The sequence below is a fragment of the Genypterus blacodes genome, unplaced genomic scaffold (assembly GCF_046128005.1).
Source record: "Genypterus blacodes isolate CSIRO-AG114 ecotype Tasmania unplaced genomic scaffold, CSIRO-AGI_Gbla_v1 ptg000058l_1, whole genome shotgun sequence".
Taxonomy (NCBI): domain Eukaryota; kingdom Metazoa; phylum Chordata; class Actinopteri; order Ophidiiformes; family Ophidiidae; genus Genypterus; species Genypterus blacodes.
This window is the reverse complement of record NW_027466870.1, coordinates 518,751-655,000: the sequence shown is the minus strand read 5'-3', so window position 1 is coordinate 655,000 and position 136,250 is coordinate 518,751. Positions and strand designations below refer to the sequence as shown.

Below are 136,250 nucleotides of genomic sequence, written 5' to 3'. Positions count from 1 at the left end.
CCTAATCTAAAAATCCAATGTCAACAGCTCTGACATTTCACTTCCTCTAATATCTCATATCCACGTCCAATTCAGTAACAAACTTCAGTGGCCTCAATATTTTCACTTTGGATCCTTCTCATGAAAAAGAAATCAGTTGCAAAGCAGATTCCATCCCAAATCCTTTACTGGTTTGTTTTTATGTCTCTTTGTTGTGTCTTCATCTCTACTAAGCAACACAGAACAATCAAACAATGCTGCATATATTGCATCACATCCCATGATTCAGTACTCACCACTTGCAGCCAGGATCGGTAGATAATTAAAGTTAGTCCTTAAATCATTCACAGAGACGCTGTGTTCTATGTTGATGACTCATCGAATGAAATGAAAGATCTCAGCAGAGAGCAGATTTCACAAAAAGGTGTAAAATGCTACAGTGGTTTGATTTGTCTTGTGTTACTGATCTAACAAAGGCTGAATTCATACATAAGCTCATAATTATACGGCTGTCAAAGTCAAATGGCCTCATCGCATCAGGGAAACCTAAAGTCTCTTCTACCAGGAGTCCTGGCGTACGGGGTGGCAATGTGTATTTGTGTGTGTGTGTACTTTGAAGGCATGTGGGTGGGTGATAGTGGCAGCTACAGCAGGCGAGGCTTGAGGAAGAGGCAAGGTGCCACTACAATGCGACATCAGACCAAAACTTTCCACTTTAAACAAGTGAACTAATCAGCCGAGTGTCCTTGCACATCAAAATGTATCGATCGGGTCAAATAAAGTTCAAAACATTGGCCAGAGATGAAATTTATCAGACTTACAGACTAAAATACAGGCGATGAGAGGAGATGAATGAGGGAACGTGGTTGTGTGATGTTGTAATAATGTCTTAAAAGTTTTCACCTTTGAGTTTGAGTCACTTCTGCATAACATTTTAGATAAGAAGACAGAATGTAATCATCAGTATCATCCGTCTAATGGCCGCTGCTCCTCCTACATTTCAGGAATCGGGGAGGATATTGAGGTTTTAGTGGGCCGAGGCAGAGCCAGCGAGCTACTTAACAGCGGCGGTGAGTATCAGTGTGATGTAACTAAAGTACGTTATAATGTAGTGTTTCCTCCATTATCGTCCATTATTCTTGAAACATGGAAAAGGACTCATCCTGCTTTACTAAGATTGCTGCGGAAAAACCCAAAAGCCCTCACGGCTGTGTAAGAGTTTGATAAACCCACTAAACCTTCTCTCAAGCACACATCCATCTGCCCATTAACATGTCCAATGAGCTTTTTACTCTCTTCACTTCAGTCAATGGGACACAGATCTTAAGTGCCGCTGTGTGTTGAGTCAGAGGCACGCTGGGCTTCCACACAATGCTGTACTGTTTTCACTCATTTGTCACTTTGCTCGACATGAAAATGCCTTTTTTTTGACAGGAGTAAGAGGACGTTGTTTAATACCTTTCAGTGTTGTAGCTCAGTTGGAAGTGCTGTTGGTGTCCAAACAAATCAATGTAGCGACAGAGTTTTGAACCAAAGAACAACTGGATATAAACATAACAGTTTGAAACGTAATTTCAGCCCATATGCTTTGGTTTATAAGGCTGTTTTCTTGATGTAGTTTGATGCATTCTTCTGAACAATGCTTTTTTCAAGATTCTTTGCTCTTCATTGAGTCTTATTTTGTTTGTTTACCCCAAAACTAAATGTATTCTTCTATGACACTGTTTGTGATTGGCAATAAAATGCACATGCTGCCACCTGTTGGGTTAGACCAGCCTTCACAACGCATCCTCGTCATGTGACACAGGCCTGCCTGTTAGTGTGATCATACGTCACATGTGGATTTCTGAAAAATCAACAAATCAGTGTGTTGAGGTTCACCGCCTCCAGCTTTCATCACATTCCTTCTCTTCCTCTGTCTCAGTTGCGGCCTCCTTGCTCTTTATCTCTGTTAGATGGTGTGTTTGCTCTCTACTCCTCCACACTCACGCCACATTCCTTCTCATCATCTGTGGCGTCTCTCTGAAGGGCCTCCACTTCTTCTTAAGGGCCTGGATTTTATCTTTTACAAGGTTGAGCTCAGCTTTCGTTTGACAGGGGTTGTAATTTTACTTTTAGCCATAGAACTCAAATATATTTTTTTTAATATTAGTCACATTTAGTCAGATCATAATACCACCATTTATATTTAGTTTTAGTCGTTCTTTTGGAATTTCTTTGCATTTAAATTTTTCCATTTTCTCATCCCTGCATTTAAGTGAAAACATCAACATAATTTTTTTTTTAATTTTAGTCACACTTTTAAAGTGACATTTAGTCTGATCTGACATTTCTGCATCACATTAGAAATATACGGTATAATTCAAGAGACTCACCTGTGTTTATTGTCCAGCTCATTGTCTTCATTTTGTGCCAATTTGATCTTAAATCAATTTCACTTTGACTTGAGTTTGTGACATTTTTAGATGATGAAGTTTGATTGTATGCAGCTGTTGTTTACTACTCATTTATTTCCAAAGATGTTGTGAAGACATACACATGAGCATTATGAAAAACAATAGCTACAGTGTTTCATCCTGAGCACTAAAAAGTTCCCCTGCAATTACAGCCTCAATGAATCTCCCTACAACATCAACAATGAATTACTCACCTCGGCTCATGATAGCTTACCTCCCATGACTAATACACGATAACAGTTCTGAACTAAATGTCTCAAATGCCCAATGAGGAAGACATATATGAGACAAAACCCTTGTGACTTTGTTGAACAATCAGATAAAGCATCAGATAATGCTCATAACTGTACAGTGAACCTATCTTTGTTCCCTTTGGAAAGCATGAATCAGGAAATAGATAACATGACTGGCCATTGTCCTCATGATCAAAGCATGACGCAGCAGCACAGTAGTGAGTATGACTGGACACACATCCTTTCCTAAACATCATAGCAACCATAAATGAATCACAGTGACCTGTCTAGCACATGTAGTGTTACGTGACATTGTGACGCGGGTGAAAAGGTTGTAAAGTCAAATTTGACGCGAGTGCCCTGTAATGTGCTCACATCCCTATTAAACACCACAAGTCTAATAATGTGTAAGACCTTGAATATGAAAATCTAAGATGCTTTTATTTTCCGGCTGAATGATGACATCAAATAGAGCCTCCAGTTATCCATCATCGGTTCGGATCTGCACCTTAATTTAATAGAATAGAATAAAGTGAAAAGCGACATTTTGCCCATTTCAGTAGCTTGAGCAAGAAACTGATTTGCTGCCAGGTGCAGGAATGTTGCTGTGCATTTATGCCTCCAGTTTCTTCAGTATAAATTACTTTCTCCTGTTTGTCAAGCAGCACATTTTGTCTTTGATCCAGTCCCTCAAAATGACAGCAGAGCTTTCTAGTGCAGAATAGTCACAAAGGGCTGAAAAGGGGCATTTCTGTCATTAGGGTTTAGATTTTGGAATTGAAAATGCCGTTATTACTCTAACCTTTCATAACCTTTAACTCACATCAGGTTAAAATGTTGCTTATGTCAATCACTTCATATGGGGACAATATCTGAGCTCTGAATTCAAGCAGAGAACGTTTTGCTGCTTTAACATACTTTGTCCAGAAGGGGGCAGTGTGATTGTATTTTTGGATTTGTTTCAGAAGAACAGAGCATTACAATAAATTTGAGCAGAGAGACGAGGAAAACAACATTTGTCTTGTTTAGTGAAGATAGTAGACACCTGTTTAGTGATAACACATATATCTGTTTATGCCATTGATAAGGCATTACTTTGCACCGTGTTTACACTCAGATATTTGATTGGAATGCTGGATTGATGGGCTTGTGTCATTTAGTCTTTAAGAAACCTTCAGACTCCTGGTGAATTTTGTGATTAATGAGGCTGAAAGATGTTTGATGATGGAACCAAAGTGGTAAACAACAGCTGCAGCTCAGATTTCAGTTCATCTAAACATTCCAATCATTGACCCAACTTGCCAAATATTCAGTTTTAAAAGATATATAATGTGAATTCAGGTTGAAATCAAATCTATGTCAAGGACATTCATCACCAAGTCAATCTAGAATACAGAGCGACTGTCCGCATGTTTTATAGAGACACACTCGCCCTGGCAGGTCCCGTGTCTCCAGCAGAGACACACAATCGCTCCCCAGAACGCAACCCATCTTCAGCGAGGGTCATGTTGACTTCCATGAGTCTGGGAGTCACGCTGTGTGTTTTTGTGTCTGAAGTGCCCCAGTCGGAGTCGAGACAGCGCTGTGGTTCAACGTGACCCCATGGAGCCTGTGAGGGCTGACGGGTCACACACACGTGGGGGCCCGGATTTTGCCCTGCAGCTCCAAAAACTGATATAAACAGTTATGTTTTGTCTACTGGCTGTTTTCTTAAGCTCGAGATTTAGCCGCATGGTATCATTAATTTTTTCCAGTTGTAACTTTGATGTGGAACCTCTGTAGATTTCAGTTTTCCAGAATCGTTTACGAAGAAACAAAAATAACAGGGACGCCTTTCAACTCTCAACCCTGAGCTCGGTGTGATGAAAATGAGCAGATACGTGCCACATGATACTGAGAGTGGACCGCATGAGAAAGTAAACACAGCTGTAAAACTATTTTGGTTGACCTTGACCGTCCAGAGTCAGTGTGTGAGTATCAGCATTACTGGTACACAGTGGATGTGCATGATGAGACGACAGCAGAGTGACAAACAACCTGGAACCTTTCTAGTTTGCCTATGTGGGAGACAATTTCTGGTTATATTGTGATGTATTATGTCTACATGATATCTAGACAGTGTACCTTTGAATACCATTTCCTATAATTCAAGTCGAGGCAGCAGTTATAGAATATATACATCGCATTTTGGTTTATATTACATCACATGGAAAGCCACTTGTGAAGGATCATTAAGCTAACTGGTGAGCACCTGAGCATAAATCCTGTAAAGTATCGAACATTAACATAATTGGTCTTCATCTTAGCAGTGATGTCACCGTATTCAACAGAGAACCTCATTCTGCTCCAAGCTGAAAGGAGACTTTGTCGTTCACTCGGCCCCTGAAGGTAACATTATTCTGATGCTATCACGTCCGTCCAGCCTGAAGTGAAACGTGGCTGACGAGAATCCGCAGAAATCAGAGAAGAAGAAATCATCAGAGTCTCTGTGGAGGCTCAGTTGGAGAAGTGGAAGAGTGTATTGATCATTGTCTTAGAAATTAAGCAAAGCACACTTTAGAGGGGTTTGTATATGTCTGTATTCTAGCGATGGCCGAGACGAGGAAAGAGGAATCTGGAGTTCGTGTTGCGCCAGTGTCTGGAAATTGAGACAAATGTGAGTGAAATGTGAGCGTGCATACCAAAATGATTCAAAGTGATATTCCATCATTTTCACACAACACTGCAAGCTGCGGTGGTTATAATCTTTCCTCGCAGTGTATCTTAGCCCGGAGGTATGCAGCCTACTGACCACACACAACAGGTATGTCCGTTACATCACCTACACCCAGACTTAAGTATGCCTGCTCAATTCTTAGTCACAGTTAATTCTAATTGTGCTGAATGCTGTGCAATTGAGTTTCATGTGTCTAAGCAGGGGGAAAAAGGTGGTGGGGAAAGGAAAATCGCAAACAGGTTTTTCTAGGGATGTGAGCTCCTGGAGTCCAGGGTAGTAATGGGAATTACAGCAGGAGAGGCTCTGGCTTTGGTTGGAGCGAGGCCTTTTTTCAGACCAGATCACTTTTATGGGGACCTCGGGGCCGAGAGGACGGCCTGGTTTAGCCATCGGACTGCAACAAGAAAGAGAGAGGACGTAATACCAGCCGTAAAAATAAAACATCAATCACGGCGCAAATTACATGTTTGTGAAGAAGAAAGGAAAATGACAACAATAAAAGCCAAACAGACAAGAGGAACAGACAGATGGACCCCAAAGCGCTTTAACTTAAAGCACATATGGGAGGAGATATTTATGGGCTTAAACACGAGCTGATGTGTCACTGATGATGTTCAACAAGTGGCTTGATATAAGTTGACTTATGTCTCACGCTCACTTTAGCCTCCTGTACACCTGCAGTTTGTAGCAACCACCTAGATCCATCTCTGGGTAGTTGTGGGTCAATTAGTTTGTAGTTTAGTTCCATGTTTCTCAGTGAAAACTTGCCAGAATGTCCACAGTATGTTTTTCCGAGAAGCATATATCGTCATCGTTCCCGTTCTTCCCGCATTATGGATCACAGAGTCGACATTGTTCTGCAGCAGGTGGACGCTGCCAAACGGGAGCACTTCCTGTCCACATGAAAGGAACGGACGAGTCTGGATTCCAAGACTGTAGCTCAGCCTCTGTGACCACTGTCAGAAGAAAGAGGACTGTTCCCAGACGTGAGGGAGATAGTGTCATTCCCAGATGGGCTCTACACACACACACACACACACACACACACACACACACACACACACACACACACACACACACATCGCCAAAACCACTCAGACAGTGCTGAAGTAGCCTCGTAATATGCTTGTGATCTACTTCTACAAAACCACATTTGACCTTTACGTGTCGAGTGTGTGTGATGCTTCATGTGACGCCAACCTCACAGTGGTCATGCATGACATCATCACACAGTGTCTGTATGGCACCATAAAGCTAAATGTTTTGATCACAACGCACCAATACAACACTAATACCACTTTTTTGGATAACTTACTTTGGGAAGTATAAATAAATCTTCCTACAGAAACATTTGTTCATTTAATTAATTTCATTTCTTGGCGCTAAGGCATAAAATAAATTACCCTGCATACACTATAACACTGACTTAGAGGAATGTAACTGCTCGAGTTGTGAAAATGTGGCCAAATCTGTTGAAAGCCATATTTTTGAACAAAATTCATCATAATTAAGTTCCTCCAACTGCAATTTATCAAGAGAAACTTTCATCACACAACCAGAGGAGAGGACTGTGAAACACTGTTCAGAAGAATTTACTCTTTTCATATCGAGCTTCACAGACATGGAATAGTTTACCACATCACTTAAGGGACTCGGCAACTTTTGGTTCTTTCAAAATTAGTCTTACAAAGTTTAGCAGAGGATGGATTGTTTGTATTCTGCAGGGTGACACAGCTGTATGAATTGATAGATGGATGCACTAATATGTGCTGTCCTTATTGAATTAGGACATTTTCAATCTTAAATCTTAAAAGAATCTTAAATCTTACACTGGAAATGTAAGTGCATGTGATACTTAGGCGATTATGAATGATTTTCACAGAAATTATGTCCAAATTCTGTCGCTTACAGTGTTTTTGGTTGTTTTTTGGGGGGCAATAGTTGCTACTATAGGAGTGCTGACCTGGTAAAGCTGGGAAAGCTAAATATCATCAAAAGTGCTACAACCACCAAAGTTATTTCCCCCAGAATCAAACAATTTTGTAAAATCACGTCCTATGATTTTGACTATTACTCTCCCTCCAAGTGAACAGTTAAGTAACAGTTAATTCCTCAAAATTGTCCTACATTTTCACATATTTTTCATTTTCACCTTCAGTCTTGCCTCAGTGGAAGTTTCAGCTGTCATATCTGCTCTCCCTATTTAACGCCTGATTGGAAGCCTTTAGTAGAATAGCAGAGGAACGAAGAGAGCAGCAGGTAAACAGTTTATCCACCTGCTGCGTCTCTATCTGACCTGACAGCAACGTCCTCAAAATGTCTGCCCATCATCATCATCACCATCATCATCATGATCATCATCATGGCAGAGGTGGTATCACATGTCATCTTCCAGCTTCCCTCTGCTCGTACAACAATCCATTCAAAACTTTTCTCAGCTCTTATTTTCACAGCTGGAAATGTGGCGTTCCAGAGCGTTCTGGAGCGTTCCGGAGCGTTCCAGAGCGTTCCAGAGCGTTCCAGAGCGTCCTGCTGATGTCCTGAGTGATAATACACAAAGAGAGAGGAGACAGCAGTCTCAGGTAAACCCCTGATTTCAATAAAATGTCCTTCCAAGTGCGGACTTCATAGTCAATAAAGAAAGGTATGTGCTGTTCACATTCGATCTGACACACGTTGCATAATAAAACATTCAATAAATTGGAAAAGGATGTCGATCTGAGGAGTTATTTTGATTTCTGGAGCGGGGCTGAAATGTGGAGGCCCGCTGTCAGTAAGCGTATTTGTGCGTCTCCATAATTTCAGCTTCAATAATGACTTACAGATTTAGTGCTTCGCTGCAATACTTTGATTTTCCCGTCATGTATTATACGACGGCTGCGGGCAAAATGGCCTTTTCTTTCATTTTGCCGGAGGGATGCAGTGAAAGTCAGCTGTCACTATTGGAAAAACAGAAGGTAGGAAGGTATTCAAATGTATGTACCGGTGGACTGTGAATGTGTGTGTGTGTGTGTGTGTGCGTGTGTGTGTGTGTGTGTGTGTGTGTGTGTGTGTGTGTGTTGACACAGTTTTGTTGTGAAATGCAGGAAATGTTTTCAGTTATTGACCCTTCATACTTCCACCGTCTCCATAGCAAATAAAAGCAGCCTATGGGGAGTTTTTGCAAAAGCACATATGTTGAACTCCTTGAGGGGAAACAGGTTTTTCTCTATGTGTGTGTGTTTGTGTGTATGTGTGTGGGTATGTAACAGAACTGACCTACACTTCACACATTAAACAGGGAAAAGGCCGCTTAAAAGCTTCACTGCTTCCCCAGACTTTGGCCTCACGCCTGACAGTCTAGCCAAACCAAACCTAAATAAAATAATAACAACCACAAAAAAAATCGAAATATAACGATGATGAGTTACGTTGTCCTTGTTTAACAGCTTTTCACTGATGAGCGTTGTAATTCTCGTCCGGCAGGCAGAGCGCCATAATAAAACACGATGATGACTCCGCGCTTCATTTACTCCCGGCTCATAAAACGAGGCTTCCTGCAGACCTCCACCACAACCCGACTCCATCAGGAGAACATCTTCAGCGCCTCGCATTCATCACAGCTGCATAATCAGCGGCGCCTCAGCCAACGACAATACGGACCCGGGAATAATAAAAAGAATAGGAATAGCGATTTTTGGATGAGGGTCACGTGAAATTAAGTAAGAAAGGCCCCCGGAGACCTGAGGGAAGAGTGGAGCTCGTGTTTAAGTAACATGGCAGCCTAAAGGAGAGAGAGGGAGAAGATACAAATCACTGGACTGGAGCCTTGAAGGACATAAATTATGTCAGCTCGGTGGATGTTTTTCTGTTCTGCTTGAATCACTTCAATCCAAAAAACATATGGTGTCTATCCACTTTAGACATGGGATTCATATTTAGATGTATCAGATTTACCCCGATATAATAATAAGAGGATGGGAACTTTCTTGCTTCCACCAACTTTTTTTTTAAACTTTGGGTGAAGAGTGAAGCTTTGCCAACGAGAGAAGCGACACCAGTGAGCTGAATGTCTTTGTGTCTTGAGGTCGGCCGTGTAGAACAGGATGTGTCCGAAATGACTAATGAGTACAGATTGGCACAGATGTCACTCACACAGCCTAATATGAATGTAAATTGTTAGTTTTGGAAAGGAAAACCTAACCTTGTTCCCCGCCACAAAATAACAATGAAAGCACAGCTGTCATCGCTCTTAGTCCTCATTCAACAACACACAACCTCTCAAGCAGTATCTCTATCTCTGACACACACACACACACACACACACACACACACACACACACACACAGAGGCAGACACTACCTCATCAAACAGTCATGTGTCTCTATATACATACATATCCAGAGTTCTGACCACACAGAGCAGCTTTGAAGGAGGAAAATGTGTCGGTCAAGCTGAGTGGAAACACAAACAGACCTTTGTAGTGGAGCTGTATAGATTTCCGTGGTGGTAGTGGAGCAGCTCTGTGTGCAGGCAGCATCAGACTAATACATCAGCCCTTTCTCACAGAGGCCAGAGGACGGGTCAGGTGTAATTAATAGCAAACTGTAAGTTAATACCCATATTTATCTCCAGTGTAGCTGCGGGCAACGATGGAAGAGCCAGATGTGCTAGTTAGGACGAGTTTGGACGTCGTATTATGCGTTCCTGTGAGAAAGCAGTGAGGAAGAGGATTGGTAAAGTCATCATCACTGAGCTTAACTCTGAAGAAGATGAGTTACTACTGTAGTTATGAAGGTAAACCTCAGATACATTTGATACTAAAGTAGAATTAACTTCCAAAAGGAGGCCAAATGAATGACACATAAATTGAGAGCATTTCCAGTCACACACACTTTTGGACTTTGTACTTTTACTTACCGGTTGATGCATCAATTCATTTATGGCGGACAGGTAATTCTATATTTCTCACAATTAGTATTAGTTCACTTTGGATGCTTAAGTCCATGTTTGAGAGAATTTTGAACAAAGGGCTGCTCTGTGTTGTCACGGCGCATCTGTCCATTGTGGTAAAAGGAAACGAGAGGAAGAGAGAGAACGTAAAGTTTCCCCTCGTATTAGCCTGAATAATCTAGTTTCCTTACCTAAGTTGACGTTTTTAGGCTTTTTGTCTGTTGTATGGACTTTGCAGAGTGTATGTGTGTGTGTGCGTGTGTGTGTGTGTGCTGTGGATGCCTGTTTAATGGAGCTATGGAGCTTCCTGTTGCCCAGTTCTCCTGAGTTCACCTTTACACAGGAAACCTCGAATAGATGGAAGGGAGTCGTGGTATTCTGGGTATTTGGCGGCCGGCTGGGGGGAAAAAGACAAGAAGAAAGGTATTTGGAGGTGTTTGGATGAAGATGAGGGTGAGAACAATAGACAATGTTTCGAGCGGTTTGCCTTTGGCGTGGAGGAAGAGTCAGACGGTCTGTGTTTGCCATTAAGGCCGATTTCGAAATGGAATAACGGATGTACGCATCTTATCTTGTGGTTTCTAACAGCTGTGTGTGCGTGCGTGTGTGTGAGCAGGTCTCAGCTTTAACGTTTTGTTTTGATAGCGAGAACGTGACATGGACCATTCACACAGACCACCCTGACTCACACACACACACAACGGGACGGCTCACACGTGAGTGAAGGTTACATTTATGAAAAAACAACAACACTTTAATCAGCCTGCTCCTGCTCCTGATATTTACAATTACAGCAATTTTCTGAAGGAGCAGCAATTCATTTGTCTGGCTACTTGCTGGAAAACATGTTTTTGTAGCTCAAAGCCACTTAATCCTGACTAAATGAGGTGACATCAAACATTCAGTCGCTCTAATAGTTTTGCTGTTTTCTTTCCCAGCACCGACCCGGTTTGTTTGAGTAAATCAGGCTGAAGAACGACACAAAGAACAGAAGAACAAATAGGTGAGGAGATCGGGGAATTGAACGTTTGTCTGACGGTAAAAAGGTTTGATGAGATAGGAAACCTGAGGTGATGCTAATGACTGCTACAGTATCAGATTCCTCAGTCAAGTGTTTATGTTTCCTCTCTAAATTTAAGAACACAGCAATGATTTAAGTCTCCCTGTAAATCCACACACCAGTCTGTCCATATTTATCCTCTAAAGTTGGAACTAACTGCACTATATAAAAGCCAATTATAACTTTGATTTATTTCAAATTGATTTTCAAGATGGTGGAGAGCCTCTGACTCGGTCTGAAGATGGTCTACACATGTGATGCTGTGTGTGAGTAGGAGTCAAGGTTTCATTCTGTCCTCCCGACCGAGCGCCTGGCCAAGCAGCTGCACCTCGGATGATTTGACTGGAAACTGGACCAATCTGAACCCAATCACAATCAGTTTGAGCTAAGAACAAGAAATATTCATAAAAATTATTACAGCCAGCAAAAAGTCTTCTAACGGTCGGGACATTACTTTGCTTCATCACTAATTCAACACTTATTTCTTAAACTGCACTTAATTTACAAATTCTACTATCGAACTACTACTTCTACTATGGACGTTTAATGTTTTTTTACTCCTTAATCTGCCCCTTAATTAATTAATTAGGGGCAGGTGGTACCTTAAAAATCTCTACATCTTTATGCTTAATTATTATCAATTTTATTTTTAATGAAAATAAATTCTCTGAACCACAAAATCAATCGTAATTGATAAATATCATCGTTAAGGTTAAATGTTAAGTTGAGTTAAATTGAGTCTGGCTGTGCTGCAGTTCCTTCACTACTTTTCCACGTTTCCAGTGCTTCCTTCAAATAAACAGTGGTGCCCACAGAGCTGCTGAGGCTCCAGACGTCATGCAAATGAACATGTAAACGCCGTAACGTGAGGAAGGGGAGAGGGTTTACTTCCAGTCCAGTGCAAAGTGAATAATGGCAGGGGCTGCGTGAAGAAAGTGTGGATTTGAACATTAACTATTCTTGAAGCACATGCACAGTATGTTATTGTGATAAAGGAAAGAGGAGGAGGAGGAGGAAGAGTAAAGCCCTTAAAGCCCTGGGGAGGAAAACAAGGACGTTGTGTTTTGTCATGTTTGTCTGTGTTTTTCATTTTGGACTATAAATTTTGAACCATAAGTTATAGAATCAGAATTCCCGGATTCCTAAGGTCTTATTAACTCGATTATGGCTTTTCGGAATTTTTCCAAAACAATTTCTCCTCCCACAATTTTCGGTCCAATGTCACAAAATTGTACCTTTAGACAGTCTGATCCAAACTGTACTAAAGTGCACTTGGTCACGTTCACCCCAAGACTCAGAATCAGGATATACTATAACTTCGGCCTTGAGGGAGGTATGATCTCTGACTTTTGTTGACTTGTATTGTTTTCATTAATCAACGCTCCAGAGATGCACAGGAAGCTGGAAACATGGAAGAGTTTAAGTACAATATTGTCTGATACAAAAGCAGTGATGAATGTCTCGTAAACAATCATCATCATCATCATTCAGTCTGATTTCCTTTAAGAGAATTTTCGAGCGATCACGATTTGCAATTATGAAGGATTGTTTTCCTAACGAGGACACACAGCTGCTATTAACCGCCAAAAAGAAATATGTGGCACTCTGATGCATCTGCGGTGCATCTCTGTGTATAAAATCTTAATACTGTTAAATACCAGAAGAGGATAAGTGCTGCAGGAGGGAGGTGTAGCTGTGGAAAAGAGGAATAAGCAGTCAGGATTGAGGGTGTTACTATTTGGAGAGAAAGCAAAGTTTTAAATGAATCTATTTAACAAGGTGGAATGAGCACAGATTCAGCAAAAGCTCATACAGGAGCTCATTTTCTAACTTTGAGGAAGTGGAAATTTCTCATTATCCACATTTGCTGAAGTGGTTTCACTGTTTTTGCTCATATGTTCTTTTTCCATTCGCCTACACACCTTACCTCCGTCACACAAAGAAGTGAAAAATGAAAGAAAAAGCAGGATGATTAGGTATGAACCCATGTATGAGCCGAAGTGGAGTGTGAGAGCAGCTGCAGTAATTACCTACGAGCCAAATGTAGACTCAGGGAAACGAAAATACAAAAGAAAATGTGAAGAAGCCGAACGGTGGCCTTTGCTTCTAAACGCAATTTCTTCACTCATCTTGTTAGCGGAGGAAGAAGCACGAGAACCTTTATATGAAATCATAAACCACTTCCTGTCTGAAATGTCACGACCAGCCCTTTTGCTTTTGAAGGGTTATTGTTAATGATGGACGTTAAGGGGACTCCATTATAGTCTCATTCACGTCAGCTTCCTATGGACGCACCGGATTGGACCGAGCCTGGACTTTCAGCCGTACAGATGTGAGAGTGGAAAGTCGCTCAGCACCTCATTTGAAGTTTTCTCGTGGAAGTGAAATCCTCAAAATGCCCAGGCGCTCAAAGAAAAGAAGACACGGAGGATTCCCCGAGCAATATGCAGCTACATTCAATCCCTCTACTTCCTGCCTGACCTACTTTTATTAAGTCCAACTTCTTATAGCAACGAGATCTGAAGTGATATATGGAATTCAACATGTGTGAACATTATTGAAAACAAGATTTATATAAAGCTGGGGTAGCTTTTCCTGTCAGAAAGAGATAAGAAAGCAATAAATCTAACGCTCCTCACTGCTTCATTTACTATTCTACTCTTCTATTCTATTTGGTGAACTGTTTCGCCAAACTGAATCATCCGACTGTCTGATAGGAGGTTCTCATCCTCTTGTAAAGTCAGACCCATGACTCCTGAGATGAAACATTGTACTTCAATCGCATTCTCCCTTTCTCTATCACAATATGAATATTCGGGGCCTGTGCAAACAAGAATACACAGCGGAGTTCATGCCTGGTTTCCACTGATTACATCTCACTGGTGTTTTTATTGGCCCAGTTCTTGTAATGTATGTACCAGTGAGCAACGACCACCCAGACACAACACCGCTCCTGATGATTTTATGATGTTACGAGCCGACGTGGACCAACCGCAGGAGTTTTTACAGACAAACAATGCTGTTAGTGGAATGGAATGACAGCCAGTAAAGAGCTTCAAACAGCCATATTCATTAGCGGATCATGTAAAGTATATGTGATGTTTTTCCTCTGTGGGTTTTAACAGTCTTGAGTATTATATTCAGTGAACGGTTTCTGATATAGACGTCTTTCATAATGAGACCTCATCTCTGCCATAAACCGCCGTGACACGCTGTGAGTCTTTGTGAACCGCTGCTCTATCATAGTAAGATGTGGCTGATATGCCACTTTAGGAAGTGAATTGCTGATTGGTGTGTTTTGCAAAGATGACATGTTGCACTACGACCGCATGCATTTGAGGAGCTGCAGAAGCGATTTGTGAAGGAGAAACAGAATGCTGAGCAGCGTTTAGAGGAGAATAAATACGCTGCGGCTGCTGTTGTGGGGAGAGTTTATTAAATGGAAAATTGTAACTTTCGCACTCAAACCCATATCCACTCTAATGTCGCTAAATCATAGAAACACATATTTTGTGTCCATTTTGGCCTTTTGTCCACACTAAACAGTTTTTTTCCACCTCCCAAAAATGAGGTTTTTGAAATAACTCTCTAGATTGGAGGAATTTTGGATGAAAAGCCCAACTTCTGTCACTTCCAGCTCTCTGAATGTTAGTCAGCCAATTCCACAACCCAGGTGCTGAGGTGGTGTTCAGGTCGGCTTCAGTCTGATTGCTTTGATCCAAATCACTAAATTATAGTGCCGTTTGACTTTCAAATGAATTGCAAAATAAATCAAATCAAATCAAATGAATCAGCAAAAGCCACTTTGTTTATTGGTGTGAAATCTTTGGGGAGATGAGCAAGAAAATCAGAACAGGAATTTTGTTTGTGATTTTTATGATCTCCAGTAATTTTCTGAATTCTGTGGCTAACTTTTACACTTATTATTTACTTTTACAAAGTTTAAAGAGATCCACATGACTTACAAATAATATACATAGAACAACATTTATATTATTGTGTCACTAGGCAGTATCATCATTAACATTCTAGTCGTCATCTAACATTACTGTTAGTGGATATAGACAAATAAATGTAACAAAGCACCTTAATAATACAGAAACTGGCTGAGTTTAAGTTAAATGTCTCCAAGGAGCTTGAATGCAGCGATCAGGCATTAACTCTCGTTATTAACTGCAACCAAACCTCTGTTCTATTTGTTGCCATATTTGTTCTGTTGATTCTGTTTCAGCGTCTGCGGCGAGGATCTTTAGAAAACGATCTGAAAACACGGGACGGTACTCATGCAAATGGTATTTTCTTCTTTGGTGTTGCCATGGCCTCATTCTGCCTAAAGATGCTACAAAAACAGCGAACATGTTGAATCGAGACCCTTTGTTTCAGACGCTTCACTTCTCCAGATGGAGGCTTCCCCACTCCAAACCTCATACTCCCCCCGTAACCAACACGCTCCCATCTCCACCGAGGCCGCCTGGCTGGACCGGGCCTGCTCTACGCTGTCCTGTCATGTGGTTACAATCTGAGGGCCAATACAGATTTGGGTCTTGTTTTTGCCTGGTTCCTTCATGCAGCTTAGCTTTCCCCCGTCTTTGATTCCCTACATTTGAATGTGCTGGAGCTCCATCTGACATCTCCTGGTTCATGCTTTTGCTTGTCTCTCACCTCTCTCCCTCACCTTATTAACGCGGGGCCTGGTTTCTGTTCGTCTGTCGTTACGGTAACTTTCCCAATGGAAATTTGGAACACGTGAGCCCTGTTGATGTTGTAATGCAATTCAGGCTGGATTTCTTTGCTTCTGTCGATCTCTAGAGTGGAATAACCAAAGGGAGATATGATGTCTGACAACCTAACAGAGGGGTTTAATATCAAATCCCCCCAAGACGGATTTTTATTGTCTACTGCAAACAAAGGGAAAAACACTCACACAGTCCATTTCAGTTGTGTTGACTTTGCAAGAAAAACCATTGGCCTCCGTGATTCAGTCTCCTGATTTAACTCCAGGCTGCAAAATCCTTTCATCATGTTCTCTCTTCATTCATAAAAGACCACCAAACAACTGTAAGTCCCTTTAAGAGGACCTGAGGAATACATGTGAGGAAAAGTTAGAATTAGTTTTGATTTGGGGATGAAATCACAGCTGCAGCAGTCAGACCTGGTGAAAGAAGCAGCGGATGGGAACAGACTTAATGCCTCTCTGTGGGCCATTTCCACATGCAATGCTCCAATGACTGTCTGACTGTCTGCCTGTCTGCCTGCCCACCTCTTTGTCTGTGTTTCTCGAAACCGTACGACGTTCAAACAAACTTCACATTTTGCTGGGAGATTACACAGAGAATGTAGAATCTCTGGCTCAGTTCCTATACAGGTCATATCTTTGGAGTTCTTTTATATTTCCCACCATTTCCCCACACTTTGCTGTTAAAGTTGTGACCATATAAGCCAGCGGACTAAAATCTAAATCCAGTTTTTCTGAAAAGCAAATGCCTCACATACCTGCAAGCGCATTGCCAACAGTATGTATCTGATCAACCAATCAGCACAATAAATCAACACGTCCCAGGGTAAAAACATACGGCAGACCATAAAACCATCACCATGGACGCTCAAAAGATCTGCACGTCTGCATTTTCAGATGGTGAACTCCTGCCTCCTCTCTCCCATCAGACGCTGCCTCCTCCTGACGCTCCGTCTGCTCGTCTGGGAAGCTGGGAGAAACAAGACGTATTGTGTCTGGATATGATCAGGAGCGAAAGACACAAAGGAAGGAATTCAGCATCGTCTGATCTCTCCTGCAGACCTGTGTGTGCAGCAGAGGTGTGTGTGTGTGGGGGCGGGGGGGGGGGGGGGGGGGGGGGGGGGGGGGGGGGGGGGGGGTTGGCACAGATGATTGTAGATTGACTCAGCAGCTTGATGTAACACCCTTGTTGTCTCATAGGTGCAATTAAATGATCTCATTCCTTGACTGATAGAAAAAACAATGTCCCGTGGTTTACGATGCATTCAGGTCAAGTCAGGTACGATTGTCTCTTTTGGAAAATACGGGTCTCAATCCTGTTCTGTCTCTCTGTCAGACTCTCTCAGTTTCTTTTCAATACACCTTCGTCAATTAAGCTGTACAACATCGCTTCAGATCACATTTATCCTTTCAGATTCCATCTCCAGGGGTGCAGAAATACCAGAGCTGCATTTCAACACTATTGCTTATACATCACAAATAGATTGGTAAGTAAGAGCGGGACTGTCAGAATGATTTTGCAGGGAAAGGTATGTTGACAAGCCGAGTGCGGACAGGGGAGGCGAGCGGGAAATGTGTGCTTTCACGTACATTTCAACACCATCACTCACACTAATATGATTGTACTCGCAACTCCGGTCCTCCAGCATGACTGAGGGGTGAACACAGAGCCATTAATCAACATTTCAAACTGTTGATTTTTCATTTCTGCTTCAATAATGATCCGACAAAAGCAGTTTTGGCTGTGACATAGACTATTGGAAGGGGAGAAACTAACCATAAGGACATGAAATATGAATGAAACGCTGAAGAGGTGACGCATTCTAAGCTGATTGCCACTTAGGAGGGAATGAAATATATGTTATTGTGTTTTGTCTCCAAAGGAATATGAGCTACTAAGGTGTCAGACAGATAATCATGTGCTGTCTTCACTCTCATCCTTTCTTCTTTATCTTCCTTTAATGAGGCTATTCGGAGGAAAGTGTTTCACTTCGTTGTAGGCAGCCATTACGTCTCATTAGATCTGATTGTTGCTCTGCATAGTAACAGAATGAGACCGAGGCGCTCACAGTGTTTCACAAATTCACTCCCATGATCCTCAGCAGCTTCTGTCTGAGGGCCGGCTTTTTGTATCTTATTATGAATTTCAGCACAGGAGAAGTGGACCTTTATGAAATATGTGTGAAGGCCTTTGTCACCAAATCCTGTCAAAATCCTGTCAGCACATCCCAATTTGACCTTTAAGCCCATCTCTTTCTTGGCAAGTGGCAATTCCCAAATCCTGTTTCAGGTATAAAGGAGGGGCCAGGTCTCTAAACGCCACGGCGACCGTTCATGTAGAACAGTTTAAGGACAGCAAGCAGGGATTTAATGACATAATAATGTCTCCACGCTGCCAGTGGGAGCCAAGCAGCAAGAGGATATATATCAGACGTCGGACCAAGGCGAGCTGCAGGTCCTGTTTGGAGTTTGGCCCACGCGTCGGCTTTACTAATGAAAACCATGTTGGCTGGAGAGCCCCTCTTCCATTTAGCCTGGGAGGATGAGTTAGTAGTCTTTTGAGGTTGGTTGCTGGGTTGAGAGCCGTGTTTGGAGAAATAAGAGAAGACTAATGATGGATGATTTTGGGCTCTACTCAGTCTCGTATCTCAGCTGAGCCAAAAACTTATCTGGGCCAAACGTTGCCCCATGCGAACAGTTACACTCCGTAATGGTTGAAGACGTATTGTATCAAAAAGTCAAAGAAATCCTCCATCATTCCTGTTTGCTGCAGGTTTGATTCATTCCATCTCCTCCTGCTGAGTGCATCTCAATGAATCATAACCATTTTGTAATTATGTTCTCTCTATTTCTATAAAAGCTCAGATCATTAAAAGCTCATTTTTGTGTGATTGAAACACAGTTTGTACCTTCACCCTCCTCACCCTCCTGCATGCCAAACCAGAGCTGTGTGTTAACGACGGCCACTCAGCCTGGTGCGTGCAAACTGTCCACTCTGCAGCTTTAGTTCTGACAGAGAAGAATAAAAACTGTTCTTTTAAAATCCTCGGCGGACTACTTCATAACCTCTGGACCGCGCCCTGTAATAGGTCATGCTTGGCAGGATTATTGAAAATAAACACCTTTGGTGAAATTCCAAATCAAAGCGGTCGGAACAAAGTGCAGGCAGGCAAAGTGCAGAAAGAGTCTGGGCAGCAGAAGGTTTGATTAGCCTGCGTGTTCTGTTTCACTGCTGATCCATAGACACAGGATGATGAAATGTGTTCAAATAGCTGATTATGTTCACCTTAAACCTAATCTGTGTATGATTTTTGACTTTCAATGGCTATGATTTGACAATAAGTAAATACTGTAAGAGACATTACTATTTGCTAAAATTATGACAAAGAAAGGAATGGACTCTTTGTGTCCTTAGGTTAGTATGGCGTGTTGAAATTACAAATCACAATAAGCAAAGGTCGATATAGATCCAACATGTTCCTGACAACACATATACATTACATTTCATTGTGTTTACCAGTCCTCAACTCAAATTCCATCCTCCAGCTCTCACACATGTACATAGCAACAACTTAAAGGCCACATGCAAATGAGGCCACGTGGAAATGACAACTCTAACCTTTCTGCTAATCTGCTTAGTGTCACACTCAGAGGAGAATGTTCCTGAATTCAGGCACATCTTTGGCTTCCTCTTTCCCACTTACAGCACGTTTCCTTTTTCTGAGATCTATTCAAGAACATTGTGACAAGAGGCAGTAGCATTCCGTGATGCTGTCCACGGCACATTTTCACAGCATTACTGCGCTCCTCTGCAGGCTTACATGACTCAGTTCCACAAAGTCAGGAACAAGTGGCCTCTGTTATGCATCACCCTGTAGACAGTAACTCTCATTACCGGCTTTACCGCCAGCAGCATTATTAGTGCTTTCATAAAGAGATTTAGACAAATTGAAAGAAGCTGAAGACAGCACATCATTGCATATTTGGGCTTTTTCAGTGTGCCAGTTGGAAACATCTGTAGGTGTGTGAAGGCTCGACTTCAGTGCCACTGGAAAAATCAGTTACACACTCCTGATAATTATAATGCATTAATTTCCTTTGATCATGGACAGATGGTTATTACATTTATACGGAGAGCGTGTAGATGTAAAGCTGTGATTAAGTGTTACATTGCACATGGGTCTGACAGCTGTTAAATGCCCCTTTTTATGTAGTTTCTTCCAGGGAGGATCAAATTCTATTTACCCTATCAGCAGACAAAAAGTTACTGCAGAGCTAAAACTCAAAGATTTATTTCTGCGAGGGATAACATCATTCAATGTCTTGTAAGCTGAACAAGTAAAACACTGGTTGTGACACAGAGTTCACAAAAAAATGTAATAACGCTAAGAAAATACAGTGTGGAAAACTCAGGCTGAAGAAACGACCTGCTGGCCAAATAACTGTCTGGAGCACACACTGCTTTCCAATTAACTACACAGAGTCTGCCATGAAAGAACAATCACAGGCATTATAACTGATAATTAAGAAATGGGTTTGAACTCTTCGCTCACTAAATAAAAGGTAATGCTCCACATTCACACATCGGGAGAACTTCCAATACTCTGTATATTTAGGTGTTCTCAATAAAGTGAATCCAGGCCACCAAGACAGACACACACACACAGAGTGGGCACATTTGCATGGGGCTGCAATGTTTGAAAAAGAAAAAAGTATGGGAGTGAGGTAATGTCACAGACAGGCTTTAATTAAAGAAGCAGAAAGGCTGTGCAGGTTCTGTCTGGGTCAGAATGAAACATCTGCATTAATGATGTTCTGCTGTATGGAGTCTGAAGTGTGCCACAGGAATGAAGGAATGGACCAGAGGTTATTTTTAACTTAATGATTTACTTAATTAATATTTAAATTGATTTCTGAGAGGTTATTTTACCTTAGAGATTAAACCCTGACCTTTCTTATCTTCGTTAATTTGACACTCTCAAACGCATCACGAAAATGAAAATTGTTAATGTCAACCAAGAAAACATAAAAGTGTAGCAGCTGGTCAACTACGCAGTGTGTGTTGTATTGGTAGTGGGGTTGAGCGCATTGAAGAGGAGGGCTGACGCAGTGTATGGCCAACTAACCCAAATAGGTTTTGTGCTACTGTAACAATGGCAACATGAACGCATCCCCGTAACGGTCACAGCCCTGACTCTGTGTTTGTTTTTTTTACCTTGGTTGTATTTTTAGTCTGTTCATCAAACTGCATTGCAAAATGACATGATGCTTACTGGATTTTCTCTGATTACTATGGCGATACTGTGGTGTTGTGATTGTAAACAATGTTTTTTTTTTTTACATGTTTTTGTATACTGCAGCAGCTCACACATCTGTACAGCTGCTGAATCATCATCAGCTGGTTGAGACGACCTCGACCAATCAGCAAACAGCCACATCTCACCAAACTAGACTAAAAAACAATGATACAGAACACTAGTGTGGATTTTGGTGACGACTCCAAATGTGAAATTGCCCTCTTTAGGATGCTTAATGGAAGGATCTATAAATAAACATAATTTCCCTACCACATATCTAGCATGCCACTAGGGGGCGTTTCGAGTCCCCATTATAATAACATACCACAGTTTGAGAACCACTGATTTATTATCAATGCTATGTTAATTAATTTATCTATGATGTTGTGAGGAATGTTCTGTTAATCTGTCAGCTATGCCAAACTGCAAAGCTCCGTCTTCAGCAGCGCCGGTGTGAAGCGACGGAGCGGACAGTGACGGTGTGATGCAGGGAGCGAAGCCGCACACATGCTGTGTTCCGCGGATGGGAGCCGCTCTGTCCTCCCGGCATGACTGACGCACCGGCCCTGTCTCTCTTGTTATTATGGAATATTTTCACTCGGCTGACTGCCAGGGCTGTTCGCACCGGCGGAGAGAAGGGGTCTAGCTCTAGTGCAGATTAGAAAAGCAGTTCATCCCTCTGCTGTGATGGCTTCTGGCTGCGGGGACGCGGAGGGCGGCTCGTGGAGGCTCATCGGCCCGGCCTCGGAACTCTCCAAGCAGCGCTGCCGCCTCATGCACTCCTCCCTCGGCTTCGACTCCGATGTCTGCCTCTTCTATGTGAAAGGCGAGTTTTTCGCCATGGATGCCCGCTGTGCGCACTCCGGTAAACCCGCAACCAACAGCTCAGTGATCAGCCGCATTCGTAAGGTTTTAGAGTAACACTGCTCTCTAAACAGCTCTCTAAAGGGACGACAACAGACAATAGCATCACGTAATGTAAACAAGAATATTATCCGCCTGTTGACCGTCATGATGGGAGATGTACTGCTTAATAATACCTCATTAAAACCAGCATACTCGAATATAATGAAAGATCATCAATTCAGATAGTAGTTAAAGTAAAATCAGACGTAATTAAATGTTTTAACGTTTAATGCATCAATAATGAAAATCTACATTAGTGTAGATACGTGGTTTCACATTGCACAGTGTGAACAAGCATGTATCTGTATGTAAGTTTTTACACCAAAGGTTTGCTGGATTTTAATTCTTTAAGGTCAACTGAATGAAGTAATATATTTGATCCCCCCTCTCAAGTATACACTAGTACACAAACACACAAAGCACACACTCTTTGACTTTCTTGCCTTATCTCTTCACACCACTCTCACTCCTCTAGCACATGTAAGCTGAATATGTCCTTGTTTCTGTCAGGTGGTCCTCTGTGTGAAGGAGACATAGAGGAGGCGAATGGCGTCCTGCAGGTCTTCTGTCCCTGGCACGACTATGACTTTGACCTCAGAACTGGAAAGTCAGGAACCTCCTTACAGGTCAGTCATCCAACATTTGCACAAAACAATGTACTACATTCAACTTTAATACCAGATACCTCAAAATTGTACTTCTAATTTGGTAAATAGTCAACATTAAATGAGATGAGCAGTGAAAGAAATCCATAACTTACAAAGCGAATATTTCCAAAGATGAGAGAGAGATTTGATCGTATTAGGAGAAGCAAATTAACCTTTAACTTATAAAGATAATCATCAAATCTCCAGATGCATCACGTGGGAACATAATGAGATCCGGGGGAGGATGGAAGCTCCACTTGTTGACTGCACCTGGCAACTGACACAAACTGTTGTGTAGACAAATCATCCACCTAATCTTGATGTGGGAAGTTCATCTGATTGATACAGTCTGAGAAATGATCATCAGTCACAGTTGCATGGTGTTCTCGGTTTTGTGCTGTCATTCAATCAAACTTCATTCTTCCTCTACAGTATTCTGTTGTTTGGATGAAGGAATCAGCCAACATATGTTTCGTCTCAATCTTCTGATAGTGAAAGTGGGCTAAATAAGTGCACCGCTTTCCGTAAACATTTCATTCTCTTTTCCATTAATCATTTTTATAAACTTGTGTTTCCTCTGTGCATCAATTATGATGTCAAATATCAAAGAAAAAGAGAGGAATGAAAAACAAAAATCTATCAATGAGCTCACTGTCTCACAGAGGATTGATGTATTTTGAACTTGTGTTTTCTTTCACTTTCCCAGCTGTTATATGTATTTTGTTCTATTTTCTTTGATTGTTTCAGCAACAAGTGTATGAGGTCAAGCTGGAGGAAGGCAACGTGTATGTGAAGCACACAAGTCCTCTCTCCTTGCAGCCTTTTCCCAAAGATCAGAAGAATCAGAAGAGCCCAACAACCTGAGCGGCTGCTTCAGACCTTCAGCCCTTCACCGATACTTAGATTATGGAGCCTCCCGTCTGTAGCGAGCCGACTCTGGCTATTTTTAAGACTTATTCCACACGCCCAGGCCGTCCAAAACATTCCTAAGCCTTATCTTTCATTTTCACAGACCATTTTCACTCTGATTGCTGTGAACTCAGGACAATATCAAGAGGGTTTTCTGAAATAGGGGGACATGACACCATGAAGTTGTTTCAAGGTGTTTACTTGAAGAGAATCATCACAGGCACTGAGAGTGAAGAACAAAGGATCACTGCCGGGCCTGATAACACTCCAGATGGTCACAAAGGGTCGAGACATTCCAACATAAAATACAATACCTTACTTTTCTGAACCTGTATTACAGAAACCAATCAGGATTTGTTAGTATTACAAGGTTAAAGGTGTCGTACTTGTTGTAGATTGAAATATGAAAGAATGAAACTGTCAACTGTGGCGACTAAGAAATAACTTTGTTCTAATCCAGTTATCTTAAAAGTAGTATGCAAATATTTTCACTTTCAATGGACATAAGATGCAAATGTCCCTGAACTTCTCATTGTGCCATCTTTACCAAAATCCAGCATTTGCAGTGATGCTTTTATTGCCATTTTAGGTATAATAAGAGCCATCACTCTACATGTGCAATGTGGTGCTGTCCTTGTGTTTGTTAGTCATTATTCTATGAAACCAAGCAACTATAAAACCTTTCAGGAAGCAAGAGTTTAGTTTTAAGCTTGGTGGCTGGCAGTGGTATGATGGTAAACAAAGTGTGGGTGTATTTATCATTTTGAGTTATAAACTGATGTCTAATCCAGGTCTGGTTTATACATCAAAACCTCCATGCACGTATGATTGGACTCTTTATGTATAAGCATGTAGTCGGTTTAGTTTCAAAACCACTGGACATTACGACTCAACCAAACTGTGTGATGTAGTATTGATTCCTACATCAATACCTTTCTTATTTTCTCAGGAAAGTCGACCTCAACCTCACAGACAAGCAGTCACAGTCGGTGAGCTCGTGGCCTCAGATATATTTAGACATTTGTTCCAGTCACGTCACAGGAGAGAAACTCCCTTTCTAGACTGTTTTTAACCCAAAATGACTCCTCCAGGAGAACGTGCATTAATGCCTCTGCAATTACCAATTGGTGGTAGTCCCAGCATCCAGTCTCCATCAGCATTTCTGTCCATTCTTGGCTTGTACACACACAGGTTTGTCTCTCACACACGCAATGGGACTTTAGAGGACTGGTTAGCGAGGCGCCGGACAGGGTTCACAACCTCGAATGCACCATTGGCTCCAGAAGAAATGTACCTTTATGTGTGTTCCATCAATTCCTCAGCAGCGAGAACGTTTACTCTCTCTCTCTCTCTCTCTCTCTCTCTCTCTCTCTCTCTCTCTCTCTCTCTCTCTCTCTCTTTCTCTTTACTGTCTCCATTTTGTGGCCGATGCACAGAGGGGAACTGGCAATGACAATGTGCATCAACACTCTCGTTTTCAAACCTGCTGCATCTCCTGTTGTGCGACTTTATTACAATAATAATTCCACTGACCTGTCTGCTGTCTGCACTGTAGGCATCGCCACATGCAATATAAGTCATCACCTGGAGGGAAATGGAACCCACAGAATCGCAGCTGCTGGGTGTGTCGAGCCATCTTATCTTACACAGTCATATATCTGCACAGGACAATGATCATCCTTGTTATTCATTGCCAAATATGTATATCCTGTGCTCATTTTATCTTATTTGTTTGTGTATTTATTCACTTGAATAATGCAAAGCTCACTTAATCTTATTTTTTAATTTTCTTATTTTATTTTATTGTTAGATTATTAAAATTCCACAATGTTTAAATGTTAAAATGAATTAAATCAGGGGCAGAAAATCAATAAAAACAAGTGTACACAAAACATTTATTTACAGTTTCTTGTTCATACAGTTATGGTAGATTTCATACAATACACAATTTACACATACAAACTTAATTCAGAGAGAAACAACGTGATTGGCGACACCATGCAATATAGGTAATGTTGAAGCGTTTACAGAGCGATACCAGGAGTTTGATTTTGTCTTTATTTCATCTTATCATCTCCCTGAGACCAGCAAGATGGTACAGAAAGAGGAGGTTTGTTAATCTGTTGATGCTAAATTACATTTAAATTCTCCGTGGACTTGTGCCTTGAAATTTGACATCAAAACAAAATATTAATGGTATTTGTCATCAAGCAATCACGGCAGTTAAGCAGCAATTTAGCCGTTTGTGAATCAAGTGGCTCCCTGTAATTTGAAAGTGTTTCTACTGCCAAACCCGTTGAGAATGAAGGAGAAAATCATTTTCACTTAAAGGAGATTTATTTTTTATTAAAATTGAATCTTAGCCATGTGTTTCTCTCTCAAGTTTGATTCTAAAGACTTGGAGAAAACTTCTCTTTGCTCATTAAGTCGAGCATTGCAATGTTAAAAAAGAGAAATCTCCACTGAAGTTTCTCGGAAAACACAGAATCTGTTTGGAAAGCTCCACATGCATTTTCATGCAAAACCTTGAGTAATGTTTCACTCAGGCGATTATTGTTACCTTGTCCTTCAAACTCCCCCAATGTTCTCCTCATGAATAAGCCAATTCTCCTGTCAAAGCATTCTCCTCCAGAGCCCTGCATTCTTCCATGTGCAACCACTTTCATAGCCAGAGATTCTGTAAGTGATGGACTGTGAGGCCAAAGGCCAGTCATATTTTCCCTTTCTTTTTTCTCTTTTCCAAACAGTGCCCCAAAATGATTAAATCCATCACTAAATAATCTTGCTTCTCTTTCTCTTGATGCTTGCTGGTCGAACATTTCCTCCAGTTGCTCTACAGCTGCTGGGCCTCCTTAGCTGACCTCACACACTATTGCATTTAAACAGGACTTATCTCTTGCCGCACCTGCATTCAATTATTGTCATCTTCCATACGGCTATGATGCACGGTGCAACAGAGTAAAGGTTTGTTTTCATCTGAACATCTGAACTGTTCACTGGAGGACAGCCCAGCAGGCCCGTGATTACAAAGGTCAGTGCTAATGGCTAACGTACCACAAATTGTCACTCTGTATTTCTCAGTTTGAACGGTTTTCTGGAGAGGTTTCCCTCATCTGGTCTCTAAGGTGGTTGGGTCCAGCTAAAAGATTTGAGTAACAGTATAGAAGTTTCATTTATACACTTTTTAGAATCTTAGCCCTGTTTAGCACATGCTAAATAATATATGAACTCACTGGAATAAGATAAAACACTTTCAAGTTGCTGCAGACCAATGATACACTCTGTGTAATGGACCTCAGCTCTGTTGAGACTGGTGTGTGGATGTTGTTTGCATTGTGGATGGAATCTTATTAGGCTGTTTGTGAAAGTCGAGGCCGGCAGTTTTAATCGTTCTCCAGAGATCATGTAATTTGTTTTGTAATCAACAGCAGGCTCATATTTACCTGTCAGACAGCTTCCTCTATGGACCACAGTCACTTCGATTACTTCTGCTTGACAGATAAACAACTTTGAAGCCAGTATGAGCAAGTTTTCCTCCCAATTACTGACACCAATTAAATGCTCTTTCCTCTCTCTCTCTCTCTCTCTCTCTCTCTCTCTCTCTCTCTCTCTCTCTGTCTTTCTGTCAGTTTTTGGGTCAGATCATTGCTCTGGAGTAGAGTGTTGTGATGAATGAATGAATGAAGAGAAGAATAATTCTCCACTGAAGCTGGGGCGATTATTGTGTTGTTAAAAAATGTAAAGCCGACTGAGTCATGCAGTTAAATATGTAAAGGTTAAAGGGTTTATGCAGCACGGAGTTGATTACATAGCTGTTAAATTATTTGCTGAAAATACAAATCCTATACAAAGACCTTAAGACCTCAGTATGCTTCACACACAGTGCCTGTCAGATTAAACGTCCAATTCAGAGGCTGTGCACGACAAAATTCATACCTTTCTGTAACTCTCATGCATAATCTCTCCTTCATTTCTTCACATAAGGTTTGTCGTCACATGGTTGAAAGCATACTGAGGCCTTTATCCACATGTATGAAAGGAATTGCCTCATCAATCACCAGCAGCACTTTACCAACTGTAAATTTGTTACATGCTGATCCGTAAGATCTCTCCAATTAAATACACAAAGCTATTGCACTTCAAAAGAAAAATAGGCAGCTCAACACCAACAACGAAAACAAAGGCGAGAACAGGAGATATAATGTTTTCAGAAATGGTTCGCCTGGGTGATGTAATCTGGAATGTGCAACTGACAACAGGAAATTGTGTCACGCGTACAATCTGGTATCCTGTTTTAGGTTGCCTAGTGCAGCAGGATATGTTTAGTCTACTTGAGACATCTGTTTTGAGAAGGGATGCTTGTCTTGGCAAAAGGTCTTGGTCTTGCACATTCTAAGTAGGTGTTGGAGGAAGTTTAGCTGAAACATAGTTGGCAATGTGGCATATTGATGAAAAATGTTATAGAGCAACACTCGAAATGTCCCCTGCACTTTGGGTGGCACGACTTACCCCACTGCACCCAACAAGTCTCTTTGAGGTGCGCCTCCCCATTGCTGGACAGCTTCCCAGATGGTAGAAAATGGGATCCATGTGATTTGGAAGGTAAGTAGAGGTTCCACGGAAAGCTGATGACCGATGACGACGTTTTGGGGGCCTCGTGGAGTGTTTACAGTTTTTGAAGGTTTGGTTTTTAACTCGAGGGACCTCAAGAAAAAAACATCCACCGTGAGGAAAGTGGAATGCCACAAATCATAAAAGTTACAATCTCAATAATCTGCCATGAAATTAGACTAAATTTAATTAAACCAACCGCTGCAGTCTATAGAAGCAAAATGTCATTTTGAAGTAAGAAATGAATATGGATATTTATTGCAAAACCCTTCAAGTAAATGTAAGACTAATGGCTTCAGTCACACTTTATGTTTGCTTTTGCTGATTTGCTGTCTGCCTCAGATTTGAGTTTTTTCGGGGTCAGGAGGGAGTTCATGCCCATCAACAAACTGATGACTTCCACTTCTTGGACTTGATGCCATCACATGAGCAATGACCAAAGACCTAGAAATGCAAATAAATATGTCAGTATTGTTGTATTATTAAAGTTTGAAAAGTCAAAATCCACACATGACCTTACCTCTTTTTACGATTATTGGATTTGCTGTGTGCGCGTGGCGACTCTCCTCCTGCCTGTTGAGGTCACTCGGCGACCCTGTGTCCTGCCCCGCTGCTCTGAAGGATACGCCACCACCTGGGTGGATGATCTCTGCACCTGTAGGCCCTCTGACTCCCTCATGTCCCTGGCCATTTGAGACAGCGTCTGACCCGGATTCGTCTGGAGACGCTGGAAGAGGCTTTCCCTGTTAATTTTCCTCTCTGGACAACTGAAGGTCAGTGCCACTCCATAGTCAGATTTCATCTCCCTGGAGAAACCATCTGAAGAGCCATCGAAGCAGCGACCTATAGCGATCTCCTTGGCAACCCTGGGATTCTGGTCAGTGACTGTGTAGATACCGTAGTTGTGTCCTAGAGGATCAAATGGGGCCAACATGGTGAATGCGTGGGACTCGTTGTTCATAGCTACTGGTGGATGTTTGATGAGATACTCTTGCAGGAGGCCATTGGTGTTGATCCTACGACAGTTCCCCTGGGGGAGGATGGATATGAGGGATCTGTCAAGCTCAGCTTGATCAAACAACATACCGCTGCATTTGAATTCAACGCAGGCCGCAGAGGTGTTGGCTTCCCGCATGTCTCGGGTGCTGCGTATGTCTCTGATGCCGTAAAGATTACCCTTTGTTGCTCTGTGTGTTCCACCGCTGTTTCTGGACCTGACCATCACTTCTTTCTGTCCCAGGATCTTCACCTTGAGGAAGCATGCCCTGAATTCCTGGGGATTGGGCCACCATGAGAGGTAGTCTCCCGTCCAGGTGGTCAGATCGTTCTCTTCAAAGGGGACAACGTTGTATTCATACTTATCCTTCTCCACTCTGAAGAATCTGAAGTGATTTGCATCAACAGGGGCATTTTCACAGGCTATTAAGTTCTGATATGGATAAATGGGCCCATTGGTCTCATCAAAGTTATTTTGGTTCGGTTTTGCCAAGTTGATTCTGAAAGCAGTTTTTTTCAAAGCTGGGTCTTCGTGATCTGAGCGCTGGTAATCTATTTTATCCAGATACGGCTGAGATACCCCAATTATATTTGGATTCATCTTGGGCGAGGAGGGAGCAGCCTCCAGTTCTTCTCCGCCCATCATGGCTGTGACATAAGCTGTGTAAGCATCGGGCCTCTGGGCATCACAGAAAGCTGGTAAACAAGCTCCATTCTGTCCAGTTAACACGCTGTCAAAGCGTCCCCACGCTCTGGGATTGGAAGAGTAACCGGGCTTGGGTTCCAGATTGATCAAACTGATCACGACGCCTTCCAGCTGTTCGCTTGGAAGGAACTTGTCGCTCATGTAGGCTCGGACTTTAACGTAGCACCGCCGGTTTTCAGGCACGTCTAAATTGAAGAGCCTACGTTCTCTGATCTCCATGTTGCCTATGAGGAAGGTGCGCTCCTCTCGTTTGCTCCGTCCATGCCCGCCAGTGGTTGTGGTGGAGGCGACAAAGTCAGTCTCTTCCTCCCAGACTCCCGTGTCAGGGTTAAGCGACCACAGTTTCATTTTGGGAATGTGCTCTTGCATCTTCACATGCTGCGTGTCGAGGAGAACCTGCACTGCTCCGGCGCCGAGCATCTCCTTGTTACTCTCATCTCTGAAGTCAACAGAAAACATGCCGTAGGTCCTCAGAGGGAGCATGTCGCCCTCGTTGTCCACAAAGTTGAGGTCGCCGGGGGCTGCAGCGGCTGTGGTGATGTTTCTTGGATCGATGAATGTGACACTGGCCTTCACAGTTCCCTCATAGATTTCTCCACTGCCCTTATGGAAGGAATTAGGTGGAATAACCAGCTGACCTATGGGATCTTCCCCTTTAATGTCCCCAAGGTTGATTGAATTTGTCTCCGCTGAGTTGATATCGATTGGTATTTGCTTCCTCATCACCTTCACATCATGGTAGATGGATCCACCCTTCTTATCAAGGATGAATACCTTAGGAGTGTCGATAAACTTCTCTGTAGGGTCGACAAAATTGACCACTAACCTCTGTGTGTCAGGACTAATTTGTAAAGTGAAGCCTCCTTGGTATCCAGTTGTGCCTCTTCTCTCTTTGCCGATGTAGATGTGACCGAAACGCAGAGGCTCATTGTTGTCAGCCGTGACCACCCTGCCACGAACCAGCACGGTGGGCTGCACACACTTCTGACAGCCGCATCCTGTTATCGCCTTAATGGGGAGAATGTAACTCCCGCAGTCGATGGTTCGGGTTTCCATACTTTGGACACTGCAGCAGAACCCGGCTCCATCCCTGCAGCGCATATCAAAGTCTAACGAGCCAGCGCATTTGTTGTGGGGGCAGCGGCCAGCGTTGTAGTATTTGGAGATGGTCCCAGGTTGAACACAGTCCATTGGCAGTCTGATGTGGTGGGTCTCAGGGGTGGAATTACAGGCTGGGGTTCCCTTTGCTGTGAAATACAGAATACGTGACATTGAGTTATCCTTCACACATACAGAAGATACTTTTGCCATTTTACCATCTATTCTATTTCACAGAGAATGGCTGAGTCCTTTAGAATGTATTGTTCAATTTCTCACATAACAACATAGTGAATAAACAGGAACTTGGAAGCACAATAACATGTTGTTCCTTTCACTCACTGTTCCTCCCAGTCTGTCACTTTTTTTTAAGTTATTCATATATGAACAGGCAAAAACAAAATGTCCTCATGGCCTGAAAGTACCTACGAGCCGCCAAGTTGGATGGCGAGACTTGCCTGATGGGGTAATTAGACATGAAGTGGAAGGGAACTTTTATTTACCAACCATCCAGATGGAAATGTGAAAGAAAGGATTATTGTTCGCACAGATATCGGAAAAATTATGAAAGCGCATGATATCATGGTTAAGTTTATAGTCAAGCATCCTCGGTGAGCAACCCAACTTCCAAGTCTGTCAATAATTGCAGACAGATGGAAGCTTGTGATTTGTTTGAGGCATCATTGCTGTTCTGCACACAGCTTTTTAAACAGGACTGTGTGTTTATTTTAAAGCAAATGTACATATCTTCAAGTTAATTAGACTTTATATAGCAAGTTTTACGGGACTTCCTGTTCTGATGTCCTTCATGTTGTTGTCCTATATAGATTGCTGGACAGGGGATTCATCTTTGGCCATAAAGAATTGCTTGAGTGTATAGCAATGTGTGATTACAGACTTTTCAGCAAATTAACCAGCAAACAGAGAGAGAAAACAAACCAAATTTCCAACCATTTTCAGTTCAAGGCAGATTTGTGGAGAAATTTGGATTTGAGGTTGACAGAATCCAGACCCATCTCACAAAATAAAGTATCCATATTTAAAAGGAGTATTTTGAACCAACATTAACATAGTAAAATGTATTGCAGTGAGTGCTGCCACATTCTGGTGTTTTTATGCTCCTACTTTCTTTTCCCTTCAGTTTTTCTGGACACTGTGTGCTTTTGTTTGAACCCTCTTAATGCATGGACACGGCTCGCGGGTGACTTGTTTGCAGCTCAGCGGTAATGCTTCTGTAAAAGTGGTATGCTCAGTCTGACACCTCACACCTGCTCGTGAATGAATTCTGACTGAAACAGACTCAACCGCCAAGATATAAAAACTAAATTGCAGCTTTTTCAGCCACAGTTTTGCATGAGAGGGACACCATCAAATCAACGTATTCACAAGCTAATTCAATGACTCATTTGATTTGAAAGTCTACAGTAACTACATGTGTAATTCCAAACCGTATCTGACGTACCCATTAGCGTAAGGAGGGCTGGATTGGACTTGATGCTCCCTGCTGGGCTGCTGGTCTTGCAGTAGTACTCTCCGGCCTGCTCAGGCTTCAGGTCCCGCAGCACCAGGTCCTCCTCATACTTGTACACCTTCCTGTCCAGTAGGGTCCCATTGTGGTACCTTGAAGATTCAAGTGATTGAACAGAATAAATGACTCCGATTGCTTCTTAACTTGCTTCGCAGGCCTAACAGTTGTCTTTATCTTACCAGTAGTATTTGTCAGGTGCGGGTGATCCGGTGGCCTTGCAGCACATCTGCACCCGTCCTCCCTCATAGCGCACTTTGTCCTCAGGATGCTTCACAACATATGGCTTTTCTTTGGGAAGTAGAAGGAAGAAAAACCTCTGAGACTGGTGTGAATTGGTTTCAAACCACAAAAACTCAGACAAAGCTTCTACCTTTGAAAAATGATTGTTCATTTGCCACCTTGGCCTGTTTTGATATGGCTTCCAAAGCCAGTAAGTGAGTGTGACTGTGCCAGACTGAGTCAAATCCAAAAATATAGGCCAGTGTTTGTATTTTGTGAAATTGCTGTTTAGTTTTCTGCATTTGGAGAATAGGAGAAAATCACATTCATTTCTCCTTCTCTTTTTCTTTCTTTCATCCTTTCTTTCTTAAATTCACTCCTTGGCACTTACCGGCTGAATGGAGGACAGCTTTGACCCAGGACACTCCTGTGGTGTTGCTGGACGTGGAGACGATCACCGGGGCGAACTTCTCCTTCCTAATGGAGATGGAGCTGGAGCTGGAGGAGCAGATGCCCGGGAGCTTGAACTCGCCTTTGTTATCTGTCCGGGCCAGGATGACTTTGGGCTGACCTGCCAGCGCCACCCAGGCTCCCGCCACAGGGACCCCGGTAACACTGTGGACGTCTCCCTGCAGCACGTGGCCGTCACACACACAGCGGCTGCAGTCCTCATTAGCACGACCTTCTTTACACACACGCTGACATTTAGCTGGCATGGGAGAGGGAAAGACATGTGAAGACAAAGATAAGGTAAGACATCGACCGTAAGTTTTATTGTTTACACTCTACAACACCTGGACACGGGCTCCTCCCACACTTCTGGACTTCGACGGGCCTTCCGTTACACTGCACAGTGACCGCAGCCCTTATGCAGTTTCTCCGTCTAATCCTGCGACCTCCGCCACAGGTCACAGAGCATGACCCCCACCGGGCCCATGGACTCCATTCAGCTGAGCACACAGGAAGACAGGAAAGGACAATATGTCTTTGGAATATAGTGAGTAACACACTTTAATATGTATCATTTATGGGATCCAATTTAAGACCAGTGGCACCAAAAACTAGTTTCAACCAGGAATTCTTGCCTTGAACGTTAAACTTTAACGTAGTGGTAATGGAGTCGTTTTTCAAGAGGACAGGTTCTGTTTTTTAGGGTGCGACTCAGTTCAGGCAGCAGCAAAAGGCCAAAGGAAAATTTTTACATAATGTTTTAAATGCCAAGATCATTACCAAATATTACAGTTCAGTGACTCTTGGTGAAATCCTTTACGAGACAACAGCTGCAGTCATAACCTTTTATAGGAAAGTTTCACTCCAAGTCAAATTTAGCCCTCAATAAACTTTTATTTGACAATAACATGAAAGAAGAACGGAATGTGAAACTCTACTGAATATTTCTAATTGTATTTTCATAATCATGTGATATTTTATTCTTCCTTCTTCTCAGATTCTTTAATGGTGTGAACTCTGCACAGGTCAGAGGTCGTGGGTAAATACGTAGCGGTGGATCTAAGGCATGAAATGATTTAGTGCCTTGCTCAAGGAATATTCGTCTTTGGTTAAGGGGAATCGCTCTACCCTCTGGAGGTCAGGGGGTTGTGATTGTCACCTGTGCATGGAGGGGTGGAGCACTCCCTCCTCTCTGAGTGATGACCCTGACATGCCGGCACCAACAGCATCGGCATGACCTGGGCGCTCACACATTTCCTCTGGCGGACCTGGATGCCCACGTCGTCACACACTGCGGTCGAACAGGGACCCCACTCACTCCAGTCTGCCCAGTAGGCCTGGACTAAACACACACATGGGACATGGAGAATTGATCATTATGTTCTCTTAACCTCCTGAGAGCCAGACATTTATTTTGTATACATCTTTAATTTCTCCTGGCTCTCCTTAGTAATAAGTATTAAACAAAACATACTGTAAAATGTACTACATATGAACATGTGTCTTCCTGTCTGCTAGTTTTTCTAGGAACCCAAAGTGGGGGCAGCTAAAAAATGTCCAGACATGAGGACAACAGGTTTAAGTCAAACACAATGATGTAAAATATGTAGGGAAGAAAAAATGTAATGTCCACATATGAGGACGCTGAGTCTCAGGAGCTCAATGCACATAAATGTTTTGATGAAGCTTCTGTCATAAACAAATACCTGGAGGACACTGAAAGCGGACATGGTAGTTGGAGCAGATGCGTCCACTGGGCTGCTCCTTGTTGACGCACCAGAAGCCTTTCTCCAGACTGGAGTGTACCACCTCTCCGGTTTCTGCCGCTGCCACCCAGTCAGTGGTGCGAGCCTCCATGGCCGTGGGCCGAGTACACACTCTCTCTCTGTAATAGAAGCGGATAGCCTCCAGACGCTCGTAGTCTCCGTTCCCCCCAGGATGGTCGATGTTGAACCAAGAGGTCCACTCTGTCACACCTGGAGACACGCAGAGGTGGAGGGGGGAGAAGAAAACACATGACATGGAGCTTGGATGTAGAAATGACAAGTAAGGAAATGTGAAAAGAAAAACATCCCAGCTGGAGAGCCAGGAATAACGGAGGGAGATTAGCAGGAGAAATGGTTTGGAGGATGATCTTACATGAAGGCAGGATATGGGTCAAGAAGAGGGTAACACTCTTAAAGAGGAGGTCTGCTAGAACCATTTCAGACTAACTTCATGCACCCCAGGGAGCCCGGCATTGTCCAGGTTCTTTCCAACCCCCATGCTTTGACTGATGAGGCAAACTGTCTATGCTTTCTTGCCTGCTACATGTTCTGAAATCTGAGCAGTTCCACAAAAGAAATGTGAGGAAATAAGAGGAGGAGAGAGGAATGCGTTCACGCCATCTTGATGAAGGAGCTTTCGTTCTCAAAGTGATGCATTACGTCACTGTGATCAGTCGGGTAAACGCAGCGGTGCATGAGCTGTGGACCGCGTTCACTCTTTGATCAATTAAAAACTGTCAATGTATCATCAAAATTGCATTCCAGAGGAGAAGATACTGATGTTTCATTTCCTTTGTCTGTGTGACGACTCCCTTTGAAATGCTCAACTCCAGGAAAAGTTTCTGTGTCACTTTGTTTTCTGATTTCACACACTCCATTTTAACAAAGGTCAAGAACAAGTTACTGATTATTTATGTCTGAGAAATGGAGAAGCTTCTTGGATGGAAATAGTTTACGACAGTCCGTCAATAGTTGCGTAATCCAGCAGTGTATGAGTTGTGTACGTCCGTGCTGGGATGCCGTACCTGTAGTGTGTGGGTCTGAGTAGGTGTTGTAGGCGACTCTCCTGTTCCTGTCCGTCTGCCTCCTGCTCCTTTGCTGGGTGCTGTTCCACGCAGATCCTGCAAACATCAGGATGAAGAACACAGTGTGTGTGAGTGTTTAGGTTGGGAGTGTTGGCGTCGGTTTCATCACACAGCCGAGGTCGTCTCCTGTCGATTCTTTCCGCTTCTTTCATTCCTCGGATTTTCAGGCTTTTGTTGATATCGGCACGAAAGCAATCACAAGGTGTCTGGCATTACGGAAAGAAAGAGAAAAAATCGCAGGTAACCGAAGAAATTGGGAGTGAGAGAGGCAGACAGACAATTGGACACAATGGACGGATGGACAGAAGTATAGGTGTGTACTTTATTTTAGCCATGAATCACAGGTCACACCCTGAGTGTCCTTTTATCACACTTCATTCACCCTCCACCTGATCGTCTCACGCCCCCTTTTCCCTGTCCTCTCCCTGTCCTCTGTCCTCCTCCTCATCCATCAACAAGCCTCCACCGCCAAGATGCTAATCAAGCTCCAGCTGTGACAAATCAGCGCATGTGGACTCATCTGTTAACCAGCGGCTGCACCGGCTAACACGGCCAAAGCCTTCACTCTTACTCCGCTCCATCATCTCACCACACACACACACACACACGCAAGCACGGATCTCTTTCTTGTCCTGGATCTCTGAATCAGTTTGAAATATGCATGTACTCTTCACGCGCACACACTCAAGCCTGTATCTGTGATGGGTGTAGCAGAAATGTGAAAGTGAGGAAACCAGCAGATTCCTGATTCTTCCATCAGCCTTGCAGAGTCAGATCCCAGCGTTCCTCTTGTCTTCGTCTCTCTCTTCCCCCCCTCTGTGCTCGACGCCCCCTGGGATTCTGATTCTGTCATTACAGCGCAGCACGGCCCCCCTCCTCTGTGACTACACGTCCCTGTGGCAGACCCCATGTGGCATCAAAAGGCCACTGACACACACTCACTTGTTCCACTTTCAAATAAGCAAAACAGTGAATTCAGATGAGAGCGACATGGCACCTCGCTGGGAAGGAGGCAGATATTAAAGCTGGCATTCCTTCTGAGTGGAGCTCTTGGGTTTTTAACACACACATCAACACGTTTCCCTCGCACTTTGAAGTCATTGAATCATTTTCCAGCCGTGCACATTTTTAATGTTTCAGAAATGAACGTCACTTATTTGCTTGACATTTCGTTGAAGAGTTGAACCGGAGCTGTGCGGAAAAAATAAATGCAGTCGTCTGTTACATTAACAAAAAGTACTTTATGCCTTCTTTGTGTGCGTGCGTGCGCGCGTGCGCGCGCGCGTGCGTGCGTGCGTGCGTGCGTGTGTGTGTGAGAAATTGCCGATTTTCCTAGCCGAGACGTGGAGGATCATATCGATCACTGCCTTTCACCTCAAGTCTTTCTTGTTATGCCAGCACGTTTCATCTCCCTCCTGTAATGGTTCTGATAGATTTTGCAAAGCAGCATGGAGGCTCATCAAAGATAGAAGAAGAACGGCTTAAAAATGGGTATTACATAAGTTTCTAGGGTGTTGCGTGATTCAACATGTGTTAAAGAAGGATGGACAGGGGTCTGACCTTCATGGTGGGTGTTTATGCCCCGAGATGGAAAAACCATTGATATCTCTGCATATCAGCTTTCTCACTGTGTCTGAAACAGAGGCTTTACTCTCTGCAGGGCAGATGTGCATCTCACAGGTTTAGTTTCTATTGCAGTACGGAATCCAAATCAAATGATCGTTTTCTCAATTCTCAATATTTGTCTTTGTGGTATTTTAGGAAACTTTCTCCCCATGATTCAGTCCCTCATTATGGAGAGCTAATGGAGAGATATGTGAGTGTTTGATGATCAGATTGTGTGTCCAGCTGTACAGATGTGCATTTACACCTTCTTCTTTACGGTTTCTTCTGACTGAGATGTGAACCCGGCGTGAGCCAGATCAGATCTGTATCAGCTCTGCCAGGCTGGATTGTGTTTCTGAAGCATGGATCACATTTAGAGGTGAAAGGTGTAAACGAGGCCGAAGACTTTATTTCCAAGAAGATAATAAAGTGTTTTTCTACGACTTTTCGCTAAACATTCTGCCCTCACCCACACCAGAGCTGACTGAGATTATCGTTTCAAGATGTCTGATAAAAGAAATGAAGCGGTCGAGACTTTGAGGAGTTTACGAGGTGACTAATAGTGTGAGAGAGGTAAAGAGGAAATGGAGACCTGGAGCTGCAGAGGGCCGACGGGAAGGCGGCGACGGACGCTACGGCAGGTAGGAGCTCAGATCAGATCAGACTCAGCCAGCTTATTGTTGTCTGAGTGGTGTGTCAGCGCTTTATAGATCTTAAAGGCCTGGAGACGTTCCTATGTGCGTTGCTTCATGAGGCTGGTATGTGCATGAATTCACCTCATCAAGAAGCGAGTTCACAAGCCACAGGGATAAACGTTAGAATTATGATTTCCTCCTCTGTGCGCTGAAGAATCCATCTGAAAATGCTGCGCCGGTGTGTGTTGGTGTGTTTGTGCTGGCAGCTGTTTAAGGGCTTTGCTCGTCGCTCTTCACTTCAGAAAAAGAACTAAATACTGTGACGGAAAAATAACTGCATGACTAAAAACCCAGAATTCTACTGGGGCAAAATGAATAAGTAATATTTCAGAATCTTCATAATTTCACTCAAAATTTCTTCTTCATCTCCAGTTCTGTGGATTTTGGAAAATATCCATGCAGTTTTCTTTAAAGAAATTAGGTTAAACTCTTAAAAGTCATCATTTCTTAAGCAGTGACATCATAGTGACACATTTTCCTTAATTTCTCCATCTGGCTGTCTCACACACACACACACACACACACACACACACACACACACACACACACACATAATAGCGTTTCCTATGCGTCTTGGCTTCACTGTCTGCAAATCTATCTGTATTCAAAGCCTTTAAGTGTTGTTGGTGGAATGCATCTTGAGAAATATCACTTTCACAGGACAGCTTGACCTTTGACCTGCGCCCTTACTCATGATGGTTGCAATAAATCCTCGCCCACGCTCAGCATGACCCTTCACAAACCCTGACCAGGGAACACACGGATACATTAAAGCAGCAATATATAGAGCAAAGGCAGCGGAAACCACATATTAGGTAAAAGCACTAACAGCGTCTCAGCTCCTGTAGGTATGTGGGCTTCTACATATAGAGCTCTAAATCCACCTGAATGCCAGGGGGGCGCCGCTGGCATGTATGGAGACCGCATGGATTAGCCATCATCCCACACTGCAGACGGCTCGGCCTCACACACCCCCGAGTGCGCGTCTGACTCTGTTGTGACAACTGCAGGTGTGGTTTCAACATTTTGCTGGACAGCACAGAGGCCAAACTTCTATTAATAATTGCCCGTGCCCCTCTCTCTTTCTCTCTCTCTCTCTCTCTCTCTCTCTCTCTCTCTCTCTCTCTCTCTCTCTCTCTCTCTCTCCATCTCTTTTCCATGGCCTAATATACATGTGGCGCCTCGTGCCAGAAGCTAATAAAAAGCTGCCGAGGGGAGAAATAGGAAAGCGCCGGACTTTATGAAGTTGCACCCAATACGGTTTGGGGCAGATTAGAGTTATAGTTGTGCCAGATGTATGTTGGCACGGCGACAGGGCTTAAATAGAAAGTCTGGATCCTGAGTTTGATATTCCAGATCCTTACAAGAAGAAGTGAAAATGCAACCGCCTCCCCAAGTTACATAATACACTCCATAAAACAAAGTAATGCTCGCTAACAGAGTGATGCTGCACAGGATTTGGTGATACAGCTGATGTGGGTGTGTGTGTGTGTGAGTGTGTGTGTATGATTATCTGTTTGCCATGTCATATGGAAACTGTTTATGGGTTTGGCTGGTTTCATAGTTGAGGTGTGTATTTGCAGATGAGTTCATGAGTCTCTCTCTCTCTCTCTCTCTCTCTCTCTCTCTTTCTCTCTCTCTCTATCCCTCTCTGTTGCTCGTCATTGTCAAACTCCAACATTCCTGATTCCTTTAAACATCTGCTGCCCGTTAAAATTTTATTTTACTAATTCTGCCTCTGACATTAAGTGATGATCCAAATCAACCGTATGATTTAAGGATTTGTGAAGCACCAACACACACACACACACACACACACACACACACACACACACACACACACTGCGGTCTCAGATAAAGATCTCTGAGCCACACTGCCTTTTCTCTCCCATTCTGTTCCAAACACAACTGACTTTCCCCAACAAAGCTGTCCTTGTTTGAACCTCTGCACCCGTTCAGGTAAGAAAGCACAATAAACAAAAGACAAACACACCCATTTGACGTTTGACATGCCTTGATGTAGTCGTTTACGGGAATTTGCGCCTTTTCTTTTGAACCCCGGTGATCTCTGTCTCAGTCATTAAAGTCAGCTGGCTAGACAGCTCAGTGTTTGGATCCAGCTGTGGTCAGCATCTGGAGAACTGGACCTTGTGCTCCACTCACATGGTCCAGGAGAATAGAAAAGAATAGAATGGAATAGGATAGAATACAATGAACTCTATATATGGAAAGGTTGTCACTGTTCCACTGGGTCTCTTAAAACAAGTTGGAATTACAAGCAAAAGAGCAGCATCCAAGTTTCTGCAGGAGTAAAAGTAAATGTGTTTTATCAGTTGTTTATAGTCAAACAACCCAAAGTAAAAGTGGAGTTTCTCATCAATCCAGGCGCTTTTCATTAATTCAGATGAGTCAAATACAGAGAGCAGAGAAAGTAAGAGGGAAAAAGGGAAAGTGCAATAAAAAGGGAGCTGGAATGTAAATGTTTACTTGTTGTATGTAATGAAGTTACTTTCCATCCCTACTGAGAGCAGAACCTGTGCAGTGCCACAACGTTCCCCTCTGAGTCTCACAGGGCATTCAAACAACAGCTGCTGCCTTCAAATAGGAAAACAGCTCGTAAATCTCTGAGCAGAGAGAGAGAGAGGGAGAGAGAGAGAAAGAGGAGAATGGAGAAATGGTTTGTGATCCACAGCTCAAACAAAGAGATGCAGGTGTAGGCAGTGATGGAGAGAACGGAGGGAGGTTGGAGAAGTGGAAAGGAACGAGAGCAGCAGAGGAAAGGAGGAGGGTGGAGCCGTTTTTACCTGTGATCTTTATTCCACTCTGTCACTTACAGTAACTGCACATTATTTCCACAGGTGGCAAAGTGGGTCACTCTATTTGTCATGATTTGCCGGTTTCCAGGGTAACCAGGGGTTTACATCCTGGTGTTTGCTGGCACCGGGACGTCGGGGGGGGGAACTGAGGACAAACGCAGAGCCGCTTCACTGCACTGTGCGGATGTGCAGCTGAAAGGCCGCGGGACGCTACGGGACACTTTATGACCCGGCGTGAGATCGATCGGCACTCAGTCAGAGCGGTGAGGCGACGTTAACGTGGTCACATTAACGTGACGCTCAAAGGGATTTAATCTGATGATATACACATCAGAGAAATGGCCCACAGCGCCCCTGACAGATTTATTAGGGACTCAGTGAGATATGGAGACTATTAAGGTGCATTCACACTATTTTGCTTTATTCAACTGCCAGCTCCATTTTCTTTTCTTTCTTTTTTTTACATTTTAAAGTAATGGGGAGCAGCTGTAGGGCAGACAGGAAGCAAGGGGGAAAAACACAGCTACTGGCTCAGGAAGAATCAGGAAGAATCAGGACAAGTCAATGTGGTTACTAATGAAGATAACAACGAGAAATCTGCATCTGTTGGTCCATTACCAGGAAGGAGACGGACAGAATGAGACGTCATAATGTGGAATGTGGAAATGAATGCAATTGTTATAAAAGAGAGAAAGAGAAGAGGCAGTTATTATCAAATCTTCATCATTGTTGTCATCGTTACTGATTCAAGAGGAAAACTCTGCAGGCAGACGAGATGATATGAATATTCAGTGCGACCCAGAAGATTTGAACCTCCACCGCCAGGAAGCACGTGTTGATGATTAGGCTGCTGGAGGAACGTGCTGGGGACTTTACATTAGAGATTAGGAACACACACACACACACACACACACACACGCAGAGACGTGCCCATGAAGTGGTAACCTGGTCTTCCATTCCATTAAAAGTAAACTTGCTCAAAACTTCTTAAATCCTACTTAAATTTAAGTGAGTAAATAATTGTTAGCAATTGAAAATCCCACACATTCTTTTAATTTTACTTATTTACTTATATATATATAGTCTGCATTCCCATTTGGAAGATAAAAAAATGACTAAGAATAAATTAATGAATCTGGAATAAAACCCCTAAAACTATAGTGAAATAGTGAAATATAGTAAAATGTTAGTGAAAAAATGTGTATGTCCGAAACCAAACAAACATTTCAGGCATTTCCAAATCATTGGCAGGCTGCAGCAGTAAAGTTGAAGTCTGCAAAGGAACAAATTACTACAGTCTCCAAACCACAGCCTGAAAAGTAGCAAAGTAAGTAAAGTAAATAAGTAGCAGTAGTCGTAGAAGGTACCTCAAAATTTCTTCTTTCAAAGGTCAAACGTCTGACACACACACACGCACACACTCATCGCCCTTATCACATGAGCTCACCGGCAGCTCTACACCAATCCACAGGGAAACGGCGTCCAGCCTGAGAACCCTGCAGTCATGTCAGTGATGGTGCACATGTGTGAGCAGCTGTGGAGCTCTCTCTCTCTCTCTCTCTCTCTCTCTCTCTCTCTCTCTCTCTCTCTCTCTCTCTCGAGCGCACCAGGGAACGCACCAGGGAACGCACCAGGGAACGCAAACCAACACAAAAACTCATCTTGAACTTGGCCCTTCTCCAGGAACAACTATGTCACAAGTTGCACATTTCCAATTCCCTGTGAACGTGTCACCGTGTGTCCAAACGAAGCTTTTTGTTCTAATGAAGGCGGACGGGTCACTTACCTCGGCCCAGAGCCACGGCAACCAGGAGAGACAGCAGGAGAGCCACCTTGTTTAATTCCATGGTGCCTACGCTTTGGGTCGCAGACAGATGATTCTCTTTTCCTTTTTCAACTCTTTGATCCTTCACAACATTGGTCTATAAGCTGCAACAACAATTGATTCTTCTGCTGGCTTCAGCAGATGGCTTCCTCAGGTGTGAGGGAGACGCTGGTGGAGCTAAAGCACTCGGCGCTTTCCTTAGTGGCTGAAGTGAGGACAGGAGCACGGGCGATTTTTAAAAAGAAGGGGGCATCAGAGCTCACACACCAATCCGGCCCCTCTCTGCTCACCATTGGCCAGTCAAATGTAACATCTGGGTCCCCCATATCATCTTCCAACAAAAAAAAAAAGAAAAGGTAAGGGTATGGTGGGGTAGAGAGAGAGAGAGAGTGGGGGGGAGAGAGAGAGAGAGAGAGAGAGAGAGAGAGAGAGAGAAAGAGAGAGAGACACACACACACCCACAGAGAGAAAAACAGAGGAGAGAGTGTGTGTTGGATGTGTGTTGGGTGCTGTTAGTGCAGATAAGAGTGTTTTCCTCTTCTTCCCCCAGCAAAAGCTTATAAGTTCTGACACACTCGCAACAATATTTTCATGCTTGAATGCTTTTGTAATTGTTTACCTTTACCCTCAAAGCAGGTGTGTGCATGCGTGTGTGTGCGTGTGTGTGTTTCCTTCTATTCCCGTCCCTGCCTGCGTCTGTTTCCATGCTTGTTGACCCCGAGGATGCTGAGCGTTGCAGTTTCGCTCTCAAAGCACCTGCACCTCCACTCCACTTTATCTGCAGCCACATTTTTATAAAACATAACTTATGATTTCCTTACGTCATTCCTCATAATATCTGGAGGCTGTTTGAACAATATATTCTGTGTTAAACAGGACAGACAGGCCTAATCATCCTCAGATGTGCCAGCACTGTACAATGTCATGTCCCCTCTCCTCCGTCTGTCCGTCCGTCCGTCCGTCCGTCTGTCTCCGTCCCAGATGCGGCAACTTGCTCCGGTTGGACTTCTGGTTCAGTTTTGTAGCTTTTTAACAGTCGCTGATTGCACGGCTGAGCTCTGCCAAAGAGTGGAAGTCGCGTCATATGGCACGACATTCGGGAAAAAGCTCTCCCAGCGCAGACACGAGATGTTACGAGGTGCAAAGAGCCCAGGCTCATTTGCAGCATGCAAATTGTTACAATTTAGGAACAACGCTTGTAAAAATTAGTGAAAATCACAAGGTCCCTTTAGACTAAAACAAAAATGCACTTAAACTGGGATGAACTTCCATTAAAATGAGGTAACATAAGCTGACTTAAGCACATTTTGAGAATAGGAAACATAAGGTTATTGTTTTGTTGTTTGTTTTGTGACATTTCTCTTTCCAAAAAAAGGATTAAGAGCCCAGAAAAAGGGAGTCAAAGGTTCAACTTAAGTTATAATTGTAAAGTCAGCATTACAAAGAAAGAACATTTCATTATCCATCTTATAGCAGCAAACTCTCTGCTGGACGCGTTTCTCTCCCATGTCGAAGTGTCTTCCTCTGGATTCTAGAACAACCGCTGCTTGTCAGTTCTGACCGCTCAATTCCACGGGCCACCAATTCCGCCGCTCATTACTCACGGCCTCGTATAAAAGGCGGCGAATGACAGAGTGGTGACAAGTCGTTGTTTCCTTAGAGGGATTGGAAAGGCATGAAAGACGGCACCACGGAGCGCGCAGACATATTTCTACAACGCTCGTCAGTTGGCTCCTGACAGATTTAATACCACAGAGTGCAGAGCAGATCAACATTCCATTTCACTGACTTTTACACCCGCTCGCACCTGTGTGTGTGTGTGTGTGCGTGTGTGTGTATGTGCATGTGTGTGATACGCACTCACACTGGGCGTTGTTGAATCGGGTGTTCAGAAGATGCTCCCGTGCTTATTGTAAATACCCATGATCTCATCCGTAAACAGAGCCGCAGCCTCATGTAGTCGATCTGCCGGAGCCCTCAGGCCCTCGACTCAATAATGATGAAATGATTACGGCCCCGTCGCACCTGTTTATGGCTTTCATTACCCAATCAAATCCAGTTGGGAACCAATAAACAGAAGTAAGAGTCGTGCTTTCAGTCTGCGATGGAGTCCAACTGTGATTGCATGTGATGCGCATCAAACACAAACTCGGGCTTCTAACCCAGATTTTGGAGCTGCAGCTGCCCCGTTGAAGTGCCTTTGAGCAGGACAATGAATCACACCAGCTCGAGGAGGGTTTGTGCGCTAGACTCGAGAACCACATGCAGTGAATTTGCCTTACCTGGAATTTCATCAGCTTGCCACACATGTTGGTATAGATGACATCAGCGAAAAGAGTGTGAGACAACACAATGTTTGGATTTCACGGAAGCTAAAGAGACAAGGTGAAGAATTATTTGTGATGGTGTTTTATCCAGATATCGAGAAAGAGTCTTTTGTTATTAATCCTATTTATATTAGTATAGTATAGTATAGTAGTATATAGTATTTTCAGGCTGCATCATGGCACATCTGAACCAAAATGTCTCTATCTTTGCCTTTTTGGTTGTCTTTCCTCTGCAAAACCATTTTTTTAATCAATATTGCACAACATATTTGATCATTTCAGCCAAAATCAACACAAGAAACTGAGCCATCATGTGAATTGGACATTTCGTCTTTTATTGGACAACATGTGCTGTTGAACAATGAACAAACGGCAAGAAAAGCGAAATCCTGAAAACAGAACAACAGTAGAAAATAAAGTACAACATAATTTGAAAGTATCAGAGCCTGAACATAGGATTATTTTAAAAGCATTCCAGTGGTTTTGTGAAAGAAAACACATTATCTAAAGGAGATTGGTCTTAGATTTGTCTGTCTTGGCTGAGTGTGAACAAAGTGACGCCTGTTCTTTTGCTTTTTTTTGATCATAAACAAAGACAAACACTACAGCGTAACAAGAAGACTGACACAAAGTATCGTCGTGACTCAGATCACAGTCGCTAAATATCATCCTTCTACTGCACAGCACATTTGCTTCTAAGGTGCAAAACAGATTTACATAACTGAGAGATAGCAGGTTAAAACATTAAATCACAGTAACAATCTATAAAATACAAAACAAGTCAAGAGATCAACCGTATGTATTCAAAATGAGCAGTGGTCACTTATGCTTCCCCCCGTGTGTTACAGTTCTATGAGACAGTCTGTGCCGGGGTAGTCCGGGAGGTTGAGGTCGTATTTTTTCTGGATGTCATAGGGCAGGAAGCGTCCGGCCAAGAAATGCTTCCCCGAGAAACTGGTGGCACACTTCTTAGGCGCCGTGAGTGAGATGAGAACCTCTGGGTTTATCCCGTCCTGACTCACCTCTTCTACATCCCAACCTGAGGTGGGAGAGGAGAAGAGAAGAGAGTGAAGAAAGGCCGGGGCGGTTTTTTTAGGGGGGGTGGTTGGATTTGGGTTGCCAGTTGTGCTCTCACTCAGCAGGTAGCGTATTCGGGGTATGATGAGCTCACACTGTGCTGACTGGAGCTTAAGATTTATCCCTCACGTGTGCCTCCAGACTTGGAAAAGTCCTGCGTGGGAGCCAAAGCTCCCAGGGAGCCGCCTGGAGGCCCATTTATCATGTCGTGTTTCTCTAAGCCTCAAGCCTTAAGCTGAGTCCACCAAACAGAAATACTACAAAGCACGCGCTAAAGTACTAATCTCCATTGTGTTCTGTTTTGTCAAGTTTGTTTTACAACAAATTAATGTACTTTGACATTCTTCACCAAGAGGAAATGATACAAGACACGCACCAATGGACATCAATCAAAAAGAAACTCGCGGCCTGGTTGAAATCTGGAAGCTAAATGTTTTTCCAAAGCTTAAATACTTTTTGAATATAATGTTTTGGCCTCTGAGATGATCCTGGAGCTTTTTCAACGATGTCTACGATCTGTCTCCACCAGCTCCTGCGTATGAGTTTGCTTTGCACCCTGGGACTCCAACAACCACACACTCAAAAATCAGGCAAATTCAGAATACACTTGGCCTTGCCGGCTAATTCATTCTCAGCGTCGCGCTAAATAAGCTGCACAACCTCTTAATCACTGTGTGACACGACGTGTTTCTTGAATATTTTGCAATTAAGGAAGTAGTGAAGTAACTCTTGCCAATTATAAACGAGGGGAAAATGCTGTTTGCCATCACTGGCATTGTTAAATCTGGTGGTGCATTTCAAGAAACCGCCTCCAAAGGGATTGCGAATAAGCTGCGGAATTTAACACCTTAGGGCAGCGTTTGGATGATTCTGATCTCTGCATCGTGATGTGGAGCACATTTCAGGTGCCTGCAGGAGACAATAATGGAAATGAGAAATGGGATTTGGACGGCAACAAAGCGTCTGTTCCATCCGATTGCACACAATCACAGTTGGTGTCGATAATGCGCACTAAGACTGCAAAGCCCTAATTAAACTGGACAATAAGAACGTTGAGGAAGCTTTATTTTTTTTCCACACCGATAGAAGTCTGTCACTGGTAAAGAGCACGGAACCAAGTTAGTATACCTGAGTTAGAGAAATCCTATGAACTTACAAGACAACTCTATTTTGATCCATTTGTCCAGTATGATTGCACTTCTTATTCAAACCCAAACAGTACAATGGTGCACATCCATATTTACCTGAGGGAACATCCACACTGGCAATGGGGATCTTGACTTGTTTTAGGGTGACCAGAATTCCAGCGTAAGGCTCCTTAATGTTGGCAAGATCCGTCTCTGGCCCCAACATGGCATCGATCACTAAGTTGTAGGCGTCGTTTATGAGCTGCACCTGAACACAACACGTTGTTATGAATGTATGAATTAATGTTTTGTCAAGGTGTTGTATGGTGTTACCAATGGACTGACAGTGGGAATGAATCGGTGTGTTTTAATATGTGTACTGGTTTGAATGGTGGAAATCGGTCAGAGCTCAGATATGTGTAATTGTGTTTTCATGCTGCTGACCTCTGTGGGGAGGTAGGAGAGGAAAGGAATATCCATCTTCTCACACTGAACCGTGAAATCCTGGTGTAGACTGTGAGAGGAGCGCTGGGGGTGGTAGATAGTTGGTTCATACTCCTACGAGAAACGGAAAGAAAATGATTTTTAAAAAGAGAGGAAACGGTTACGCAACACCGCGACCCGAGCCAACGACCTCATCCGACGCTGACATGATTGAGTGTAGATGATGCATCAGTGTACGTTTAGCCTGTACGGTTCACGACATGTGAGATGACTGCAGGCCACTGATCAAAACTTGGTGGTTTTCTTGTCTCCTCCTGACAGATCGCACCACTTATAATCTGCATGCAGAGGAGAGTGGAAATCCAGACACCAACAAGTCTGAGAAGGTCTGCGGTGCCGAACAGGGACCACCCGCAAATCTGTGACCTGTACGTCATGGCAAAGATAACAACCAGCAGCCACTGCCCTGCTACCAGTGTGTGTGTGTACGTGTGTTTGTAGATAGAGTCTAACAAGGTATAATATATTGATTCGCATTGACATAACCTATAAACATAATTTGATCTATGCCCGTTTCAATTGACATGTGGCACAAAAATCAATACGTAAACAAACTAGATGTCATCATTTTTACAGTAAATATGCACACAGTCACTTGTTGCTTAATGCTCGTGAGAGGAAGAACAACAGGTTAGGAAAGGCTTTGTTTGTTTACTGCATGTGTTTACATGCTTGCGTAATCTAGGTCGTGTTACTCTCAGTGCACCAACATTGATTTATGCTGATTTCTTTGTGATTATGGTGTTTAGATGACGAAAAAAATGGCGTGCCTTAATCCAATTACAATCATGTTGTTATGACACGGATCACATCTGGTCAGTACTATTTGAGTTTCTGCTGATTTTGTCGGACAATGTGTATTGTTTAATGGTGAATAGTACAAACTATTTGAAAGGGATCAGCGATACAAGAATGAGTAAATAAATAAACAGGGATTATTCTTCCAAATGTCTGACAGCAAACCTTAACCAGTCATCCCTCAGCGATTACAGAAACAGAACACGCTTTCAGCTAAATGCCGTCCCTTGTGTGTGTGTGTGTGTGTGTGTTTGTGTGAGTGTGTGTGTGTGTGTGTGTGTCCCTTTGGGGTTTCGGTGACCCTAAACCACAGTTACACCGTCGACCTGAGGCAAACCGTGCAAATCTATGGCAGCGCCCCCAAAGTGACAGTCAATGTCACCGAGCATGAACTGAGCAGAAATGAGGCGAATGACAGAAGGGAGCACAGGGAGGTCGCGGTCTTTCCTCTGTCAGCGCTCAGATGTGACGCGCTGACTCTTCCTCTCGCCCCCGGAGGGATGACTGTGTTTTCTGTTTTCATACACAGCCCATTAACGAAGGAGGGATGATGTCTGGAGCACAGAGTTCAGACAATAAAGTTTTAATTGGTGAAACAACTCAGGTTTGAAACTACACTGACACCCTGATGATGTGTCATGTGTCAAAATGTTATTTCTCCCTTATTAAAATGTTATCGTCTCAACTCGGTGCTGCAAAACTCTTCCTCCTGTTGTCTCTTAATGCCTGTAAACTTTTCTTAAGCTTAGTGGTGGAAGATGAATGGAGATTTCCTCACAGACCATTGATTGATTGCCTGATGACTCATTTGTTACATGAGTATCAGAGTACAAAATTAATAGTTTGAACCTTGGGGGACCTAAGCGTATATATGTTTGCTACATAGTGTGTAACTTTGCCTTTGTATATGCATAACTTACTGTCACACATCCACTTTGACACACTGTGAGCTCAGGACTTGTATTTTTGAGACGATGGTTATACCACTGTGTGCGTGTTGTTAGCGTTATCTAGCATTTGTGTTCGTTCTTTAAAGTGTTTATTGAGTTTGAGTTTGAGTTTGTTGTGAAAGTGGGGTTTGTGTTGTGATAGGTGTCGTGTGTAACTTTGCACACAACACATGTGGTTAATTTGTGCTTTAGTTGAATAGACCCAAATTATTCATGTATGGTGAAGCTTGCTGGATATGTTGATGACTGCATACTGTACTTCTTTACATCTTTTTTATCTCTTATAATAATATTAAGAGAAAACACTTCATCATCTTATTCATGTCAATAATAAACTGACTGACCCTTCAAACATTTCAAGTTTCCATGTAGCAACCTGAACAGAACACCACATCCGCTCGCTTTAATACGAGCAACACGCCAGAACTAATGTGAACAGGCATTGTTTTTAACTCTCATCCAGAACGAGCTTTGATCAAGCAAAGCGCGTGTGTAGGTAGTATTGTGTTTTCCATGTAGACAGCAGTGGAAAGAATCGGAGACACATGACAGATCTGCGCAGACACACACCGGGTCTGTGACTCGCTCGGAGTGACGTGAGAAGCAAGTTGGCGTCCGGCCTGCTGCTGATCATTCATTTCTATGCTCTGTCTAATCACATTCGCAGCTCTACATCAGGGCCTTTAGACTGTGCGTGTGTGTGCGTATGTGTGTGTGGTGGCTCACGTGTACGCTTGCATGTCTTTCTGCTGCGCTAGTGTGCTGACAGATCACATCACACCAATGAAAAACTCAGTCCAAAGTCAGTGCTCGGGTTCTCAAGGAAGAGCGAACTCTTTAAGTGTGTTTCCATCCAGTCTACTGCAGCATGTGGCCACTTTACAGAACAAGTCAACCACAGCAGTTTGTCTGTCTGAGGAAACAAGAGCAGGGAGAGACAAAGAGCTCATTCAATACCAAGGGAGTTTTGTTTTTCTGTTTTTGTTGGTGAGGTTAATTTATTGGAAAAGGTCTTCATTCGTGCCTGGAATGCCGGAGTAAAATATGACCGTCAAACATATTTTTAATCATAAATATCAATGCACGCATGCAAGGCTGTAAATCCAGCACGTTGGACACATATGGTAAAGTGTATGGATGCGTTCTGTTCTAAATCAAAGCTCCCCAAACACATATCTAACATTTCCCTTCCAATAAAGACACATAATGGGACAGTTCGCTTCTACTCCCACTCTCTCTAGCTTTGGCTCATGATGCGCAGAAAGATGAATCCACCCTCGCGAAAACAATTTGTCAGTCTGCGTTATATGGTCTGAAGGGCAAACATCACCGTTATGACATCAGATCATGGCTGTGGACCACGAGATGTAGACGCTTTAACGAGAGTAACATCAGCATGATATCATGAGTGTCTGAGTGCCCTTGCAGAGAGGGTAATGGGATAACTGCTCCGAGCCATTTACGGGAGCTGAAATGAAATTCTGTAAAACGGCAGAGGGCCTGTGTAGGGAGATCTCCTGTGATTCCTGACAAATTAAACGTTAGCCTATGTTTATAGCGATATTTTTCACTACAGCACTAGACTGGCCTCTAAAATAAAACCCCACCTAAAAGCTCAGCACCGTAATGTTTCCCCACCGCCCACGATCCATATGCTCTACTCGTATTTTCTTCTAAATATCGCTAAATATAATGCTTCTGTGAGATTGGGCCCTCCTGCGAGCTTGTAATTGTTTGTTTAAAGGTACTAAAGTTGAGAAGTATTTTACCCAGCACTATCCAGAGCAGGAATTATGTGGTTTCACAAGGGAGAGCTCCTCTTCTGCATAAATAGCAACTCAGCCCACAGGTTTAGGTAGTTCGGGCAACTAAATGTGTGTATTCAAAACTGCTAAGGGAAGCTTGTTTCGGCCCAATCGGCAATAATTGGAGCTGAAACTAGTTGAGGAATTGAAGTTCTGATACCATAATGAGTCCTGGTTCATTGGTGTGAAGCAAAGGAAAGGTTCCTGTGTAAAGAAAGAGACTGGTGTAGTGTCACGTTGCTGTTGCTGTTCTCTGAGCTGTTGTTGTTTTTTTTCTGTGGTGAAGTGCGTGTCAGCGTTGTGCACACTTACAAATATGCGCAGATGTCGGGCGCACACCAGGCCAATAGAGCCATTTTGTTCTGGGCCACAGATCACCAGCACTGTGGGCTGCTTTTTCGCCAGGGAGCTGAGAGGGTAAGCCTGCAGCAGAGAGAGAGAGAGAGAGAGAGAGATGACAGAAAGGGTGAGAGAGTAGAAACACAGAGCAGCAGACAAATTGATAGACAAGAGAAAAAAATAGAGTGGATTGAAGGAAGAAGGGACATTAATATTCATTACATATGCCTCAGACATCCAAGGCTTCATTTTCAGGCCGTCCAATCTATGGCTCTGTCTTTCCATCAAGCTCATATTGGCCGGCTGCCGCGTGCCAGGCATGCCAGACTACAGTGGAAATGGCACTGGCTCCATTGTCTGTTCCGTCTACGAGAAAAGGTCCAATCTCATTAAAATAACCCTGGCAGCAACGGAAAAAATGCCAGTGTCCTCGCCATGGGATGCTTCCGTTTATATATTATATATATATATATATCACTCTTTCCATCTAGGCAATGGCTACACTTAGCTACTGGCATCTCCCTGGTTTACTGGCCACATATTCGCTTGTAAATCACCTTGCACCTTCTTAAATGAGACAGGTATTCGCCTGCGGAGCTGTCAGCCTCAGCAGCTAATCTTCCCTCTCCCTCTCTATGTGTGTGTGTGTGTGTGTGTGTGTGTGTGTGTGTGTGTGTGTGTGTGTGTGTGTGTGTGTAAGCAAGGTCTGAGTCATGGTCATTACCAAAAAACCCCAAAGGTGTCTGGCCTCATTTTCCACCGGTTCTTCAAAGCACAAAATACATAGCCACATTATGCATTGTTAGCCAGTTTCTTTTTTAAATGGTTTATGCTCATTTTGACCCAGAATTCTGGCACAGATACACCATCGATTCTAATACAATGGATGTGTAAAGGTCACTGCATCATTTCAGACACTAAAATTAGACGAATTTACAGGGGTTCTCTGGAAATGCCGTCCAATTAGAGGCTGTTAAATGTGTGTCACAACACCAGGCGCTAGACCAATTACCCTGTTTGCTCAAAGCAGAGAAGGAATGCGCAACGTTGTCTTCTTAATTGCAAAGTTGTTCCAATTCATGTAGTGATTTCACATTTTGCCCTGCAGTAAAGACATTATGGATCCCCTAAATCTGCCCCCAAGGAAAAAGTAGTTACATCATGATTAATTTACAGGACTCTCGTAAATGTATCACTTGTTGCAGCAGTACTTTTGCTCCCTCGTAAACTTGTCATTGCTCACTGTCTTTACTCTGTAAGTGCACGACAATTAGCCAATAGTTACACCATCCTTATTTAGGGCCTGTAGTTAAAGTAGTAAAGTAAAGTGTTCCTGATTTCAAAGCAGAGGTAAGGAAAGGCTTCATTACTCGTTCTGGCTCTAACCCTTCCACAGTTCTGCTCTTGGTTTCTGGCTCATTGTCTGTCGGCACCCATGTTAGGAACATTAGGTGATAAGCTCGCCGCTGACTTCCACTTCCAGATCCTCTAATGTAATGTGTTCGCAACGGAGTTCAACTTCACGGAGAAGTAGGTCATCCCCACACGGCATAATTGGTTACAATGACACGAAGAGTGCATTAAGTTGAGCTATGACCGTGGCTATTATCTCCATCATCACCGTTCAGTCGAGATAACATCACGCAAGTTCGACGAGTCAGTGGGGGTGGGGGTGGCTATGGTTATTGAGGACCAGAGGGTTGATGCTAATAATGACAGAGTGCCACTGTGATGAGAGAACAGAAGCAGATGGAGAATAAAAGTAGAAGACGGAGGACAGAAACGGAGCTTTACTTTCATCTTTAATAAGTCCATTGAGTCCATTGGGTTTCACACTGTGTAACCTGTGTTAATGACACTTCTCACTGAGGTATGTTACAGTGGCACCCTGTGTGTGTGTGTGTGTGTGAGCGTGTGAAGGATTAATGTCAGGCTGTCAGTGCTGACCTGCTCCCCAGAGGGAACCGCTAACTCTAATTACTCCAATCAGCCATTACAGTCTAATCACCTCTGATGGCGCTGCTGCTTGCTATGAGGTCTCTCATGTAAGTCGCACTTACCTCAAAATACTTAGAGCTATTGTATCAAATGTCATAATTTCAGGAAAGTTATGTCTAAACTAGGTTATTCTTCATTCAGGCATGATTGATTCAACACTTCAGTTACATTTTGCATTGAATTATGGGAGTCGTTGTTGCTCTTATTACCTCCTATTAGGTGTCAGTTGGCGGTCGTGATCTTTCCTTTGCTTATCCGTTTGTTTCTTAGGGAATTCTATTGCACTCTCTCTTCAAGACAAAGGTTTAATTTAACCAACAAATCCTTGCCGTGAGAGACCAGCATGATTTGTGCTGTTCTGAAGGGTTCCTAAAAGTGCTGAGGTATTTATGAGGTCTATTTCGGCAACGAGGTGCTCTGCTCTCCTACTTTACAAGTTTTGCCATTGAAGTTCCACACCGCAAATAAGTAACAAGAGAGGCTTTAATATGGAGGCTGCCACTGGGAGCTGGGATGACACAGTCTGAAACACAGACCTCCCAGTGAAGCCCAGAAATCCTGCCAGGCTGGATGGTGGGATTGTGGGATTGTGTTCAGCGGTAGGGCTCAGACATGCAGCTTTGTGTTGTTATTGTGGTTCTGCTATACAACAGAACCACAATATCCCCAAAAAAACAATTGTTGCATTAAAATTGAATATTTCGTTTTTGTTTTTTGCGGGGGTACTAATTAAGAGGAAGGTCAGGAGAGTGCAGTGTGTAATGCAGACACACACACACACATGAAATATGACTGCCTTGATTATAATAAGGTCTCTAAGGTAATGCTTCCTTCAAACTAATGTTAAAGTCACAGGAGCTTTCACCGCCAATCACCCTGAAATGCACCCTGGGCCTGAGAAAATATTATCAGGAACCAAAAAATACAAATACTCACCTACGCACACACACACATGCATCACTGCTGTGTGTTATTGTTGGTTTGAAGGGGACCAAACTGGAGTCCAGGGAGCTCTGTGAGCTATGGGCTCATTTACCGCTGAATGGAAGCAAAAACCTTTCTGTCTCTATGCACACAAATACACACACACTCCAGCCTACATATGGTCTACATAGGGTGTCCATATTGGAACCTGGTTGTCCGTCTGAGGTGTCCATTTGGGGACATGCTTGTTAACTTTAGGTTTATATATTGGAAACAGCTTTTTCTAAGTGAGACGTCACATCGGAAGAAACCTTTTCCCTCTGTATGGACTCTCCATTTATGAACATTTGAGTCCATTTTGAAAGGGAAATGGAAGAAAAAGAAAGAAAAGAAAGTGACAAGTGAAGGGGAGATGGAATCAAAAGGGGAGAAGGTAAAGGGAAGGAGTGAGTGAAGGTGAAAAGGAAGATGAAAAGGAGAGGTAAGTCCGAAAGGGGAAATGAAAGGAGGATGAGTCACGTCAACTTTTCTCTATGTGTGTGTGACAGGGAAATGATAAGGGAACGGGAAGAAGGGGAAAGGAAGGACAGGGGTTATATGATGACATCTAAGAAAAACACACACACACACACACACACAGTCTGGGTCTGTGAGGCTGTCGCTACTGCTGTCGGGATTTTCGAAGAGTGAATTACTTACAGAGAACCTATAATCTATCTGGCAACCGGAGGTGTAGGTGTGTGTGTGTGTGTGTGTGTATGAGTGTGTGTGTGAGTGAGTGTAATTGAGTACATGTGCATGCATGCTTGTTTGTGTGGTGCGTTTGGAAGCCAACAGCAGGCCAACAGTGAAATCGGTGAAATCAGACAGTCTGCATCTCTTTCTACTGTAATTTTCCTTAAATAGCAGTGATGTCATGCGGGCAGCCGGTAAGCGGTAGCGTGTTTCTGGCGGCTGTGGGCAGCAGCGATCCCGAGCGTCCAGGCCATGTTTGTGTAGTAAGGCTATGCTGCTGGAGCTGCTGGTGGAGGGGCCAGGCAGGGGTCCAATACTGGCTGATGATAATAGAGGGGAAGTGGATGTGGTGGGTTTAATCACACACACTGTGTGAGAGCACACACACACACACTCAGAGCCTCTGCTCCTGACTGATGCTGCCACTCTCCTGCCTTAGTGTTGCTCATTATTACTAATTTTTGTGTTTTTCTTACTCACACTCGCTCTTTCCATTTCACTTTCACGTCACTTTGTGTGTGTGTGTGTGTGTGCGTGTATAATCTCCAAATAAAGACGTCTATCATTTTATATGTGTGTATATTTGCATTTTTTTGGTCTCTTATAGTACATTTTCATGCAAACTCGACGTCACCGTCTCCATCTCTGTCTCTGTCTTTTTCTTTTCCCTTCTTTTCCTCTTCATCCCTCCTCCTCCCGACAGCGAAGCAGGGGTCATGTGTCTGGTTGCTCAGACTCTTATTCATTTATTCTGTCGAGGGCCCACTGAGGAAACCAGTGTGGCCTTAAAGCAAGCCAGTGGTCTGGTCAAAGGGAACCACATGTGTTCCCATAACAGCCGCACACTCACACACACTCTCTCAGCTTGACGCAGTCCAGATCACTGCAGAATGCCACCGCAACCACACCAGAGAAGAAGAGCGAGAGGAGGAAAGCGCCTGGCCCCGTGGCGTGGTGTGCTGTGGCGAGGAGCGCCGCTGTGCCACAGAGGGAGCTCAGGTGTGCCCCCCCTCCGCGAGGCCCCGAGCCGCTGTTTGGACGTGAGTGACAGAAGGATTTAGAGCTTTTCCTCCGCACGATGATCACCGGAGTTAATGCAAGTTAGGAAAGTGAGAGGAACAGCAATCAAACTCTTCTACAGGTGTGGGGCTAAGTTTCATTGCGGTTATAAATGAATTTGCAGAGTCGAAATGTCTTGGCAATGAGATTTGTGACCCATTTAGAGAAGAGAGGACGACAGAGAAGGAAAGAAAGAAGGAAAGAAAGAAGCTTGGGGGCATGCAGACCTTGGTGATGGCGATGGCGCAGGCGTGTCCCCAAATTTCTATCAGTTGCTGCAGTCCAAACCTGTAGTCCCTCACTAGCTCTGTCTCAATGGCGGCTGCCTCTCCTTTACTGTAACACACAAAAGACACAACATGGTTATTGATTATGTTTGTCCACCATCACAACACCAGAACAATCCAGATAACCTTTAAAAATCAGGGAATGCACCTTTAAAATGAGATATTCACTGCTGCGGGCCTTTATTGTGCTGTAACAAAGGTGCATTAAAGGCTTCACACATACTTCATCGTTTCCCCTCAGCAGACGAATCAAATGCAGTAATCTGTGGCGTGAATCAAACTACTGTTACTGCCAAAGCTGCTTTTATGCCGCAGCAGCAGTACATAAAGTAAAAACACATTTACAAGGTGACGTAATGGAGTCGTGCTACGTAAAATACAATGACGTTTACTACACTAAAAAGCTATTTATGACACGGTTAAGTCACTGTTTGCATGCGTGAACACACACTGAGGTGGCTGACAAATACACACATCGCCTTGTATCTTCTGTGTGATAGCAAAGGCCTTTACAGTATGTGCGTGTGTGTGTGTGTGTGTGTGTGTGTGTGTGTGTGTGTGTGTGTGTGTCGCTCACATGGATGTGTTTTTATTGTTATTGTGTTTGTTATCTAACGTGCACACATGCTGGTTGTTAACACGTAGCTTCTGTGCAGCTCTTTGCATGGTGACAGTGTGACTAATGCCTCTGTGTTTGAGCCACCGAGTGCTTCTTTTTTAGCACAGAGGTGTGAGTGAGTGTGCGTGCGTGCGTGCGTGCGTGCGTGCGTGCGTGCGTGCGTGCGTGCGTGCGTGCGTGTGTGTGTGTGTGTGGGTGGGTGGGTGTGTGTGAGACAGGTACAGGTGACAGGGCCACAGCCACACTTCTGTCACCTTTTCTTGAGAGCAGAATAGCAGGAAGGAGCCGATGACAATCACAGACTTTCTTTCCCTCTCTTTACCTCTGCTTCAGTTTCATACACTACATCCATATTACTCTACAGACCCCTGGTGGCTGTTCTCAGTAATGCAGCTCAGTGAGAAACAAATTGGATGATGAAATAATAAATATACTTTAAAGAATTTTAGATTGAAGAAAACAGAGAGAGAGAGAGAGATTGATAAACAGAAATCAATACTCTGGATTTCATTTGCATGGCTGCCTCCAGTGTGTACCTCACACACACAAATGTTTAATTGATTCAGCTCGACCCATTTATTAAGAAATTACAAATCATTACACACACTAACACACACACACGCATTTACGCATACGCATTTACACTATTGATTAGTAGTTTGAATGATCAATAACTGTGTGTGTGTGTGTGCGTGCGTGCGTGCGTGCGTGCGCGTGCGTGCGTGTGCGCGTGCGTGCGTGCGTGCGTGCGTGCGTGCGTGCGTGCGTGCGTGTGTGTGTGTGTGTGTGTGTACTTGTACATCTGCATATATATATATATATACTGTATGTGGCATCACGTCGGTGTGTGTTCCCCCATGGGGCTCCTGGCCTTTACCTGTAGCAGTGGAGCAGCAGCAGCTGTCACCCATGGCTCACCTCAGGGACATTTCCTGATTCTCTCTGACAAGTTGATCTTTAGAAAGTTCAGCTCGGTCCACAGGGTTTGCTTACAGTTTTGCACCCAGCAGCAACAGTGCAGCTTCTTATAGCTTCCATTAAGATGTATTGATTCTACGCAGGGATGATGTAAATCTTTAACACGTGGTTCTATTGTGGATGGATGAAGACTCCATGCTGTGTGCTTTCTCAGTAATAATAACTGCTCAGTTGAACAGGCAGTTACTATTGATTGTAGTTGTGGGGTTTGCACGGCTGAACAGCTGTGTGTATTAGGACGGTGGTCCTACCACAAGAGAGTAACACATAGCACAGACAGATGCTGCTTTGGCACTTCATACTGTGCACTCATTTCCACAGCAAAGAGCCTGAGTGTCAACAGGACCTCCAGGACCTGCTGGTCTTACAAATGTGACAAAGTGACATCAGCGAGTCTGAGATAGGGGGAATTTCTATATTGCGTGTGTGTGAGCACATTTATACAGCAAGTAGGAGTTGGCTATTGCTCTGGTTGCGTGCTGACTCCTTCCTGTAAAAGATCTTCCACATCCTGTTATACAACTATTTGGCCCTCAGGCAGCAGCCCAGCACTGGACTCATGTGTATGGAGCAGTGATGCACAGGTACTGTTTGTCCTTCCTGGTACGAGCTCTTATAGTGCTCAACACATTCCCCAGCTGAAATCTGCTGCCTGAAGTTTCACAGTATCGCAAACTGTAAGTATTGAGTCAAGACTTTAACATTTCTAAATCAATACGAGCCTCCAGAGAGCTTAACCAAAGGAAAGCGGATGATTAAAGAAGAAACAATGACGTGTTTGTGTGCTGTTTGTGAAATCACAGTCACAAGTCAGAGAAAATGAGGCCTAACAAGTGTTGGTTTCTGTTGCAGCTGCAGCTCAGCAGCACTTTTCCCCTGGAGAGCGCGAGCTGATTTGCTCCCTCTGTGTGTGACGTGCTCCCACAGAGCCACCTTCACTGCAGCACTGTGATCACAATATGCTTAATGAGTCTGTTTACCTCACACAGGAGATAAGGTTTACAAAAAAACTTTAATTTTCCCTGCTGGGAGATCAGAATGTGCAACAGTAAAAGTTCACAGGAAAGATCATATATAATATATGTGTAAGCTATAATTAAAAAAGGAACAAAGTCAGCTAGAATCGCTGCATTGAGAAAGAATACAAAACGCTGCAGTTTTGTCTTGACAAGGACAATTAATACGACCTCTGCAATGTTACTTATGTTCCAAAGTCACCTTATGTACCATCACACATCACATCACACATTAAATACAATTAACTTCGTCCACAGATGCACAATTATCTCTCTGAATTTGTGACGAACACTCAGGTGTACTTGCAGTGTTTTCTAAACTGAAACACTGTAAACATTCTGCTGAGTTCACACAGGTTGCGTTTGCACCACAGTAAGTGAAAGCACCATCACATCTGCTGTTGTTTGTCACAAAATGAATCTCCAACTCTTGCCAAGACGACGCATAAACTATTAATGCAGGGGTATTAATTTTGCAGTACTTACTGATTAGCACACAGTATGAAGAAATGTGTAATAACACTGCGCACACAAACACACACACACACTTCACAGAGCTGTATGGGTGAAAGGAGCTCAGACTGCACCCAGAGGTGTTGAATGTTTCCCACAATGCCAAACAGGAAAACATAAAAAAAAATACAATTATAAACATAATTTACAGTTTACACACACACTGGGGATAATAAAGCATTGGTATATCTTGTAGAGATATGAATATTTTACAGAGATTAAGGTTTGAATAGAACAAGTTTGTCCTTTTCAAACATGAGCAGACTGAAATAGCCTCTCCGTCCGCCCCCTCCCTCTCCATCTCTCCACCTTTCCAGCCCGATCAGCTGTTCAGATAACAACTGTGACCAAAATAACTGAAAGCGAAACATTAAATGGCCGCACTCAACATCTTCTCCAACACCAAATTTACACTCGGTTGGTGGTTTCACAGCAGAGAGCCGAGTTGCCTGTACATCCCGCAATACAAAATTCACTAATTACTAATAAACACATGCTCACTCTTTGTGTTTTTGCCACATAAGACGACAAACTCTACTTCAGCCTTTGTTGCACCACATCTCTTCTCTAAACCTTCGCCCCAATCCTGACAGATCTAAATTTACTGTCGCGTAATTAAGCAGACCTAACCCCAAAAATAGAAGCCTATGTGTTTGACGAGGACTATTCCGCTATTGAACAGAGCAGCCAGTAATTAGTCCGACCCCTGCCTTGAAGGGGACACAGGGAAGGAAAAATGAGCGCTTATTAGGTCCTCAGCCCATCTCTCTGTTCCTGTCTCCTTCAGGCCTCTTCATCGGTTTTATCTCCCTGTATTTGTTGCTCCCTGTGAAGCACTTGACAGCTGTTAAGGCTACTTCAGGCCCTTTTTGCGCACAAAGTACCACATCAAATAGCACATTTCCCTCAAGGGAAGTCATTGTCTGTGACATTTCCATACAAATTAATGTCTATTTTGCTGCTGTCTATCACAGCTAATAGAACTCTGGGATGATTCAGCCTTTATATGGTTTATCAAAAGCTTCTGTCACTGCTACAACTGCAGATATAAGTATCCATTGTTCTGGAGAAGAAGAAAACAAATTATCTGGTGCACAGACAGTGAAGGGCGTTAAATTTGCAGGAGCAGTGGATTGCTGGAAATTCACAGAAGTAGAACTGGGTCGTTACTTTAGAGAGGGACGAGACTTTAATCAGCCAGAAATGAGAGAGACAGAAGACGTATCAGAGCTGAAATCACAGCTTCTCAAATCTCCAATAACATAAATCAATGACAAATAAATCAAAGTCAAGATCTAACGCACTCTCATCTAAATCTAACAAGCATGAATCACTATTTTCTCTCTCTTTCTCCCTGCTGATACACTCTAAATCCTGCTGTCACACAGTCAAAACCATTTCAAATATCTCCGCCCAGCAACCTTATTGTGTGCGACAGTTGAGTGAAACTGAAACGCTGATTCATCACATACTTTCGAATGCTTTCACTTTTAATCTCTTGTTTGGGGATCAGGCCTTTCTCTGTCACAACAGCCCAAGTGAAGCCAAGTTCAGTCTTATGGCAGCAAATTTACGACTCCAATCCACACCGGTGAAAAGATATTACTCAGCCACAAAGTTATAGAAAGAAATCTGTCTAAATAAAATAGGAGTAATAAAAGGAGGTCAATTAGAAAGAGATAATAAAGATGAAACAATGATGGAAGAAAACAAACCTGAACAGCGGGAACACTCGTCTTTGGTGTTTGTCATCTTCTCTCTCTCACTATAACTCACTACGGATTTGGCTCCGCCCACTGATCTCTAATGCCTCTGATCTCATTCACCTCAATTAATCACTTCCAACTTCTTCTACTTTTCCTCCATTCTGTCTCTCTCCATGTCTCTTCATCTATCTTCATCTCTCTCTCTCTCTCTCTCTCTCTCTCTCTCTCTCTCTCTCTCCCTCTCTCTCTCTCCTCCCTCCACCTCCACGGGCAAAGGTTCACACTCGGCCGAAGCAGAGCGGTGACAGATGCGGGGGTGACAGCGCTGGCGAAAGAGAGAGAACGAGAGCAAATATGTAGACGGTGAGTCACTCCGGCTGAATTGATCTTGAATTTTAAATCACTGAACACACAGGTGGAGGACCTGAGGGAAGAAATGAGGGAAAACATAACCTGAGGAATGGAAAAGAAAGGTAAAAGTGAGATGAATAATCCCTTCAGTTTCTTTTCCAGGTGAAAGGTTTCGGTCATAATTCAGGGCAATAGCATGTGATGGCTGAAGGTCAATTAGAGAGGAGATGAGGCGGCTTAATGATGTCGACACTGTGGTTCTACCTGCTTCAGCAGTCAAGTTCTATCAACATTACTGCCTCGGCTCATTCTATTGACAACCGTGCCGTGATAACCAGATTATCATGGCGTTGCTCCAGGTGTCTGGTGTCATATCAGGACGGCATTCAGTGAAGAGGAGGGAAGCAATGTGAGATGAAAGGAGGACAAGAGAGAGAGAGAGAGAGAGAGATAGAGAGAGAGAATATTTGGGATAGACTAAATGGAAATTGGTTTGGGTTTAGAGAACAGAGTATATCTAAACCAGGAGAATGAATTTGGACAGTTTGACAAACATCAATTGGAATGCTTAACAACAAACGAAGAACATCACACAGGCTTCACTGTTTCTGTCCCCCAAGAATAAAGAATGCAAATATTCAAAGCAAGCAAGCAAAAAAAAAAAAACGAATCAGGTCACTGCATGAAGAAATTCCACAAGGTAAAGTGACACCAATGTGTGTGAGTGTGTGTGAGTGTGAAGGTGCGAATATGTATGAGTTTCTATTTTTTGCCGCGGCTGTCTGGGTATACAGGCAGTTTGGGTGATGGGCATGAATGCATATTCATGTATGCACGTCCACAACGTGGGCGGAGTGTGTGTGTGTGTGTGTGTGTGTGTGTGTGTGTGTGTGTGTGTATGTGCGTATATGTGTGTATGTGTGTGTAAAAATGACTAATGTGGTCCCAAGGCACCTAGGAAACATTAACACCTTCTATACGTTAAGTCATTATCATTTTGATTAGATTGATTAAAGTATAATTGTATTGTCAGGTGGTGATTCTTAACAGTAGAATAATAAATCACCTGCTGATAATACATGACCCTATTTATTATACAGCTACCAAACATGTAAATAATGTCACAGAGCGCATTAACTTGAAATGAATTTATGATTTATTTAACAAGCTGCTGCTGCCGCTGCTGGGAAAATAGTCCTGTTGCCTCTACGAGGTGCAAGAGGTGTAAACAATGTCAGCAGAGCCAAACATGCAGCAGAGCTACACAGCAGCTGTTTAAACTTTAAACTAAATTGCTTTTCAGTCAGGAAATGTTGGCTTGTAGCGACAAACTTTGAAGCTTTGTAGACGCTGTTTGAATTGTGTCGGGGCATCAGTGTGCTGGGAGAGCTGAGAGAGTGGTTAAGACACAGCGCTGACTTAAGTCAACTATGCTAGGCTATTAATAACAGCACTCACTAATTAATTAATCATACACAGCAAATGTCTAACAGGCTGTCAGCGGGGCTCAGCGTTTCTTCTCTTAAGTGCCTCTCAAAGAGTCTTATGGAAGTGGAGTCTCTCTCTCTGCTGGTCTCATTGTGAGTTCGCGTTCAGCTAAATGAGTAACTTTCAGACACGGTTGCATAGCTACCATCCAAAGCTAACGGTGCATCTCGATTGGCCGTGTCGGTCTGTGTTTGGCATCAATGCTCTGCTTCTCCAGCGTGGCAGAGTTGTGTGTATGCAAGCAGTGAGCTGATTGTTACGCAAATGTCCTGCTTCTTACTGCAACTGAGTGCTGGCGTTTCACCGTGCAAACACTTCTTAGCTCAGATCTTTCTATGTTTTTTATATGTTACTTGCTCCACACTTCGCCTCCATCATTTTGTGGCTTACAGTACAGCTGTTCCCTAAGTGGTTGGCCTTAAAAAGTGGAGAACGACAGGCACAGTTCAGCTGAGGTCACTTTTTGGCTGATTGCATTGCGACTAATCCCCTCATCTTGTGCCATTGGGCAAATGTGAAGGTTGGTGTGTGTGTGTGTGTGTGTGTGTGTGTGTGTGTGTGTGTGTGTGTGTGTGTACATTCATGCATGCATGTGTGATGCGAAATGTGTTGATGGGCAGGAGGCTCAGGTGCTGAGGCGCTTGGAGTCTCTCATAAACAGCCTCAGCTGGCACATAGGGACTCGCCTCGTGTCTCCATCTGCTCCCATTCCAACTGCCCAGCGTGAGCCTCTTCATGCTGCTCCATTCTTATCAAATCAGGATGACATGATTCACGTCGTTTCATGTCTCCTTTGGCAATAATTTAGAATGCATGTTGTGTGTGTGTGCGTGTGTGTGTGAGAGAGAGAGAGAGAGAGAGAGAGAGAGAGAGAGAGAGAGAGAGAGAGAGAGAGTCACAGTTACATAGTTCTTTTTCAAATCAGGCTTAATCAGTTTAGCCGTCTGCTCATGTTCCTCATATCCGCCGCAGTGAGACGGACATTCTTTAGTTAATCCCAATCAGCGGCTCCGGCTCTCGCTCTCATCATCCATCTCATCCTGAACACTCACGCACATGTGGACCAAGAAATGGTGGACCTACGGGATCACATTTAACTCAGGCCACAGGTGTTACCGAGCTCTGTGTGTGTTTGTGTGTAGGTGTGTGTGTCTGTGTGTTCTCTCAATCCTTTCTCTTTTGAACTCATGTATTGCCCCTTTGTGTCAAATATGTTTGCAACACATGAGGGCTCTTATCCATGTGTAGACTCTCTCTCTCTCTTTCTGTGTGTGCGTGTGTGTGTGTTACATTATCTCATGCCCCTTCGGTGATCTTTAATCATTTGACTGAGTTATGCAGAATATCCAATTATAACCTTTCTCTGGTTGTTCTTCTTTAAGCCCGGTGCCCTTCGCTCCAGGTCAGAGGCATTCCGCGCCACAAATTACATCTTGTCACATCGCATCCATTTCCACCCAGGCTGGGTCTCGTCTGCCCGCCAAGGTGCTGAAGGCAGACCAGAATATCTAACGCAATATACGTGGCCTGGAGCCTAGATCGGACCGATGACCCGTGTGTGTTACTGGTTAACCTGAAGCTTAATAGCAACGATACATTAGGGGCCCTGCAGTTCAGGAGGAGAAGCTCATGGTTAGAGAGAGATTTGGCTGCCACTGTTTCTCTGCTTGTGTGTGAGACTTGCAACGTTCACACAATTTCAAGGTTTGTTTTTGTACGTATCGGGTGAGGATCATTACAACGAGGTGCATTCTTGACCACAGCTGAATCTGACTCTTCGCGTTTTCGTTTCGTCTGAAATTGATTTTAGCCCCTGAATCAATCAAGGCCACTCTACTGGAACAAACGAATGAAAACTTGTTGTGTTAAGATAATCAGGGTTGCTTGATGAAATTATCGAGTAGCCTTGAATTTGTACTGTTGCCACGGTGAAACATCCCTGTATTACTGCAACATTATCATTCAGGTGAGCCACTTAAAACAATGTCCATAGTGTCAAACCTCCAGGAAGGATGGACTGACTCTGAGCATCTCTCCACAACGGGAGAGGGGGACACTTTATTGCGTAACCAACTCGTTAAATGTGCACCAAAATGGTGCAACTTTTCAACCTGAGCTCTCACCACCAACAACAAACTTGCTAATCAGCTCCAGCAGCAGCAGAGAGGTGACAAGGTGACGTGATAGCAGCCAGGTCCACGTAAACATGCAGTTCTATCTATATCCAGACTGTAGTCCACCGATTCAGCATGTAGAAGGCAGAAAATACATAGCAACAGTATCAGTTGCTACGGCCTCATTGTTACGGCAAAAAAAATGCATTTCCTGGCTTCGGTTGGAGCACTTCTAACTATCGCCATAGTGATGGAATAACGGGAGATGGTTCAACTGTGTGTTCCTTCTTCCCCTGCAGAGGTCCCTGATCGCCTTCCTGGTCACTTGATTCATGTTGTCCACCCCCACTGCCTTATTTGAGGTTCTGTAGGAGTGTGTTGAAAGAAAATGGCTGTGGCTCTGTAGCAACAACAAACAAGACGAAAATATTCACTTGAAAAGAAGTAAGTGAAGGCATGGAGGAGGGAGGAGGAGACAGAGCAGAGGGGAGGGAGGGGGGCGGGGGGGCAGCAGGCTAGTGGGGAAGTGACACAGCACCTCAGGCATAATTACAACCACTGCCAATGGCACTACAGGGACACAATGGCACAAGTCAGGCTAATAAAACGTTGCCATAAAGAGAACAACCTTCATGCCAAAAACCCCCTTCAATGTGCTGCATGGCACTAAATAAATAGTTCCTCTACTCCCAGGCTACAAGCTTACAGCACAGCGCTTTGGCGTCTGCACGAGACGCTGTTGTTTCAGTGTCAGTGATCGGTGACATCACTGATCCATGTGGTTAATGACCACTGGGGGATTGATAGAATCACTGAACACAATGCGAAGTGAATCCCATGCTGTGTGTGCTGCGTCTCTGTGCCGTCTGTGCTCCCCCGAGGCTCCGTTTGCAGCTCCCGCATCCATTTGGCTCCAGATGACACGGCTGGTTAGTTACTGGGCACGGCGCAACACACTGGTGGCTAAGACACGAGAAATAAAAGTGTGTTGGAAGGAGGAAAATAGAAAATGAAGTTCTGAAGCCAATAGGGTTTTCCTCAACAAACAGGGTATTCAAATGTTGATGTCTTAAAGCAGACAAAGGCGTAATCATCTGCAGCTTTGCACCTTTAAATGTCTGCAAAACACATTTTCCCATTTATGTATATTCTTAGACGGCAATGTGGTCAAAACAAAAGTGTGCATGCAGTCACAAACACAATGTGCCAAACATCGGATAATAACCGATGTCAAACGCTCACAAAACTGCAGATTTCCCAAATGCTTTCTCCTCTTAGTCCATGTATTTGGTATTCATTGGATTTTCAAGTCTGAGACAAAAATCGAAAAGTGAAATGAAATGGGGCCTCGTTTCTACAAATATATTTAGTAAATAGTTCAGTCAGAGGCAACAATTGAATCTCCATCACTACAAAATGCTCCAGACTGCAGGATGTAGTTACGCTTTGCTGACTTCGGGTCAAGTAATCTTCTGCAAACAAGCAAACTTTTCTTCTCTTCTGTCTTGAGATTTATTTTGTTTTCAGGTCACGACAGCAGAAGAGTAAAACATCTTGGCGATAAAAGGATTTATAAACACTCTGGTCGTGAAATTGTGTCATTATCATCAATCAAATGAAATGAAGGCACACGGACTCTTCTCATATGAAAAGTGAGAGCTATGATACATTTGTTAAGATGAAGTGCTCTATGATGGGAAACATTTTCCGGCAAATAAGATTTTAGACCAAACACACATCAAACAAATTGTCCAGAACCCATAGAAACACCAGTTTATGTCTTTCTTTTTTTTTTACAGTAGCTCCTAAACGCATCGCCGTCACCGCCAACAAGCTGCAGGGTACATCAGTCCCACCTTTCCTCCTGCCTCTCTCTCCATCACGCCCCGGGGGTTCCCGTTAATAAAGAGGATTTATCTCCTCCGCTGCCTCGCCTGCTTTATGACTTGTTTGGTAGCGAGCCAGATGAAAGGATCCAGAGGTAAACCTGCCGAGAGAAACATGCTTGAGGACCTTCCAGCTCAGTGCCGGGGTGTAACATCTCTCCTGAGCCGCAGAGAGGTGTGTGTGTGTGTTTGTGTGAGGAAAGGCCAACCGGATCAGAGAGGGAATTACACATGAAACACACACACAGCAAATGAACGTACCACTGTCTCCTCCACCCACCAGCCCATCTCATCTCATCTGTGGCCAAAAGCCTTTACACCCAGAGCGGTTTGATATCTGGCACAAATGATTCACCACACATAGCATCCATCCACACACACAGACACACACAATACACAATATATAATTGATGAGCACAACAGTAGGGGGGGGGGGGGGCTCCATGAGAGGCAGCAGAGATCCATCGCTCCTAAACTGGCATTAGGCCGACCTTTCACAGCTACTTGTGTGTGTGTGTGCGTGCGTGCTTGCGAGTATGTGTGTGTGTGTGTGTGTGAGATGCTCGTGTGGAAGTAGGCAGGGTGAGCTGCACAAACAAGCAGGACTGGTGGCAGAGATGACGGCAAGAATATTCTTCAGAGACACTTAATTTAAAAACAATGATGATAAGAGAGATAAAAAAACAAGGTTAAGGCGAGAGAGAGAGAGAGAGAGAGAGAGAGAGAGAGAGAGAGAGAGAGAGAGAGAGAGAAAGATAAGGCGAGATAGACCAGAATACTCCAGAGAGTCGCCTCTTAATGAGAACATAACACTCGCTTGTTAACGTTAACCTTGGTGAAGAAGACGAGGAGAGAAGAAGCTGCAGTTGAGACGATGATGGCGAGTACGCTGTGAGTGAATCACACCGGAAGGAAACTCTTCACAGTGTCAGGCCTTTATTTCAACGAGCGATATGTTGACGCGTTACTTCACGGACACACACACACACACACACTCACACTAAAACAACACGTTGCAGGCTCCAGATGTTAAACATACATATTCACTTCTACACTTCTGTTCCAACCTTCTGCAGGCGCCTGTTGCCGTCGGCGTCCTGTGCACTGGGAGATGAGTTCAGTCTATTAAAGGTCCATGTGTGCAGCAGTAACCTCGGGCTTTTAACACATTCTTGACATTTCTGATACATAAGAACAGCACTGAATGTCACACAAGCTGCAGTGCCAGGCAGGGTGTGTGTGCATGACAATGATCAGGTTTCATTCTGGGACTTCCACGTGTAAGCGTGCACACGTGCCGCACGTTCTTCATCCTTCACCCACCTTCCTCCCCTCATAGCCTGAAATGCTTTCTTTCATTGGTTTTCGATTATTTCGCAGCTGTTTGTGTGCCAGTACACAAAAGCAGCGATCCTAGCGACTGAAGTAACTGTCCACCGCGTCTCAAAGCTGTCCTGCTCAGGCTAAACCTCCAGAGTCCTCAGCTGCACGCCTATCTGGAGGAGAATAACACACTGTATCAAACCCGGAGCAGCCGGGGTTCACACTGTGCCCGTGACAGCAGCGCCGCTTGTTATAAATGGCGTTGTTAGTGCCTCTGACAGTAAACAGCGCTGCACTGCACCTTTTATCATTTTACCAAAAGCGTTTTCTACCGTTATCCATGAAATTTTGCAGAATACATTCCCCATTCCATATCCATTCTCTAAAACTGTACAAGATCAGATGCTATTAAGGTTAGTAAGGCTGTTCTCCGGTCTCTTCTGCTTATGTCATAGTTGTTGCATTACTATTCTCTGGTTGGTCGCACACTTGAAAGGTCAAAGTTGAGTGTGATCGAACTCTGAGTGCAGCGCAGTGACATAACTGAGAATACGAGGAAAGGAAAGGGAGGAGAGTAAATGAATAGAAGGAAAACAACAGCTGTCTGCAGGAGTGAGGCTGAGGACTAATAAGTGATTGCACAGCTTATAGCATAATGAGTATTTTGGAGCAGTTACTTGTCTGGCTGGCGTCAAAATTACTGCTTTGCTTGCAACATTATTCCAGCGAAACAATGAATATTGTACGTACGCTCATATTTTGTGAGAGCTCAGTGACCACCGCACAGTATCAGTGTGTGGTCCACCTTCAGAGACACACACACAGGAGGGGCAATAACAGCTGTATTTTTAATAAATGTCTCCATGACCGAACAGCCCGTCTCCATTATTAAATCCTACTCCTGTTTGTCTCATTTTATTACATCGACCTTGAGTCTGTGCATGGAGGGAAATTAAACTTTAATTGTTTTCACTTCATGAACCTAGTGTTACTTTCATCTCTGGCTCATATGGTACCTCATCATGTGTGTGTGTGTGTGTGTGTGTGTGTGTGTGTGTGTGTGTGTCTGTGTGTGTGTGTGTGTGTGTGTGTGTGTGTGTGTGTGTGTGTGTGCGTGTGTGTGTGTGTGCGTGCGTGCGTGGGTCCAAATTCATGAGATCTCCCAAACCAGAGCAAAATCTGGACAAGGACTCAAACAGATTGTGTTGAATTCATCATCAATGCATCAAAATCATTTCTGGCTTCATCCTGCAGCCGCGGTAAAACACACAAAAAAATGTGTGTTAGTAGATAAGAAGCATGCCAACATGTTTGGGATTGGTGGAGTGTTTTGCTTGTTCACTCAAACACGCTGCAATGAAACGGAAAAATATGAGTCAACATTAAACTGCTCTTGATCTCAAACCAGCTGGATTGCAAACACAACATATGGGCCAATGCCCCAAAAGAAGCAAATGCACAGAAAAGAGGTATTTGGAGGTTAAAAAAGGTAAAGAATAAGCACTAAATGAGCAGCATAGCCAATATCTGCAGGTTATTGATTAGCCTGGATGGACTGATTAGCCTGCATGATTGTGAGTCAATATAGAAGTGTGTGAAAATCTATATATTAATGTGTTGGAGTGTGTGAATTTGGAGCTATGTGTGAACAGCAGCGGTCAGACTGAAGCTAATGGTCTCAGGATGACCGGCGGCGAGTTAGAACTGCTGCATCACCGAGTCGCTGAGGGGAGTCAATCAGTCATTTCAATCGGCTGGACATAATCAAGTTTAGAGGCTTTTCTGGGTCATCCTCCTCTCTTCCTTCAAACTCAGGCTGTTTCCTTCCTTCCTTCCCTCCTTCCTTCCTTACTTCGTTGAGAGAGAGACAGAGAGGGTCAGCCATTAGTCCAGGGCTGCTAGACAAGCCGTCTCCATGGTTCCAGGAGCAGAGAGGACAGCGTGCTTTTGTCAGGGAAAGTATGAAAAATGGCCTTGGGGTGTTTTGATTTAGAATCCTTCACACCCACTATAAAATTAGACCGACGACAGTGGACAACAACAGACAACAATTTACACGCCTGCAAATAGATGTCAGATGCTCTGTGCTGGAGGCGGGTGGGTCGTGATCGCACAAGAGGGGCCTCCTCGCATCTTAGCCAACATCCAGGGTGCTTGAATGGACGCTAAACCAACAAACCTATAATCATTCCTAATCATTCCTGAGACGTTCAGCTCATTTTCTTTTTCCGCATATAGAAGCAGGAGGATGTGAACGGTGAGCGAACCTTGTCTTAGGTTTGTGTTTCGTGCTTGATCCTACAGAGAGAAACTTTGCTGCAGGTAAAGTTGCTCATCCTCCACATCGCCGCTAGTCACATGGTTTGGTATCTTGGTAACTGTCAGGCTGTTCAGGTTGTGTGTGTCAGAGGGGCCTGAGTGCAGCCGTCTTGCCCTTGTGTCCCTTGAGTTTGGAGTGTTTGTGGCTATGTATAATTGCTCTCCTGATTCTTTGGATGCTGATACGTGTCCACAGGCAGAACAAGCCAAGTTAGGTTTTCTGTCAATAGCTGTGAAGGTTCTTGGCCTCGCGTTGTGTTTACTTAGGAGTGCAAGTTACACATCTGAATTGTCGCTCTATGAGCACAGTTGGCGCCTGTTGCTCCTCCACTTACACACAACCGTAACGGAGATCCTCGCTGGCCGGCTCTAGCCTGATGTCTGTGCTTATAACCTTTGTTGTCCTTCATCACACCCTCTTCCTTCCTATCTGATGCTGTGAAAAGTCTATCATCGGTGACAGAGTGGCTCTGCAGCAGAGAAGCTCTCCTGACAAACAGCCTGTGGCACTGACTATAGAACTCATCATTTGTCTCTCAGACTAACTGTTACAGATCGTTCATGATTACAGTTTGATATTTTACGTCAAGAGCTGCCAAGATTTGAGAGAAATCTCTATTCAAAAGATTTTACTGTGGGAGAGCGAATAAAACTAAGCAAGCTCATAAAACACTTCCACTTTCCAACAGGGCCTCAGAGATTTACATCCATAATGGCTGCTCCTGTCACTCTCCCAGTCTCTTTCTTTCACTTAATTCCCTTCCTCCTCCTCCTCATCTTCTTTCTCAGGATCTGATTGACTTTCTGTCCATAAACTTTCAGCTGATTGCCAGGTGGTTGTTGTCTTCCCTTCAGCGGTGTCTCTCAGTGTCACTATTGCCTGCTGCCTCACCGGCCACTGGGGAATCTGCCCTTAGCAACTGTCTATCAATGTGTCCTGGAGGCAAAAAATGCCCCTGCATCTGCTCTGATCATTTCATTATAGCTGCTGGAATAGGGCTCAAAATAGATCAGCCACAGGGAGCCTTTGGCCACCAGCGGTTGCTAGGCACAATGCACAGCAAAACGCACAGCACAGGACACAAATAGTAGATTGCACAATGCTGTTGTGTTTACAATATAATGCCAGTCTTTGTTTGTGCAAATGAGGAGTTTCAGTCATGCCTGTAGTGTGAACATAGCTCGAGTTCAAACTCATCATAAAAAGTGTGTTCTGGTGTGTGTGTGTGTGTGTGTGTGTGTGTGTGTGTGTGTGTGTGTGTGTCACATGCAGGGGGGAAATTGGATTTGGGTCACGTAGCTTTAGGACTCACAGCGACTTAATGGTCCAATTACTGGAAACTGTGAAAACATGTCACCAGCAGCCTGTACAGAGGCGATCATACATAAACATATATATAAACACATCCTCTGCACCGTACAAACACACACACACACACACACACACACAAGGATGAACGTAGATGGAATACCAGGATTTATATATAATTAATGACAACTCCGCCACATGCTTCCTGCCTGCCTTCGCCATCTGCCGCTCCCTGCCAGTTCAATCTTATTTACATAATGCTTCAGCCCAAAATGTACAATTTTTACCACAAACACTCCGGACTTCACACACAAGTATGATGTAATGTGATCAATAAATGTACACATTTAGATCAAAACGAACGGTGGCTCCCCGGCAATAACCTTTGAGAAATAGATCAACATCATTCAGTCGGCATCAACATCCCTGCCGCTGTTGCTATGGCAACCCACATGGCAAAACGGATATGAGTGACAGGTGATGATAGATGGCGGAAAAGTGAGTGCTAAGGTAGCAGGTGTTCATCATTTATGTTACCTCTTATTCTCCTCCACCCTCCTCTCTCTCCCTCTCTCTCTCTCTCCCCCTCTCCCTCTCTCCCTCTCTATTATCCATGTATGTTGGTGGACGTATGTTTCACAGTGTAACCCCCATATTTATTTCTCCAGTGGAGGAGACATATGGTGAGAAACTAATGGGCGTTGATCCCATTGTGTCACCATGAGAACTCGTACTTTCTGGACACATTTCTCAGAAAGTCCTTGAACCTGTCAGCCGGCAGAGGTCACCACTGAAAGGTAGGAGAGGCTATGTCAAGAAACGAGTCCCGTGTCTGTTCAATCTATGTATGTATCTATCTATCTATCTATCTATCTATCTATCTATCTATCTATCTATCTATCTATCTATCTATCTATCTATCTATCTGTTCATCTTTAATTTGTCAAGCTGAATGTTTGACACAGTTTGTTGAATCCAAGAACAAATTACTTTTTTTGAAAACACATAAATCTTCCAGACTTCCTCTTCAGTCAGTTTTTCCTGGGCAGATACACCTGATTGGTTTATTATTAAAAAGTAAAACAGATGCTGTGCCGTGTGTGTGTGTGTGTGTGTGTGTGTGTGTGTGTGTGTGTGTGTGTGTGTGTGTGTGTGTGTGTGTGTGTGTGTGTGTGTGTGTGTGTGTGTGCGTGTGTGTGTGGCGCCACAGCTTAGTCAGGGGTTTAGTAAAAAGCCGATAGAATTAAAATAATCAATATTGCGCACCAGCTCACACTTCAATCAAATCAATAATGCAAAGAAGAGCAGAGGTCATGATAGATGTACAGCACTGAGCACGGCTCCAGGGTTTAGACAGCAAGGATGATTTTGTTAGCTGAACAATAAATCACAAATTAATGCGTGAAAGAGCAAACTGTCAACATTTCTAATCAGGATTCGCACCATGAGTATATTTTGGTGGAGTTTGAGGACTTGGGTCACTTTATTCCTCTTAAAAAACAAGCTACACGTCGGGGAGTCTCACTATGTTGCAAGCAGATGCGTCTCGGCCATCTCTGTGTTGAAATAGATGGAGAGCAAACTCCAGCGTGGCTCTGATTACAGGAGTGTGTGGGCGTTCACGACGTACGCTTGATTCATCACAATGACTCCTCTGATAGTTTTGTTGTTTTTGCCTGTCAATGTAGGGCAAGTGACAGCTTTATGATTGTTTTCAGTGTATGGAATCTGTTTGAATGCTCCACATTCTCATTCTTCCACTTCTCCTGTGTTGGTTCAGTTCTAGTTCAACCAAATGTCTGATCTTACCTCCCGCTGAGGCTTTTCTTGGGCTCCATATAGAACAATTCTGTCTCAATTACTGTTGGAGCAGGAAAGCAGCAAAAAATAATGATGCGCGAATGTTCTGCTGCTGGTTGAAGACGCCACAAAGGACGGAAGAGGAGGAGGAGGAGGGAGTCCACAGAGCATCGCTGCTCTGTAACCACCTCCACTCTGTGTGATTAAAAGAGGAGCTGTGGCCGGATGACAGATCGGAGTTTTTCAGAGAGAAAAGGGATGAGTGCAGCGGAGGGGAGGAGCTCACAATCGGAGCAAGACGAGGAGGAAGAGGAGGAGAAAAAGAAGGTCGGAGAAGAGGAGGAGGAGGAAGAGGAGAGGGATTTTTCTGAAGGTCATCTCAGTCGCATTCAACAAGCTGCTAGAAGCTGCACTCTAAGCCCACTTACAGTTCTCAGTATAATACTACTACCATTACCAACAATAACAACAATAATTGCCCCTGTACACATAATACAGTGACACACACACACATGGCGCGCACACACAGTCTTTTTTTCTTGCTCCATCTATCTGGTTCAATGTAAAGCTCATTCAGATGTGTCCCTTTATGCCCATTGTACCATCTTTTCTTCTCATTTCCTTTTCTTTGCCTCCACGTACACACGTACACACACACATACACACACATACACACCCTGCACTGTCAGTGCTTATTTTAAATGACAGCTTGTCAGAACATCGCCTCAGTCATAATAATCTACTAACAAGCTTTCTTAGATGTCCATTCTGCAGCAGATCTGTACCTGCTTCACTGTGTCCTCGTCTAACAGAGAAGGGTCTAAAAATGGACCATCGCAACTGTGACATTCTGTAGACAGGGACAGACGTCTTCCCCCAAGATGTCCTTTGAGATCTCATGAAAAAAACCCAAAATGACTCACAGTGTAGTCGTAATGAGGGAGACACACTCCCGGCTTAGCTTTTCATAAACGGCAACTCTTGCGTTTTGTTTTTTTTCATTACCGGTGACGGGAGGTGGCAGAAAGTCCCCAGACACACAGGCCGGAAAACAAAGAGCACACACGGACCACCGCACGGAGAAGGACACAGAGCTGGTGGATGTGATATGTGTGGTGATTCATTCAATTAGTGTGTGTGAGTGAGAGTGAGAAAGAGAGAGAGGGAGGGAGAGAGAGAGTGAGAGAGGCAGAGGTCACCATTTTCCTATTTCCTATCATCCTTTACCGGCACAGCTCCTCTTCCCTGCAAAACGGTTCATGTCTTACACTTTACTAGAGAAGTGGGGTGAGCTTGAGGTATAAAAGTGCCGTAATCAAACCGTCACACCATAGCAACAGAAACGTGTTCGCGAAGATGCACTGGTTGGTGTGTGTGTGTTCATATGTTGGATTGTGTTATCTAACACTTTCACACTCACACAATCCAAGGATCAGTGGCAGCATCCTCATTTTTAGATCCCATAATTCAATTGTATCCCCCCGCCGCCTCGCCTCAGCCAAGTGCCGCTCTCTCTCTCAAGCTCCTCCTCTAACAAACACGGTAAATGGAGAACCCTTTGCGGCTAATTTGACTTTAATGCCGGCTGGAAAAAAAACAATGCCCGGTCACAAATCATGTCTCTGTCTCTCTGCCTCTTCACCCCGCTGCCCTCATCATTATAATGTAAACTATAAATAGACAATTGGAGCTGCCAGCCGTCTGAACCGGTTGCCGGGAAGGTGGAAGAGTAGAGGCAGATCAAAGACGTTACAATTGGTCCTACGGTTGGCTGCCACGGGAGGACACACATGAAGGGAAATCCGTAGAGACAAGAGGAGAAAGACAAGAGGGCAGGACTGCTAATGAACAAGGAGACAGGAGGCAGACAGAAGTCCCACATTCACAACGTTAGACTGGCCTAACTTAATAAGCCGGTCCAGCATATTGTGGTGCAGCTGGTGGCCCCGGCGCCAAATGAGGCTTAGAGGAGGGACCAAGGAGGAAGGGCAGTCACCAAGTGTTAGACAGGTCAATATGAGAAGGATACAGAAGAGGAGTGGTGTCAGCCTGAGGTGACCATCTGCAGCTGGAGTGATTTAAACAAACCTGACGTGTTGTGCTGGCAGATTACAGTCAGCAGTGTGCGTCCAGTCACTCACAATGTTTAAAGTCAAGGTTAGTTTTGTGTCGAGGAGCTTTTGCTAATGTTTTCCTCTAATCTGAAGATATACAACATGACAGATAGAGAGAGTGAAGAAAGAGCAACACCCAGCGTCTGCCTGAAGTGTACCAGCTCCAAAAATGTGCCGCACGTTGTCTTGGGGTTCCTGCTGGTGGAGCGACAGAGCGAATCTATAAGAAGAGGAACAGACACAGGCTACATTTCTGAGCCTATAGACCTAGATAAGCATTTGAAAATGGCTGGATTGCTGGAAAAGCCTCCAGATCCAAAAGCAGGCGCAGCATGTGTGTATGTTTTTGATGTTAGAGGAGATCAGAGCTCCCAGAGGAGAACCTCACAAACACCCGGAGAACATGCAAACAGCACAGAGAGCAGAGAGGCCGGAATGTGTGTGTGCGTGTGTGTGTGTGTGTGTGTGTGTGTGTGTGTGTGTGTGTGTGTGTGTGTGTGTGTTCGCTGTGAAAAAAACAGTGATAACAGTGATCAGCAGCGGCTCAGAAACACTGTCAACACTCAGCTGTTATCTGCCGAGGCATCAAGCTGACTTAAGTGGTTTGTTGTGTTTTGTTCTGCTGCCAAGTATAAACCAAGCTGCAGGGAAACACACTTTCACTGGATTCTGTTTAAAGTTTTAAGAAGGTCTGGATGAAAGGAACTAGTGTAAATGTTCTGCTGTTAACCGCTGAGTAGTAATTTATCTCTCTGTGTACTTCTGTTCAGATTTCAAAGCAAAGTGACTTCAATGCTTGTGAAGACTCAAATGCTATATTTACTCAACTGGAATGCCTCTGCTGCCTCTGAGACATGAGCTCCAGAGATACCACAAATCTCTAACAGATTTCGCTGCAATTCCACAATTATCAAACCATAAAAAGGCTTCTAAAGCAGTTTTAGCCTGCAGAAAAATTTCTCTGAGAAACACGAAGAGGCTGCATTTCCTGTATGCTATTATTGGTCATTTGTGTAAATATTTGAGCTATAGCAGGAATTAGGCAACATGGGAAACAGAAAAAGGACTTGTGTATTGTGTATAATTATTCACATCATCTAAACACACACTCGTCATTCATAAGAAGCGCACTGTTCCATCAGAAACAACAGTATACAGTATATTGGCTGGCGTTTCCAAGTTTTTTTCTGCAGCTAAGCTCACTAATCTGCCATTGATCTCCTCCATCCAGAAGCCATCCAGAATACGTTTGATACAGACTGCACGCTAACCCGACATGAAATTGGAAGACGCATCCATGCACGACCAAGTAGGGATCATCAAAGCCAACGGTTGAAGCTTGATAATAAAAGTTCTGATCCCTTCATCACAGCACTCAGCAGGATCACCAGGGCTGAGAGGAGCATAAGTGCACTTTAGAGATCTGCTGCACTGAAAGTCTGCTGAGCCACAAGCCCCTCTGGCCCTAGGTGATGTTTACACTCTCTGTGTGTGTGTGTGTGTGTGTGTGTGTGTGTGTGTGTGTGTGTGTGTGTGTGTGTGTGTGTGTGTGCGGTTTGCAAAAAAAGTTCAATCTGTGACTCTGGATGGACCCTAATGTAGGTGAGTGGTGCACTGAATGAATTTGAAGTTCTGCAGTCTCAGCCTCTATCAAAGTGAGACGGCAGGATGGATGCCCGTTGAGAATCTTATGCATTATACAAATACGACTCTGCTTCCTCCTGGTAAAAGCCTTACTTACAATTTCTATGTCCAAGAACAATTTCTATACAATTTTATCGAGTATTTCAACAATTCTAAGCTGCCTCAGGACTTTATTATCCTCTGTAAACACATTTGCTTTGGTTAAAACACAGAGTTTATTGCGCCGGACACGTCTTTATCCACATTTCCATATTTTTCCTCACTAAGCTTTTGCTCTAACCAATTATGAGAGATGCACAGCAGCTCGGATACACTGATTAACATAAAAACATGAATAAATATGTAAAGTAGGAATGAACGATGAACTGCAGGATGATAAATAAAAAATGCATAAGTCATCTAAATAAAGGCCCCATAATGATTCACATACAGCTAGAGCCTGGGAGATGATAGCAGCTGTACGATCTGGTATCCCTGCTGTAATGTGTGTGTGTGAGCGTGCGTGTGTGTGTGTGTGTGTAGTAGCTGGGTGCCTTAATTGACTGCCAACCAGCCCAATCAAGCTGTGGAGATCAGAGAGTCTGAAGACCGGAGTGACGCCTCTTGGGTGATAGTTAATCTGCCGGCTCGGTGACTCAATGTGGAGCGGGCGCAGCAAGGAATGTAAACGCCGTCGATTCAAAAAGCATAATTATACACTTTACACAGAGGAGTTAAAAGGTACCTTGGGGGGGATTTTAATAGATAGGTGCATATTCTGATTGGCACGGTAATAACATGGAGACAATAGATTAGTATCAGGAAATGAGAGCTTGTAAATCAGCGAGCATAACTGAGTGCAGAGGGAGGGTGATGAGGTACAGCAGAGAGGAAGCACGTGTGGATGTAAAAAGGAATTACAGACGCACCCAGAATGCAAAATATGTGGAATTCTGACGCCTTAAAGGATGATTCAAAAAGGATTAAAGTGTCTGACGGTAGCCGTATTTGCCTTGGAGAAATAGAGAGAACCCGTCTGTCACATATAGATTCATATTCAGGTTAGAAACAGTAATTTGCATCCAAAACAGCAGGGCGAGTGACAGCGACTCTGGGTTCCCTGGCTTCAACATCCACAGCCTGATCCGCCTCAAATTAGCCACATTGACCCTCATAAACCAGGTCACAATGTTGGCATTAAAAAATAAAAACACAATAATACACACAGGTCCAAACTAAATGAACCTCCGTTTGTTTTCATTCTCATCCCTGCTGCTCTTTTAGTGACGGTTGTTTCTGCTCATTTTCTGTTGGACGTGCTCTTATTGTGGCTCCTCTGCTCTGGGTGTCACTGGCACTGCATGATTATGCGTCGCTGAATTATGTCGACGTGGATCCTGACACACACTGAATCTAATGACGACCCAAATTAGGACGAATCCGTGTGTGTATGGGTGTATGGGTGTGTCGGTGACAGGGTAACACGCCGGTCACCACTTAATTCAACACCCACTTCACCTTACCTGTCTCCTGATTTCTCTAACTCAAATTCTCTCTTCCTCTCCCCTGTAATTGGATGCCAAACTGATTAATCATCTCGTCGACAAGATTCTGAATCGGATGAGGCTCGGTGTGCTGATGTTGGGCCCTATGAAGCCAAATGAAAACACCTTTGGGAATTCAATTTATGGCTTCACTAGAGAGGAAAAGAGTGGAGGAGAGACTTGGAATTTCTAAGTGACAAACAGTGGCACCTCTACGGAGAGATCATCCTCATCCCCCATCTTCCTCCTCATCATCATTAACATCAGTAATGGCATTTAAATGTGCATTCCTGGTCCTGGTCGCTCACTGGCTTTGTCTTTTTCAGCCTTCTCTCTTTCTCACTCTCTCAGGTGTCACCAGACAGCGAGACGAATTAGTGAAGTCAGCTTTCCCGGTTCACTACGTTTCATCCTCACACCTGCAGCGAGACCTGAGATCTGAAGGTGCCGTCTCCATCTCTCCTCTCCCAGCCTCCTCTGCCTCCTCTCTACCTCTCTCTGTCACTCTTACTAGAAGACCAAATTGAATGCAGTCTGGTGAATGGGCACGGTCGTGAAAACATGAGGATGGAGCAGAGAAAGGAAGAAACAGAATAACAACGGAGTACAGTGGAATATTGCCGGGACAGGTGCCTACCTGAGATAACGCAGTGGTTCAATGGTTTCTGCCTCCGTCTCCGCTGAGCTGTAGTTCATCTTGTCCATCTGTTTTCACCGGGCACGACTCGACAAATGTGAGAGAAGATGAGCCGTGGCACTCCAAAGAAAACACTTTCACTCCCCCTCTCTGAGTCTGATTGAATAAACACACAGCGTCTACCTCTCTGCCTGGAGTAGACTGAGAATCTAAATGGGCTTTTTCTCCCTCTATCTCATGGAGAGCTTGGCGCTTGATTGGCTCAGACCCTACAAGGTAATGACTCGCTGCTCCACTCTCTAGAATCCTGCTTCTGTTGCTCTTCCTCTCTCTCTGTCTGTCTCTCTGGTTCTCTCTCTGTGTGTCTTTCTCTCTGTGTGTGTGTCTCTCCCTGTTTCTCTCCCACCCTGGCCCCGGCTCTTCCTCTGATAAACCCGGCTGGCTCTGTGTATCAGCTGCGCTCAGTGGAAGGACCAGCCAATTAAGAAGCAGGAGGCATGGTGCTTGCCAGCTGATTGGCTCAGACAGTTGTGATTCAGTCAACCAGGGTGAAGCCCCCTCCCTCAAATTTCCACATACACACACACACGCGCACACACACACACACCAGCCTCCTTGGAGGCAAAAGGATTCCTTGATGAGGAATCTAGAGCAAGCATCAGTGTGAAGAAGCACTCGGCTGCTCACTGAATAATAAACACACAACAGTGACACCTTTCATCTGATTGAGGAATGTAAATGGAACTCACTACTAAATCGATATAAGAAAACCAAACAACAATTTACTGATCCACTGCAACGAGAGGAAAGAGAGCCACGTGAAAGGGAAAACACACAGACGAGCAGAGGGACCGTGTGAATCTGAGAGAAAAATCTGAGAGAACAGGAATCCCAAAAGATTATGGTGAACTAAATGAGTAGAGGAATCAACACACAGGCATGCACGCACACACACACACGCTCACACAGGGAGCATACAGAAGTATCATAGGAACGATGTGTGGCTGCCAAGGAATGAAGCTACTAAGTGACTAACAATAGCTCACCCTCTTCTGTAAAGGTCTCACTCTCTCTCTCTCTTTTTCTCTCTCTTTTTCTCTCTCTCTCTCTCTCTCTCTCTCTCCCTCTCACTCTCTCTCTCTCTCTCTTCTCTTTGTGTGTGTGTGTGTGTGTGTGTGTGTGTGTGTGTGTGTGTGTGTGTGTACATTTTAATCAGGGACTGAAGAAACAAATCAATTTCATTATTGAATTCCTATTATATGTACAATAAACAGGATACATAAATCAATGAGCAAGAAGATGAATTCCACCTTAAAGCACAGACATGTAAATACAACCCCATGTTACAGGATTGTGTATGTAGTAAAGTATAGTATAGTATAGTATAGTATAGCTCAGTGTAGCCTTTATGCAGGAAAATGGCACTTCATGTTTGAGAGTACAGCTGATAGATTCCTCCCCAGCCTGAAGCTTGGAAGAGCAGCTGGATAATGCTGTCAAATGCTGGCAATGCATTTTTACACAAAATAAATGTTGAAAGTGTAAGTGGGGGAAATAGCAGGATTGCCACTTAAACCCAGAGACAACATGTTTATTAGCAAATGATTCAGCCTTAACTGAGCCGTTTGTCGCTCTCACCTGTTCTGGAGCTCTTCTGCTACCTAGTGGCCGGTAATCAGCAATTGCACCTGAATGCAACTCGAGCAAAGCCACAAAGTGCAAACAGATTAACTGTATTATTAAAAAAAAACTTTCCAATTTCTGAATTGACATTTCAACCTTTACACACAGACACACACAAACAAAACACACACACACACTTTAAGTCTCTGTGGTTGAGCTTACAGGATGACTTCATGTAAAATTCCTTATAAATTGTGTCCTGGTGAATTCTGCAGAACATTTGTGGCCCAATGCCAGAATCAGAGGCAGTCTAAGTGGCACAGCGTGTTCTTTCAAATGTTCCACTTTGACTTTGTTTTTAAACTGAAGTTAGTAAGTGATGTAATTGTAATTTCCTGGAAGGGCCTCAACTTCTCAGTACATCAAGTTATTATATGCTTATGTGAAAGGAATGTATACAAACAACAACAGACCATTAGGAACCCCATTCAAAAGCCCTGTAGTAAACTTTGTTAAGCTTATGTTCATTTTTGTTGACTTTGCCATTTTCTTTATCTATCCACTGCTATTGTGCTGGATTAGTAAGAGAAATGTAATTATTTTCTGTTTGGAAACTATTAGGCCCGAGTCCAAGAGTCTGAACCAAACTGCACACAGACGCCTCATTGTAAATGAACCAGACGCCACAGAGGGGTTAAAATTAGTTTTATTATTACTTGATAGAGCAGGAAAAAAAAAAATCCAAAAACAAATATTTCTCATACATTGTTTTCTTTTCCACTTGGGTTTCCCTGCATTGAACAGTTCTTCCACCCTAAGGAAACGGAATGGTGTTATTGTTGTCAAACAGCAGCAGCAGGCAGTAGTCAGGACAGCACAGGGTTACACTGAGCGGGGGGGCAGAGGGGACACACACACACATGTGGGCTCATTCCAGATCGCTTCAATTGCATCCACGAGACAGGAGGGGGGGGGTCGCTACTTTCTGCCTGTCTGGAATGTCTGGACAACCTGAATGCTACCATGAGACAGAAATACATCATCTTGAGCAATTTTAAATTAAACTTTGTAGGCTTGTATTTCTCTCAGCACTCGACATCCGTTGCACCCATCCTAAATGAAACCCAGCATGTGGAGGAGAATGGACAGAGGGGGGGTTAAATTGGACTGATGCCCCTTCATCTAATGCAGTTAACAATGCGTGGTCGAATGCTGAGTGAGCCATCATATCACAGTACACTCTGGCTCAACAAGGGCACAGAACCTCATGTTGCACCTGCTTAGATGAGGCATGAGGGACAAGGGACGGGAAGATCGACGCTATTGCTTCAATGTAACTTAGGTAAAAGGCGGACTAGTCTATTAAGAAATGGGGGGGGGGGGGGGTTCTGCATCGTCATGCAAATCCTAGCAAAATATCCTGGGTTTGTGACACAAAGGAGATACTGAAAGGTGTTTCACTTCTAAAATTCAAGATATTTCTGTTTTTTTTTTCCTCTAAATTGTTTGTCTTATTCCAATGAGGCCACTGATGAAGTGTGGGGATGAAGCCACTGGGTTGTTTCAGTGAGAAGAAGTGTATTTTAGAAGTCGGCCCTTGGATTTTGTAAGAAAACTCATGAAGCGATGGTGTGAGTTCCACCTGTACGTTACAGGACATGTTGTACTTCAATAGCTTATCCTGTGCTGCTGCAACCTGATAAAAAATACACTATAGCTTGCGTGAAAAGGCATAGTTAGCTCGTTTCAAGGACCTGACATGAATCATACACACTTCAATGAAAAAACTAAGAAATTCACGTCATTTTGTTTGCTATAGGGTTTTTTTTTGCATAACTACATTCTGAAAGCTGTCCAGCTTCTCTCAATGAACGGCTGTGTAGGGGAGCCACTGGACACACGAGAAAAACAAACCATCTTCAGTGGAGATCCATTCAAAACTTAGGGCATAAATGTATATCTTTACTAACATGACCCTATAAATAAACCCAGAGACAGTTTTTCTATAGAAGAAAAATTATGCACCACAACCTATGACTAAAAGCAAAACAATGTCAAAAACATGACATTTCTTTACGACCCCTCAGATGAATGAGCACGGACTCATCTTTAATATTCAGAGAGGGTTCGAAATAATCTAGAAACCTTCTAGCAGAAGGGATTCCATTTTGGGCTCCACTAGTTCTTTGGAAGGTTCAGTAAGAGTCGTCCTCCAAACATTTGCTCTGTTTTTACACGAGTGGAACCTTTATCTTTATTTTTTTTGTTTTCCCCCTCTTCTTCTTGGAAAAAAAAACTGTATTTCAAAGTAGGCCACAACATGGAACCCAGCAGATGTAAAACCACCTCAACAGTAACATTGAGCCTGTAAAGAGGCCACTTCCAAAGTATCCGGGAGCACAATATTCCAAACACAGTATATGACTTACAGAAGGAAAAAGAGACAAAAAATCCTAACATTCAGCCATACAAAAGAATCCGACAGACTACGCCCGCTTCTCTGCTACACACACTATAGGTTAGAGAGAAGAGGCAGTCTGTGAGCAGATAAAAGATCGTTTTGACAGTTCTTTTTTTCGTTTTATTTCGTTTTTGCAAAGCTGAAGCAGTTCTTATTATTTCGTGGATGGTCCTCAAAGCTCAACCATTAATCCCTGTGATGAGGTCTTCATTTAAAGTTCAGTTCCGCCACCACACGAGCGCGCGTCTTGAGAGTCGGACCGGCTCGGACTCGAGAGAGAGAGAGAGGGGGGAAAAGGATGTAAGGCGAATCATTTGGGGGGCGGTGGGGGGGCGGGGGGGGGAAATCCCTCCTCCTGCCTAATCCAGAGGCAGGCAGGAACCGTTTCTGTGTGCGACCATACCTCCCCCCGGGTGCAAACCGCACACAACCCCACGAGGGAGCGGCAACGGTCACTAGACGAGTTTTGAAATTGTACATGCCAAAGTCAGTCAATCCCGCCCCGCCCCCCTCCCCTCCCCCCTTAAACTTACCCCAAATTTCTTATCTAATAAATTCCTTGTATCCCAGAAACCCAAAGCCGTCACAGCACAACTCCAAACTGGGATGAAGGACTCGGGGTGAGGATGAGGAACGTGGTAGCACAAAGTCTGAAGGGAAATGGGGACGACTAATCCCCACCTCACCGCCCCCGAAGAAGTAGGAACTCCCCTGCGCCATCTTGTGCAGGAGGCAGAGTCCAATGTTAGACTGATAATGAGAATGTTACTGATATTAAGAGGGATGAGGGTTACGATGCAAGGTTGAAGGTGTGGGGGGGAGGGGTGGGGGGAGAGAGAGAAGGGGGAGTGAGGCATTATTTCCATGTATTGGCCGTCTGGGAGATGGAACGGGAGGGAATCATGTCGAGCAGGTATTCTCGCTGGCGCTCAACGGCAGAGCTGGTCTTGTGGGCGGACAGGCTGGGGTTCACGTAGGCCATGGACACACCTGTGGGAAGAAGACAGGGTCAGGGGTCGACATTCTGAAGGTCTCAAGCTTCAAGATGTGCATTCATGTGGATTCATTCAGGAATGTGTGTTGACAGTATGTTGACGAAAGAAAAGAGGAATTTGGGACAGGAGGGGACAAATATCTGATCTTCTACATAAAAGTTTGTATTTCTGACAAAGACAAGGATGAAAAGGGGATTAGCACGTAATTCCGACAACATTAGGAGTTGGAAAGAAGAGGAAGAAGGAGTGACAGTGGCAGAGAGGAGCCCACCACAGAGTAAAGTGATACTACAGAGAGGAGCGGCAGGCGAGTGCGCGCTCAGGCTAACACGGCGTCGCGTTTATCTACCTGTGTTCCCTCCGGTCTGCTTCCTCCAGGCAGCCATGTTGCCCTGGTTACTGCTGCTGCTGCCGGGGGCGCTGACCTTCCCCCCGTGCTGCAGCGGGCGCGCCGCAGCGTGCTTACCTGGCCTGCTGGCCAGCGCGGCTGCCGACACGGCGCTCTGCAGCTGGGCGGAGGAAAAGTGGGCCATGTTGCGGGCCTGGATGCTGTGTGACAGATGACTGGGACTCTGTGGACAGACAGGGGCCGCGGGGAGAAGCAGTGAGTATCGGTGCGCACACAAGAGAGCCCCCCTACCAAAAACAAACTAACACTTTGAACTCATACAACAGTGATTATCGGAGTGCTGACCTGCTTAATGGAGTGGTGACCTCCCATGGTGCCTCTGTGGTGCTGCATGGCGGCCCGGACCTGTTTGTACTGCTGGGACACTAGAATCTCATTTTTGGACAGCGAGGGAGAGGATGAGTTGGATTTAGACACAGAGGAGGCAGAGGAGGAGGAGGCCTGCTGGAGGATGCGCTGCTCGATCTCTTGCTCCTGCTGCAGGGCCTTGACGAAGGCCGCCTTCAGCCGGTTGGTGTGCTCAGCCTTCAGGGCCTTCTTCTGATTGGACGACATGCATTGGTCACAGAGTATGGTCCCGGCCTTCTCCTTTCGCCAGCGGGAGGTGAAATCTGTTTTACACTGGGCGCAGGTGTGTGGCTCTTTGGGAATGGTGCCGGCCATTGCAGCGGCTGGGCCCAGATTCCCTGTGAGATGTAAACACGGGAAGATTGGTTTATACAGAATGTAAACCTTCAGCTTCTTCTATGAGATCAGAAAACCAACACCCACAACATGCCACCAGTGTGTAGAATCTACATACCTCTGCCGTGCATCTCCAGAAGTTTCTGCACCACCTCCTCCAACCCCAACAAGTAGATGAACTCATTATTGGCAGCTGAAGGCAGGAAGTTGAACTCTGGAGCAGGCGGTTTGGGTGGAGGGATCTCCAGCAGGGTCTTCTCCAGCTGTTTACGCAGCGCCAGCTTGGCGGCTGCCTGTCGGCTGGCGGGGGAGTCATTGGAGTTGGGTGATGCTGAGGAGCCCTTTAGGCTGGAAGAAGAGGACTGCACACACACAAACACAGAACAACCTGGTTCAAGAGCTGAACACACAGACTCGTGTTCCTATTGTGCTTTATCATGTCAAGTAAAAACATTCTTACGTTCCAACGTCTGCTTGCACACTCAGTCCTCACCTGAGGGATGTTCACCATTATATTGCTGTTGGCCACATTGGCCACCCGGATGAGTCCCTGCTGAATGATCCTCTGGCCCTGCACCTGAACGTTGGGCACAGAGGCCCTGGGAGCCAGTAGGAGCGGTGGAGGTCCTGAGCCGCTGTGATGATGATGTTGCTGACGCAGGCTGGCAATCTGCTGAGGAGTAACCGCAATAGGCTGAGAGAGGACAGAGAGACAGAGACGGGACAGAAAGGAGAGTGAGACAATCAAACCATAAGTCAGAAGAGATCACGATTCATTATCAACAAGAAGACTTTAAATTTATATAAATCTAAATGTAGGTATAGTTGTAATCTCACATCAAAGCCCCTCACACTGACCTGTGCTCCCCTGACCAGGGGCGGCATGACAATTTGGTTGTTGTGTTTGGACGGGACATGTTGCCCCCCACGCACCAGGGGAGGAGGGATCACTGTGCCTGAACTACGACCTGTCACCTGTAGACACAACAACAAAGCAGACAAACACAACATGAGTGAACGCAGCAAAGCACTTGAATCTGTATTTGTTGTATCAGCCTTTTAATCAAGTAGCGCAGAAAGGGAGTCTAGATTAGCATCCATTAAAGCTGGAGACAGTGAGGGAGAGCCTGCAGGTAGCTGTAGTGAAGTGAAGTACCTGGAGGGCTCCTTTGCCTGAAACAATGCTTCCTCTCACCAGAGGAGGAGGAGTGGCCACAGAGCCGGGCGCCTACAGATGCACAGAGGGTTGAGTATAGTGTCAGTATATTAGTGAGGGGACAAGCAACAAGCGTGTTCAAGCATCTACATTTCTGTTGTCAGCTGGAAAACAATAACAGCGGGGGAAAAGGGGGAAACAAGCCTGGTGCATAAACGCCTGAAAGAACCTTTAAATGTGGGTTTATCTGCTCCCACAGAAGAGCAGCATGCATGCTCTCTTCCCGTAGTGTGCGTTTCTTACCTTCTGTGCGTTGCTCTCTTTCTGGATCTGACTCTGCCGTAGCTTCTTCAGCAGCACCAGCTTGGCCTCCTGCAGTCTCAGTTCCTCCTTCAGCTGTTTGATGATGCGCTCCCGTTCCTCAGGGGTGCTCTTCTGTACACACATCAGAAAGAATGGAGATTTATTAGGGGGGGTGTGTAAGGCTGACAAATGTGTCTGGGCTGGTCTGTGATAGATGAGTCTGACCAGCCTGAGTGAGGACAGCAAGCTCAGGCGCAACGTGGCAGTTGCGTGCTAAAACGTGTCAAAGCATGCAGTTTGCAGGAGGAGCTGTGTTGTGTGTGTTGCGTTTGCTCTTCCGGCTCAGCAAAGGTCAGTTGTCCTACCATGAGTTTGTCGGTGTCGGCCTTAGAGAAGCAGTGTCCGTTCATGACGGGGCTGGGTGGCTCATTATCCGACAGTACGATCACATCATCATTTGGCGATGGCGGCTGGCGCTCTCTCTTGATGTCACTTGGGGCACTAAAGCACAAAAAAACAAATTGAAATTAGTTTTCATTGATTTTCACCGTCTTCCTTATCCGTCGAGGAACACACAGCACTGACTACGACCGACTTGTAGTGTTGTCTTACATCCAACAGATGGCAGCATATAATTAGGGATTCATGGTCGACACTGTGGGGCCAACGTGCAATGGGACACAAGGAGACGAGATTCAAGAGATCAATAGTGGTGTAATGGCGGCTGAGGAAGCCGAGGCGAGGCGAGCTCACTTCAAGCTTTATCTCCAGAGAGGAAAACGTGGACAGAGGGAGACCTTGAGATTTCACACATTAAGGCCGGGCACAAACAAACAAGCCTTTCAGATCAGTTAAGGGGCATTTTGTTTTGGTGGGGTGGAAATAGAGGCTTTGATGAGACGTTAACTGGCATTTCCTGCCATCTGAGGAGAACAAAGAGGCGTAGCAGCAAGCATCAAATCTGAGGGGAGGAGATAAGATTGAGGGGGGGGCAGGACTGTAATTTTACAGCTTGTGGTCGATGACGGAAGAATAAATCCGCCTCCATCACAGCAGGGATCTCAGTGGGGTTGGAGCTATGTTAAATAGTAGAGTGTGCGTGGTGCTGAGAGGAGATAAGGCAGGTGGGGATATGTGATGGTATGTGACCCGGCCAGGTTTGAGGCTCATTACACACGCGCCCACGTAATGAACTTCCTCCATTGTTGAGGCTCAGAGCTTAGGCCCGGCGCAGCACCCAGACAGGGCCTCACCCTCACTAGCTCCCTGACCAGGCCTAAGGCCTAGCTGGATCGTCACAAGCCTGGGCCTCGGCTCTCCCCTCCCTCCCAGCTGCTGACACCAGAGTCACAAGCTGAGCGGAGCGGAGGTCCGCCGGAGACACTGGAGAGGGTGACAGCGAGGGGGGGAGGGGAATATATGGCCAGGAGCCAACCTATTGTGTACACCCTCACTCATTCAGTCACTAACTCAGTCACTACTTCAGCCACCCCTCCCCCCAGCCTGACTTGTTCATCTTTTATTCTCTCAACTCACTCACACAGCTCTTCACACCCTTTCTTCCCTTCTAACACACTCTTGTCTTTCGAAGACTTTCCTTTGTTATCGTCTCCTTCAACATGTCACTTTGTTCCGCGTGGACATGCCAGAACATCACACACAGATAATGGCCGTTCCAAAAGCACTTCTCAGCAGAGCGAGCGTGCTCAGAGTAACCATCCAATTTATATTTATGTTAGAATTTCCACGGTGGATCGATGGCAGCAGAAACCACAGCGGTGCTCTTGTTCCTCTCCTCAGGTGCAGGAATGCCATTAAATCATGTCTGCCGATAAAAACACTCAAAAACAGTTTCCTCCAGATTACTTCTGTGTGTCGACTTCATCTCCTCATCTGAATCGAGGAAGACGTGCAAAGGCCCAGCCACTTCAGATACACAGCTCGGGGTGAAATACAGTAAACCGCAAACCGACGCACAATGGGCCTCCAGTTTTCCTGCCGTGCTGGCAAGACAATCATGGAAATGAGTAGAAACCCACCACTCTGAAAGAGCCGAGGTCAGCACATGACCTTTGACAAACTGAGAGCGGACTAGCTCGCAAGATGCAGTGCAATACTCGCACAGAACACACCAGCGTTACAACACAAACACACACGCACAGCAGCCTGGTTATGTAAGGTCCAGTGTTTCTACATGCCTCTGCTTCCATGATCACCTCACACACACACCGCTATCGCAATGATGAATCACCCATTAGCTGCACAAGCATTTTCCACAAGGAAGCACAGTGAACATCTTTACCTAGAAAAAAAAGTCTGTCGGCGTCAAGGGAATTGTAAGACAAGTAATTAGACGACATATCGGGAAGGAATGTGTAAAAATATTGAGTATTGAAAAGCAAAGAAGCTTCAGAGGAACAGAGGCGACGCTGCTTCTCCATTTCCAGGTTTAACCTTCGGAGGCGCACACAGAGCTGCTTTGTGCTTTCATATACAATAAGGTAAATAAAGATGGTCAGGGTTACACAAGGGCCAAAGGTGGCTCTCGCACGAACTTGTGGTTCATCTGGAAACAGAGGCGACACACTCTCCGCTGAATCACCCCTTGTTCCCTTTGAAGTGTTTTTACCACACTGTGTTAATTTATCACTTTTATAAATACATCACATGACATCAGGCATTTCTCTGCGTGGTCATGTGACACACCCACAACCCCATCTGGCCCCTCCTTCCTCCAACTGCTCTTTCCAATGTGGAAACCATGGCAACGGCCAGTTGGAACCAGTTTGTGACACGTAGCCTTCATTTTGTGTGAAGTGTGAAGCAGAGTTCAGGTAGAGCTGAGGGAGAAAATGGAGCCCGGGCCTCGGGAGCCTCAAACTTTTTCAAAATGGGGGCAGGCCGCTGACAACCGCACAGCGACTTCCTGTGTGACTCCTGTCAGGCCACTAGCTCGAGTCGACTTCAGAAGAGAAACCTGAAACTCCACACATCTGTATGCACAACCGCACATTGTGCATGCATGCACGCACAAATCCAAGGTCCACAGCACATAAATAATCATCAATAACGACTCACACTTCCTTCTGCACAAACGTCCACACAAAAGCTCTCGGACTGCACCCCCGCCCCTCCAATAACCAGGGGACGGCTCAACATTCCCCAGAGAATACTCCCGCAAACTTTTCTTGGCTCGATTACCTTCACAGTTACTTTTTCCAAAATGATAAACGTTCATTTGTTCTGCTGAAATGCTTTTTACAAATGGCTTACAAAGTTGCTGGGATGTAGCAAACGCACCTATATGAATCAGATTAATACTGCACATTCCTCCATTTTCTGTATTTTCATTGTACTGAAGCTTAGCAGACTAAAGGCCGCAGTGAGCTTCATCCAACACACAGGTCGGGGAGATGGAGTTAGGAACCCCCTTTCCACTGGCCGACTCGGGGTGTGTGCACATCAGCATTTGTAACTCTCAGAGGCCAAGTCAAGAAGCAAGTCTCTACTTTCCACATCCCCTCGCCGCGAGGGTCCGCACGGCGTCAATGTCGTCAACTAGGCCGGTGACCACACGCCAGGCATTCAAGCTTGTCTGCACTACTACTACGACTACGACTACTTGTCTGTGATCAAACGCTTGTGTGAAGAAGTCTGTCACTACCCAGCTCATTAAAAAGAGTATAAAGACAACTAAATGTCTCTTAACTCTTGAAAAGGAAACTGCCCAAACACTTGTCTGTAAGTCATGATTTTGAAATTCGGAAAAGGGTCATTGAGGTGATCTTGCTGGACCTTTGACAGAGTTGGATAGGCAGCATGCAAGGAAGCAAACAGCAGCCTTAAATGACCTTAATAAAGTCAAGTTTGATTCAGCAATAACAACATGTCTCTGGTGACCTCATGCCAGCACCATGGGACTCTTCTATCACTTCAAAGGCTCAGCAGAAACACACAGAAACGGGCACAAAACCCTGCTCCTTTTACTCCTCTCACCTCTTGGATGTGCTCATGTCGACGGGCTGGTCTCCGGTCTGCACCTCCACTTTGATGGTGGCCTTGACCTCTCCCGTCTTGAGGATGCTGGCCGCCACTCTGGCCACCTGCTCGCTCTTCTCCTTGTCGCCGTCGGCCCCGGGTTCGTCTAGGGCCACGGGGCTTCCGGGTGCGTCCACCTTCTCCAGCTTCACCCGTTTGCTCTCGCTGTCGCTGTCTCCTTCTCCCGGGGACTCGGCCGGAGAGACATGGTCCTTCTCCAGAGCCCGCTTCTGGCTGCGCGTCTGACGCACCGCCTCCTCTGACATGGCTTGCCTCACCCTGGAGGGATCGAGAGGGAAACAGTTAAACGCTGGGTTTATAACAGGACGGCCTTGATATTTATACGCAGGTATCTTCTATCCTTCTGCACCCCACATGCTGACCCAAATCGCAATGGCTACAGTAATAGCAGAGAATGGAGAGACCCAGTTAGCTTCATGGGAAAACCTATTACGCAGCAGAAAGATAGCAGGAGCAGGACACACATCAGACCCAGCACACCGTGTTCAGTGTAGAAACGTCACTCACAGGAAAAGCAGGTTGTTGTCCCTAAAGCTGCAGAAACTTATTATTAATAAATGTAGTGTTTTAATCGGAGTATAATCAAAGTATTAATGTTCACATGGAAGGTAATAGCCGAGCATTGTCGTCGTTAATGTGACACGACCGTACAAACAGCTCGTTTTGTTCCTGGTCCACTGACACTATTGAACTATGAAGGCTTGACACGTTCTTAGGCCACTGGGACTGGAGCCAACATCCCTGCACATGACTGCAGGCGGAAAATTGACACAAGACTGAAGAGAATAATTTGTTCAAGAGATGAAGAAACAATCCGGGCAAAACCTTCGATACAAACTGACCTTCAAACTGAAGGTGTAAGAGCTACAAGCTGCACAATCTGTCTGAGTTTAGACCAAATGAAAACACACACTTATTTATGGCCATCATTTCACAAATTCTGTGCTGTGTGATGGAATACTGTTCTTTTAAAAATTCCAGAAAACACAACTGAACCACAGCTGGGTTCATACGGCATTTTTGAAGTTACTTTTGCTTTCGATATCAATTCCTGCTAACCGACATTCATTCTCTTTGAACAGGGAAGCTGTTGTTCAGATTGATTCTTAAGTTATGTTTCCATCAGTGGAAGGATGAATGCACTCAGACCGTTTCATGGTGATCTGACATCCCCCTTTTTCTTTTATCCAAGTGGAAACTTTGTCCTCCGGTCCAAAAGCACAAAAGCTCAGGGGTCGGCATAAGCATTAGTGTTCTTCCAACAGGGACCAAGAATATTAATATCAAATATCACAAAACTCTGACCAATAAGTTCCTAAGAACAATATGTTGGTCACATCTCTACCAGATGGTTGCAATAGACAAAAGGTCACACACTCACCACAATCACACTGTGTAACTTTCCCCTTCTCCTACAGGCAGAACAAAACTGCTACCAGTTACGTTTCAGAAATGATTATCAATAAAAGCTTACTTTCAAAAGTACACTTCAGTTTTACGTCCCTGCACCGATCACCCCAAGATTCCAACACAACAGAGAACCTTTAGGGTGCTAATGAAGGCGTCGCTGCTGACTTCAAGTTTCAAAGAGTTCTACTTTTTGTGTTGGCAAAAGGGCGTATGCTTCATAGCGTCAACACCGAGTGGATGTCCAACATTTACCTCTTCAGATATGACAGTGTAATTAATCATTTTTTGGCAAAATAAATACCCATCAGCTTGTATTTGTGATAGATAGATAGAGAGCTGAGCCGAGGTCTTTCAAGTCCACGCTGTCAGATCATCACAACTCCACATGACCCTCTCCCAAGATTCCATGAGACAAAAAGCGCTTCCCTGAAAACCGGTTCAAACTGGTCTCTGACTGAGGGAAGGCGCAGGTTTAACCCCTGGAGAGACAGAGTGGCAGAAGTGAAGGGAGAGAGACGGCCAGACCACAGACACGTCCCACACAGGGCGGGAGGAGTGAGGAAGGAGGAAGGAGGAAGGAGGGAGGAAGACATTTTTTTTTTTGTTTTGTTGTTGCCGTCTCCGGACATTCCAAAAACATGTCCACCAGGCAAGAGAGTGGACGTCACTCACAGGAGGGAGTCCAGAGACGGAAAAAGAAAAAGGCTGATCCATCGCACACCTTTACTGATATTTGACACTCACAACTCTGACATGAAGATTTATGGTTTGCATTCTTAAACATTCTCAAACACATCTGCTGGCCAATCGGGCTAGGGAGAGTAAACTGTGGAGCCAGCCGTTTAGTTTGCCATTGAATGAAATCTACACAAACACTCCCACTGTCTGTCTGCCTGCCTGCCTGTCATCTGAAAAGCTCCACTTTGTAACGACTGCTATATATGGCAGCGGAGGGGAAACTGCTTTTCAGCGTTTTCATCAGATCACCGGCGACATAGAAGCTGCTAAATTCTAATAATCCACATCTGTTCATTTGGTCTTGGCCAAGTTCTGTTTTTTCACGCTGAAGCCACGTTTTTCCGCTGACACTTTGCAGGCTGTTTGAGCAGAGCCGTCTCTAAACCCACAGATTCCTCCAGAAGCAAAGGGTGAAACAGTCACACGTCTTCGCTCTTGTGTTTGCGCGTGGAAGTAATGTAGCGAGCGAGCCGGCGGAGTGTGAGTGTGTGCGAGTGCGGATCTAAACATATCTGCTCCGGTATATAACAAGGACAGATGTGCCCTGCTGTGCCATCCCTCGACAACAAAGGCCATCTATCTACCAGGGATGGCAGCTTGTGTGCGGGAGTCTACGCACACCAACACACACACACATGCAGCGTACACTTGCTTTTTCATGTATGGGTGTTCACCTACACAGCACGACTGTCTAACTAAGAAGTGCACATTGTTCCGTCTACTGCAAGACGGTGCAATGTCAGCTGGAGGTCAGACCCTTGTGTCACCGGAACACCGTGTGCGTTTCGTACTGTGCGTTTGAATGCAGGTCTACAGGAGCGCTGCTACTTTCTGTCCCAGGAGAGATGAGTGACAACAACAAAAAAGTGAGCTGTGTGCACTGATGCTACAGAACAGTGGGGAGGAAAGCTCAGTTCTGGTGCATATGTTGTGGTTTTTTGTGAGCACACTTGAGAGTGGCTGGGGGTGGGGAGAGGTGGCTGCATCAACGTGCCCTCATTGTTCCATCACACTCCATGTCACTGAGCATTTAGTGAAGCACTGCCACTCACTTAAGACTGCGGTAGAAAAAAGAGGTTTCTCTATGAGTTCTGAGGGTCTGTTTTGTCACATAGCGTCATTCACAAATTCACCTCCCCTGGGCAAAGAGTTAGAAGAGACAAAGACTAAGAGTGAGAGCCATGGAGGCACATGGAGAAGAATAAAAATGGCCTGAGTGAAGGCATCTTAACTTCATGGGAGCCTATCTGAGCCCAGCTATCACACACAGGAGTGTATCCATGCCAGTCACAATGACACCTGAGACGGCTGGAAGGTAAAATAAACATGGCGTCAATACTGCGTGCTGACAGAAGCTAAAGATAACGTTGCACTGAAACACTGGCCAGAGTCGGTGTAATGGCAGGACATGAAGTGGGACACGCAGACATGGCCGGTACAAAGAGCTGCTAAAGGAAAGAGAGGACACGGTGGAGCCGGACAGCTGGACGTTTCGCTGTGTACGCGTAGCCACAGGAAGTCTTGAGCGGCTGCTGCGTATCTGGCTTTGGAATCCGGCATCTCGAAAACAGAAGCAGTTTTTAATCCAATGGGATCCGTCCGTTTAATCTGTCGGGAATCAGCATTCTATGGCCTGGCCCTCAGCTCAGAAAACATCAGGAATGACTCACTGCTGGTGGCATTCCTGCGGCTCCAGCACTAACTGTCCAGTCTATAAAACCTTCCGGGACTGACACAACAACCACACCACTGCATCTGATTTGTCCATCAACTTGTCCATCAAGAGGCGCCTCGAGGAAACTGGGTAGCCTGAACCTTCCTGCTTAGAATTTGTCAACCGTCTCAATTAAGCAGCTCTACTTGGATAAACACAAAGGACCTCGATCAGAACTCCATTCACAGCCAGGCTGATCCGTTTCAGACAGAAAAGGCACATATTACAGCTGTTTGATCAGGATTACAGGAGTAGTAAAATCCACTGATCAGGTTGAACCCAGCGAGAGAGATTTGACAGAGAACGTACGCTCAAATCACTAACCGCACGAACCTGCGTTTTGGTGGGATCATCTTTCCTGCAGTGGACGCACATCTCTCCACCTCTTACACACTTTGCTCTGCCTCTCATATACATGTGCTCTCGTGTGTCAGTCTTTCTCCCTCACAAACCGCATTTGCTCCTCGTCTACAGTAATTTCAGCAGCACGGTTGAACGACGTGTTCGCTCTGACCACATTGCTACTAGCCTGACCTTCTCTGCTTCCTTCACAGATGAAACTCTTGGTGTCTTGGTGGTATATTCAAGGGCCATTATGGTCCAATTTATTATAAATTACATGTTTGAGAAGACTAGTTTTGGATGTCATCTGTAAACTCTTCAACTTACCACATGTTCTATGTCAAACATCAAGTACTATGTTGAGACCTACCATCTCTTCCCAATTGTCTTTGGGAGAAACGGGAGTAAACCGACACCGACATCTCGTAATTTGAACCTTCGCAAAGTTGATGATCAGACTCTGAGTGGACACACCGTTATATTTCATACAAAGATGGGGGAGCTGGAACTTGGTGTGCATAAAGAGTCAAACTGTGTGACAGGGCCTGGTAATGTGCAGGAAGTGCAAAATTGCACAGTGACACACTTGACCAGGCTGCACTGCACTCTGACAAAGAAATTTTAAATGGTTGAGTTTTGCTTGCATATAGTGGCACTCCAGGGGCAACCATACCTAAATGACTATATTAACTTTAATGTAGGCGTGCTTTAGTAGGTGCAGAGCCGCTATGTCATGTAGGAATGCATACATACTGAATAGGTATTAGTAGATCCTCTACACGAAGGGATTGGAATGAGAGTAACGCAAGCCTTTGAAAATTACAACATTACATATTATATACTGTACTTACATAATGCTACGGATATGCCCAACAAGTACGCCACTGTGAGTATTACACCTCAAGAACATACGTCACAACACTGCACTACTTGCAACAGCGACCAAAACGACAAGAGGAAGAGAGGAAGAGCGAGAGCGAGAGAGAGAAAGAGAGAGAGAGAGAGAGCGGCAGAGACGGCTCGTGATTACTGATCTGTGTCTGCTGCTCTCAGGAGATTATGAAGGAGGAGCAGATTCATGTCCTGCTTCTTTGCGTCGGCATAATAAGGCCTGAGGGCAGAGGAGATCAGGCTAGGAAGAAAGGCGAGGGTTGCGAGGGGTTAGGGGCTTTGAAGAAGACAAGACATGTGCTAAATCCATTCAAATGTATGTAAAAAAGAATACAAAGCAACATTAGCCCGATGCAACCCCTGCGTCTGCACTTCCAAGATCTCAATAAGGGAAGACGCCGCTTGCTTTCCTGTGCCGTCTCATTAATAACGTGCCAAAACAAAATCAATAAAGTGAACAAATCTGCTTTTCTATACATCTGTCCTATGTATAAAGCGAGTCCCCGATTCCTCCCTAGGATGAGATGGACGTGCCTGAAATCAAACGCAAATCTGGTGACCTGATCTGACACGACTGAGGGTTTTTTTTTTTTATACTGCCTCCCGTAGTGGCCGGCAGTTCATAGAGAGCGGATCAATGGCAGAGGCTCATCCCCTCAGGTAGCGTGCGAGCCTCTCATCTGCCGCACTGTAACGATCCCCCCACTGGGACCGGACTCAGCCAGCCAACACATTAACAGCCATCTTAGAAAGGGAAAAAAAACGGAGGCTTTTCGAGAGAGTCCTCAGGGTTCAATGAGAGGGGAAACAACAATTAGAGCCTCCAATAAAAAGCAACGCAAGTATAGATTATGATTGCCCAATAAAAGAGATCGTGGAGCAAAGGCTATTTTTTTTAGGGGGATGACTAAGCCGACCTGGCCCTTGTGATATTGAATTAATCATTCAAAATGTCAATTATCTTCCTGACATGATGATTTCTTGCTCCTCTCCTCAGTGGTTGCGGCTGTCAGTTGCTTTTGCGTTTGCGATACCGTCATGTACCACTTGCAAAATACAAATTCCGGGCATTCGGGGGAGATACTGGGTGTAGTTAGTTCCCTTTGTGATTTGCAAGAAAAAAAACACAGTGGGTTACCTATGCTAATCTGTACTCGCCAGACTAGGAGTGGGGGCAGGGACCTGGTTAAGGAGGTGCAATGGTTGGGGGAGGGAAAAGGAGTGCGTGTGGTTAGCTGAGCCATAATCTAACTGTACCCAAGTAGAAAATACTCTTCCTTGTCTTCTCCCTCTCACTCGCTCGTCCTTCCCTCTACCCCTCCCTCATGCTCTCCCCCCCTCCTTCTCAGTTCTGCTGTTGTGGCTCGGCCAGCCCAGAGTGTGTGTGTGTGTGTGTGCCCCTGCTGGTTGTGTTCTGAACGCCAAGGGTTAAGCCCTGCCATTTTAACGCCACTGACAGATCAGACCATTAGGGTGTTACCTAACAAAATGGAAGCCATTAACCCTGAATCTGCCAGACTGCTTGTGTGTGTGTGTGTGTGTGTGTGTGTGTGTGTGTGTGTGTGTGTGTGTGTGTGTGTGTGTGTGTGTGTGTGTGTGTGTGTGTGTGTGTGTGTGAGTGAGTGAGTGAGTGAGTGAGTGAGTGAGTATTTGTGTGTGTGTGTGTGTGAGTGAGTGTGTATTTGTGTGTGTGTGTGTGTGTGTGTGAGAGAGGGAGAGAGACCGAGAGCCAGAGCCACAGTGTGTTATGTATGTGTGTGCATGTCTCCACCTGGATTCTCCCTCAGCAACGTGACAACGACAACAGCAGTAAGTCCAGGAAGTGCCAAGCAGACTTTTGCACGTAAGCACACAAGACCACTTAATTAGATCTACTGTATGTATGGCCCTTATAAAAGTGACGCACACACACAAGCAGGAAACGTACAATGAAATCCTTGTTAATATGCTCACAACGCATTCACGATCGACATCCAAGTCAGCACACAGCATTCTCACAGCTCACACATGTACCAAACAGACAAAAACCTCTGTTAGCCTTCATCTTTGGAGACACTAATTCACACAAAAGCATTGACGGAAAATCATTGAGTGACCATCATTTCCACTGCACAGACGTCCATCAAAAGGACTTAATACCACATCATGACCGCAGAGCAGAGCTAACTTGGAGCAGCCATGTCAACCGTTTGCAATTGTTTTCCTTTTGCAGCCACTAATCACAAAATCATTGGATACATTTTCAACCGCATATGTTTACCAGCTATAGAGCAGAAGAACAGCTAAGTCTTCTAAAAAAATCCTTGACAAGGGAAATCTCCAATAATTTCACCCGAATGACTTCCAAATGGTTCCTGAATAATCCTGTAAAACCAGGAGCCCATACCGACATGCAGACTGGAGGGCCAGGACACACGCACGCTCCGATCAGATTACATTTCTCAGAAATGGATGGTAGCAGGAAGTGACCAGAGTAGAAGAGGAAAAGAGCTTAAGGTGGCCAGAAAATGCAGAACAACCTGGACGTAGGTACATCCTTTATAAGGAGTGCTGGGGAATACAAAGTATTGGAACAGACCTCATGCGCAGAAGTTTGAGTTTGACATCATACATGACAGGTCCAAATTTTAGGTGGACACATTCAGACAATGTCTTATAGATGATTTCATGAAGCTTTTTTAGACAGATAGATAGATAGACAGCAGGAGTTATAGCTGTAATAACTTTCAAGATCCCTAATGGCATAAGCAAGCATCAGTTAACCATCCACATAACATGTGCAGCTAAATTTGCCATGCAGCATTGTTGTCAGAGCTTTGTTAGATTTGCTGTTGTCAAGATTTTGATTTGCAGGCAGGAAATAATCAGGGTCAAAGGGCAATCCCACCCCTGCAGTCTACAAATGATGATATCAAGACACAGTTGATCACATGTCAAATGTACTTAAAATTCCCCCAAATCAGTGTGGGGGGAAGTTGCCCGAGATACAATCAGATTATTATCTACCTTAACTTAAAATGTGACTTGGTTGTGAGAAAAGACTGGCAGGCAAACCATGCGCTACTGAATTGTAATGGACAGCAACACAAAGAGCACCTGCACAGGCGCTGCTTGAAGCAGAATCTCCATGTCATCCTAGATGTTTGTTTTCATGTTCTGTCTTGTGTGCACAAGCTATTACACCAAGGCATCAGATGCATGCATTACCATATAATACACAGAAATGCCTGGAGCTGAAATACGCTCAGTAAAACATCAATACTGCTGCCGTCAAGAGTGATGTTTGGGTTCAAATATGTGGTTTGTAACTGCTCCTCGCCCATTAAAAGGACATTAAATCTGAAACAACAGAGACGTTTGGTGTTCTTTTATAGTGACGGAGATCCCTCCTCTCCAACACCGACAAGTCCACCTGATTCCGTCCCTTGTCTCACTACTTCCTACTTATTCATCACTGCAACAGAAATAGAAAAGTGGCCAGTGGGCTGAAGATTTAAAAAAAAAACTCATTGTTTACGTCAATACACTTTGACCACCTAAGACCCAAACACGACATGTGTACTGATGCATGTTTAACTAAGTAGTGTAGTTGGAAGCACAAGAAGGTCAGACTTTGGATTGAATGATAAGCTATTGAACAATGTATTTATTAACAGATTTTATGTTCACCAGGTCTAGTTCAAATCCAAAACTGGTTCTCAATACACAACCCATCCAACACGTGAAACCAGTGAGTGAATATCAGGTAGAACAGGATGTTCTCCTGCCGCAGCACATAGAGGACCTTCCAAACATTTAAACAGTGTTTTATGTCCTTCAACAAACTACTTGTTTCAATATAAGAGACGTCGTGGCCAAAGTAAAAAAAAACATGAATTCAAACTAAGCATGGTGCCTCATGTAGGATTTCTCTGAAATACCATGAGACCTGCACAGAGACGTGTGTCCGGCCTGAGCACAACATGTCTGTGGACAGCTCAAATATAGACGGCTTCAGCAAGATCCCCAACTCATCTATTCATATATGCTCCTCGAACTGTCAGGTTAGGCCAACTGTAAACGCTGCACACGCGTTGAGTCAACATGAAGTCCAACAGGGTAAACAAGAATTGGTTCAGTCAGTCAACATTGGAGGATTCCTCTCCTCCAGCTCAAAGAATTGCCTGAGGCCTTAGGGTGGGACACCGGGGCCAACACAACAACTCACACCCTCTATCGAGTGCAGCAAATACAGAACACCGACGGATTAAAGGCCAATGAAAAAGAGAACATTCACATCCTCAAACAAAACAGAAATCAAATTAAAAACAATAAAAAATACCCTTGCCTGTTCAGTGGACACTGACGTTCTATGATTTGTCAGAAAATAAAGCATTACGTGTTGCACAATGGTCAAACATGTCAAACCAGAGGCCATTTTATCAACTGCACACAGACATACTGACAATAGAGCACATTGGCGCACCAAAAGTTCTCAATTCTAAAGACAAACGTCAGCACTGTTGTTATTCAGTTCGCCCTGCATAACGATGAACCTTCTTCAGTTGCTACAGCACCTTTGCTTTTGCATGTCATTTGACAACCAAACAACCACTGTCTCCCTGATCATGTGACAGTAACCATTCCTTACAAAACCTTAAGTAGATCAGCACCTTTATTGTTCCTCCATCCTGACTCAATCATGCTCATGGACTTGCTGTTCTCAGTCTCAGGAAATGCAGCCAAAGAGAGCAAAGGAACTTATGGGTTTAGTTTCAATCGCACAGTTCAGCACTTAAGAGCTGACAACATCAAGATGACAAATCCTATGCAATACTGAGCATCATGACATCACCGATACACAGTATTTCCCAATATACTGACACGCAGTACACATGTTACAGCTCTGGGATCTTTGATCTTTGAATTTGTGTTTACATCAACTAACATGGCACTAACACAGTTTGAACCTGCAGTTGACCACAGACCCTAAATGCGGTGTTAACTCTTGCCCCATGGTGAGCGACACAGATGCTATTCTAGTACCTCAAGCAGATATGTGGGTGGATGGAAGCAATAAGAGCGATTCACTTACTACCCTGCAGAAAGCCAGCAAGGATCGGTCTGGCATTTTATTGCTAATCATTAGAAGAGCAAAGAAACAATAAACTACGAATGGTTAATTTCCTTAAAAACGTTTGTGTTGTTGTAGGTTACATATATTGTGTAAAGTGATAATAAAGCTCACCAGCTGAAATGGCAATGCTGCAGACATTTTGGGTTATTTTTGCAATTTAAAATTCCATAAAGTGAATTTAAAAACCATCAACCACTGAACCCTTTTGGTGGGAGTGGATAAAGACTTAGCGAGTGTTAGAAAGTACTGATGTGTCTTAGAGAAGTTTGATCCTGGACGCAGGCAGAGAGCAGATGTGGAGTCATGCCTGCCTGGTCACATCATCCTCAGGAGGGTTTTCAGAAAAGGCAGCGCTCCTCCAGCAAACGTCACGGCCCGTCATGAAATGCAACACGACATGTGTCCTCCCCATCAACCAGCCAAGGGTGCCAACTGTCTGCCCGTTCTCAACCGAGGACACTTACTAGCCAGCAGTTTGGACAAACACGCTGCTTTAAACACACCTTCAGAACACTTGGGAGACAGGTGTACACAACCCAGGGACAATATGTCCCCGTCCAGACAACATGATCTAACAACGTGTTTATCTTGCTGAGGATGCAGAGGGTAAAAATACTCAAAACCTAAGCAGCATTACAGCCAGTAGAAGGATTAAAAGGTCCACAATCCTACCAGCAACACAAGTCAAGTCCAACAGCTCACACCACAGGAATTGGCTCAAATGTTTCACCTGAACACGACACTGGCTTTTAATTGCAGTTACTTAGATTAAAGGATAAAAAGACACCGAATTACATAACTACACTGAGGCATGTTAGAACAATTGCACAAACCTGAAAATTACGGGAGAGGATTAGTCAGCTCGGAGTTGTGTGTGTGTGTGTGTGTGTATGTGTATGTGTGTGGCTTTGCGTGGGTGATAGCAACCCGCTGTGAACGGACAGACAGACCGACAGACACCCCGGCGGAGGCACAACCGTCCTCCATTACGCCTCCATAAAAAGGCTTTTCTCGCTTGAGCTAATCTGACAAAGTTCTGAAATCATCTGCTTAAACAGCCGTAATCGAACCCATCCACAGTCCAAACGGAACAATCCGCTAAGTAAATATCTGGTGGCAAAACAAGACGAGCCCACCTGAAACTTTTGTCACCCAACTTTGTCCAAAAGAAGATCTAAATCCAACTAACCCATCAACAACAACAAGCTATCTCATGCTAACGTTAACTTGGCTCGCCAACAACAACAACCTGTCCATCTGTCCGGCGACGAGCCCAGCGGCTAACTAACGCTAGCTCACACACATTTCAGCTTTTTAAATGTTACATACACTCTGTACTTTAACCTAAAGTAGATGGTATTAGATGATGGAGGTGAGGATGTTTATCTGGTGTCTACGCGCGTCTAAATAGCGATACACGACAGACAATGAAGCGAGCTCATCTGATGTTAAAGAGCTAGCTAGCACGCTAAGTTAGCCTGTTAACATTAACTCCTTGGACTCTCGTCTGGCCACAGTCTCTATATTTACTCGCACATAACCAAGCGCTGATTGTGTCCCGAATTACTGTTCCGTCTCACAATTTCATGGAAGCACACAGCAAACATAAATGAGACCCAGGCGTAGAATAACTATTTCCACAGTCCCCTTTTTCCAAGTTTTCCTAGTGAAGTTAGTTTCATTATTCCAGGACTTTTGCGGCGGTTTGACCGTGCTCGGTAGGTGTTTGTGTGTGTGTAAGGTTACCTAGCACGTTAGCTCAGATCAAGCTATGCTAAGCTAGCCCAAGTTAGCCGAGCTAACATCGGCAGAGGAAAAAACTTCCCGTCGTCGTCGCAATTTAATTGAAAATTAAATGATTGGATGAGTTGATAATATAATTAAAATGAGTAACTTACAGAGCCCAGGAGGAGCTTGACAGAGTTTCCCCACGGATTTCAGTTGTTTTGATGTTGGTATTTCGCTAGCTTCAGCCGTAATTCGGTGTAAAAATCCCGGGGATCCCCTCTGTACTGTCCGCTGCCACTCCGGCTGCCAGATAATGTAATGAGCCACCACAGGCGGCGTCATGCTGCGTTCACACACACCTCGGAAATGTGAAGTTTCCAAACGCTGACTTCAAAGATAACGCGTTCCGTACCATTCTTAGATACTTGAAGTGTAAACTTTACAAGTATAAAGATTTAAAAACAGGAGAAGTGAACTAATTCAAGGGAATCGGAGCTGACAATGATAACTTAATCAATGAAAGAATGACGAATGATTAATGAATGAAAGACTGGCGAATGAATGAATGAATAAATGAATGAAAACACTGTATTGTAATACAACGGTCCCACTTCCTCTGTTCATACGTGATAACATCTAAACTGTATATGCTCTTTGATATCATCACATTGACACTGCACACTGTGGTATTATCTTTACAGAGTAGGCAACTTTTTTGGCAGTTTTGCACTTCCAAGATGTGTTTTTTTTGTGATTTTATGTTAGGGTACAACTTATTGACCCTTTGCTCTCTTTGATTCTGAATTACCCCTCTTTTACAGCGAAGAGAACAGGAGCTAGTGGTTCTTCCTCCAAAATGTTGCTAAAGTTCTGACCCAGTCTCATCCCTACAGAGGAACTTGAACAAACTCCAGCACCAGCGGGGATTGAGCAAGCTCCTATCACCATCTTCATGTCCTTCATCCCTCAGTGAGGGATGAAGGTCGGTGAATCGGCTCCCAAAATCTGACCCTGGGTTTCAAATCTTAGTACATGAAGGACTGCATAACCTAGTAACTACATACTTCCACGTACAACATACTTGCCACCTCAATGGTGACATCTTGCCATTAAAGCTGTTGCAGGGGAATTGGATATAGATATATAGATGTCCTCACTGAGAGACACCATGTGTTTCCTGGCTAATTACAGACATGCACACACTGCTTGAAAATATAATCACTTAAACCTTATAGCTCCTAATATAGGGTTATATAGGGTCCACATTTCATAACCCTCAGCTTTCTTAGGTGTTTACAACTCATTTATTTATAAGTAACATGTTACAAGGGTTTCCGTCATTTATTAAAACCTGTATATACAAACAAAATAAGAATGGTTTGTTCATTTGTAAAATGTGTACATAATCCCACTCAGAGTTCAATGAAGATTTTAGCCTCTGATATCTTTGCTTCCTCATGCTTGATGCCGTTGGTGGCCTCATACCTCCTAATCTCTGCTGGCATGTGGAGGTTCTTGAGCCAAATGCAGTAGCACAGAGTGTTGCAGTCCCCTGTCCTGACACACAGGAGTAATAACACTCATTTTACAGCTCTGGACTTTTGACACCTGAAGGAGGACGGTTCCCACTGGAAGCTCACAGGATCCAACCAAGACATGCAGGTAAGGTATAAATTGAAGACTCACACACAAAATCACCCTTAGGTCTGAGTGTGTGTGTGAATGTGTGTGTTGGCAGACTGTTAACCTGTACAGACTGTTAACTGCTTCCAACCAAGTGCCTGCTGGAAGGCGCCATAACCCTAAACTCAATGAAACTTAGACTTTAGGACTTAAAATTGACCATCATTACTATGTTAAGTCTCTACACAAAACCAGAAATGAGACCAAAAGTCTGATGGAGACTTAATTAGCTGCTTGACCTTTGGACTGGATGGAAGTGATTGATTAAAACAGTACAAAATGTTTTACCAGCCATAACCTTAAACCCCTTTTACTTTAAACAAGAAATATCAAAGCACTCTTCACTCTCTCTCTCACGCAACAGGTAGAGGAGCAGTGGGAGTGAAGGTGGGCACAAAGCTCCTCACTATTAGTGTCCCGAGAGTCACGTTGGTTCATAAACAGCACCGAGACTGACACAGCAAAATGCTACGGAGAATGGGGAATAACATAAAGGACGCTGGACGCAGCTGGTGCTCATCTGCAAATATTCTACCAAACAACAAAGGTTCACAAGGATAAAAGCCTCCACGGTTTAAGCTCACACTCCCGCTTTGTTTCTGTGCTGTCAAGTCCAGAGGATGAAGAGACTTGTATGACAAATGCACTTTTTCAGGTATTCTCTTCTCAAAACAAATGGATTACTTACAATGATCTTAATGAAGAAGCTGTTCAAATGAAATGAAAATGTATCTCCTTGTCTAGATTTTCTTTTGTGTGTTGACGAGTTCTTTGACACAGAGAAGCTGAGAAGAGAATAAAGAATTGGTTGATTTGAGTCATAGAAGATACCAAAATGTCATGTTCAAAGAATTTTCCGTGAACATTTAATCAGTGAGGGTTTAAAGTTAGTTTTGAAATGTCTACCGAGCACCAACATTCTGGGAGGAGCTGTGATAATGGAAGCAATCTCTGAACTTAACTGTTTAGCAAACAAGCAAATGACAAGTGTTCAATTATTTGTTTTATTGGAAAATTATTGAAAACAACATAAGCATTAAAAACATAGGCATTGGATAGATTATGGCCAGTACTCGAGCTTAAACTGTGTCCTTACAGAGTGCCTTAAATACCAAGCATTGAGATTTCTACATAGGATAGCTAAAAATACATATCACACTTTACTAAATTGAATTTATAAAATGTCACTGTACAATAAAGGTTCAACAAGTGGCAAATCTATACAAACATCCTGTAAAGAAACCCATGAAGTATAACTATCGAGACAAATTAAAATATTACAAAATAAAAATAAATGGACTTTTTGTATAGCTGAAGATTACTGTGAGCTCCAAAAATCCAAACACGATGATTTGTGAAATTAATACATTAACAGGGATTCATACACTGTGGAACATGCTGTATAGGTTCCACAACATAATTTATGGAGAAAAAAAATAAATCATTATTTTGTATGTGCATATGTGTGTAAATGTGTGTTCAACAGTAAAAAAGTGGCTGCCCTCACAGCAACAACATGATGTGAAATTTAGGAGTACTTGCTTGCATTAACACACACAACAGTGGCATCTCCTGGTCAATTGAGGAACTGCACATAATGGACTTGTGCAGTATTCCAAAACTTTGTGGAATAATTTTTTCAATACTGATCGTCGTTTTACGGTGTGAAACTCTAATGTCTGATTTATCAACACACGCGGTGGTATGTGCAAAAACTCTTCAATCGAATATTTAGTGAAAGCATAACAGGTCTCTGTTCTTTCCAAGATGGGTATTGTGCAACAAATGACGGACCGACAATTCACCGTTAGCATTCCAGGTCAGCAACGATTTGACAGGGAGTCCATATCAGTAACTTCCATGCATGAAACAAACAGCATCCATACAAAAAAAGAAAGAAAAGTCCAAGGTGTAAAATATTTACCAACAGTTACAAAAATATGAACATGAATAAATTGAATAAATTAATTTCTTCTACATTTTTTACTACTGTCCCCATCTATCCCCTTTATTTTCCAACAAATGGAAAAGGAACCTGGTTAACGTAGGGAAGGGTTCTTGATATCTGAGGCGAAGAAGCCCTTGTGTCGCCGTGTGTCCTGCTCTAATCAAGAGTCTAACCCTACTTTTTTAGATTTCATAAGCATCCATGCCATCCGAAAACTGTAGTGGTGACTGTTTTACCATTCTGAACATGACAGGATACCGCCAGGAGACCACCAAGACAAGGTAATAGACTGAAAGCCCAAACTGTGCTGCCTGGTGGACCGAATAGAATCTCGACGGCAGTGGTCGAGATAGTAGGTGAGCAGGCATCCATCTGTTGCATGTGATAATTTACTAGCTACCGCCACATGATCGATATACAGGTTCCTTATAGCAGGCTTGCTAGACTGGTGGTGGGGCCGTTTTGGGCTTGGATCTGGACAGGTGGAGGGCCGTCAGTCCACTGAAAACACACAGAAAGAGAGAGAGAGTGAGACGGACAGTCAATACAGAGGTTCAATCTGGTATAGCTACAGAATGAGAAGTGACAGTAATGACACGTTAACTGTTTCACATACACTGATGAGATTATGCTCTGGAAGGCTGCAGGCGGCGATGTGGTCTTGCAGCAGCTGCTGGGAGAAGTTCTGGTGCATCTGGGCTGCTTCATGGGCCTCCATGGTGCTGCCCAGGGCCTTGTTCAAGTCTGTAAGTGTAACACAATCAAAACCCCCTCTGATTAACAGCATTTATTTTTGCTTCTTGTGAGCACCGGTCATAGAGAGCTGAGATTCTATGAAGCATTTTAAACTGATGGTAGCAAAATCATGTCTCCCCACAATAAAGAAAATGATCTGTGTCTCCACTGTGAAGCAACAAGTCTAAGAACAGGAATGTAGCATCAAATCAAATGACAAACCTTTCAACAGCGCTGAGGACCACAGCTGGACAGACATGTCAGGGATCTTGCTGGCGAGCTGCATTGCTGGCACAACCATGTTGTTACTTTCCTAAGGAGAAGAGAGCAACTTTCAGAGCAGGTACAATCTGACCATAGTGATCAGTCATAACTACTACATAGGGACTTCAGGCACTCCCACATATAAATCGTGCAAATGTGGTGCAACTTAATGGAAACTAGTCAAAAGGACAGTTGTGTTTTATCTAGTCTTACTCTGTGGTTGCCCAGCACATAGAAGATGTGGCCCAGCAGAACCAGGGAGCAGGCAGTCAATCTGTTCAGGTCCTCTGCATTGGACATCTTCAGGGTTTCCCTCAGAAAACGTCTACATGAAAGAGTAAAAAGTAAAATGTTTTCAGTTGAAGTTGGATCTGAATTTGCAATCAAAGGATTCAACACGGGGAGGATCCGTACTTGGCCTCATTGTAGCGTCCTTGGAAGAAAGACAGCAGCCCTCTGATGTAGAAAGCAGCAGCACGGAGACAATGGGAGCTGAATGAGGAGGAGGAACAAGGAGTTGCATAGTTAATAACCTGAAACAATTGTATCACAAGGCATAAAGTTCATTGTTACTTTGTCCTTACCTGACTGGGAAGTTGTGATCTGGGTTTATTCTCTCTAGGAGGCTGTACAACTGAGGGAGGAATAAGAGAGAATGCTTTTGTGTTTGTCTTTGTTGTGCATAAATCAGAGGGAAGATAACCCAAAGGTCCCAGCAGTGAATCCCAAATATGTGACTCAGATATGAAAGCAGTTGTGATCTATCAAGCAACAACAATAGGTTAACGTTGTGTAACCTAGAATAAAGCAAGCAAACAGTATAAAACAACATCACTGCTGGTTGTGTTTGGATGCTGGAGTGTGGACCAGTGTGTAAGATCAAACAAACATCTTCACTGACCTCCTGATGTCTGTTCCCTTCCCTTATGTAGACACTGGCCAGGTTGGTGACAATGTACGTCCATAGTTCCTGGTGTGTGGTGAGCTGGAAGACAAAACAAAGATATGCACGTTGAAGAGCAGAAGGGACAACTCCACAGTGTGTGTGAGCAGATGTGTGAGCACTCACCCGCAGGGCCGTGGTAAACTGGGCTTCTGCATTATCCATACAATTCACAGAGATACAGTACAGACCCTGAGGGAGAAGAACAAGTTATGTAAATGCTCTGATTCTACTTTCGCGTGATTTCATTTCTAGATGAATTTCATGGTTGTACTAAGTGTGAGGCTTTCCATGAACTCGACACACAGCAGTCATGTGTTCTTTCTCCCGCTTTTAGTATTTAGTTGTGGTGTATTGTCCAAGGTTCAGAAGGGGTGGAAGATTAGTTTCAATCTTGGTCGTTGCAATTCTCTCTCCCATGCAAGCATACAGGTCTACACACAACAGACCAGAGTGTGCGGAGGCTGAAAATACTCACTAATAGTGTGTGAAGCTGAGCAGCGTGGTTGGTGAATAACCTGGGGGATTGTTGGCACAGCTGACACACCTGAGAAATCTGGAGGGACAAAACAGAGACCATGTTCACACTCACATCCTAAGTGACGCACAGATGATTGGCTTTTTGATTTAATGTTGCAAAACCAAAATCTCCCATGTCCCTGAACTTTGCCCAGACCATATTCAATACAACATTGATTATTGCAAACCAGAGTCGAAGTACCTCTTGCAATGCAGTAGCCTTGTGGCCCGTGACGAGTCGACACATGATGATGTGCTCCAGTAGAATGACTTGAAAGGTAGAGAGGATGGGGCTGCAGTCCAACACTGAAACAGAGACATTCAATGGAAAAGTGTGGTTAAGAAAATGCAAAATACTGTGAGTGAGTGAGTGAACACAGGATCATACTCACTTTTTAGTTTCTCTAGTTGCATGAGGGCCTTGTCTGTGTACTTCTGGGCTTTCTCCAGATAGCCTGCTTGCATGGAGTGCATGACTGTGACCTGAAAAATGAAAGAAAACACACATTAAACACAGTGAACCACGTCAGCGTAGTGACATTGATAAGTCACTATCAATCGATGCAGCTTCGCGGTATGAATGAAAACTGGGCTTTAATATTTGTGGTCTCTCTGAAATTGGTTTCAACAGTACATTGCAGATCAAAGCTGATCTCACAGCAGATTATGAGTGAATGTAAAATTTTTCAGGCAGCATGTTTACAATCCAATGTGTTGTTTGAAAGTTAAACTGCGACCACAAATAACCTGGTAGGTGTGATTTACAGCAGTTTCAACCATAAAAGGACACAAACTAAATTGTCATAACAATTCTACTCTTTGGTAAGAACCAATACCAGAGTAAATCCCAAAGGGCATGTTGGATTACTGCCTTTTAATCTGCTTTTCTTTTCAAATCCAAACTGTTAACAGTCCCCGTGTTGTTGTGGATGAGATTATAACTTCTCTGAGCTTTAATGGGACGCAGAAAGAGAGGGGGGCCATTACCAAATATACGAGGACACACATGTGCTCCTTGGGCAGCCAGTGGAAGAGGTCGGCTGGGTTGCTGGGCAGAATCTCATCGTCATGGAGTGTAGAGATGGTCTGGATGCACTGCTGAAGCTGCTTCAGACATGGCTTCACACTCTTCACCTGGGAAGAGGAAAACACAGCACGTGATATATACCGACTCACATCCTGGTAATGTTTGATAGACGCACGTTGAAATTGTTTCATCACCTCCGCAGCCTTCACACAATCATTATGGAGACCAATGGAGACTGGCGGCATTGACCAGTCTACTCTAGACTCCTAAAAACACATGTGACAGAGGACCTTTTTGCCTGACTACCAGAAATACATTTGAGTTGTCAAACCTCTAATACACCAAATGTTGCCTACTTTGTCTAATCCCACCTGCCCGCATTTACCTGTCCAGCATCCAGGTAGTGTGTGACCTGAAGGACCAGAAAGAACACCCTGAGGGATTCCTTCTGGATGGGATTTCCCTGCCAGTTCTCGACGATGGTGCCACACAGAGTGAGCAGAGGATGGACTTCCCCCAGTTTCCTCTCCATTAGCAGCAACTGGAGGAAGAGCAGAGAACAATTAAGAACAGAGCCTTCAACTCTTTTCTTTTTCAATCAACCATTATATGACTGTTGTTTATTGTTGCCATTGTGCTACAGCATTTATATAAATGATGTAATGGGAAAGTTAAGTGAATGTCTAAACCTTAAATCACTTTATTCAGCCTTGATTATGACAAGCAATAACAGTACTCACCATTCCTTTACTAAGGAGAAATAATGCCCTGTTAAAAAACAAAAAACAAAGATCAGGTCACTTTGTCCACCATCATGTCATATAAACACATTTCTCTTCTCTCAATATCTTTTTATAGCATGGGTGCACTGACACCGGGTGAGTGCACACCAGTGCAGACTGGGTCCTGGTGTTCGATAAACGCCGATCATTTACAAAAGGTTGCTAGTCTGATCGTCACAAAACCTTTGTGAATTTAACAATGTGTAAGAAATGAGAGGAACAAGTGGCACATTTAGCTGTAACCAGTCTTGTTGGAGGCGGGTCAGCATTAGTACAGAACTTTGAACTAGTCTCAAAGTTAGTGTTGAAGTAATAATAATAAAGTAAAATTTGATCTATTACATTAAAAATCCACCAATTATTCAGTCAAAGGTACCTGGTGTATTCTGAGCCGACCACTCTGGCGTACTCGGCTCCAACTCCCAGCAGGTCACATGCTGACACCAAGTCCTTCTCTAGTGTGTGCAGTTGCTGGAGGAGAAAACAAAAAACATGTTATTAGTTGTTAAGCCTTTGCAGCTATTCGATTACAACAGTCTCATCATATCTTATGGAAACACTCTGCAAGCAAAACAGTGACATTAGCTTATGGTAATGACTTGTGAAGGTTACCCTAAATATATTCAAATCACGCACTGTTTACAAGTCATATCAATGTCATTAGCGTGAGTGATGAATAACAATGACATAAGTCATACCGCCAACTGGAACAACAGCCTGCAGTGCCAGTACGGTGTCTGCTGTGAGATCTGGATCGCCTTCCGCAATAAGGGTTTTGCAGAATCCACCAAATTCTGCAAATTAATTAAGAGACGAACAGTTAATACTCATTTGCAACAGTGTGCAGGACGATGAGATAATCCACTGCATCTTTTGAAACAACCCACACACAAGGTTGCACACTGATGTTAGCACAACGTACTGAGTGTTTTCCTAAACAGTGTTTACCTGCTGGCAGAAGAGCTCTGACAAAATGCTGGCAGCCTCGAATTTGACATCTTCAAACTGCGGGAGTTGTTGAGAAATGTACCACTAAAAGACAAACGAAGACATGTTAGCGGCGTCATTTTGTCCAACATGCTATCCCCTCTAGAGCAACAACATTTCCACACTGAGCCCGGTGATGCCGGTAAAACAGCGAAAGTGGGCGACTCGGGTCAAATGTCTAGTAAAACTACATATTAAATGAAACGCTAAAATGTCTTCCACCTAAACATTTCCGCGAATTCACTCATTGTAACGCAATAACTACTTTTCATCCTTCCCCATTTCCCTTTTCGCTGCCCGAGGCCTACACTCGTCCCCTCCGCAGCTGCATCCCCGCTCTTTCCCAGATGAAATGGGCCCTCACCGCTTTCTCCAGGTGGCTGCGGGCCAGCTCGCTGTTCTTGGTGTGGTTGTAGAGAACCGAGCCAAGCTGGAGATGCGTTCGGGCCTCGATCCTCTGCGGGGGCTTGAACTGAAACACGGCCTGTAGACAGTGCACACACAGTCGAATTTTGGGTGGACTCGAGGTTCGGAAATGCTCCGCAAAGCCGAGAAGGGCGAGGTACCAAGGCTCCGGGGCCTCTACGTTTGACGCCATTTTATCCGACAACAACAAGTTTTCCAGCTCTATGGCCGGATTCTCGGGTTGCCAGATTCTGTCGTCGATAGTCAACAACAAGTCGTGAAATTCCTCAAAACCTAGAAAAGACACGATGAACATAACTTTGTCAACATTTCCTCATATTTTACAAATCATTTATGTTTAGTAGGTGGCATTATGCACGTTAAATTGTTATATTTAAAGAGACTCCTGAGAAAAGGCAGGAATGACTGTTTATTAATTTGCAGGGGATTCACCAAATTGTTCCATGAAGCATTTCTCTATATTGTTGACCGTCTCCTGTTCTATCATGGGTTCCTCTGATTTCACGCTCAGAGTTTGCTCACTCATCAACTTGGGTTCTTCTTTCTTAGCTTTGATTCTGGATTCTTCGAGATTCTGCTGTGGCTTTAAGTCAGCTTCTTCATCTTCACACTGCTGCTTCAGTGTCTCAGCATGTTCAAGCAGGGCTGCCTGGCCCACCTCTTCCTTAGGTTTAGATTGTGATGCTGTCGATGCCAGACTCTCTTGAGATCCACATAGGCGGCGGTCTCTGCTGCTAGTGACACAAACCTGTACAACACTGTGTCTTTGTCTAACATCATCTTGTCCTGCTTTCGTCTTTGCCGGTGGGGATTCTTCCCTAGCTGCAATCCAGTCCATGGTTGTTTCCATAAATTTTCTGACAGGGGCCATTTCCTGTTCAAACCACTTCTGTTGCTCTATTTTGTCTTCTTCGGACAGACACCTTTCAACATCCTTGTTAGAGTGAATGAACTCATCTCGAGTCGGTGTAAAATCATACTCCATCATATTCGTCACAGTTTGCGAACATTGAAAAACTCTCATTGACGTTTCTACTCCCACTATTATACTTCTCAGGTCTTTCAATCTGTGATGCCTGTCTGCAATGTATTTTTGCAATTCTTCTGATGCTTTCTCCATTGCATCCGTGCTTCCATTTTCCTGTTCGTCTGCCATTGTGTCATGGTAATATCTCCAAGGGTTGTCGGAAAACAACGGTATATGTTCCCTTTTTCAAAGCTCCTGTTATCCTCTGCTGTCATCGGACAATACCTAGTTTACTAAACTGCCCTTTGATTAGGTATGTCTATTTGAATACATGTCTCAATGTACGTCCTAATGTGTGATCAAACAGCTGTTGCTTCCAATGTTGTTTGCCAGTCTCAGACACTAAAGGTTCTTATCTTAAATACATGTTAATAATGTCATCCAACAAGGTGATGTCATTGACCGAACAATATTGACATCTCCAATAAAAAATTAAAAAAAATGATGTCATCCAAACAAACAAATGGCAACAATTATGTCACACTTATACACCCCTCTCACACGTAGCTACTTCTGGTAGTTTTGTCATTGTGTGGGGAAATGCTCTGAAACTAAACAACGTGAACAAGTACAAGTACATGAGGAAAAAAACAAACAAGCCAAACTTGTAATTAAAAAAAAAGTTATTATTATCCTTTAATCATTTGAACTTTGGCGATATTAAGATATAAATAGCAAAGATAAAAAAGTAAAAACTGCTCTTCGTTGTGCGCGGTTGTTCCACTGGCATAAATCTGGCAACCCAATGTTATAGCAATTCTCGCGATATTTCGCTACAACGCTGGGATTGGCTACTGGTTAATGTAGTCCAAAATAGAGACATGCGTTGCCCCAGTTTTCCTTGAGACCTTGTACAGACCAAATAATCTTGTGCACGGCGTTGAGCAGCAGCTTCGCGCAGAGTTTCCTTGCAGGTTTCGTCTAAAAATAGCGAAGAGACCGCTGCAGGTTTTTACAACTGGCTGTCACGGTAACCTTCAGGAAAGCCAACAACGCGGAGACGTGAAGGCATCCACAGCAGCACCGCCACCACCAGCACCAGCAACCTGCGGGCAACAAACTAATGTTTACAACAATTTGGACAGACTGGTGACTAAGAACACACTACGAAGATCTTTAAACACGGACTACTCTTTGCGAAAACACAAAACAAGGTAACGATCGTGCATAAAACGACAAGACAAATCTAGATTTACGAGCTTTAGTTATCGCAGGCCTTGTTTTGATTATTTTACTAAAAAAAACATTGTTTTGCAGTTGATTTCTTTGAGGCGTGGCCGATAAATAATAGAATCACATCGGCCTTATTGACAAGCGACTGCCAGTCACGGATTATTTCGACATGTTTTGATACTTTGTTTTAAGAATAACACTTTGATTGATCAGTAGAGATGAATGTCGTCATGCATGCGTGTGTTTACAGGGCTTGTTCATGGAGCCCTGTGCCATTGCGACATAACTGGCCGTGCCACTGTGTAATTATTTGACCCATTTCTTCCCTTTGTGTGTGTGTGTGTTTTCGTCTGCAGCGGCTGTCCTGAATGAGTGACTAGACAATTCATTTGCACACATGGCCCACGGTGTCACGGTGCACGACCACCAGGGAGCCGTGCTGTCCCTGCCGCCCTCCAGCCAACCACAGGTGATTCATGCTCCTCTACTTGGGTTTGTGTACAGAACAACTCATCTTATTGTTGTTAGTTTGACATTTTAAGACAGTAATCGTATTTGTGTCAGAGCTATATTCTTTCCTATCCAACTTTAGAAGTGTGAAATTAAAAAGTTGTAGGAAAATATAGTTGTGGAAGTTGTGATGGATGGGTTATATATAGAAAGCTGCCTAACCCACTATTTATACATAGGGGATTGTGTTAATTATGGCACTGTCTTAACCCTTAAGTTAATGCCTTTGAAAGCCAACATTTGCATATTTGTAATACAGTTTCAGTGTGATTTTTATTGTACTGCACAGTAAGAAACTATATTAAGCTTTTGTGGTGTTGTTGTTGTTGGTGATAATGATACTGCACAGGCTGTGTAGGACATACCTCCTCTAGAACACTGCTGCTGGAAATAGCAGAGCAATGCCACTTATACTGGACTCAGTTTACAGTGAGACAGAATTGTGGCACACTATCTACCCACCTTTAATGTTAGAGATACTGTTGATGTTAAAACAAGAGGATTTTTAATGAGGTGCCTTCATTTGATTCGAGCTGAAAATGTATTGCTGCTCATATGTGTTGGGAAATGAGGCGATCAATGAGGAAACGTGGGAGTTAGACGGCATGTTGACTACATAGAAACATGTGATTATAGAAAGTACCCTCTGATAGATACACTGTAAATAAGCACAGTGATGATATAGTAAGATCAAGGTGCTGTAATAACATCAATATAATATTGTTATTCTATATGTAAATGACTGAAATCCAAAATTCTACGTAAACGATGACTTATCTCGTGGAAAACATGTGTTGCAATACTTGCAAAGAACAAATCTTATCAGCCAGTAAGTGGGTTTACTGGGACGTACCTTCCTCCGTGTACACGAGTCCCTCACCACACACACACACACACACACACACACAAAGATACATACGCGTGACATACTTTAGGGGGGCACAGGTGAGTGCTATCTCATGTGATAGAGCCATAAACATCCAGCTGTTATCTACGTGTAACGTCATAATAGGACAAAATGCTTACACCTATAAGTAGGTTAGGATCATAAAGTTGTTTTGAATTAAGTGCTCAGGTTTTGGTGGAATTTTCTCCCTAATCATTCTGGGTTTATCCTAACAGGACTTGAGGTCCAGATGGACGGCTCTGGACACTCTGCTGTGTGGGGCGTTTGCTGGGGCTGTAGCCAAAACAGTCATCGCACCTCTGGACCGGACCAAGATCATTTTCCAAGGCAAGTCTTATACTCCAGAAAAGTTGGGTTAACAAATAAAATCTAGCCTCGTCCTCACTTCATTAGGGGTGAACACGTACGGTACAATCCAATACAGCAAGGTTGCAATACATTTTCAATCCGCCAGACAGATGATGATTCATCTGTCTCATGATTTCTGAGGTCATACTTTGTGTTGGTGTGCATTATATTGGAAGGTTTGAATGTTTTCTCCACAAGGAAATTAGAAACGCCAACAAAAACCGGAAATTATCAGATTCACATGGAAGAGTGTCAGTGTGAGAATCTTACAAAGTGACCATTGAGTGTGTATGTAAGGGCTGCTTTCCACTGTAATAGCTCTTAAGTAACGTGTAATCTGCTTAGGGGATGCTTTGCTGACACGTGTGTGTGTGTGTGTGTGTGTGTGTGTGTGTGTGTTTGTTATTTCACCTAGTTTCTCTGTTTTTCCCTTGTGCCACAGTGTCCTCAAACCGGTTCTCAGCTAAGGTGAGACCTCTTTCTTCTCCGAAAAATATTTTCTATATCTCTCACTCTCTCACATTCCACACAGACACTGCCACGACATCATTAACAGGCCTGTAGGTCATCCAAACCAATAAGTCACACTCTCAGTCAGTCATTCACTCTTCCAGGATTCAAAGGTCTGCACATGACACCATTTCCTTAACGTGCTTTAGATATCACATGAGCTACTTTCACTCTTATCTAGGAGGCTTTCCGGCTCATCTACTGTACGTACATGAAGGATGGGCTGCTCAGCCTGTGGAGGGGGAACTCTGCCACCATGGTGAGGGTCATGCCCTACGCAGCCATCCAGTTCTGCTCCCACGAACAGTACAAGATTCTGCTGGGGGGCCACTTCGGTTTCCAGGGAAAGTGAGTAAAGACTCTGCTGATCACAATACACGTAAGAGGTTAGAGCAAAGTAATGTAAACAGACTGTGGTATGGTGATATGAACATTATTTGCTGTTATTTACTTGTTTAATATACTCTATTTCAGAGTCCTGCCTCCTTTACCTCGCCTCCTGGCCGGCTCGCTCGCCGGCACCACTGCTGCCATGCTCACCTATCCGCTGGACATGGTGCGAGCCAGGATGGCCGTCACCGCCAAAGAAATGTAAGAGTGTATCTCCTCTTCTCCATTTCTGTGCAGCAAGGGTTTCCTCTCTCTGTTTGGCTTCACTCCGTGGGTGAATTACTCCATTTCGTTCCACTGTTACATGTATCTATCCATTGTTCCTCAGTTAGACGCACTAAACTCTCTTTGCACCCACAGGTACAGCAACATCATGCACGTCTTTGTACGCATCTCACAAGAAGAGGGAATCAAGACCCTTTACAGAGGCTTCACCCCCACCATCCTGGGTGTTATCCCATATGCAGGGATCACATTCTTCACCTATGAGACCCTCAAAAAACTACACACAGGTACTTGGCATTAAATCAACCTGTCTGTAAATGTGTCTGATGTTTAATGTTTAGACAGTTTCTCTTGTTACTTGTGTTAAGTGGCAGGAAAACACTCCTTAGGTGGAGAAAACACCGCCCCACTTTATATCTCATACATCAGGACACCTCGTATTGTGTTGTTGCTTACTTTGCTTACTTCACTCTTAACATTTTGTCCTGTCTTTGTCATTCCTCCTCTCTTTTCTTGCTCTACTAGAAAGAACAAAGCGATCTCAACCGTACCCTCATGAGCGATTGGCCTTCGGTGCCTGTGCAGGACTGATTGGACAGTCGTCCTCTTACCCGCTGGATGTGGTTCGTCGACGCATGCAGACTGCCGGCGTCACCGGCTCAGCCTACGGCACAATCCTGGGCACCATGCGTACGATTGTGACGCAGGAGGGAGTCATACGGGGACTGTACAAAGGCCTGAGCATGAATTGGGTGAAAGGGCCCGTCGCTGTCGGGGTTAGTTTCACCACTTTTGACCTCACACAGGATCTCCTACACAAATTGCATCAGATGGGCTATTTCACCCACTGAGGGAGGAACGGGCGCAATGGAGGGGTGGCGAAAAGCACTGTCACTTGGAGTCTTTGAACTCAAGTCTCTGCACTGGGTCAGTGCAGGGCCATCCTGCTGCACACTCCTTGTGTATGAGATGACAGAGGGGTGGGAGATCTGCAGTGTACACAGAAACACACAGTATCTCCTAACTCATTGCACACTCTGGACTCACAGTCTGGACTCAGAGGCACTATCAACCACAGTTCAGTCAGAAGATAAAAAATGAGCTTATGTGTACATTTGCATTTATCACACATTTGTTTATAAGTTGTAGTACCAACAAGGTGGTAAAGTGAATAACATGAAGGTGAAACGTCCGTGAATAATAAAAGGATTCTGTTTGCTTTAGAGTAGATGTGGGTGGACACGGAGAACCTTATGTGTTCTATTAATCAGATCAAGGTCATACATTTGATTTCTCTCAAATTAATACAGAAAAGACAGAAAGATTTGAAAGAATTTTATAGTATTTAACCCTGAAAGGAAATGGTTAATCATTTACTAGAGTGACATTGCAACTCTCAAATGAAATGCCTGATTATGCAGGGAGATGCTTTGTGGTTGTCATCTGACTGATAATGATGCGGTGTTTTGTGGTTTTGAGCGTGTGGGATGGATGAAAGGAAGTAAATAGAATGACTGATTTGTTTATGGGTGATGAGATTTAAGCAATATAATGAGCGGATGCAGATGAAGTATATGATCAATGAATGTATTGTGTACATAGAGATAGAGAGATATATTTCAGAGTTTAGGTGATGTGTACATTCTTTTTCGTTTGTTTTGTCTTTTTTCTACTGTTCTCACATTGTGCTGATTCTGTCATTGATCTGTATTGCTTTGAATGAATTGTATAGCGTCCATCATGAAATATCTTAATATGCCAAAACGTTCAAATTAATGACTGGATTTTGATGTTGAATCCCGAGTAACTATGTACTTGTAATCCTACTGCTAACATAGATTACACAAATATATTTCCAAAGATAAAAACAGTGTTGTTTCACGCAGAGCAGCTCGTGCAATAAAAGTGTCCTTTCCCAATAGCAGTGAGTCTTTCTGTCCACTTGAGGGCGCCATTTGACACGCAAAGCTTGTGTTAGCATCGGGGACATCAAGAGCCGGAGAGGGAGAACTCTAAAGAATTAAATTAGGATTTTAAGGTTGTATATTTATGATAAATGTATGCATGTATGATACGTGGCGTTTCATAGCCTTAAAGTACAACTGCTTATATCTGCTGCTGTGTAAACTTTCATCAGAGCTGTAGGTTATATTACATGAAGAGGATGTTTACCAAATTAAACACGAATTTTAATATGTTATGCAATACAATATATCATATCTATATTTTTTCACCGAATTCAACATATTTATCGATTTGATTATATATGGTATGATTATATATGATGATAATTTCGAAATGATACGACTTTGGGAGCAGACCTATCCTTAAACTGCCAGTAGGTGGCAGCAGCTGGCAGCAGTTTGATTACGGAGGCGCGTGAGGCTCTGATCACCTCATGGACTGAACTTGACCTGCTCAGCTTTACTGTGATGAGGTCATTTTCTGTTAGTCTGTGGGAAACGTGTTGATGGAGCAAAAGCTGCTGCTGATGTTAAATGCAACATTCTGCGTAAACAGTGAATTTACCTTTTAAAGGAACACGAGAATGAAAGAGCTGCCTGAGTTGTTTTTGGAATGCTTTGTTGTAATGCTTTTGTATTTGTAAAGCACATGTATGAGCTGCATTACAAACTGAACAAATACGTTGAAATTATAGACAAATATACCACATTATTATACATATTTTATTTGTAGTAAAGTATTTTAGTATAATATGAACTGCACAGCAAATAAACAGGAATTATAGATACACATTAAGAACAAGCATACAGAAATATGATTTTTTAAATAGATTTATTCTAAATTTCAGTCACACACTTAACATTCAGGTAAGTGAATTGTATCACAAATTCATCCTATATCACACAGAATAATCACAAAAGAGGTTTACACACATACTGTATATTCAATTTCAATTTAAATAAAACACGGGCGCAACTTGGAAATAATTAAATTCAATATTCTTTAATTATCAATAGTATTTCAAACTGATCAAACATTTCAGGGTCGTCATATTTCAAAGAATAACATTTCCTCCCCATCGTGTTGAGTTACTGCGCAGAGTCGGATGTGACTGTGCGCCAATCTGTCGCAATGGTGACATTCATCGCCATTCACCACCTTCCTCCACCTCTTCCTCTCTAACCAGCTGCTGAGCGTCGCCTCCTGAACTTCACATCAGAGCAGCTGGATGGAGGGAACCTGTCCCTCTGGCTCTCCTCCTCTTTTACCCTTGACCTTGACTGTGAATTGTGGGATACCCTGCCATCCTGGGCTGCAGAGCCACCCAGCCTGGCACTGCAACAATTGAAACAATACCACTGGGTGGAGAACATGGTCGGAGGGCGGGTGCCTGCGAGGAGGAAGAGGAGGAGGAAGAGGAAGAGGAGGAGGAGGGGAGGCTGAAAAGATGTTTCTTGAAGGCGCGGTTGCCATAGGTAACCTGGAACTGTGCCAAGAGAGGAGAGCGAACCATTTGCATGTATTCAAATCTTGCATGAATAATTCACTTTGAAGCCTCTGCCGGAGCACTGGCAGACAATAGCTGTTCACACACACACACACACTAAAACCCACAAATACACACGCCTCCTGCACACACAATTCCAGCCTTATCCCTGGTGAGAAAGGTGAGGAGGTTATACTGGGAGGCACACAGAAATAATGGTTTGCTCCGAAATGAATCAGATTGCTGTGTGTTAAGACAGTGGCAGCGCGCCGGTATAATTTCATTTTGCATTTGATATCTCAGTCATGGTCCAACGAGGCCCCCATTCCTCTTAAACACAACAGAAAATGCGTTTCACAGGAGGGGGCACGGCAACGGATGTTTGACCTTGTGGACGTCGTGGCGTAGGAGGATTAGCAGAGAATATATAGCAATAAAATTCATATATACACACACACACACACTTTAACAACGCTGTGGTTCCAACGCAGAGCCACGCTGGCTGGGATCCAGTCGCCATCACACTGAAGGCCAGCTAGTATTAGCTTCACAAGCACCTGGCTCGCTGGCAGCTTTCATAAATTCAACTGCATTAAAAACGCCTTGAGAGACATTTTATCTAACATAAACGCTCCTGTAAATGTTCCCCTCCCCCTGTAAAGTTACTGTTAAAAAAAACCTCAAGAAAGCAGTGAAAATAATATGAAATCACGTAACCGCGGCGATAAAACTCTGTCAAGAATAGCTATAATCCCTGTATGCATGAATGCTGATATTTACAAGTGGTGGGGACGTCACTCTCTCTCTCCCTCTCTCTCTCTCTCTCCCTCCCGCCCTGCCAGCTCGCTCTCCCACTGCTCAGTCCTGTTAATTTTATAAGATCCAGCGTATTGCCACTTATCGCTGGCAGCATAGTAAAAGCTCCGGGGTCAGTGCATTACCGAGCTGCTGGGCCTCGCTCTTCCATTAGAGGGAGTGTTCAGGCTGTATTGGCCTTCACTCAATCAAATGCGAGCTCAAAACGGCTGCTGCAAGTGCTGACGAGGACACACACACACACACACACACGCGCGCATATACACACATACATAAATGGAGAGTCCCTCAATTCCTGGTTGTCGCATGCATAAATCTGCGCACATAAATCTGGGGCTTGTACTGTACACACACACACACACACACACACACACTCTTGCACATTCTTATTACTGCTCCTTTCCAGCCTGGAGGGGGTAACAGCTTCATTTGCATGTGAGTGTTTGCATTAAAAGAGAGTAAATGCATAGGTGTCTCTGCTTGTATCTCGGCTGACATTTTCACAGCCTGGCATTTGAACAGACTGGAGTCTAAATGAGTCGCAGCCTCCTCCGTGTGTGTGGATCAGGTGAGACGCAACAGAGGGGAGCGATGGGGGGGCCAAAGCGACCAGCAGAGAAAAGACGCAGGGGGTCCCCAAAATAGAAAACATGAAATAGAATTTGTCGACGTGGGACAACTGATAGAGAATTGGGTTGGAATTATGTTTTTACAATCAGACAGGAAAAGAGGTCAGGTTTTATGCCGAGGTAATGTCAAGGTCGTAAAAAGTTCAAGATAAGTCGCTTCACGTGGTGACGAAGGTCCTCTGACTACATCCACGTGACCTTAGCTGCCATCTGCTCAGAGTTATTGTACAAATAAAAGCGTTCTATGATCATTCCTGGGAAAAATAAAAATAAATTAACATGCTTAGGTTCATCAAAAGACTACAAGCTTTTGTTATTATAGTTTTATTCTGATAGGAGACGGTGGTTTGGGTCTCAATTCTCTGTAACAATTATAAAGATTTTTTTTTTACCCATAGACGTTTCGACAGTGCACATGTGATATAGAATGAGTTTAGTCATGATGTATCATACAGGGAGTCATGGTGCAGCATGACATCAGTGGGGTGGGTGACGAACTTGGTTTGAGCCCCAGACCCTCAAGACGTCCAGGCACGCCCCTGTGGTTTTAGAGGAAAATGCAGAAAACAGTTCACAATTTCAAACCTGAGACGAAAAACATACATGTTCGACTGGAAACTTTTCTCTTTTTTTTAATCTCTTTTCCACGGGATAATTGTTAATATGCTTTTATGCATACATGTGATGGGTTCTTGGTCCAGGTCTTTGCTCCAATATTCTACCGAGCTTCATCAAATCAGAAACAATCCAAAGAGGATCAGAACAGAAGTTTATTGGTGGATTTCATAACTTTACGACAATCATGTATACATGCATGGAATCATCAGGAGAACAGAAAGAGAAGGAGTTTAGGTAGAAAAAGGCGGAGTCACAGCAGAAGGAGGCCACCTTAACTCTCTGCAGGAGAGAAAGAGTTCTTCAGCCTGAGGAGGAGGAAGGTGATGACCTCCAAAGTGAGAACAACAGGCTCCAAAAACAGCCTACAAAAAAAGAAGAAGCTCCTCAGTTACTTCATCTTAGCATCTCAACAAGGAGGAGGAGCCAGAGGAGGACAAAGAGCTGGAGGTCAAGGGCAAGGAGGAGGACACAAAGATGGGCATCAAGGAGGAGAAGGAGCCACAGGTGAAGAACAAGGACTCTGTGTGTGACTCTACACTTTTGAGAGCGTCGTTGTAGTGTAACGTTTGGTTACGATGATGCAGCTGGAAGCAAACTGCCATGAAAGGATGAAGAATAAAAATGGAGAGGAAGAGGAAGAAAGAAGCAGCAGCAGCAGCAGAAGAAAATTATTCTAATTAAACACCTTATACACATTTGGTTCCAGTGCAGAAAGAATCACAGTCTGTCCCCGCCCTCTGCCAAGATGTAGCCAATCACAGCGCGGCATTTTCGTTGCTTTTGCAAACAGTGGAGAGGGTTTCAAATATATTTATTACAATGAATTTTATTTTTCATGTAATGTCATTCTTTATCATTTATTTAATTTTATGTATTGTTTTTGGTTTCAGTAGTATTTAGTCAGTTTTATTTTTATCTTGTTTATTTGTATGTATTTTATTCTAATACTAATGCGACACAAAATACAAAGCACTTCTCAGTTCTGTATTTATATATACATTTCATATTTTCTAAATGCTCACCCTCTCATCTTATCATATTTCCCCCCCATATTGGCCTCTGTGTCCCCATATTGTACCTCAAAGTGAAGAGCTGGACACAGAGGTGATTATCATTTTTATTTATATTATTTATTCATTTTTGTAACGTAGAAAGACTTATTCTTTCATATTAGTATTCTTCCCAAAAATACACTATTAAGTTCAAATGCAAGTGAGGTTGTGTCTATATGCTTTTTAACATGAAAGAAATATCTTAGAAGCTATTTATGATATTTAGAGTAATGTGATGTTTCATTTCATGTAACAAACACGAGCACTTTGTGTTTCAGTTCAGCTCTTTGTACTTCACATATTTATTTGTTTGACCGACAGTTTAGATCTTGTGTGCGCTTGAAAATGTATTTGTATTTTCATCATTGAAAAATATTTTTTAACATTTAAACATAGATAGTTTGGATTTGTGATCATTTCATTTTCATAAACAGTCTCTTTGTCCATCCTTGTCCGTTGTGTATCTCAGCATATTTGCACCCTGGAATCAGTGGGTGTGTGTCAATTTATAAACATGTATGTATTTTTGTCTAAGAGGGAAGGCCAAGTGTGTTTGTGTGTGTGTGTGTGTGTGTGTGTGTGTGTGTGTGGGTGTGTGTGTGGATGTGTGGGTGGACGGATGAAGGCGAAGGCTCTGACAAACTTTGCATGAGAATGGCCGGGGTCCTGTGAACCTTCTGCTCCCTGAGTCCACATTCAATGGCATCGCTGCAGTTAGCATGACAAACTAGGCTCCAAGTTCTCAGACTTTTTAATGCAGCCAACCGACCTTCCCCCCCACCCTCACCCCCACCTCCTCCACCCCCCCACCCCCCTCCCATCCAGGTCCTGACTTCAACATAACCCCCTTTTGGCAGCCCCTCACCCTCGACTTGCTCCTCTGTGCAAACTGAGGGCTGAGCCTACACTTTTTATTAGGTGTCTGGGGGAACACCAAGTTCACGGGAGCCGGGGAGATGACCCCTGGCCCCCGTGCAATGTGCACACACACACACACACACACGCAGAGAGAGGGAGAGAAAGAAAGAAGGAGAATTTTCAATGATTCATAGCCTCTAATTGCCCTCTCACTCTTCAAACTTTGCTGAAAGTGAATATTAATCACGATGTGCCACTTCGGACTCTGAAGTGAGAATCCTTGCATTAATTTTGCATCGTGCATATGAGGATGACCACAGCTGAAAAATGATGTTTATATAGTCTCTAATTCATTGATAAAAAGTAAAATGTGTAAAGGTTATTTAGTCATTTTTGTGAAACTCATTTTTCCTGCTCTGTTATTTTAAATAAACAACCTTTTCCTGTAATTACACCGACTAATTACAGGGAGGCGGAAACATTCATCTGTTACTACGGCGATGTGATCCTTGTGTCACCTGTAATAAAAGTGTAAAAGGCATCAAAATAATTAATTCTGCCGCATCATTAAAGACATGTTTTCATTAAAGGTGTGTTTAATGCCTGCTTGTCAATTACAACTCCATTAATACAGCCTTGTGTGTTGTTGTTGTTGTGTGGCTCTCAATGGCCTCAGTGTTGGTGTATATTAATCCTGGGGGTTCTGAGTGTTTCCACCCACCTGTCTGCTCCGTCTGCATTATAGTCAACAATCACTACGATACACTGAGGACAGATTTTAATAAGGCGAAATGGAAAAGTCATTCTGTACGATATTCTAGAGTGCACTGTGTCAAATGAAAAGCCCCAGATTTGCATATAAAATGTCTGGATCCTATGGGTTACAATAGGAATATATGATAATGGAAATACAGTAGTAATAAAAAATACGAGCTTAAAATATAATATTTGTGGAAAGTGTAGTGGATAAAAAAGGAAAACTCTCACACACACACACAAATCTAGCATTACCGTGACAACTGTAATACAGTTTGAATTGTTAATTCATTAGAAGCAATTACAGAAATGTTCTTTCATCTCTCGTGTTTGACTGATTTGTTTCTTCTTCTCCTGTATAATTAATCACATCTTTCTGTGCTCTTCAGGTTTCATCTATTAACCAATTGGAGAACGTTTATGATCCAAAAAAACACCCAATTATTGCAGCAAATTAATAGGAAATGTTGTGTTTTATAAGATATGTAAACCCTGTGTTAAATAGAAGAATGTAATGTAGACAAATTTGAAATGTGAGATGTGAAAATTCATCAACACAAATATTCTGAAATTCTTTTTACAATTTCGTCCTTTTCAATTCCCTCCCTGTTTATCGCCTCCTCTTAATTCATAGGCTGTAAAATTCATTTAATCCCAAATATAAAAACTTAAATCTAATTCACTGTGGTTTTTGCGATTGTGTTTCTCATTATTTGTGGTTTATAGCACAGAAAATCCAGCAAATGACTTCTTTTGTTTGGATTTACTGCTAATGTGCTTAGTGCAGCCCCATGCTGCTGTTTAGGGACTCTCCACGGACAAACAAACATTTGACCAATTAAAAGACAATTAGCTGACCTCTGGGGCTTTGTTTGGCTCGACAATGGGAAGCTTTTACAAGGAGAGACGCTTTAATGTCACAAACACTGCTTACAAATCAACGTGGAACAGGTTTAACTACTGGGCTTGTGGGAGAGAGGCTGCTGCGTTCACAAGATTCTGTTAGTTTAGCAAAATAGTAAAGCATGTGTGTCTAAATAAATGTAAAATGTTTTAGAAATAAGCTTTTTTTTGTGAGCTAACCGCTAGAATGCACGCGGGCCAGAAGGAGAAACAATTCATACTTTCAAACACACGCTACATTTCTTTCCACACATCCAATAACCATCAGAAGCGGGCGGGTGGGCGTCGCTGTCAGACTTGTACACTGTATACAGACTGTGTGTGACGTGATCCGTAACTCTATCTATAGGTGTTATGGTATCATTCCCACCATTAAAGAGGTTTTCCACCTTCCCAATGACCTCCGCCTCGCCTCACAGGACACAGAAAACGACCTGATGGCCATGTCTTTCACTGTACGGTGGGTATGCTGAAATGTGTGTGTGGGTGTATGTGCCTCTGTGCTGTGTGTGTGTGTCTTTTTAGGGGGTGTGTGTGTGTGTGCAAGGGGGCATGAGGAGTGCACAGCAGTGGTGTTTGTGCATATTGGAGATCCGTACAGTCTGTATGTACTGGATGTGTGTGAGTATCTTTCAGCGTGTGTGTGTGTGTGTTTTGAGAAAGTGCCCAGCCTGTAGGGTTGTGCTTTCTCCCTGGTGAGAGTGGGGGAATCTAATATGGTCAGTAAGCATGTATATCAGGCCATCTCACGGCTGGCTGGACTCTCCCTGGGTGGCCCACCATGGTCAATACAGCACTGGTGACTGGACACACAGAATGGGATAATCTCCTACTTTCTTTCAAGGCCGTGGTGCACACACATGCACTCACACACATGCACACACACACACACGCACTCATACACACACATACGTCTCCTTTTATACACACAGAGAGGCCACTTGCTTGGCCTTAATTTCAGGTCAGGACCGGTCGGGTGGTGCTGGTGGTGGGGGGAGTCGTGGAGGCCGATGGCTGCGGTGCCCAGAGAGAGAGAGAGAGGGGACGGGCGGCGGGGGTGAGCGGAGGGGAGACAGGGAGCCCGTTTCAGTCAGAGCACTGGAGCGCACTGGGGGCACTGGGCCATCGCCTCTACTGGCTGCTGGGGGGGGAAACAATAGGAGGTGTGATCGCCACAAAACATAGGGCCAGTGTGTATGAGTGTGTATGTGTATGAATGTGTATCATTGTTCAGAGTTTTCTTCAGCTCCAGCAACTCGCTTCAACACCCCTGGTGCTCACACACAAAGGGACCTAATTGACACCACAGATTTAGGCCACTAGGTTTAACTGTTCCCCTCCCAGCGCTTCAGCCACTGCTTCAGCAATCACAGTAATCAGAGTGAATCCGATCCTATATGTGCGGTGTCACTCAAACGCCGAGCTTGTGCTGTGCATTAAAACAAACACTGGCAGCTCGTAAAGAAAGGGAAGAATTGAATAGGGAAGAAAAGAAACGAGCGAGGCAGATTTTCATCCAACAGTCCAGTTTTATTGAAAAGATCTGAAAATTCAGGACAAAACGTTTGAAATTTGTGATGTAATTCAATGATTTATGATAAATGACTTCACTAGCCGATGAAATAGAGTGAATAAATATGAATGTGGGCATAATGTCCCCACAGATAAGAGGGAAGTAATGAATTGGTTAGAAACTGTAAAGATATTCTAGTCAAATGCTTGAATGTAAATTATTGAGAGAAAAGAACAAAAACCTCAGGGGGTCTCAGCCAATCTCACACTTACAATTGTTCTCAAATAAAGCAATTCATATCTAATGAAGCTCCGTTTTGTACTTCAGACAGAATATAAACTGATTCCACTTCCAAACTTACCTGATACGAGCTGGCCTGACTTACCTGTACAACAAACACTCTGACCACGTGCTTCTGGGCAGAGACACAGCATTTTCCATGTGAAGCCGTGCCTAAATATGATCAGAGAAACCGGGTGCAGACAGTGTGTGTGTGTGTGTGTGTGTGTGTGTGTGTGTGTGTGTGTGTGTCTGTGTGTGTCTGTGTGTGTCTATGTGTGCGCGTGTGCTTTGTTCGAGTCAAGGCTGCTTGATTGTTGCGTCTCATCTCCATGGCTGCGTTCTTGTCTGCATCTGTGAAGATACAAGCAAACGGAGAGAAGGCGATGAGTGACAAGAGAACACGTTAAAGAACACCGTATTTGTACTGGGACATTCTGCAGTTTCACAAGGTCCCTTTTCATTTTCATTTAATGAGCAATCAGACAGATTGACAGCAGTGGTGCAGGAGACGCTCCGCCCTGCTCACTGGGCTCTGTGACGCTGTTTATATCGCCTAACTGTTTGGATTTACTACACAGGCTGCGTGTATGCGTGTGTGTCTATCAGCTGTCTGCATCAATGGTGTGCGTGACCTCTGAGCTTAGCAGACAGTCATGGGTCAAAGGTCAGGGTTGTGCCTGTCTGGGTTTGCTGGCTGACCCCAACACAGCACAAGCACACACACAAACACATACACAAAGGGGGGATGGGATGCCCCAACCAGACTAATATCACCTTTGGGATTAGGATCCAGACAGAAATACATTGACCCCAAGCACACTTACCACACACACACACACACACACACACACACACACACACACACGTTAGGGCTCAGACACTATATCTGCTTGGTCATAAAACAGGCCTTGGTTTCACTCCGTGACGCAGGCAGCAGCAGCAGCAGAGATGCTGAGTCTGAGGAGGATATCTAATTATCTTCCAGTGCAGAGTTAAAGCAGAGAGCAGAGGAGACGGGGAGCTTCACACCGCCGCCGCCATAGCGAGCGGAGAGCGTTAGTGAGCTACACCCCTGCGTTAAGACCTTAAGGGTATGGGCACAACACGAGGTGAAGGAGCTGCATTATAGCTTAGGAAGCTACTGAGGACGGCTACTAGAGCTATTTATATCCTGTCAGGTGTCAAGCATTTTTGTTCCGTAATTGCATTTAATCCCATCAATGAAGGAGGAAACCAGAGCAGAGCGGATGCAGCCTCAAACAAATCAGCATGCCAGACGCTTGTTAAAATCACAAATCAAAGCGGTGTGGGACTACAGGATCTGGAGCGCAGAGAGAAACAGAGAAAGGTCAAATTCAGAGAAGCTCATGAGCTTCACTGCCAGGGCATCAGGAGAGCTCCCCAAATAAGACGCAGTGTTAAGCCCACTAATCCCCTGTATTATTGCAACATGTGTGAGGTCTAGAGAGGCTCTGCTAGTGATTAGCCAGACAGATGTAAACAATATCCAGGCTGAGGAGAGGAGAGGAGAGGAGAGGAGAGGAGAGGAGAGGAGAGGAGAGGAGAGGAGAGGAGGTTGATCTGGGTAAGACACAGCTAAGAATATAGAGAATATAAAGCAGCGAGGGAGTCGAGGGATTTCAGCGAAAATAGAACACAGAGGAAGAGGAAGTGCGAGATGAAGGTTTAGGTAAACAAAGCAGGAGGGAGGAGGTAATAGGGATTTTTTTGGAAGTAATTTGAAGACGCACAGACGAAAGATGAGATACGAATGAATCCACTGTGTTGGAGACGAAGGCCCGAGGACGGACGGTCAAAAAAGACGATTGATGACATACAGTAGGTGGGGGAGGTGGAGGGAGACAGAAGGTGACAACATGAGGGGAGCCAGAGCAGCAGATTGGGAGATGGCAGACCCCGTGGGCCCGGGCGTGCCCCCTAACCGGCTGACGAGACACCAGGGAGACGTGGCTAATTTATGCAGAGTTAGGCTGATGGCACTGAGGAGCGGAGGGGTGTCTGGGACCCCCTCACTGGGCCCCCGAGAGCCGGCAGGAGGAGCAGCTATGGGTGCTAGGGAAGAGGGGGAGAGGGAGAGGGGGGATGGGGGAGGCTCTTTTTTTTGGAGAGACAACAAGGCAGGGGTGGAGGGTGAAGGGAGGCTGCGCTCCATTCAAGGGTATAGGCTGTCCGTCTGACGTCCCATTAAGGTTCGGGATATGGGCATAGGGGGGGAAAGGAGAGGATAAAGGGGAGAGGGAAGGGAACGGCGAGGACATGCTTAACCCCCTCTCTCTCTCTCTCTCTCTCTCTGCTAGAACCCCACCAACCCCCCTCCCCCCTCCACTGACTGCACTTCACTCTTCTCCAATCTGGCTATTATATATTAGATCTACGGGGCCGTCTGTCTGCTTTTCTGCATACTAATTTGCCGTTACGGGCAGAAGTGAGCGTGGAGAAGAAAGAGCAGAAGAGTGGCGCACAAGTCGCCTCGCTGATGGGCTGCTCGCTTCTTATGAGAGCCAATAAAAGAATAAAAGTGCTTAAAACCGCCAACCAGCCCGGCACAGCAGGCAGACTATAGTGTGTGTGTGTGTGTGTGTGTGTGTGTGTGTGTGTGTGTGTGTGTAATATCATGTTGATTATTAGTTATGTCTTCTACTGTCAGTATGATGGAGGCATTGCATATATTTAATTTAAAGGCCTTCATTTTATTGTTGTTGTTATTTAAAGTCTGCTGTGTTATGAGGCCTTTAATCCAAATGCAAAATTAGTTTTATATTTTTCAGTATATTTTTCTACCCTGCAAAGAAGTAAATTCATATTTGTGAGTGCGATTGCTTAGCATTTATATATATATTTTACATTAAACATTAATATAGACATCAAATATTGGCAATGTGTAGCTTTCATATATAAATGTCACTATCAGCCTTCAGAAGCCTGTATCAGCTCAACCAAAGTGTGTGGAGCACGAGGAGACAAAGTGTATGGTTTGTGTAAGTGAATCCTGGCTAGGGTCCAAGTGAAGATATGGGGGGGTGTGTGTGCGTGTGTGTGTGTGTGTGTGTGTGTGTGTGTGTGTGTGAGGGGGCCTGTGAGAAGCAGAGTGGACAGCTCGGCAGCGTGATGGTTGAGTCCGGTGATGCAGGCAGACAGTTTAATGACAGTCCTCACCCCTGAACATACAGGCAGGCGAGCGACTGGCACGCTCACACATGTACACACACACACACACACACACATGGCCATGACACGTGCATATACGCGTGATATACGGCTAAGGAGATTTCTGCAAATAAGACACCGTGAGGATGAAAGGCAAAGAAAACTGTGTAGGTGTGTGTGTGTGGGTGTGTGTGTGTGTGTGTGTGTGTGTGTGTGTGTGCGAGACCCTGGAAATAACAACTGCAAGGTCCCCGAGTGGCTAATCTGCACTTCTGCTGACGTCACTTTACTGTGTTAAAAATAAAACGTCCTCTCTCACGTCAAACAGAACATTAAAAAAAATATATATATTTACCACTAATGGAAAGAAAAGACGCTATTATCTATTAGAATATATAAAGTTGTCGTCACGGTAGCTAATGATGTGTGCAGAGGAAAGCGAAATCTATTGAGGGGCTCAGCAGAAGCCAGGCTCTTTGTGTATTGTAAATTCTGGCTGACCATGTCCTTGCATCTTATTCAGCCGGGCTCGCCAAGGTCTGGACTTTGGTTTTGGATCCCCAAACAAAGACATAGAGGCACCTCATTAAAAAAACATGTCATTGGATCAGGCCCCGGCTGAATCGTGTGATTTTCCCTCCTACCATAAGTGACCGTGACTGAGCGTTGGGCTGAATGAGAGGCCAGACAGAGGCGGACGAATGGAGCGCCGCACCACGTCCCTATGGGAACCACCCTCGCACAGAGGGGGGGCACAGTTAAAGCTTTGTTGCTCTGTTAACACAGCTTTTTAAAACGCCTCTTTATGGACTCAGCTAAGCAAACTGCAGCCCCTGGTTTCTTACAACACCAGGAGAAAGTAAAAAAAAAAAGAAGAAGAAGAAGAAAGAAAATAAAAAAGAGGAGAGTTTGAAGGTCAACAGAAGAAGAAGAGGAGGGGGGGGGAGGGAGGAAAAAGTTTTGAGTTTTTAAAGGAAATATAAGAAAACTGACAGCAAGGAGAGAGAAAAGAGAGTGAGAATGCTTTTATTAGATTTTTTTTAAAGATATGAAGTCAGAGCAGATACAAATATAACTCCAATCTAATTATAATATTTCAGGTCCACATCAAAAACCCTTCCAAAATAGCTTTGATGAAATTTAGACAATATAGTCCCACGCAAGAGAGAGTACACACACACTCACACACACACACACACACACACACACACACACACACACACACACACACAATTTGTTCCCTCTCTAATCCCATGAGAGCTGAACTTTGCAGCAGTTGCTTGCAGCAGAACCTGGCCACTGACAAACTGCACCGTCTCACTGTGTCCTCTGATAGAGTCAGCACACTACACACACATCCTCATGCTGAAACAATAGGTTTTTCCTCTCTCCCTGTGTGTGTGTGTGTGTGTGTGTGTGTGTGTGTGTGTGTGTGTGTGTGTGTGTGTGTAGCCCTGTCTGGTAAAAGACTTAGTCAGTCTCACAATGTGCACGGCATGACAGTGAAATGAATAACAATGAACCTGCTGGGAGTCAAGTTCACGAGATTAGAGATGAACTAGGGCTGAGGAGCACCGCCGTGTGTGTGTGTGTGTGTGTGTGTGTGTGTGTGTGTGTGTGTGTGTGTGTGTGTGCGCGTACGGGTGTGTGTGTGTATGCATAATTGTGTCAACGTGCTCAGGAATCTCTCAATATGAGCAGCGACGGGGAGAGACGAGCACCCACTAACATGAAAATGTGCGCTCGCCTCCTCTTCTCCCTCGCTCCCTCGCTCCCCTCCCCAACCCATTCCTGCATGCACGTGTAGCCAGGACCCCTCGTCACCATTCTGCTGTAGGTGTCTTCAGCGTGCCTGATGAAAAAGCAAAGCGACATAGAGGGTGGGGGGTGTGTCTCCGCCGAAAGGCAAGAGCGACCATATTTCTAAATTGCAGCCAAATATAAACATAGGGGCTTAATAGGGGTTTCTCAGGCTGGCTGGCAGGGGTCCGTGTGCACCGGCGGCCACGTTTGTTGCACGTTTCCAGCCTGCCAGCCGCCTACAGGAGGAATCAAGACTGAACAGCACTCGGCACCAACCCGGCAGAGACGGTCTTACCAGCCGAGAATGCATCTGAATACATTTACATAAAGATGGTGCCGTGGTGATGACAGAGGCTGCTGGGAATGCAGCGGGTGAGTCATTGTCCCCCCCCCCCCAAATATCACAGTAATGATTGAAATGTGGGGTTGGAGGGGGGCAGGGGCGGCGAGGGGAGGGGAGGGAATAAAACAGGAAACGGTCACAATATTCTGCAGCAGCAAGAAGCATAGGAGGTGTGTGCCCGTGTGTGTGTGTGTGAGTGTTTAAAATCCCCAGGGATCCCAGCGTTCCCTGTTCCCCTCTATGTTAATGATATCGTCGCCTCACATGGGAATAAGAAACCAAACCAACATAATGTGGAGCTATGAGATCCAAATATAGACTCAAATTAAAGAAACATTTTTTTTTTTCCTTGCTATTTTTTTTACGACCCATGAGACGGAAAATGAGGTTGGTATTTTTGGAGCAATTCAGATTAAAAAGACGAATAAGGGACAGTGGATTTTAAATGATGCTCCCTAATCTGAGTTCCTAATAAATCGTAAAGTATGAGCAAAATAACCAGAATAAAAGGCAAAACTATCATAAAATATCCCTATTTTTGTGGTAAATATATGTTAGAGGAATATTTCTGGAAATACCTTGCAAGGATATTTGCTGGAGTGGCTTAAAAATACAAAAGATAGGAGAGTTTGTATTTTTTTCTACATGTAGTGCAGATATTTTAGCTGTAGATTTTATTAAAAGATAAACAGACGGGGTTTTGCTGTAACAAATTCAAAGGCTGAGATTCCGGCAAACTTTAATCAAACAGAAGGGATGTGAAGGTGAACGCGGCCGAAAGGCACCGGGCTGCTTCTTTTTTTGGAGAGGGGAACGCTGTTTAATTCTGGATATAAAGTATAGGAGGGGGGGGAAATGGAGTGGGGGTGGGGGGAGTCAGGAGAAGAAACGCGGCAGAGCGTCGTGATAAACCTCGTGCTGATATAGTCAAGCCATCCTGTCAGATCACAGCCCGAGGAGAGGGAGCGAGGGAGCGAGAGGGGAAGAGAGCAAAGCACGGGTGAAAAGGGTCAGCAGGGAGGAAGGCTAAACCCTAGAAGCAAGCAGAAGATTGTGTGTGCAGTGCATTTATATTTATGCGTGTGTGTGTGTGTGTGTGTGTGTGTGTGTGTGTGTGTGTGTGTGCGTCAACCCCAGCTGGGCAGACATTTACTTGACATGCTGATAGGGATTTAAGCGGTGGGTGGGTAGTGTGTCTGACCAAGGTGAGTGAATGAGGAGGAGAAGGGGAGCTGGTGGGGATCGGAGGATGATAGGGAGGTGGAGGGAGGAAGAGGAGAAGGGGGGGAGGGGGGCGGTCGGACCAGAGGGGGCTCACAAAACTGCCGTTACTAAGCTTGATTTCAGCGCGAGTTGAGACGATTAAGAGACGGGAGCAGGAACGAGGAGGCAAACAGGGGTGAGGGAGGTGGGCTTTGTAGGAGCCCTCCAGGCTGTGGAGGAGAGGGGGACCGCTGCTGCACTGAGGTGATGAGGGAAAGCGGG

At 44.1% G+C, this 136,250-nt stretch overlaps 6 protein-coding genes across 11 annotated transcripts; 2 read left to right on the top strand and 4 right to left on the bottom strand.

The window, feature by feature from the left end:
- Positions 1-21,764: 21,764 nt before the first annotated feature.
- Positions 21,765-24,009, top strand: LOC143003115 (Rieske domain-containing protein). Its single transcript, XM_076153622.1, has 3 exons — positions 21,765-22,273; positions 22,825-22,940; positions 23,709-24,009. The coding sequence occupies exons 1-3, from the start codon at positions 22,096-22,098 to the stop codon at positions 23,823-23,825; spliced, it is 411 nt and encodes a 136-aa protein (XP_076009737.1). The 5' UTR covers positions 21,765-22,095; the 3' UTR covers positions 23,826-24,009.
- A 1,736-nt stretch (positions 24,010-25,745) lies between these two features.
- Positions 25,746-43,292, bottom strand: cilp2 (cartilage intermediate layer protein 2). The gene is made up of 12 exons (XM_076153099.1): positions 43,232-43,292; positions 42,893-42,900; positions 42,456-42,493; positions 36,270-36,394; positions 35,185-35,454; positions 34,638-34,820; positions 33,823-33,978; positions 33,420-33,737; positions 32,989-33,097; positions 32,744-32,901; positions 29,002-31,430; positions 25,746-28,925 (listed from the first exon to the last, which is right to left on the bottom strand). Exons 1-11 carry the CDS (start codon positions 43,290-43,292, stop codon positions 29,014-29,016), a joined length of 3,843 nt encoding a protein of 1,280 aa, XP_076009214.1. The 3' UTR covers positions 25,746-28,925; positions 29,002-29,013.
- Positions 43,293-45,919: 2,627 nt separating this feature from the next.
- Positions 45,920-80,958, bottom strand: yjefn3 (YjeF N-terminal domain containing 3). Its single transcript, XM_076153147.1, has 6 exons — positions 80,541-80,958; positions 57,141-57,249; positions 52,171-52,281; positions 48,246-48,359; positions 47,919-48,069; positions 45,920-46,636 (listed from the first exon to the last, which is right to left on the bottom strand). Exons 1-6 carry the CDS (start codon positions 80,606-80,608, stop codon positions 46,440-46,442), a joined length of 750 nt encoding a protein of 249 aa, XP_076009262.1. The 5' UTR covers positions 80,609-80,958; the 3' UTR covers positions 45,920-46,439.
- A 1,893-nt stretch (positions 80,959-82,851) lies between these two features.
- gatad2ab (GATA zinc finger domain containing 2Ab) lies at positions 82,852-104,496 on the bottom strand. 4 transcript variants are annotated; one of them, XM_076153143.1, is made up of 11 exons: positions 104,340-104,495; positions 92,168-92,488; positions 88,537-88,672; positions 88,172-88,303; positions 87,869-87,940; positions 87,571-87,687; positions 87,173-87,406; positions 86,831-87,074; positions 86,314-86,714; positions 85,969-86,191; positions 82,852-85,614 (listed from the first exon to the last, which is right to left on the bottom strand). In XM_076153143.1, the coding sequence occupies exons 2-11, from the start codon at positions 92,473-92,475 to the stop codon at positions 85,481-85,483; spliced, it is 2,001 nt and encodes a 666-aa protein (XP_076009258.1). In that variant the 5' UTR covers positions 92,476-92,488; positions 104,340-104,495; the 3' UTR covers positions 82,852-85,480. The 4 variants fall into 4 exon arrangements, with proteins under 4 accessions (XP_076009258.1, XP_076009259.1, XP_076009260.1 ...); XM_076153144.1 differs by having other exon boundaries at positions 87,206-87,406; XM_076153145.1 differs by lacking the exon at positions 87,869-87,940 and having other exon boundaries at positions 104,340-104,496.
- Positions 104,497-106,842: 2,346 nt separating this feature from the next.
- mau2 (MAU2 sister chromatid cohesion factor) lies at positions 106,843-113,687 on the bottom strand. 3 transcript variants are annotated; one of them, XM_076153401.1, is made up of 19 exons: positions 113,422-113,687; positions 113,019-113,102; positions 112,769-112,864; positions 112,447-112,541; positions 112,029-112,056; positions 111,674-111,829; positions 111,483-111,554; positions 111,249-111,395; positions 110,654-110,744; positions 110,464-110,567; positions 110,221-110,298; positions 109,869-109,934; positions 109,701-109,784; positions 109,384-109,433; positions 109,214-109,291; positions 109,013-109,124; positions 108,758-108,848; positions 108,417-108,544; positions 106,843-108,301 (listed from the first exon to the last, which is right to left on the bottom strand). In XM_076153401.1, exons 1-19 carry the CDS (start codon positions 113,653-113,655, stop codon positions 108,227-108,229), a joined length of 1,869 nt encoding a protein of 622 aa, XP_076009516.1. In that variant the 5' UTR covers positions 113,656-113,687; the 3' UTR covers positions 106,843-108,226. The 3 variants fall into 3 exon arrangements, with proteins under 3 accessions (XP_076009516.1, XP_076009515.1, XP_076009518.1); XM_076153400.1 differs by having other exon boundaries at positions 111,249-111,554; XM_076153403.1 differs by lacking the exon at positions 111,483-111,554.
- Positions 113,688-115,315: 1,628 nt separating this feature from the next.
- Positions 115,316-120,165, top strand: LOC143003063 (mitochondrial coenzyme A transporter SLC25A42-like). The gene is made up of 8 exons (XM_076153541.1): positions 115,316-115,664; positions 116,040-116,152; positions 117,316-117,427; positions 117,891-117,916; positions 118,140-118,306; positions 118,433-118,549; positions 118,709-118,860; positions 119,099-120,165. Exons 2-8 carry the CDS (start codon positions 116,081-116,083, stop codon positions 119,422-119,424), a joined length of 972 nt encoding a protein of 323 aa, XP_076009656.1. The 5' UTR covers positions 115,316-115,664; positions 116,040-116,080; the 3' UTR covers positions 119,425-120,165.
- Positions 120,166-136,250: the final 16,085 nt, after the last annotated feature.

Excerpts from the sequence above, each read along its gene's own strand:
- LOC143003115 (XM_076153622.1), top strand. The coding sequence starts at position 22,096 with ATGGCTTCTGGCTGCGGGGACGCGGAGGGCGGCTCGTGGAGGCTCATC. Across the intron at positions 22,274-22,824 it reads TGCCCGCTGTGCGCACTCCG|GTGGTCCTCTGTGTGAAGGA; the intron begins GTAAACCCGCAA and ends TGTTTCTGTCAG. Across the intron at positions 22,941-23,708 it reads AGTCAGGAACCTCCTTACAG|CAACAAGTGTATGAGGTCAA; the intron begins GTCAGTCATCCA and ends TGATTGTTTCAG.
- cilp2 (XM_076153099.1), bottom strand. The coding sequence starts at position 43,292 with ATGGAATTAAACAAGGTGGCTCTCCTGCTGTCTCTCCTGGTTGCCGTG. Across the intron at positions 36,395-42,455 it reads TTGCTAACAATTATTTACTC|CACTGTGTTCTTCATCCTGA; the intron begins ACTTAAATTTAA and ends AACACTCACACA. Across the intron at positions 33,979-34,637 it reads CTCCACCCCTCCATGCACAG|CTGAATGGAGTCCATGGGCC; the intron begins GTGACAATCACA and ends CTGTGTGCTCAG.
- yjefn3 (XM_076153147.1), bottom strand. The coding sequence starts at position 80,608 with ATGGACAAGATGAACTACAGCTCAGCGGAGACGGAGGCAGAAACCATT. Across the intron at positions 57,250-80,540 it reads GAACCACTGCGTTATCTCAG|TAAAGGAGAGGCAGCCGCCA; the intron begins GTAGGCACCTGT and ends TGTGTGTTACAG. Across the intron at positions 46,637-47,918 it reads CAGTGTGGATGTTCCCTCAG|GTTGGGATGTAGAAGAGGTG; the intron begins GTAAATATGGAT and ends CTCCCACCTCAG.
- gatad2ab (XM_076153143.1), bottom strand. The coding sequence starts at position 92,475 with ATGTCAGAGGAGGCGGTGCGTCAGACGCGCAGCCAGAAGCGGGCTCTG. Across the intron at positions 87,941-88,171 it reads AAGAGAGCAACGCACAGAAG|GCGCCCGGCTCTGTGGCCAC; the intron begins GTAAGAAACGCA and ends GTGCATCTGTAG. Across the intron at positions 86,192-86,313 it reads GTCACCACTCCATTAAGCAG|AGTCCCAGTCATCTGTCACA; the intron begins GTCAGCACTCCG and ends GTCTGTCCACAG.
- mau2 (XM_076153400.1), bottom strand. The coding sequence starts at position 113,655 with ATGGCGTCAAACGTAGAGGCCCCGGAGCCTTGGTACCTCGCCCTTCTC. Across the intron at positions 112,865-113,018 it reads CAGAGCTCTTCTGCCAGCAG|AATTTGGTGGATTCTGCAAA; the intron begins GTAAACACTGTT and ends ATTAATTTGCAG. Across the intron at positions 109,935-110,220 it reads CTCAGCTTCACACACTATTA|GGTCTGTACTGTATCTCTGT; the intron begins GTGAGTATTTTC and ends CTTCTCCCTCAG.
- LOC143003063 (XM_076153541.1), top strand. The coding sequence starts at position 116,081 with ATGGCCCACGGTGTCACGGTGCACGACCACCAGGGAGCCGTGCTGTCC. Across the intron at positions 116,153-117,315 it reads CGCCCTCCAGCCAACCACAG|GACTTGAGGTCCAGATGGAC; the intron begins GTGATTCATGCT and ends TTATCCTAACAG. Across the intron at positions 118,307-118,432 it reads CACTTCGGTTTCCAGGGAAA|AGTCCTGCCTCCTTTACCTC; the intron begins GTGAGTAAAGAC and ends ACTCTATTTCAG.